The sequence below is a fragment of the Canis lupus genome, chromosome 19, assembly GCF_003254725.2.
Source record: "Canis lupus dingo isolate Sandy chromosome 19, ASM325472v2, whole genome shotgun sequence".
Lineage (NCBI taxonomy): Eukaryota > Metazoa > Chordata > Mammalia > Carnivora > Canidae > Canis > Canis lupus.
Window position 1 is genome coordinate 21,773,576 of NC_064261.1, and position 144,179 is coordinate 21,917,754.

At 42.1% G+C, this 144,179-nt stretch overlaps 1 long non-coding RNA gene across 1 annotated transcript; it reads left to right on the forward strand.

Moving 5' to 3' along the window:
* The first annotated feature begins 252 nt into the window (after positions 1 to 252).
* Positions 253 to 85,770, forward strand: LOC112652443 (uncharacterized). Its single transcript, XR_007403782.1, has 5 exons — positions 253 to 369; positions 4,887 to 5,071; positions 41,704 to 41,913; positions 82,860 to 82,990; positions 84,539 to 85,770. It is a non-coding gene; the product is annotated as an uncharacterized LOC112652443 (long non-coding RNA).
* Positions 85,771 to 144,179: the final 58,409 nt, after the last annotated feature.

A 144,179-nucleotide genomic window follows, 5' to 3' on the forward strand; every position in this document is an offset into this window, starting at 1 on the left:
GATTCTAGGGTTGAGTGTGGAAAATGCAGTTAGGCCTCTCTACCTGAGTAAATGCTTTCACAATCAAGTTTTCTTTTGGCAGAGGAAAAGACACATGGCATATAATTTTTACAGTCTTTGTGAATACTAGGCACATATCTGAAGATCCTAAAGGCCTACCTTTAAAAATGAAATGAGAAAATAGAGGGAAATCCAATGACACATGTGCAGTGAAACCAAAGGTGGCATCTGGTGTGAGCTAACAGACAGAGACTGAAACCCAACATGTCCCACCCCTTAAATTGCTCTGCTGTGGCTCCTCCTGTCTGAGGTGCCCTTCAATGAATGATGATGAGAAATGGCCTCGGTGGGATTACTGAGGATTTCCAGGTGAGAATTTCCAGGTGATAGCCACAGCCAGACCCAGAGGAAAAGCCTGTTTTAATCTGACTTCCCTAAAACTCTTTTTCCTAGATGATCACATCATGATTTCTCTTGGCGAATTTAATCTGACTACTGATCTTTTGAAATAGACCTTCTCCCAGTTTTTTTGACTGTTTTCTTTGCTGTGCAAAACCTTTTTATCTCGATGAAGTCCCAATAGTTAATCTTTACCTTTGTTTCTCTTGCCTTTAGAGACATACCTAGCATGAAGTTGCTATGGTTGAGATAAAAAAGGGTGCTGCCTGTGTTCTCCTCTAGGACGTTGATGGATTCCTGTCTCACAGTTACATCTTTAATCCATTTTAAGTCTACCTTTGCAGAAAATGGTCCAGTTTCATTCTTCTTCATGTGGCTTTCCAATTTCCCCAGCACCATTTGTTGAAGAGACTGTCTTTTTTCCACTGGATATTCTTTCCTGCTTTGTCAAAGATTAGTTGACCATAGAGTTGAGAGTTCATTTCTGGGTTCTCTATTCTGTTCCACTGATTTCTTGTCTGTTTTTTTTGCCAGTACCATACTGTCGTGATGATTACAGCTTTGCAATACAGCTTGAAATCCAGAATTGTGATGCCTCCAGTTTTGGTTTTCTTTTTCAACATTTCTTTGGTTATTTATTATTTTTTTTGTGGTTCCATACAAATTTTAGAATTGCTTGTTCCAGGTCTGTGACAAATACTGATGGTATTTTGACATGGTTTTTGTTGAATATGTAGATTGCTTTGGGTAGCATAGACATTTTAACAATATTTGTTCTTCCAATCCATAAGCATGGAATGTTTTCCCATTTCTTTGTGTCTTCCTCAGTTTTTTTCATAAGTGTTCTATAGTTTTCAGAGTACAGATCTTTTATCTCTTTGGCTAGGTTTATTCCTAGCTATCTTGTGGTTTTTGGTATAATTGTAAATGGGGTTGATTCTTTCATTTCTCTTTCTTCTACCTCAGTGTTTAGAAATGTAACTGACTTCTGTGCATTGATTTTATATCCTGCCACTTAATTCCTATGAGTCTGGCAATTTCTGGATTAGAATCTTTTGGATTTTCTACGTAGAAATAATGTCATCTGCAAAGTGAAAGTTTGACTTATTCTTTGCCAATTTGCATGCTTATTGAATAGGAGAAGATATTTGCAAATGTCTTATCAGATAAAGGGCTAATGTCCAACATCCAGGAAGAACTTGTCAAACTCAACACCCCAAAACCAACAAGAAATGGGCAGAAGATATGAACAGACATTTCTCCAAAGAAAACATACAGATGGCCAAAAGAAACATGAAAAAGTAACATCGGAGTGCAGATGTCCCGGCGTTTCATTGCATCTGTATCTTTGGGGTAAATCCCCAGCAGTGCAATTGCTGGGTCGTAGGGCAGGTCTAGTTTTAACTCTTTGAAGAACCTCCACACAGTTTTCCAGAGTGGCTGTACCAGTTCATGTTCCCACTAACAGTGCAAGAGGGTTCCCTTTTCTCTGCATCCTCTCCAACATTTGTGGTTTCCTGACTTGTTAATTTTCCCCATTCTCACTGGTGCGAGGTGGTATCTCATTGTGGTTTTGATTTGTATTTCCCTGATGGCAAGTGATGCGAGCATTTTCTCATGTGCATGTTGGCCATGTCTATGTCTTCCTCTGTGAGATTTCTGTTCATGTCTTTTGCCCATTTCATGATTGGATTGTCTGTTTCTTTGGTGTTGAGTTTAAGAAGTTCTTCATAGATCTTGGAAACTAGCCCTTTATCTGATACGTCATTTGCAAATATCTTCTCCCATTCTGTAGGTTGTCTTTGAGTTTTGTTGACTGTACCCTTTGCTGTGCAAAAGCTTCTTATCTTGATGAAGTCCCAATAGTTCATTTTTGCTTTTGTTTCTTTTGCCTTCGTGGACGTATCTTGCAAGAAGTTACTGTGGCCGAGTTCATAAGGGGTGTTGCCTGTGTTCTCCTCTAGGGTTTTGATGGAATCTTGTCTCACATTTAGGTCTTTCATCTATTTTGAGTTTATCTTTGTGTCTGGTGAAAGAGAGTGGTCTAGTTTCATTCTGCTGCATGTGGATGTCCAATTTTCCCAGCACCATTTATTGAAGAGACTGTCTTTTTTCCAGTGGATAGTCTTTCCTCCTTTGTCGAATATTAGTTGACCATAAAGTTGAGGGTCCACTTCTGGATTCTCTATTCTGTTCCATTGATCTATGTGTCTGTTTTCGTGCCAGTACCACCCTGTCTTGATGACCATCATATCAGCAAGAGAAAAACCAAGAACCATATGATCCTCTCATTAGATGCAGAGAAACCATTTGACTAAATACAGCATCCATTCCTGATCAAAACTCTTCAGAGTGTAGGGATAGAGGCAACATTCCTTGACATCTTAAAAGCCATCTACAAAAAGCCCACAGCAAATATCATTCTCAATGGGGAAGCACTGGGAGCCTTTCCCCTAGGAACTAGAGGGTATTATACTAAGTGAAATAAATCAGAGAAAGACAAATGCCATATGATTTTACTTATATATGAATTTTAAGAAACAAAACAGAATAACATAGGGGAAGAGAAGGAAAATTAAATATGATAAAAACAGAGAGGGAGACAAACCATAAGAGACTTTTAACTATAGGAAACAAATTTAGGGTTGCTGGAGGGGAGGTGGGTGAGATGATGGGGTAATTGGGTGATGGATACTAAGGAGGGCACTTGATGTAGTGAGCACTGGGTGTTGGTGTTATATGCAACTGATGAATCACTAAATTCTGCCTCTGAAACTAATAAAAAAAAGAAATAGACTTCCTTCAAATTTCCTATAGTTATGAAGTTAGAAATTTCTGGCCTTCACTTCTCTGGAATTAAATGTTTCATAAACACCAGCAGTACCTCCCTGGGAGTGGAGCCTGTCATTGCATTGAACCTTCCTGTGGAGACATGGCTAAGTCTTTCCAAAACCTCTCCTCCCTAATGTTAATTTATTTAAGTTATCTCTGTTTTTATGAAACACGTTTTTAAAGACATCGGAACAAAGAAACTTGACAGCTTTTTTGTCTTCTGACGTCAATTTCCCCTGCATTTGAGTTGCTAGAAATCCAGTCTTTCTATCAAGCTATCTTCCCTCTGTATGAGTATGTCCTGAGAAGAGGCTGTCTTGTGAGTGCAGGATTTGATGGGCACAGCCACATTTATAGCCACCCTTGGGAGAAGGGTCCTGGGATTTTCAGAAACCACTTCTCTTTCACTGTGAAGGAGCCAAGAGACCTACAGAGCTAGCTGTGAATGACTGTATTCTGTGTGGCTTCAGACCAAATGTGCCGGCACATCTCCCAGGGATTTTGTCAAAGAGCATATGTGGGTTCAGCCATTCTGGGTAGGGATCCCAGGTTTGACATTTTTCACCAGCTCCAAGATGGAGCCAGTGCTACTGGTCTGAGGGCCCAGAGCTTGGACAGAACAGGAGAGAGAGGCTTTTTAAAACTTTTATTTATTTTTTTTTGAGAGAGGCTTTAAAAAAATTTTTAATTCTAGTATGGCTAATATATAGTATTATATTAGTTTCAAATGTACAACTGAGTGATTTAAGAATTCTATACATTACTTGGTGCTCATAACAAGTTCATGCCTTAATCTCCATCACCTGTATCACTCATCACCTACCCCTACCCCACCTCCCCTCTGGTAACCATCAGTTTGTTCTCTGTAGTTATGAGTGTGTTTCTTGGTTTTCTTTTCTTTTATTCCTCCCTATGCTCATTTGTTTTGTTTCTTAAATTCCACATGTAAGTGAAGTCATATGGTATTTGCCTTTCTCTGTGTGACTTATTTCACTTATTTACACTCTCGCTCCATCCATGTTGTTGCAAATGGCAAGACTTCCTTTTTTATGGCTGAGTAATATTCCATGGAGGCTCAGAGGAGGGGTCAGCCCTTTCAGGGGGCAGAAAGTCAGAGAAGATGTTGGTCCTGCCAGGGGTCAGGAAGTCAGAGGAGGGGTCACCTCTGTCAGGGGTCAGGTGTCTTTACAGAGGAGTTTGCTCCCTGCATGTGTCAGGAAGGACACATTGGGCAAATGGACCGAGTGGACTATGACATGAAGCATGGTTCCTTGTGTCCCACTCCATGTGTACATGTCTTGTCTCCTGAGAGGATCACAGGCTCCCTGAGGACGGGTCTGTGGTTCATTTGTCTCTGTGAACTAGGGGTTCATGGCTTGCATGTACAAGTGGCTGTGAAAATAAGCAGAACTAAAGGAAAACATCTATGATCTGAGGGTTCCATCTCCCAGCTACTGGAGGCAGATAAAAGAAAAATGATACCATTTTGGGGAAATAGTCCCATTAGCTAGGATTTGATAATGGCCTTTTTACGATGCTACCAAGTTTAAAGGGGACACACCTAGTTAGGGTGGACATCAGGACCTAGTTTACAGAAAGGACTTTTTTACTTGGTTAACACTTATATATTTTTGATTTGTTTATTCTGATTTTAGGAATCCATTTGAAGAAGCAGTAAGAAACTCACAGCAGAAACCCCTGGTGTTGTCAGAACTGTAGAGCTGGAGAGACCATCTGTTAGTTGCACAGGAGGGCTAAGGAGAGATTTGATGAGAGCTCTATAACCAGTCATGGACTTTGCTGGAGTTTGGAATAGCAGGGAAATGCTTATGCTTTGGTGGTAAGTGAGAAAAGGCCGATACAAAAACATGTGGTATCATTGCAGCATAATGAAATTTCACAGAGATAGAAACACACTGGAATATGACTAATTACCTTTGAGAGAGGCTGACTTAATTTATTTCTCTGTAATTAAAAAAAATGGCCTGCTGTAAGCCTCTGAGAGTTGTCTAATAGACCTCAGTACAAATAATCACTTATTTGTGTGAGACAACACAATTTTGGTTGACGAAATGAGCAAAAGCATGGGGTGTGTATTTGTTTCCTAAGGCTACTGTACAAATTACTATTATTTTTAGCAGCATAAAACACCATAGATTTACAATCTTATTATTTTGGAGGCCTGAAGTCTAAAATGGGCTAAAATCAGGTGTTAACAGTATATTCCCTCCGGAGTCTCTGTGGGAGAAGTTGCTTCCCTGCCTTTCTTAGCTTCTGGAAGCTGCCTGCATTCCTTGACTTGTGGCCAGTCTCTCTGAGCTCTGCCTCTATCACATGACCTCTCCTCTGGTTCTGCTCTTCTACCTCCATCTTATAAAAATCCTGTGCTTGCACCTGGCCTGCCTGGATAATCCAGGATAGTTTCCCCCATCCCAAGATTCTAAACATAATCACAACTGCAAAGTGCTTTCTACTGTGTAAGGTAACATGGTCACTGGTTGTCTGGATTAGGACGTTGGCATCTTTGGGGGTGCCATCATTCTGCCTACCATAGGGGACAATTTGCCATGGGATTGAGAGTACCATGGCTGGAACTGGAGAACCTACCCAGCACATCATCACCACCCTGCAGGACTGTGCTCTAAAATTCTCAGCAAATCCAGTGTAAGAGCCTGAGAAGGATAAGTTGATTACCTATCTGATGTTATCACGGTGGATGCTTCTTGGTAAATGCAACACACACAGAGGCCTCTGGTGGGGTTTGGTAGTGGATATCTGGATATCCGGGTTCCTGGAATTTCACCTGACAATTGACATTACAGATAAAAGCTAAGAGGAGCAAGTCCAGAGGGGCAGAAGACCATTTGAACATGACATGAGACAACTTCTTGAAGAGTGGGAAACTGGGGCTAAGGATTGTCTTCCAGAAATATGAAAGGAAGACAGAATTATGCGGGGTGGAGAAAAAAATCTCATTATATCTGTACAGTGCTTCATATTTTGCATGATTTAAAAATATTTTATTTTATTAAATTAACATACAGTATACTATTAGTTTCAGAGGTAGAGTTCAGTGATTCATCAGTTGCATATATCAGATGCATCAGTTGCATATAACACCCAGTGCTCATTATATCAAATGCCCTCTTTAGTGCCCATCACCCAGTTACCCCTTCCCCCCACCCACTTCCCCTCCAGCAACTCTGTTTGCTTCCTATGCTTAAGAGTCTCTTATGATTTGTCTCTCTCCCTGTTTTCTTCTTATTTTATTTTTCCCTCTTTTCCCCAATTTCCCTCTGTTTTGTTTTGTTTTCATGTATGAGTGAAATCATATATTTGTCTTTCTCTGATTGACTTATTTCACTTAGTATAACACCCTCTAAGTTCCATCCACATCATTGCAAATGGCAAGATTTCATTCTTTTTTATGGCTGAGTAGTATTTCATTATATATATATATACCACATCTTCTTGATCAATTCATCTGTTGATGGACATCTAGGCTCTTTCCATAGTTTGGCTATTGTGGTAGCTGTTGCTATAAACATTGGGGTGCATGTACCCCTTTGTATCCTTTGGCTAAATACCTAGTAGTGCAATTTCTTGGCCATAGGATAGCCCTATTTTAAACTTTTCTCATATTATTTTCCAGAGTGGTTGTACCAACTTGCATTGTTTCGTGAGTTGTTGATTTCAGCCATTCTGACTGGTGTGAGGTGGTCTCATTGTGATTCTGATTTGAATTTCCCTAATGCTGAGTGATATTGGATATTTTTTCATGTTTCTTTTGGCCATTTGTATGTCTTCTTTGGGGAAATGTCTGTTCATATATTCTGCCCATTTCTTGACCAGATTTGTTGTTTTTTGGGTGTTGAGTTTGAGAAGTTCTTTCTGGATGTTGGATATTAGCCCTTTATCTGATAAGACATTTGGAAATATCTTCTCCTATTCTGTAGGTTGTCTTTTGGTTTTGTTGACTGTTTCCTTTGCTGTGCAAGAGCTTATCTTGAGGAAGTCAAGGTGAGGAAAAGAATGAGGAAACATTTTGCCTTTGTTTCCCTTGCTTTTGGAGATGTGTCTAGCAAAAACTTGCTGTGGCTGAGGTCAGAGAGGTTGCTGCCTGTGTTCTCCTATAGGATTTTGTTGGATTCCTGTCTCACAGTTAGATGTTTCATTCATTTTGAGTTTATTTTTGTGTATGGTGTGAGAGAATGGTTCAGTTTCATTCTTCTGCATGTGGGTGTCCAATTTTCCCAACACCATTTGTTGAAGAGACTGTCTTCTTTCCACTGGATATTCTTTCCCACTTTGTTGGACATAAGTTGACCATAGAGTTGAGGGTCCAGTTCTGGGTTCTCTATTCTGTTCCATTGATCTATGTGTCTGTTTTTTTGCCAATGCCATAATATCTTGATGATTACAGGTCTGTAATACAGCTTGAAGTCGAGAATTGTGATGCCCCCAGCTTTCGTTTTCTTTTTCATCTTTCTTCATGCTATTTGATGTCTTTTGGTTTCATGCAAATTTTAAGGTTATTTGTTCCAGTTCTGTGAAAAATGTTGATGATATTTTGATAGGGCTTGCATTAAAATGTATAGATTGCTCTGGGTAGCATAGACATTTTAACAATATTCATGCTTATGGATTGAAAGAACAAATATTGTTAAATTTTCCATGTGTTTTCTTGAGTTGTTTTACTTCATTTATTCCTTCATACATTAATTCAGCACATTTTTGGAGTACCTGTTGTGACAAAGGGGTTGGAGATTTTGTTCCAGTCCTGTGCCTTGCTGCACACAGTCCCTGTTCCTGGTTGGTGCAGGATTTATGCTTCAAGTCCAGAGTGAGTCCACCATGACATCTAAGAGGACCCAGGTCCAGAACAGGCCCCCTCTTATTCTGCAGAACTAGATAGAGTGTGTTCTAGAGACCCATGACTTTCCAACTATATCTTTGGGTCTGCAGAGCCTCTTCCAGCTAGATCACAAGGCTTCTTCTACCCCTGCTGTGGGTCTTGGGGGATAGGAGGTCCAGGCCACTGTCTTGTATATCCTGCCTCTCCTTGAAGCTGAAGCCCTCCTGAGCTGGTCCTTCCTCATCTCTCCCTGTCCTCCTTGCCTCCATTCTTCTTTCCCTACCTTTCTAGGACCTCTTTCTCATCTCCTACATGCCCATGCATCCTTCCTTTCTCCCATTTTCTCTCCATAGAAGTAATGCCCTGGGATGGACCCCAAATACCCTAGGAATCCTCTCTGAGGGCAAGACCTGCTCCTATTTCTTTCTGTAGTGTAAATGAAGGGACCCTTATCCAGGAGGCAGAGAAGATAAAGGAATAGCAGAGAGAAAAGAAAATAGTTTTGGGACAGGGCCTAGAGGCTAACTTCAGAGAAACAGAGCAGGTGGTGCTGCAGTTAGAGCCCACATCATCCCATTGATGGGACTGGTGCCCACTGAGAGAGAGGATGGGAGCCTGTGGGCGGCCATTGCCCCCTGCACTGTCTGCCTAATTCCACACAAAATGCTGGGGATGCAGAGTGGGAGAGGCTGTGTTCCCTGGGAACACCAGGTGAATCTAAGTGGGCTGTCAGTGGGATCTGAAGGTGAAGTGAGTGGCTAAGTGGGCTGTCAGTGGGATCTGAAGGTGAAGTGAGTGGCTAAGTGGGCTGTCAGTGGGATCTGAAGGTGAAGTGGGGCTAAGTGGGCTGGGGCTAAGTGGGCTGTCAGTGGGATCTGAAGGTGAAGTGAGGGCTTAAGGCAGGGGGCTGCTGCTTTTCTCTGAGCCACACCTCTGGACAACTTTAGTCTAAAGGAAGGCTCTGTTTCCTGCAGTGAGCTCCCACTGGTGTGTTCTTGGAGTACCCACATCTTGTCATCTCTACTGACAGTGAGAGGGGATAGGCATAGAGGAGGACACAGGGTCTGGTGCCATCAACCCTTCTCCATGCCAAGGATCAAGGATTACTTGCTTCAGGGCCCAGGGCCAATGTCACTTCAGTGTCACAGGCCACTCCCAGGTCAGGCCGAATTGTGCCCCCCGCCCTGCGGGTCATATGCTGAAGCTCTAACCCTCAGTGTGATAGTATTTGGAGGTAGGACCTTTGACAGGCATTAGGGTTAGATGAGGTCATGAGGATGAAGCCTCCATGATGGGATTAGTGTCCTTATAAAAAGACACCAGAGAGCTTGCTGTCTCTCTCTGCCATGTGAGGACACAGTGAGAAGGTGCTGCCTGCCAGCCAGGAAGAGGGCACTAACCAGAACTCAACCACGCTGGCAACCTGATCTCAGACTTCCAGCCTCCAGAGCTTTAAGAAAACAACTTTCTGTTGTTTAAGCCACTCAGTCTATAGCATTTTATTATAGCAGTCCAAACTGAAAAGTATAGATTTTGGTACTGGGAAGTGATGTGCCACTGTAACAAACACCAGAACACATGCAAGTAGTTTTGGGATGGGGTGATGAATAGAGGCTGGAAGAGTTTTGAGGTGCATTCTAGAAATATGGATGTCAAGGGTGATTCGGGTGATGCACAGATGGAAATGAGGAGCATGTTATTGGAAATTGGAGGAAAGGTGACCCTAATTATAAAGCTGCCAATAAATTGGTTGCACTATTTTCTAGCATTTTGTGGAAGGTAGAACTAGTGAGTAATAAAATAGGATATGTAGCTGAGCAGATTTCTAAAGTGTTAAAGGTGTGGCCTGGTGTCTCCCAACTGCTTATAGTAAAATGTAAAAGGAGAAAGAAGAATTAAAGATGGGATTGTGAAGCAAAATGGAACCAGAACTTGAAGATTTGGAAATTTCTCAGTCTATCCATATTGCAAACAACAAGCAGGCTTGTTCTTCAGAGGACACTGAGGTTGTGACTGAACAACCTTCTGATAAATGGGTCATGGGACAGGTGCTACTCATAGGCTTAATCAATCATCATGGCAGAAACAAGGAGATGGCATCATACTAGCTGAGGCATTGCCCATTTGGGCTAGAGGGGACAGAGAAATAGAGACAGAATGAAAGAAGGCCTAGATCATACAGGACCTGACCAGGTTGCTACTTGGCTGCCAATGTGAGCCATCCTTCAAGAAAAGGAAAGGCGCCAAAGGTACTTTGGAGACTATCAGGGCCATTTCTTTAGTTCTAATAGGTCAGGTGGTCTCTGACTGAAGCCTTGGGACTGCTGTGGACTCTTGGGAAGAGGCTGCTTCAGCCATAGGGCACTGCTGCTTCAGTGAGTCTGGAGGCAGGGTGTCAAACCAAAGAGGATTGTTCTCATGCCTTAAGATGCGATGGAATTGGCCTTGCTAGATTTTGGACTTGTTTGGGATCTCCTGTTTCTCCCTTTTAGGAGGGGATCCTCTGCCTGCCCTACCACTGCATTTGGAAGTATGTAATGTGTCTGGTTTCACAGTTCACACAGCTAGAGAGGAGTTTTGCCTCAGGATAGTCTGTATCCAGAGTCTTACCCACACATGATTTAGGTGATAATCACTTCTTTCTTCCATCCCTCCCTTCCTTCTTTCCTCCCTCCTTCCCTCCCTCCTTCCTCCCCCCTCCTTTCCTCCTCTTTCTTTTTCTTTCTTTCTTTCTTTCTTTCTTTCTTTCTTTCTTTCTTTCTTTCTTTCTTTCTTTTCTTCTTTCTTTCTTTTTCTTTCTTTCTTTCTTTCTTTCTTTCTTTCTTTCTTTCTTTCTTTCTTCTTCCTTCCTTCCTTTCTTTCTTTCTTTCTTTCTTTCTTTCTTTCTTTCTTTCTTTCTCTCTCTTTCTCTCTTTCTTTCTTTTCTTTTCTTTCTTTTCTTTTCTTTTCTTTTCTTTTCTTTTCTTCTTTCTTCTTTCTTCCTTCCTTCTTCTCTCTCTCTTCCTTCCTTCTTTGTATTTTTAAGTATAATTAACACAGTGTTATATTAGTTTCGGGTGTATAACAAGATTAAGCAATTCTATGCATTACTCAGTGCTCATGATAAGTGTAGTCACCATCTGTCACCAAATAACATTATTAGCATCTTATTGACTGTATTCCCTATGCTATACTTTTCATCTCTATGACTTATTTATTTTATAACTAGAATTTTGTACCTCTTAAGATGTTTTATCTATGCCACTCATTCCCCCATTTCTCTTCCCCCTGGCAACTATCAGTTTATTCTCCACATTTAAGAGTCTGTTTTTTGCTTCTTTGTTTGGTTTGTTTTTTAGATTCCACATATAAATGAAATCATATGGTGTTTTTCTTTCTCTGGCTGACTTATTTCACTTAGTCTTTATACTCTCTAGCTCCATCCATGGAGCTAAATCCAAGGAGCTCCATCCTTGTCAAAAATGGCAAGATTTCATTCTCTTTATGGCTGAGTAATATTCCATTGTGTATACACACTACATTTTCTTTATCTATTCACACCTTTCCATGGACATTTGGGTTGCATCTATAACTTGGCTATTGTACATGATGCTGCCATAAACATAGGGGTTTGCAGCATTATTTACAATAGGTGATGTTTAGATGAGACTTTGGACTTTAGAGTTCAAAATTGGTGCTGGAATGAGTTCAGAGTTTGGGGGGCCGTTGGGATGGAATAATTGTATTTTGCATGCAAAGGACATGCATTTGGGGATCTGGGCTAGGATATCATGGACTGAATGGAGGCCTTTGCTAAGGAGTGCTTTGGACAGTGAATTTGCAGGGACATTTCAGCTTGCAAGGTGAGGTTGTGCCTGTAGTCTGACTTCTTGTGCTGACTTGTGGGTGACAGGTGAGGAGGGGGGAATGCCTGGCCTCATTTCCTTTTCCAGGCACATTCCTATTGAGTCCTGGGACAGCCCTGGGAGGCACATAGGCACCCCTTGTCTTGCAGGGGAGCCAGGAATGATTGGGTTGGCTGGACCCCAGCCCTGTGACTATGCCCCATCAGCATTCTGTCTCCAGCACAGGCTTCCTGGTTTTGAACCAGGGTCACGGTCTGCATAATGATCACTTAAAAAGACTCAGTATTCCTTCACAGATGACCAGTTTTCTAAATAAGAGCAGGTGGAATAAAATTAGTGCATTTTTATAGTCTGCTGTAGGCAAAGTTTGGGGGGGTAAGGTGACCTGGCTGAGAGCTATCTGAGCTGGGCTTGGCTTTTTTCACTTTGTACAATTCTGATTATGACCTCTGCTTTTTTAGCAGTGTTGTAAAGATTAAGATAACATGTTTAAAGTGCTTCATGAAGTGCTGCTCCCCTTCTTCTTCCTCTCCTCACTCCCTGCTACATCATTTGATCCACCCATAGCCCGTCTACCTTGGACACTGGTGGGGCTTGTACTGATGTTACCTCATCTACCTGGTCTCTGGACCTGGCTGTTTTTCCACATCCCCCAAATACACACTGAGGGTCAACCATGTGCTCCTCAGTGTTCTAGGGACTAGAAATTTAGCAATGATCAAAACAGAAACCTCTGCCCTCCAGGAGCCTACATTCTGGGAGAAACAAACAAGATAAAAAAATGTAGAATAGGTGACATGAGGCACAGTAACTAAGAAGCAAAATAGAAGTTGAAGGGTGGGGTGTCAAATGGGAGATTTGTAACTAGAAATAGGCAACCAGAGAAGTTGCTTGAGCAGAAGCCTGAAGAAGGTGAAAGAGGAAGCGAGTTGGAGAGGAGGGTTCCAGGCCGAGGGCGCAGCACATGCAAAGGCCCTGAAGGGGGTAATAGAGGGCAAGATCAGAATTAATCAGGCCTGGGACACTGCAAGGACTTCAGCCCTTACTTTTAGTGACATAGGAAGTCCAGAGGCAGCACAGTGAAGAAGATATCTATGAGCTGACTTTCATTTAAGCTCACTCTGGGTGTCTAGCCAAGAAAAAAACCTGACAAGCAATGGTGTGGTGGGTGAGCAGGGATGCAGAGAGGGATGGGGTGAGGCCAAGAGCTGGCAAGGTGGGTGGTGATGAGTGCTTGGAATCTGTGTCCCTTTGGAGGCAGAGACCTGGATGCCCTTCTGGACTGCATGTGGGCCTGAGGAGGGGAGAGTCAAAGCTCACTCCGTGCTCACTCATCTGGCTGCCTGGAGCTGTGGTGGTTGATATGGGAAAGGGCAGGCTGCTCTGGAGATGGGAGGTGGCCTTGCCCTTTGGCTCCTGGCAGAGTGGGTAACAGACAGTAGCACACCTGGGTTTTGTTCAGAGTAGAGCCACAGATTGGATTGACCACACCTCTGAGTTCTTAGCGAGGGGGCAGTTTACTTTCCAGGGTGCTGGATGATACCAAGAAAGAACCCAAAGTGACCAGAAAGAAGGAGGAAGAAGGAGGCCCAAGTTCTCTTTCTAGAAATGAGACTAGGAGGAACTGCAAGTGAAATGGGAAGAGGAGAGAGAGGAGGAGAGGAACGAGTTGCCATGGCTGGGGATATGGGGGCAGCAGGGAGGGCCCAGATGTCAATCCTGCAATAGGAGTGTGGGGCACCATCCCTCAGATCAGTGATCCTGGTCATGTTGGTTCAGTAGGGGGATGGGGTAAGAGCCCTTCAAGGGAAGGAGCACAGTCACAGGGAAGGACCAGCTCTATTCTGCCTTGGGCCCCTGTTTTTTATATACGAAATGTGGTTCTGAACAGCAGTGCTTGACAAGCTAGAAACTAAATAAGTCAGCTTGGTGATTTTCTGGATGAACTCTATGTCAGTCAGTGGTTTACTAGGTGGACCCTGTGCTGGTTGGTGGTTCGCTGTGTGGACGCTGTGCTAGTAGGCAGTTCACTGGGTGGAGACAATATCAATGAATGATTTGCTGGGTAAATGCTTAACCATTCTTGGCTCTACATCCCAGGGAACATTTACTCAAACTGGTTTTGAAAATAAGCGGGAATGCTTCAGAGTGGCTTCTAGTCTCAGACATGGCTGTTTCTGTGGACTCAAGCAATGTGACCAGGACACTGTCTTTCCCATGTCTTGGGTCTGATTTCCAAGCATCTCACTGTGAAGTGAGCATTGAGGACTCCATGCCCTATCCTTTGGTCCCTTTATTGATGATTGCCGGGCACATGCAGGTGTGCTACAGTTAAGAGCTTTGTTTTCACTGGAAAATTCTGTCATTGCCCCACCTGAGGAGGCCTTTCAGCAGGAAAAGAAAATGTGTTTTACATTTGGGAAGGTGCCAGAGGAGCCAGCAGGTGGAGTGGGAGGAGCTGACTGGTTGACTCTGGTCTGCTGTGTCCTGAGGAACCCCCTGCTTGGGAGGTGGCCTTGCCCGGAGATCACCTTTTGCAGGGACTCAGGGGGCATTCAGGGCCCCCAGAAGGGGGAGTATGGAGGCATCTGAGACCCCACAAGGGTGGGGGTATGGAGGGTACAGGTGCCCTAGAAGAGTGGGTGCTGAGGGAGTCGCGTAAGAGTGTCAGGGCCTTGTCTATGGGGATGAGACCAGTTATTTTCTTGTCTGTATCTCATGGCTCAAGAGAAAGCTTACTTGTTATTTCTTCTCAGAGAAACCTTTTTCTTCCTTTTGGAGATTTTCCTCATTAGTCATAAATTCAATTTTATACAAATAGGGTTTGAAATGTGGTCTCAAAAGTCTCACTTTTTAGCCATATTGGTCATCACAAGGTGACAGAAAGGTAGGCAAAGGTGTGTAGAAATTCTCACTCTTCTGTTAGAATGTCAATTTCTTCCCTCAACTCCAACATATCAAAACAGGTTTCTGCAGTGTCTGATTGAACAAAATTTAGTATGACATATGGCTCCTCTGGCATAAGGTCTGCAGGGAGGCCAGGTGCAGAGGAGCAAAAGCCTAAGGCATTTCCTGAGTGGTGTAACCTCAGCATCACAATTATTGATATGATTGCTAAAGGTTCTTATGTCATTGGTTAAACCCAGACCCTGCTAAGGGTAGATCCACACAGTTCACAAGAAATAGTTACCTGTGTGGGTCTTAAATTAGGTATTATGAGTTTTTTGAAATTGAAAGCAACTAGTTCATCGTAATAAATATTTTAATTTCAGGTTCGGGGAGAGTTTAAAGAATGTTAAACTTGTTTTATAGAAACCTTAGGGCTCTGATTTTCCTTCCCTCCTAGAGGAGGCATCCTATCCTTGAAGAGGAAGCATGCTATCAAGCCTTGCCCCATGTTTATGGAGAGAAGGCGATGTTAGCTAGAGTCCATGTTATACTGCAGTGACAGAACCTCAAAATATCAAGCTTAAAATTACAATAGTGTTTCTGGCTGCTGCTCCCAGGTGTCCTCACATAGTTCTGGGCTCATGTCTGCAATGTCAGGGGTGGATGAGATCAAGCAAATGCAGATGAGATTGTACCCTTCAAATGCCTCTGCCAAAAGCATCACTTCATCATGTCCACCCACATTCTGTTAGCTGAAGCAGGTCACACTGCTGTGCTGAACTGCCAGGGACTTGGAGATGCAATCCTGCTACGTGTCCAGAAGAGGAATGGGATTTTGGTTACATGGATGGCTGGTTGAAGGGAACTAGGATGTCTCCTCACCCCAAATAATGCAGCTTCCTGTGATCTCTTGGGGCCCTTCTTTTCTCCCAGCACAAGCAGAGGTCTCCTGCTGACTTGAGGGTTGCCTCAACCTGGCCCCCCATCCTCTTGGCCATCCTCTTGGCCCACCCTTGCAGGATCTTGGACTTGGCCACACTTGGTTCAGACAGTCTTTTGTCTCTGGATCCATCTGGATGTGTGACTCTGACCAGCTTCTTCTTTAGAGCTCTTCTTTCTGGGACCCCCTCCTCAACTCCACAGGGACAAGGAGAGGGAGGGGAGGGGACATAACTTGTTATATAGAGCTAACTTTCTTCTTATGTGGTGGACTTTCTCCCAAGGGGAAACAGAAGGCTCAGCCATTACAGAGAGAGAACTTTGATTCTTATATATTGTGGCCCTTATATATTTTGACCTGGTTGTGGAGTGGCAGCTCTTGAGCCCTTTTAGTGAGCACCTCCTATGGACAGACACTTCGCCTGTTTAATCTTTTTCAAGGGCGTTATTGATTTAACAGTGAAGAGACTGAGGCCCAGAGAGAGAAATGGAGTTTTTCTCCATTTGCCAAGCAGACAATGCCAGCAGTAGCAGAAGTGAGACTTAAACCTCGATCATCTGGTGGGCCGGAACCTGGGCTCTTCCTGCTCCATTGCCTGGTTCTACACTGCTGCATCACCCCCCAGAGAGGAAGTTGCTGATGCTCACCAGATTTGCTGAACTGCATAAAATAGAAAAGGGAGCTCTAGAAACCACCATGTTTGTCACAGATGGGTGAATGCAATGGTGCCTCCTTAGTACATCCTAGGGGCACCATCCATTGTTGGGAGGGGACAGCAAGGAGGTAGGAGCAGTCTGAGGCAAGAAGCCAGGCCAACTGTAGGGGAGGTTTTGTTTCCTTTTTTCTATCTCCCATTATCTATCTATCTATCTATCTATCTATCTATCTATCTATCTACCTATCTATCTATCTATCTATCTATCATCTATCATCATCATCTATCAATCATCTATCATGCATATTTGTACCTATCATCTGTCTATCATCATCATCATCATGTGGATGCTGTTAGATTGGGTGGACATACACTGGTGTCCACACTGGTTTTTATTGGGATGTGCTGCCTAGTGGTGGTCATCTGTCCTGCCTAGTGGTGGTCATCTCTCCACACAGGTCATTTGTGTCTCTGCCTTGTCTTGATTGCAAGGGCTCTCTGGGCTCTTTCTCTTTGCCTCAACCTCTCCACTGCCTTTCTTGCTTCATTGGGAACATATAGGACTTTTGACACCACTTTGGGGCTCTGGAAAACTGGACATGTCTCAAGTCCCTCTGCCTTATGGGATCTAATCCCCTTCCGCAGCTATTTTTCTTTTTAAAGAAAAGGCAGATTTACCATGTAATATTTAATATACAAAATAAAACATATACATGCAATGGAGCATGATGACAATATAATACTTTCCTGTGACTGTCCCTCACAGCTCATGTCCTGAAATACCCTAAAGCTACATGCTTCCCTTCTTAACCCTCAGCCTACCCAGAGGGGGCATCATCCTGAAATCTGTGTTTATTATTTCCTTGTTTAAAATTATTGTATTAAATATGTATTATTCCTAAATAATATGTCATTTAATTTTGCTTTTTTAAAAGTATTGAGTACTATAAAGAGGTCTCAGCATTATCAGATGGTGCGAAATTGTTTACCAATGGCTGAAGTAACACAGAAGTTCCTCACTCTGTAACCTAACACACAGTATGAATATAGGTATGTATTTTTAAAAGATTTTATTTATTTATTCATGAGAGACACACACACAAACAGAGACAGAGACACAGGAAGAGGGAGAAGCAGGCTCCCTACTGGGAGCCTGATGTGGGACTTGATCCCAGGACCCTTGGATCATGACCTGAGCTAAGGGGAGAGGCTCAACCACTGATCCACCCAGGTGCCCCCTAATACACATTATTATCAGACTTCTTCACTTTTTTTACCAATCTAATGGGGGTAAAATGATATCTCAATATGATCTTGATTTCTGTGTTCCTAATGATTAAAGAGGTTGAAATTCTTTATATATGTTTATTTGGCTTCTGTGTTTCTTTTGTTATGAAATTCTTATTATGTCTTTTGCTTATTTTTCTATCGGGTAGTTTTTTCTTTTTGATTTATAGGAATTCTTTTTTTTTAAATTTATTTATGATAGTCACAGAGAGAGAGAGAGAGAGAGAGAGAGAGGCAGAGACATAGGCAGAGGGAGAAGCAGGCTCCATGCACCGGGAGCCCGACATGGGATTCGGTCCCGGGTCTCCAGGATCGCGCCCTGGGCCAAAGGCAGGCGCCAAACCGCTGCGCCACCCAGGGATCCCTCTTTTTTTTTTTTTTTTAAGATTTTATTTATTTAATCATGAGAGACACACACAGAGAGAGGCAGAGGCACAGGCAGAGGGAGAAGCAGGCTCCATGCAGGGAGCCTGACATGGGACCTGATCCTGGGTCCAGGATCATGCCTTGGGCTGAAGGTGGCACTAAACCACCCAGCCTGGGGCAGCCTGTTTTCCAGAGTGGCTGTACCAGTTTGTAGTCCCACCAACAGTGCAAGAAGGTTCCGCTTTCTCCACACCCTCACCAACAGTTGTTGTTTCTTGTGTTGTTGATTTTAGCCATCTGACAGGTATGAGGTGATACCTCATTATAGTTTTGATTTGCATTTCCCTGATAATGAGTGATGTTGGGCATCTTTTCATGTATCTGTTGGCCATTCTGGATCTCTCTGGAAAAACAATTTAGGTTTTCTGCCCATTTTTTTCATTGAATTATTTATTTCTTTGGTGTTGAGTTGTATAAGTTCCTTATATATTTTGGATATTAATCCTAATTGAAATGTCATTTGCAAATATCTTCTCCCATTCAGTTGCCTTTTTGTTTTGTTGATGGTTTCCCTCACTGAGCAAAAACTTTTTAGTATTTATTTATTTATTGTTCGTTTTTACACTTTATTTTTTATTTTTAAAAATAAATTTATTTTTTATTGGTGTTCAATTTGCCAACATACAGAATAACACCCAGTGCTCATCCCGTCAAGAGCCCCTCAGTGCCTGTCACCCATTCACCCACACCACCCGCCCAACTCCACTTCCACCACCCCTAGTTCATTTCCCAGAGTTAGGCGTCTTCCATGTTCTGTCTTCCTTTCTGATATTTCCTACCCATTTCTTCTCCCTTCCCTTCTATTCCCTTTCACTATTATTTATATTCCCCAAATGAATGAGACCATATAATGTTTGTTCTTCTCCGATTGACTTACTTCACTCAGCATAATACCCTCCAGTTCCATCCACGTTGAAGCAAACGGTGGGTATTTGTCATTTCTAAAGGCTGAGTAATATTCCATTGTATACATAAACCACATCTTCTTTATCCATTCATCTTTTGATGGACACCGAGGTCCTTCCACGGTTTGGCTACTGTGGACATTGCTGCTATTGTGGACATTGGGGTGCAGGTGTCCCGGCATTTCATTCCATGTGCATCTTTGGGGTAAATCCCCAGCAGTGCAATTGCTGGGTCGTAGGGCAGGTCTATTTTTAACTCTTTGAGGAACCTCCACACAGTTTCCCAGAGTGGCTGCACCAGTTCACATTCCCACCAACAGTGCAAGAGGGTTCCCTTTTCTCCGCATCCTCTCCAACATTTGTGGTTTCCTGCCTTGTTAATGTTCCCCATTCTCACTGGTGTGAGGTGGTATCTCATTGTGGTTTTGATTTGTATTTCCCTGATGGCAAGTGATGTGGAGCATTTTCTCATGTGCGTGTTGGCCATGTCTATGTCTTCCTCTGTGAGATTTCGGTTCATGTCTTTTGCCCATTTCATGATTGGATTGTTTGTTTCTTTGGTGTTGAGTTTAATAAGTTCTTTATAAATCTTGGATGCTAGCCCTTTATCTGATACGTCATTTGCAAATATCTTCTCCCATTCTGTAGGTTGTATATTAGCTTTGTTGACTGTTAATTTTGCTGTTCAAAAGCTTCTTATCTTGATGAAGTCCCAATAGTTCATTTTTGCTTTTGTTTCTCTTGCTTTCATGGATGTCTCTTGCAAGTTACTATGGCCAAGTTCAAAAAGGGTGTTGCCTGTGTTCTCACAGGATTTTGATGGAATCTTGTCTCACATCAAGATCTTTCATTCATTTTGTGTTTATATTTGTGTATGGTGTAAGAGAATGGTCTAGTTTCATTCTTCTGCATGTGGATGTCCAACACCATATATTTAAGAGACTGTCTTTTTTTCCAGTGGGCAGTCTTTCCTGCTTTGTTGAGTATTAGTTGAACCAATGAGTGGGAAATATCAGAAACGGAGACGGAACATGAGAGACTCCTAACTTTGGGAAATGAACTAGGGGTGGGGGAAGAGGAGGTGGGCAGGGGGTGTGGGTGACTGGGTGATGGGCACTGAGGGGGGCACTTGATGCCATGAGCACTGGGTGTTATTCTATATGTTGGCAAATTGAACACCAATAAAAAATAAAATAAAAAAAATAAAGTTGAGGATCCACGTCTGGATTCTCTATTCTGTTCCACTGATCTGTGTGTCAGTTTTTGTGCCAGTACCACACTGTCTTGATGACCACAGCTTTGTAGTACAACCTGAAATCTGGCATTGTGATGCCCCCAGATATGGTTTTCTTTGTTAAAATTCCCCTGGCTATTCGGGGTCTTTCTGATTCCACACAAATCTTAAAATAATTTGTTCTAACTCTCTGAAGAAAGTCCATGGTATTTTACTAGGGATTGCATTAAGCGTGTAAATTGCCCTGGATAACATTGACATTTTCACAATATTAATTCCGCGAATCCATTAGCATGGAATATTTCCATCTCTTTGTGTCTTCCCCAATTTCTTTCAGAAGTGTTCTATAGTTTTTAGGGTATAGATCCTTTACCTCTTTGGTTAGGTTTATTCCTAGGTATCTTATGTTTTTGGGTGCAATTGTAAATGGGATTGACTCCTTAATTTCTCTTTCTTCAGACTCACTGTTAGTGTATAGAAATGCCACTGATTTCTGGGCATTGACTTTGTGCAGTGTTTTGGTTTTTTTATGTACAGTATCATGTCATCTGGTAAGAGGGAGAGTTTGACTTCTTCTTTGCCGATTTGAATGCCTTTAATATCTTTTTGTTGTCTGATTGCTGAGGCTAGGACTTCCAGTACTATGTTGAATAGCAGTGGTGAGAGTGGACATCCCTGTCTTGTTCCTGATCTTAGTGGAAAGGCTCCCAGTGCTTCCCCATTGAGAATGATATTTGCTGTGGGCTTTTCGTATATGGCTTTTAAGACGTCGAGGAATGTTCCCTCTATCCCTACACTCTGAAGAGTTTTGATCAGGAATGGATGCTGTATTTTGTCAAATGCTTTCTCTGAATCTAATCAGAGGATCATATGGTTCTTGGTTTTTCTCTTGCTGATATGATGAATCACATTGATTGTTTTACGAGTGTTGAACCAGCCTTGTGTCCCGGGGATAAATCCTACTTGGTCATGGTGAATAATTTTCTTAAAGTACTGTTGGATCCTATTGGCCAGTATCTTGTTGAGAATTTTTGCATCTATGTTCTTCAGGGATATTGGTCTATAATTCTCCTTTTTGGTGGGGTCTTTGTCTGGTTTTGGAATTAAGGTGATGCTGGCCTCATAGAACGAATTTGGAAGTACTCCATCTCTTTCTATCTTTCCAAACAGCTTTAGGAGAATAAGTATGGTTTCTTCTTTAAACGTTTGATAGAATTCCCCTGGGAAGCCATCTGGCCCTGGACTCTTGTGTCTTGGGAGGTTTTTGATGACTGCTTCAATTTCCTCCCTGGTATTGGCCTGTTCAGGTTTTCTGTTTCTTCCTGTTCTAGTTTTGGTAGTTTGTGGCTTTCCAGGAATGCGTCCATTTCTTCTAGATTGCCTAATTTATTGGCCTATAGCTGTTCATAATATGTTTTTAAAATCGTTTGTATTTCCTTGGTGTTGGTAGTGATCTCTCCCTTCTCATTCATGATTTTATTAATTTGAGTCTCCTCTCTCTTCTTTTTCATAAGGTTGGCTAATGGTTTAACTATCTTATTAATTCTTTCAAAGAACCAACTCCTGGTTCTGTTTATCTGTTCCACAGTTCTTCTGGTCTCGATTTCGTTCAGTTCTGCTCGAATCTTTATTAACTCTCTTCTTCTGCTGGGTGTAAGATCTATTTGCTGTTTTTTCTCTAGCTCCTTTATGTGTAAGGTTAGCTTTTGTATTTGAGTTCTTTCCAGTTTTTGAATGGATGCTTGTATTGCGATGTATTTCCCCCGTAGGACTGCTTTTGTTGCATCCCAAAGATTTTGAACGGTTGTATCTTCATTCTCATTAGTTTCCATGAATCTTTTTAATTCTTCCTTAATTTCCTGGTTGACCCTTTCATCTTTTAGCAGGATGGTCCTTAACCTCCACGTGTTTGAGGTCCTTCCAAACTTCTTGTTGGGATTTAGTTCTAATTTCAAGGCATTATGGTCTGAGAATATGCACCGGACGATCCCAGTCTTTTGGTATCAGTTCAAACCCGATTTGTGACCCAGTATGTGGTCTATTCTGGAGAAAGTTCCATGTGCACTTGAGAAGAATGTGTATCCAGTTGAGTTTGGATGTGAAGTTCTGTAGATATCTGTGAAATCCATCTGGTCCAGTGTATCATTTAAAGCTCTCGTTTCTTTGGAGATGTTGTGCTTAGAAGACCTATCGAGGGTAGAAAGCACTAGATTGAAGTCACCAAGTATAAGTGTATTATTATCTAAGTATTTCTTCACTTTGGTTATTAATTGGTTTAAATATTTGGCAGCTCCCACATTCGGGGCATATATATTGAGGATTGTTAAGTCCTCTTGTTGGATAGATCCTTTAAGTATGAGATAGTGTCCCTCTTCATCCCTCACTACAGTCTTCGGAGTAAATTTTAGTTTATCTGATACAAGGATGGCTACCCCTGGTTTCTCTTGAGGACCATTTGGATGGTAAATGGTTCTCCAACCTTTTATTTTCAGGCTGTAGGTTATCTTCTGTCTAAAATGAGTCTCTTGTAGACAGCAAATAGATGGGTCCTGCTTTTTTATCCAGTCTGAAACCCTACGCCTTTTGATGGGGTCATTAAGCCCGTTCATGTTCATAGTTACTATTGAGAGATATGAGTTTAGTGTCATCATGATACCTATTCAGTCCTTGTTTTTGTGGATTGTTCCCTGGACTTCTTCTTAAAGGGGAATTTTAAGAGTCCCCCTTAAAATTTCTTGCAGAGCTGGTGTGGAGGTCACATATTTTTTCAGTTCCTGCCTGTTTGGAAGCTCTTTATCTCTCCTTCCATTTTGAATGAGAGCCTTGCTGGATAAAGTATTCCTTTTTTTTTTTTTAATAATTTGCATTGTTTTTTTTTTTAATTTTTATTTATTCATGATAGGCACACAGTGAGAGAGAGAGAGAGGCAGAGACACAGGCAGAGGGAGAAGCAGGCTCCATGCACTGGGAGCCTGACGTGGGATTCGAATCCGGATCTCCAGGATTGCGCCCTGGGCCAAAGGCAGGCGCCAAACCGCTGCGCCACCCAGGGACCCCTGGATAAAGTATTCTTGGTTGCATGTTCTTCTCATTTAGGACCCTGAATACATCCTGCCAGCCCTTTCCGGCCTGCCAGGTCTCTGTGGAGAGGTCTGCTGTTACCCTAATAGTCCTCCCCGTAAAAGTCAGGGATTTCTTGTCTCTTGCTGCTTTAAGGATCTTCTCTTTATGTTTGGAATTTGCAAGCTTAACTATTAGATGTGGAAATGTTCAACGGTTTTTATGATTTTAAGGGAGGATCTCTCTATTTCCTGGATCTGAATGCTTGTTTCCCTTCCCAGATTAGGAAAGTTTTCAGCTATGATTTGTTCAAATACATATTCTGGACCTCTGACCCTTTCGGCGCCCTCAGGAACCCCAGTTAAGTGTTGATTTTTCTTCCTCAGGCTGTCACTAGATTTCCCTTAATATGTCCTAATGATCTTTTAATTGTTTGTCTATTTTTTCCTCAGTTTCCCTCTTTGCCATCAACTTGTCTTCTATGTCACTCACTCGTTCTTCCACCTCATTAACCCTCATTGTTAGGACCTCTAGTTTGGATTTCATCTCATTTAATTGATCTTTCATTTCTACCTGATTAGATCTAAATTCTGCAGTTATGGAGTCTCTTGAGTTCTTTATGCTTTTTTTCTAGAGCCACCAGTAGCTGTGTAATAGTGTTTCTGAATTGGCTTTCTGACATTGAATTTTAATCCAGAGTTTGTAACTCTGTGGGAGAGAGTAATGTTTCTGATTCTTTCTTTTTAGGTGAAGTTTTCCTTCTAGTCATTTTGCTCAGTGCAGAGTGGCCAAAAACAACTTGTATTGGGAAAAGGAGAAAAAGAGAGAAGAGAAAGAAGAAAAGAAAAAGCAAAAAAAAAAAAAAAAAAAAAGATGGAAAAAAAGAAAAAAAGGGGGCGGGGAAGCAAACAAAATTCCAAATTAAAACAAAACAAAAACCCACGAGGGAGTATCCTCTGATTCTGTATACTTTAAGTCCCTTGACTTCCCCTGGAACTGGTCCGTCTAGCTGGTCTTCTGGGGGAGGGGCGTGTTGTGCTGATTCTCAGGTGTTAGCACTTGGGGGAGCTGCTCTGCCTCTGCCTGGTGCAGGGCTCAGTGGGGGTTGTTCACCCCGTGAGGCCCCAGGAGGAACAACCCCAGTGGCGGGGCCAGCTCTGCAGCCCTGGAGTCAGCCCTCGCAGTAACCACGGAGCTCTCCGTCTGCAGGGCCTGGAGGCTCCGGGGCGGGGCCGCTGATCTGCTCAGCTGGGGCAGGAGCGTCCTTGCTGTCCTGGGCCCTCCTGGCCTCTGCCTGTCCCGGGGGAGGCCGGATCCTGGGCTGTGTCCCGGCGCCCTGTGCTCCGGGGCCTGCGCTGTTGGATTCGCTCCCGCCCCGCAGCCCCCTCCGCGGAGCCGCCCCCGAGCCCCCCGAGCTGCTCCCGCCCCGCAGCCCCCTCCGCGGAGCCGCCCCCTCCCCCCTCCGAGCTGCTCCGGGTCCCGCCGTGCGCGCTGCAGCCCTTAGGGAGCTCGGCGCACTCTCCCGGGGCGCAGGTGCCTGTTAGTGTCCCCGGGAGCCCGAGGGCATCCCCGCCCTCCTGGGTCCTGCTCCACCTCCCTGGAGCTCCTTTCCGCCCGGGAAGGTTGGTGCAGCTCCTGCGTCTCCGGGACGGGGCTCTCCTGTCCTGGGGACACTCGCCCCGGCCTCAGCCCGGCTCCTCGCGGGGCCCCTCCCCTTGGAGGCCTTTTGTGTCTTTATTTCTTTCTCCCCGTCTTCCTACCTTGATAGAAGCGCGAACTCTTCTCACTGTAGCATTCCAGCTATTCTCTCTTTAAATCTCAGGCCAAATTCGTAGGTTTTCAGGATGATTTGAAGGTTATCTAGGTAATTTGGTGGGGAAAGGTGACTTGGGGACCCTACTCTTCAGCCGTCTTGCCCCTCCCTAGAACATTATTCTTGAATTAGAGGAGTTAATCAAAGATTCTAGATTCTATATGGATTCCAACAAGAGTCTTCCTGTATTGTATCTGAATCACTCAGACATGGCACATTATCCTGGATTTCCACATTATCCATGCATAAATGTAACATTCCTATTTCAAAACCAAACTAAATCAAAACAACAACAACAAAAGCAACAAAAACGAAAATGAAAAAAACCCTGCTTTGACAATTTGTTCGCAAATGGGAAATCTGAATCCATTCCTCAAGAGGCTTTCTGCACTAAAGAAAAACATTCAAATCTCTTAAGAAAACCCAGGAATCTTTTGTTTCCTGAGGTTCACTGGTATTTCAGCTTCTATTTATTTAGTTTTGATTTTGTATTTCTCTCTGAAGAAGATTGCTTTATTACATATCTTTAGAGTCATCTCTTGGGAAAAACCACATTCATTAAAAATAACAGCATCCATTTACTGAGCACTTACAACGTGGCAAGTACGTCTTATTCATTCCCTGAATATTGATTCATGAACTAATATAACAAATGCTGATGTAGACTTTGGCGGGGGCGATAATACTGCCATGTTTCCTATCCTTAAAGTCCAGTGAAGGACAGCAGGGATTAAGTACATCATTAAACAAAGCTGTCACATCATAACCGTAATGCAGGTAGTTGAATATTATCTCCGAATAAAGGGTTTCTGTTCAATGAAGGTTATAGTGGTGAAGGGTAATAAGAATAGGCAAAGCCAATAGGAGTTCCTTCACACTGCAGGGAAAAGAAGTGAACATTCCAATAGGAAAGTGGATATAGGAAATGAGTAGGGAATTGATAGAACTGGAAGCCCAAATGACAACTAATTGATGAGCCAGTGTCACAATGCAAGTTAAAATTAAAACAAGCAACTGCTTTCCATCCAAGAGAAAAGCCAATAATTAGACAAAGGATAACATCATGTATTGATAAGGACGTGGGTAGACGGGAACTCTGGAGTGTACACTGTGTGGCCATCCTGAGAACTTCATGAAATCTAGTGTACATACTCCATGACTAGCAACCCAAGTCCAGCTAAGTGTTTCAGAGAAATCCTTAATGAGTCCTGCTAGAGGACATGCACAAGGAGGAGATCTGTCTCTTGGCTTATGACAGAATGAAGTGGGGGCAAATTGGTGTCTATTATTTGACCTTGGATATAAAATAAAGTGGAAGCAAACAGTGGAATAACACTAAATAACACTGAGCAGCAATAACCTAGATACATATAGAGCAAAATGATACAAATAAAAAGCCATGGTCAAGTGAAAATATAGGAAGAAACAGAATGAAAATTTAAAGCCTAATATAACTCATGTAATTTACAGTATAAATATATATACAAAGCAGCACTATATATTTTACAAAGAGACATGCATTTTAAAGGACATGTATTAAATACATTGAATGTATCTGGGGAATGGAAGTGGGAATAAGAAATGCAAAGGAGCTATCTCTATATCTCTATATCTCTATCTTTCTATCATCTATACTTAAGTGCATATTGACTAGACATACCTATAAATAAATGCTAATATAGACATAGACAGGGTGTGTATTGTGGAATATTAGCTCCCCAACTCTGCCCTGATGTACATCCACCACCAAAAGAGAATCTTTGAAATCTTACAAAATTAGCACCAATAATTAGTTAACTACAATTATCTGAAGTCTGTAAACGAATGTTCCATTATAATGGACTCCTTCAAGGAAGCTATTTCTGTGGTAATATATCTGTTCTCCAGCCAAAAATGTAAGGTGTGCCATTGTATGCTGTGTACTGAGACAAGCGCTTTTCCTTTTCTTATCTTCATAGCATACTTCTTGATTGATGCTGAAATCCTCTGGAACCAGATAAACCAGTTTACAAAGTGGGGAAGGAGTGAGGTAAGGGCAAGAGATGTAAAAGGCAAATGATTTTACAGGGTACTATCATAGGAGAATCTGCCATACTTTTTAAATTAAAAAAATAGAAGAAGCAAAAATTCTAAAAACCATGAAATAGAGGCAGAACAAATCTTTGAGTGTCAGCAAGGTGAGTTCCCTCCCAACTGGACCATCAGGAAAGGCTGTGCATAGAAGTAGCTCCATTTTAGGTTAGTCTTGAGGGAAAGGTAATGTTTAGATTTGCAGTTACGGGAGGCTTAAGTCGGAATAACACACTAGACTTGACCTCTTAGCGTGTAGGGACCCTGCAGCCTTCTTCACTGCCATGTTCCTAGCACTCTCCACAGAGTAGGCACTCAAAATCTTTGTTGGAGAAATGAGTGAGTGAGTGAATGAAGTGAATCACTGGCTTCAGGGAGGTGGAAAAAGTGAGCAAGATATTCCCAGGTGACCTGAAGGAACCCCAGGGACACATTCCATCTGCTCTAAGATGTTTTGAGACCAGCATAGACGGATTTCCTAATAGACATGAGATTCCCCTAGTCCCACATATCACCCCTTCTTGGAATCCTGCCTTTTTGTACGAGGAAGTGCAAAGGGAAGCAACCATTTTTTGGGCTGCTGGAACACATGGAGGTGGGGATGGCCCTGACTCATGCTAGAAACATGGAGCAGAGGTCTCAGGCTAAGTTCCTTTTCCCTGACAGAACTGGAGTGAGGATGCAGCCCAGGTTGCCTTCATTTGGAAGCTCATGCGATGAGTTCCCAATGGAAGGAGTGCTTCCAGGGCCATCAGACCAGGGCCATATGGTGAGGACCATATGCTGCCGCTTGTCATTTGTCCTGCCCAGAAAACTCCTGATCCACCCCAAGTCTTCCCAAGGCTGTTGGCTTCCCTGGAGCATCCTCTGGGGTATGTGTGCAGACAGCAGGCACAGAGGAAGGGGTTTCCTGAAGCTCATATGGAGGACATTATTTATTTCATCTCTTGGCTGCTACTGACAGTTTCTTTGAGCAAGGTTTGAGAGCCAGCCCCACTTTCTCCCCATGTGCGTTGCAGGCCACATCTGCGCTCACCTCTCTGCTCTGCCTGGTGGTCCTCTCTCAGCAAGACTTCAGTGTTTCCTCATGTGCTCCTGTCTCCATGTCCCTATTTTACCCTTCTTTTCTTGTTGCCTCTTTTTTTCCCACCTAAGTTCAGTTTGTATTTCCTTGCAGTGAACTTGAGAAGCCTTCCTGGCACAAACAAAGCAACAATCACATAGGTAATGACCTCCCAAGACTCCACTTCCCACTACGTGGGTTGCTGTGAAAATTAGGAGACCTATCACAATTAGGAGAGCTATCACTGTAGCTGCTGGTGTATTTTCTGCTGTTCAGAAAGCTGTGGCTCACTGTTGTTCAATATAGTACTAGAAGTCCTAGCCTCAGCAGTCAGACAACAAAATGAAACAAAAGCCATTCAAATTGGCAAAGAAGAAGTCAAACTCTCATTCTTTGCAAATGACATGATATGTATATGGAGAACCCAAAAGACTCCATTCTGAAATTGCTAGAACTCATACAGGACTTTAGGAATGTGGCAGGATACAAAATCAATGCACAGAAATTTGTGGCATTTCTATACACTAACAATGAGACTGAAGAAAGAGAAATTAAGGAATCGATCTCATTTACAATTGCACCCAAAACTGTAAGATACCTAGGAGTAAACCTAACCAAAGAGGTAAAGGATCTGTACTCTAAAAACTACAGAACCCTTCTGAAAGTAATTGAGGAAGATACAAAGAGATGGAAAAATATTCCATGCTCATGAATTGGAAGAGTAAATATTATGAAAATGTCCATGCTAACCAGGGCAATTTACACATTCAATGCAGTCCCATCAAAACATCAGGTTTTCTTTACAGAGCTGGAAGAAATAATCTTAAGATTTGTATGGAACCAGAAAAGACCTCAAATGGCCAGAGGAATGTTGAAAAAGAAAACCAATTCTGGGAGCATCACAATGCTGGGTTTCAAGTTGCATTACAAAGCTGTGATCATCAAGACAGTATGGTACTGGCACAAAAACAGACACATAGATCAATGGAACAGGATAGAGAACCCAGAAATGGGCCCTCAACTCTATGGTCCACTAAATTTCTACAAAGCAGAAAAGAATATCCACTGGAAAAGGGACAGTATCTTCAATAAATGGTGCTTGAAAAATTGAACAGCCACATGCAGAAGAATGAAACTGGACCATTCTCTTACGCCATATACAAATATTCTCTCAAAATGATTGAAAGATCTAAATTTGAGACAAGAATCCATCAACATCCTAGAGGAGAACACAGGCAACACCCTTTGAACTTGGCCACAGCAACTTCTTGCAAGATACATCTATGAAGGCAAGGGAAACTAGGGCAAAAATGAACTATTGGGACTTCATCAGGATAAAAAGCTTCTGCACAGCAAGAGACAGTCAACACCCAGTGCTCATCCCATCAAGTGTTCTCCTCAGTGCCCATCACCCAGTCACCCCATCCCCCATCCACCTCCCCTTCTGCAACCCTTTGTATGTTTCCCGGAGTCAGGACTCTCTCATGGTTTGTCTCCCTTTCTAATCTTAAAATTCCCCTTCTAATTTTCCCACTCAGTTTTCCTCCTTTCCCTTATGATCCCTTTCACTATTTCTTATATTACACATATTAATGAGACCCTATGATGATTGTCTTTCTCCCGTTGACTTATTTAACTTAGCATAATACCCTCCATTTGAAAGATCTAAATGTGAGACAAGAATCCATCAAAATCCTAGAGGGGAACACAGGCAACACCCTTTTTGAACTTGACCACAGCAACTTCTTGCAAGATATATCTATGAAGGGAAGGGAAACAAGCAAAAATGAACTATTGAGACTTACGATAAAAAGCTTCTGCACAGCAAACTGAATTTAAATAAAAACAAGAAAAAGAAAGTGGTGGCTATCACAGTTTATAATTCAAGGCACTGCACAAGCCAGGGAAGGGACACCTGGGGACAGGCCTTGTGCATGGAGCCCCTGCCCATCCTACCCCACAGGGTGTTACAACTGGCTGCTTACCTCCAGCACCTGTGGAAGGAGCTCTGCTGTCCATTCATCCTTCTTTTCAACTGTGAGTTATTCAAGGTGCTTAGATGAGGGTGATGCTTATACAATCTGTGGAGTTATTATTATCTGTGAATTAGAGATGAACATGGAAAGGAAAACACACATGTCCTCTTAGGGGTTCATGCACGCTCACATGTACACATACTCACACACTCACTCACACTCAGAGCACACACTTTCTTTCTCATGAAATTAGCCCTGTCACTTCCAGTCCAAGGGAACACCCACCGGGTATGTAAGAATCATGCCCACTCCTGGGCATTATCTCTCCAGCCACACCAAGATTTGAGATATGCTGGAAGAAAGGCCACAGAATTATATAAAATGACTTGTGAGCTACATCTTTCACTTTTAAAACAATATTTTAAAACACGAAAGAGAATGGTGGCAAGAACAAGGTTATAGAATGCAGCAGAGAGCTGGGGTTGGAAGTAGAGCTGGGTTCTGCTAGATCTCCCTGGAGAAGCGCCTCCCTCTGACAATCTCTTTGGTATTTACTGCAAGCCTGTGAGTCACATCAAACTCTTATTTCTAATAAGTGTGAAGTATGCAAGCCCCTGAAAATCAGGTATAACTTAATTTGCTAGGCACATATGCCAGCTTGACAAAGAGGAGTATGCAGAGGTTTTTCTTTCAGTGGATTATTGCTCTGGTGTGAGCCTACCTGTGCATGTGCTAAATTTTGCATGACATTTGTAATCAGTGATAGATGGGTCTGTTTCCTCAGCCCAAGGGAACACAGCCCCAAGGGAGATCCAGCATCTCTGCATGAATCTTGGTTTCCTGAGTCACTGCAGAATCATAGAACTGCTGGGAGGCCCTGAGAATTTCCTCCTGTACCTAGAGCATATCCCATGAGGCCTGTATCCTGAGAGTGTTGCCTGGACATACTGACCTCACTCCAGGCTTGCTCCTCTGGGCCTGGTTGCAATGGCCCTGACTACTGCTGCCTCAGTGGTGTTCCTTCCTAAAAGCTGTCTAGGGGCTGGATGTCCCCCAGATGCCCACTCAGCAGCCCCAGCGACCTCTGGCCTGGAAATCTGCTACTGCTCTGTTCCCCCTGTGTACTGCATCCTCATCACCTTCCAGGGAAGTTCAGACATAATGTGTGTAGAGCCATCTATCATCTGACCCTCTCCTTGTGCCATGAGCTCAGGGGGATATGATTTATTTGTTTACTGTCTCTCCGGACACAGGACCCTGTGCTCCAGGGCTGGAGTCTGACTGTTCTGCAGCTTTGCAGTCAAGTGTCTAGACTCCTGAGCCAAGTTTCAGCCCTAATAGCATCCATGGGGCCAGTTACTGGGTCCCTTTGAGAACCAGTTCCTTCTTCCATAGAACAGCCAGAATGCCTGACTCCCAAAGCCTTTGTCAGAATTCAGGATTGAGGAAAGGGTACCGGGCAAGCTGTGAGGGGAGCTGACTTGTATATATATATATATATATATATATATATATATATATATGAGTTCAATTTGTCGACAGATAGTATAATACCCAGTGCTCATCCTGCCAAGTGCCCCCTTAGTGCCCATCACTCATTACTCCAACCCCCCCGCCCACCTCCCTTTCCAGTACCTCTAGTTTCTTTCCCAGAATTAGGTGTCTCTCAAGTTTTGTCACCCTCACTGATATTTTCACTCATTTTCTCTCTTTATTTCCTTTCATGAATTTTTATATTCCCCAAATGAATGAGGCCATATAATGTTTGTCCTTCTCCGATTATTTCACTCAGCATAATACCCACCAGTTCCATCCATGTCGAAGCAAATGGTGGGTATTTGTCATTTCTTTTTTTTTACTTTAAATATTTTATTTTATTGGAGTTCAATTTGCCAACATATAGCATAACACCCAGTGCTCATCCCATCAAGTGCCTCCATATGTGCCCGTCATCCAGTTACCCCCATCTCCCGCCCACCTCCCTTTCTACCGCCCCTTGTTTGTTTCCCAGAGTTAGGAGTCTCTCATGTTCTGTCTCCCTCTCTGATATTTCCCACTCATTTTCTCTCCTTTCCCCTTTATTCCCAGTCACTATTTTTTTATATTCCCCAAATGAATGAGACCATATAATGTTTGTCCTTCTCTGACTGACTTATTTCACTCAGCATGATACCCTCCAGTTCCATCCACATCGAAGCAAATGGTGGGTATTTGTCGTTTCTCATGGGTGAGTAATATTCCATTGTATACATAGACCACATCTTCTTTATCCATTCATCTTTCGATGGACACCGAGGCTCCTTCCACAGTTTGGCTATTGTGGACATTGCTGCTAGAAACATTGGGGTGCAGGTGTCCCGGCGTTTCACTGCATCTGTATCTTTGGGGTAAATCCCCAGAAGTGCAATTTCTAGGTCATAGGGAACTTCTATTTTTAACTCTTTGAGGAACCTCCACAAAGTTTTCCAGAGTGGCTGCACCATTTCACATTCCCACCAACAGTGTAAGAGGGTTCCCTTTTCTCCGCATCCTCTCCAACATTTGTTGATTCCTGTTTTGTTAATTTTCTCCATTCTCACTGGTGTGAGGTGGGATCTCATTGTGGTTTTGATTTGTATTTCCCTGATGGCCAGTGACGCAGAGCACTTTCTCATGTGCTTGTTGGCCATGGTCTATGTTTTCCTCTCTGAAATTTCTGTTCATGTTCTTTTTTTTTTAAAGATTTATTTATTTATTCGTGATGAGAGAGAGAGAGAGAGAGAGAGAGAGAAAGAGAGAGGCAGAGACACAGGCAGAGGGAGATGCAGCCTCCATGCCGGGAACCCAACGCGGGACTCCATCTCAGGACTCCAGGATCACGCGCTGGGCCAAAGCCAGGCCCTAAACCACTGAGCCACCCAGGGATCCCCTCTGTTCATGTCTTTTGCCCATTTCATGATTGGATTGTTTGTTTCTTTGCTGTTGAGTTTAATAAGTTCTTTATGGATCTTGGAAACTAGTCCTTTTTCTGATAGGACATTTGCAAATATCTTCTCCCATTCTCTAGGTTGTCTTTTAGTTTTGTTGACTGTTTCTTTTGCTGTGCACAAGCTTTTTATCTTGCTTAAGTCCCAATAATTCATTTTTGTCTTTGTTTCACTTGCCTTCATGGATGTATCTTGAAAGAAGTTGCTGTGGCCAAGTTCAAAAAGGGTGTTGCCTGTGTTCTCCTCTAGGATGTTGATGGATCCTGGCTCACATTGAGATCTTTCATCCATTTTGAGTTTATCTTTGTATGTGATGTGAGAGAATGGTCTAGTTTCATTCTTCTGCATGTGGATGTCCAATTTTCCCAGCCACCATTTATTGAAGAGACTGTCTTTTTTCCAGTGGATAGTTTTTCCTGCTTTGTTGAATATTAGTTGACCATAGAGTTGAGGGATCACTTCTGTATTCTCTTTTCTGTTCCATTGATCTCTGTGTCTGTTTTTGTGCCAGTACCACACTGTCTTGAGGACCACAGCTTTGTAGTACAACCTGAAATCTGGCATTGTGAAGCCCCCAGCTATGGCTTTCTTTTTCAATATTCCCCTGGCTATTCGGGGTCTTTTTGGATTCCACACAAATCTTAAGATGATTTGTTTCAAGCCTCTGAAGAAAGTCCATGGTATTTTGATAGGGATTGCATTAAATGTGTAAATTTCCCTGGGTAACATTGACATTTTCACATTATTAATTCTTCCAATCCATGAGCATGGACAATTTTCCATCTCTTGGTGTCTTCCTCAATTTCTTTCAGAAGTGTTCTGTAGTTTTTAGGGTATAGATCCTTTACCTCTTTGATTAGGTTTATTCCTAGGTATCTTATGCTTTTGAGAGCGATTGTAAATGGGATTGACTCTTTAATTTCTCTTTTTTCAGTCTCATTGTTAGTGGATAGAAATGCCACTGACTTCTGGGCATTGATTTTGTATCCTGCCACACTGCCGAATTGCTGTATGGGTTCTAGTAATTGTGGGGTGCAGTGTTTTGTTTTTTTTTATGTACAGTATCATGTCATCTGTGAAGAGGGAAAGTTTGACTCCTTCTTTGTCAATTTGAATGCCTTTAATGTCTTTTTGTTGTCTGATTGCTGAGGCTAGGACTTCCAGTACTATGTTGAAAAGCAGTGTTAAGAGTGGGAATCTCTGTCTCATTCCTGATCTTAGGGTAAGGCTCCAAGTGTTTCCCCATTAAGAATGATATTTGGTGTGGCCTTTTCATAGATGGCTTTTAAGATGCTGAGGAATGTTGCCTCTATCCCTACCCTCTGAAGAGTTTTGATCAGGAATGGATGCTGTATTTTGTCAAATCTTTCTCTGCATCTATTGAGAGGATCATATGGTTCTTGTTTTTTCTCTTGTTGATATGATTTATCATATTGGTTGCTTTACGAGTGTTGAATCAGCCTTGCATCCCAGGGATAAATCCCACTTGGTCATGATGAATAATCTTTTTAATGTACTTTTGGATCCTATTGGCTAGTATCTTGTACAGAAATTTTAGATTCTTGTTCATTGGGGATATTGGTCTATAATTATCCTTTTTGGCGAGGTCTTTGGTTTTGGAATTAAGGTGATGCTGGCCTCATAGGATGAGTTTGGAAGTATTCCATCTCTTTCTATCTTTCCAAACAGCTTTAGGAGAATAGGTATGATTTCTTCTTTAAACGTTTGATAAAATTCCCCTGGGAAGCCATCTGGCCCTGGACTCTTGTGTCTTGGGAGGTTTTTGATGACTGCTTCAATTTCCTCCCTGGTTATTGGCCTGTTCAGATTTTCTATTTCTTCCTGTTCCAGTGTTGGTAGATTGTGGTTTTCCAGAAATGCGTCCATTTCTTCTAGATTGCCTAATTTATTGGCAAATAGGTGCTCATAATAAGTTTTAAAATCGTTTGTATTTCCTTGGTACTGGTGGTGTTCTCTCCTTTTTCATTCATGATTTTATTAATTTGAGTCTTTTATCTCTTCTTTTTAATAAGGCTGGCTAATGGTTTATCTATCTTATTAATTCTTTCAAGAAACCAACTCCTGGTTTTGTTGATCTGTTCCATAGTTCTTCTGGTCTCTATTTCATTGAGTTCTGCTTGAATCTTTACTAACTCTCTTCTTCTGCTGGGTGTAGGATCTGTCTGCTGTTTTTTTTCTCCAGTTCCTTTAGATGAAAGGTTAGCTTTTGTATTTGAGTTCTTTCCAGTTTTTGGATGGATGCTTGTATTGCGATGTGTTTCCCCTTCACGACTGCTTTTGCTGTATCCCAAAGATCTGGAATGGTTTTATCTTCATTCTTATTAATTTCCATGAATCTTTTTAATTCTTCTCTAATTTCCTGGTTGACCCTTTCATCTTTTAGCAGGATGCTCTTTAACCTCCATGTGTTTGAAATCCTTCTAAATTTCTTCTTGTGATTTAGTTCTAGTTTCAAAGCATTAGGGTCTGAAAATATGCAGGGGACAATCCCAGTCTTTTTTATCAGTTAAGTCCTGATTTGTGACCCAGTATGTGATCTATTCTGGAGAAAGTTCCACGTGCATTTGAGAAGAATGTGTTTTCAGTTGCCTTTGGATGTAAAGTTCTGTAAATATCTGTGAAATCCATCTGGTCCAGTTTATCATTTAAAGCTCCTGTTTCTTTGGACATAGCTTAGAAGATATCAATAGCAGAAAGCGCAGTGTTCAAGTCTCCCAGTATAAGTGTATTATTATCTAAGTATGTCTTAACTTTGGTTATTAATTGATTGATATATGTGGCAGCTCCCATATTTGGGGCATTAATATTTATGAAGGTTAGGTCCTCTTGTTGGATAGATCCTTTAAGTATGATATAGGGTCCCTCTTCATCTCTTACTACAGTCTTTGGGATAAACTTATTTATGTGATATAAGGAATGCTACCCCTGCTTTCTTTTGAGGACCATTTGAATGGTAATTGGTTCTCCAACCTTTTATTTTCACGCTGGAGGTGTCCTTACATCTGAAATGAGTCTCTTGTAGGCAGCCAATAGATGGGTCTTGCTTTTTTATCCAGTCTGAAGCCCTGTGCCTTTTGATGGGATCATTAAGCCCATTCACGTTTAGAATTACTATTAAAGATATGAATTTAGTGTCATCATAACACTTATTCAGTCCCTGTTTTTGTTGATTGTTTCTTTGGACTTCCTCTTTCTTTCACAGAGTCCCCCTTTATATTTCTTGGAGAACTGGTTTGGTGGTCACATATTCTTTCAGTTTCTGCCTATCTTGGAAGCTCTTTATCTCTCCTTCTATTCTGAATGAGAGCCTTGCTGGATAAAGTATTCTTGGCTGCATGTTCTTCTCATTGAGGACCCTGAATATTTCCTGCCAGCCCTTTCTGGCCTGCCAGGTCTCTGTGGAGAGGTCTGCTGTTAATCTAATATTTCTCCCCATAAAGTTTAGGGAACTCTTGTCTCTTGCTGCTTTAAGGAAATTCTCTTAATCTTTGGAATTCACAAGTTTCACTATGAAATGTCAAGGTGTTGAACGGTTTTTATTGATTTTAGGGGGGATCTCTCTATGTCCTGGATCTGAATGACTGTTTCCCTCCCCAAATTAGGGAAGTTCTCAGCTATGATTTGTTCAAATACACTTTCTGGTCCTCTGTCCCTTTTGGCACCCTCTGCAACCCCAATTAAACATAGATTTTTTCATTCTGAGTCTGTCATTTATTTTCCTTAACTTTTCCTCCATGATTCTTAAATTGTTTTTCTCTTTTTTCCTCAGCTTCCTTCCTTGCCATCAATTTGTTTCTATGTCACTCATTGTTTCTTCTACCTCATTAGCCCTCATTGTTAGGAAGTCCAGTTTGAATTGCGTCTCATTTAATTGATTTTTAATTTCGGCCTGATTAGATCTAAATTCTGGAGTCATGAAGTCTCTTGAATCCCTTATGCTTTTTTTCCAGAGCCACCAGTAGCTTCATTTTTTTAAATAATAAATTCATTTTTTATTGGTGTTCAATTTGCCAACATACAGAATAACACCCAGTGCTCATCCCGTCAAGTGCCCCCCTCAGTGCCCGTCACCCATTCACCCCCACCTCCCACCCTCCTCCCCTTCCACCACCCTTAGTTCGTTTCCCAGAGTTAGGAGTCTTCATGTTCTGTCTCCCTTTCTGATATTTCCTACCCATTTCTTCTCCCTTCCCTTCTATTCCCTTTCACTATTATTTATATTCCCCAAATGAATGAGACCATATAATGTTTCTCCTTCTCTGATTGACTTATTTCACTCAGCATAATATCCTCCAGTTCTATCCATATTGAAGAAAATGGTGGGTATTTGTCATTTCTAATGGCTGAGTAATAATCCATTGTATACATAAACCACTTCTTTATCCATTCATCTTTCGATGGACACCGAGGCTCCTTCCAGTAGCTTTATAATTTTGCTTCTGAATTGGCTTTCTGACATTGAATTGTAATCCAAATTCTGTAACTCTGTGGGAGAGAGGACTGTTTCTGATTCTTTTTTTTTTTTTTTTTTTTTTGTGGTGAGTTCTTCCTTCTAGTCATGTTGCTCAGTTCAGAGTGGCAAAAAAGAAGTTGTACTTTATAGAAGCTCGAACTCTTCTCACTGTAGGAATCTGGCTGTTCCCTCTTTAAATTTCAGGCCAGATTCATAAGTTTTCAGGATTATTTGAAAGTTATCTAGGTAAGTTGGTGGGGACAAGTGACTTGGGGATCCTACTCCTCCACCGTCTTTCCCCGCCTCCTCCAGGAGCTGACTTACTAATTTCATTTCCATTCTCCCACTCAGTCTCACATGTGCCTCATTTCCAACCTCCCTTTACCCACACCTCCATCCAGTTCCCCATGGCAAGGGACAAGCTTTTAACCCCTTTGTACCCAAGGGTCTGTCCCAGAAACTCAGTGCTTTGCTTCCTATGCTGTTCCGGCACTCCCAGGGACACAGGTCGCACCCAGTTGTCATTCTCAGCTGCATTGATGCCTTCCCTATGGTGAAAGCTGCGTACTGTAGGCTGGGGCTTGTACTTTTCTTTTGTGCAAAGCACCAACAGACAGACAGTACATAAGCAGAAAGCAGTCATATTCAATTTTCAAATTTAATGGGGCTGGGGATAAATTAGGACAACAATGCATGAAAAGGTACCCCCCACAGATGACCAAGGTATGCAACCTGCTGTTGGGCACCACAGGGCAGGGCTTGTTCACCTGCTGGGAAGACTATGGGAACATGTTCAGTAAATGGGTGAGGAAAGGACTGTGTCCTTGGACCCCTGCTCTCGCTCCCAGATCACTCATGCAATCGCTAAAATCCTGTCTAGCCAAATCACTGCTGCTCAGCTTCCAAGGTTCAGCTTCAAGGCCAGCTATACTGGGAAGTGAGACCAATGAGGCTGACCCCACCTCAGTTCCTGTCACCTGGAAGGGCACAGGCCATGCTAGTAGTGACTGGAGGGCCAGCTCCCTAGGGTAGGGGCAAGACCCTTGTTGTCCCCTTGTGCCAAGAAATTAACCTTCTTTGCAGCAAGATGCTGGACTATGGTCATCCCACAGATGGCTAGGCTGCGGGGATGCAAGTCCTGGGGTCTCAGAGAACCTTGCATCCACCAGGTTTTCCCCTTCCCTGAGCACACACACCTGAGGCCCTGGGCTTCGCTGCCCCCTTACCAAGAAAGTGGTGCCACCGAGTGGTTGTGATCAGGCTTTGCAGCTGGATGGGCTGCTTCCAGCCACTAGTGTCTGATGTCACCTGTGTTCTCACTACTTCTCTGGGGAGCTCAGTGGCCATCCGTGACACTGTCCTTTCCCCTGCTGGTGCTAGAAGAATTAAATAGAGTAGTGCTTGGAAGATAGCAGGTGCCAACACATGGGAGCCCTCATGCTTCATGGACAGCAGGAGTCAGATGGTGTTCCTAGCTCTGCAAACACTCCCCTTCCCCACCCCTCAAACTTTACTCCATTTAGCCAAACAGGTGGTCTGATAGGGCTTCAGCTGATGCTGTTTCTGGGGCACCCCTGGGTGTCAGGTGCTTGAAATACTGTCTCATACTGTAATTCTGGGTCACTTTCTTCATCTGGAGGGCTGTGCCCTATACCACTACTCATGGCATGGGGGTCTCTAAGTGCTGTGCAGCTGTCATTTCCTGAACTCCTTGAAACTTGGCATCCTCCTTCTAAGGATCTTATGGTTTAGTTTGAAAAGAAACAAAACAGAATGCCCTAAGTGTGCAAGAAGGGGTTGGCTAAGAAGTGAGGAAGTGGGCCTGGAACAGCACTTGGAAACAACAGTGCTGTTGTTTTCCAAGAAGAGATGGAAGAATCCAACCTGTGTCTGAGCCCTTCAGTGACTTCCCCTTGCCTATGGGACACCCAGCCTTCTTGTGGCCCTCCAGTTCCAGCTCTTTACTTCCAGGGCACATAGAGCCTGTCTACCTGAATGGCTTGCAGGTCCTATACAGCCATTGTGCCACATTCTTTGGTCATGCTATTTTCTCTGCTTGGAATGTCTTACTCTCTAGCAAAATCCTACTGACCCATAAAACCCCCACCTAGGCATCTCTTTCTCCAGAAAGTCATCTGATCTCCCAGGCTCCTCCTCTGCCCATTTAGCATCTCCATGAAAAGGCAACTCCAACTTCATGGTCCAAATCTGAACTCCTGACCCTATCCCCCTTCCTTCTTGTGCCTCTGTAATCTTCCCCATCTCAGCTCACAACAACTCTGATCTTCCAGTTACTCAGCCAAAATCTTTGCAGTTATCCTCAACTCTTCTTTCTCTCACATTCACATTTGGTCCATCAGTAAATCTATAAGCTTTACCTTTAAAACATGACCAGAATGTGGCCACTTTTGTCCATCTTCTCAGGACACAAGTCACCACCATCTGTCAGCTGGATTTAACACTAGCTTCTTGACTGGTCTAGTTGCTCCTGACTGTGCCCCAAAGCACAAGACAGCCTACAGCAATCTCACTCAACCCCAAGCTAAAAGTGGCACCTCATTGCTCTTCTCTGACACCCAAGGCAGGGAGTCTCACCGCATCAGTGCTCAGTAATCCTCCTTTACTGTCCTTAAGAAAGCCCAACTACCTCCACTGACATTTTCCAAAAGCTGTATTTATGGTCTATGGGGTAGAAAAGAGAAATAGCATGAAGATGTGCATGTCATGCTGACAGGAAAGGTCAGGGGCTGGCTGAATGTGATGTGACCTTGCAGATTGATGTGGGGTCCCAGTATTGGCACCAGAAGTGCCTCGAGGGGCTGATGTGGTTATGGTATTTTTGAAATGGTAAGTAAACCTCAAGGAAGCCTTGGTCAAACAGGTTATGTGACATGGTGCTCCTGAAACATCCTTGGCATGTTGAAACCATGCACTCACCTTGGTTTGCATGTAAAGTGGGAAACTGCTCTTGTCTGCAGGGATGTTGTGAGGTCTGGGATATGGCAGATCTTTCTAGGGCTAGAGTTTTCTTTCACAAAGACTTCAACAGCAGTCCTGTTCCAGGAGCAAAGGGCAACAAAGTCCCTGATCTTTGAGACAACCAAAACATGCCCCTGCAGATTTCCAGTCCCCTTCCCTAGGGGCATTGCTATCCTGCTGAGGCAGAGGCACACTTCAGAAAAACCCTAGAGCAAGTAAGAAGCCAGTGGTGAGGCCCTGTCCTGCACAGCCACTGCTGGTGTCCCTCTACCCTTTTCCATCTCCTCTCTGCCAGTCCCTGATTTGCTGAGAGCACTCACTGTAGGCAGGCTTGCATTTGCTGTTCCCTCAACAGGACACCTACTCAGCTTGCTTCCTCAGGTGTCTGTGCAGGTGTTGCTTTATCAACTGAAGACTTCCTCATCCTCACATATAAAGTGTTTAAGTGTGTAATACCCATCCCTCTCTGGCAGTCCTTAGCCTTCCCTGCTTTTGTCTTTCCCATGGTATACTTCACCTTTGTACTTCATACTTTGTACAGGTCATGCCACTTATTATTCTTATTTATTTGCTTATTCTTTGTCTCCTCTTATTAAAACATAAGCTCCATGAAGGTAGAGTGTTCATCTGTTGATAGGATAGTACCAGGTGCTATGCAGATGCTCAGTAAATGGTTCAATAAATTAAGTCCACAGACAAATGGCACGAATGAAACTTTTTGTCTCTGGTCACCTTCCTGTTGAACTGGGTGATGAAGGCAAGGGGGTACCTTCATCACCTCTCCGCACCTGGTGCAGAGCTGGCAACCTTGGTTGGTTGGTAATCAACTAGCTGAACTGAATCTGAAAGACTGAAAGACAGGATGCACAGGGAGCTGGCTGTGCATCCTGCCCTGTGAGGAGGCTGAGATCTGTCTTCTGAGCTCTGGTTCCTTATGAAATAGCTGTCAGGTCTGCCTCGGGCAGATTAATAATTGCTGTTTGTTTCAGGAGTGTGTGTGATCCATTGCATCTCTTTTCTTCTTTTCCCCAGCAGATTTCAAGTGGTTTCACCTTAGCCTCCAGTCTTTGGGGAGGGCCACACACTGCTGTATGTTCATCATCTCTATCTCATGGTCCTTGATGGGTTCACAGTCTGTCACTCTTACATGGAGTGTTTTCAGCATGGCAGCAACAGAAACAGGAGTCCTTCCATGGAAGCTGACAGTGGACTTCAGAGGCCAGAGAAAATCTACATCATCACAAGGTGACAAGCCTCCTCTACATGCATTCCTTCTGGTGATCAGGGAGCCTTTCAATAATGCATTAAACTGGGCCAGAATATGGCTAAAATGTATTCTGAAATGGAAACTGCCAAAGTGCAAATGAAGTATAAAGGAAGGCAACAGAAAACGGTGACTGGGTTGAATGTTAAGGAGAAAGCCCTTTTGTCCTGTCTCTCTCCGTGTCTGGGTAGCAGCATGCCACTTTCTCTCACATAGGGAGTCCATATTTTCCCTGTGGGGCTTCTAGATGAGAAATCCCAGCAACTCAGCCCCCAACAAAGTAGAGGGTGTCTATTCTTGGCTGATGTGAATGGAACATACCTCCAGAGGGCCAAGCGTACACAGTGCTCTCATTCTACTTGCAGCAGAGCTAAGCTGTACCATTTTAGAATCATATAATTACCTACATTCAGTGTCAGCTGCATTGGCCAACCCACCCTGCATGTTCTGGACCTAGTGTCTATTTCGGAATGAGGAATCAGGAATAGGCAAGCTGGTCTCCCCTTCCATTCTGTGCTTCTTTCCCATTTCAGCACCACATTTGCCAGCCAGTGCCTGGGTGGCTCTTCTCTCTAGGCAGGAGTTTTAGAGACGACTGAGGTCCCCATTCAAGGGGTGTCCTGGCCACTTGGCTCAGTGGCCTGTGGTGCTAGCTCAGAGACCAGAGACCAGAGGTTAAACAGAAGTGACTTGGAGTTAGCTCCTTCCCTTATGAGCAATGTTTCTGGCCTTCAGTTTCCTCTTCTCTAAAGTGATAATGAAAATATCTAGGTTCTGTGAGGGCGAATGAGAAATGTTTACATTGTTCTAGAAGATGATGCTACAAAGTGGAATTTAACCTCATGAGCTCTGACTCTCCAGTGATTCAGTGGGTTCAGCCTGGCTCCAGTTCCATCTGGGAGCAGGAGTGAGACCTTGTACATACAGACACATAAACACATATGCTCTCACATATATTCAGATTCATGGACACACAGTGACACACAATGGAGCATGCACTCACATTCACACACATACAAACTCTTGCACATACTCATATACACATGGCATGTCCTTCTATAGGGGTCTCCCCTGGTCTTCTGCCACCAGGCCCCCTTTGTCTTCAAGGCTCACAGATCCCTAGCTGGCCTTTTCTCTGCCCCCCTTCACCTCTTTCCATCTGTGCTCTAATTAAGCTTTGGGAAGTTTCTGAACAATTGGTGTCTCTCAGGGTTTCATGGTTCTGTACAAGGTGCTCCTCTGACATGGAAAACTCTTCATTTTATTTTTTTTTTACCAGAATATCTCTTTCTCATCTCTTCTCCCGCCAGCTTTATTAAAATATAATTGACATAAAACACTCTGTTCTCATGTCCTAAAACTTAGCTCAAAAGCTGGGTTCTCCAGGAAGCACCCTCTGGGACAGCTAGCATAACAGGCCATCCTGTGTCCTGTCTGTTAAGTTCCTTCATCACCTGATTCTCTGATCATGAGCCCATGAATGCTTTCTGGTCTCTTCATCCCCTGAAGGCCTGCACACAGTGGGGCCTCTCTCCCAGGATTGTTAAACAGAAAGGGGACAGGGTACTTGTGGCAGCTCCCAGACATGTCAGTAGGGGGAGCCCTAGGAGCTTGAAAAAAACTGCCTAGGGTCTCCTGCTTTGCAGACCTTCATTCCATCATGGCTTCACTGTGAAGAATTGTTTACTTTAGAATTCTGTATTGAATTTGGGAGGCTATATGTTTATGTGGAGGCATCTTTTCTCTGAAACTCCTAACAAGTACCTGATTGATATTTTAAAAATATTCTAAGCAATATTCATAACTTAATCTTCTGATAATCAAGTAGAAGGAAGAAAAATGTTTGACATGCATTTACTTCTGTTTTCACTCCTGGGTACTCAAGGAAACAATTCTATTTGTCACAGTACAATGATCTGGGGCTCTGGGAGGCATAATGTATGATTTTATAGCTTTGGTGGATAAATAGCTATAATTTTCATTAGTCCTCCTTGACTAAGTTTCCTGCTGAAACAGAAGAGACAAGGCAGTGAGCAAGATGCTTACCTCTGGGGGAAAGATTATAATTGCCAGATGGAGAGCAGGATGGACAAGTGGACAATGGCAAAGTGGATCCAGGAAGTCTGTACAGGACTGAGCTCTGTTGGCTCAGGTGGTTCTCTGTGTGGCAATGGGTGAGGTTTGGGTATTTTTCTAATAGAGCAACTCCATTCTTAAGTACTCACCCATGAGAAATCACTGTAGATGTCCACTCAAAGACTTGTGTCAGACTATTTATAGCAGCTTTATGTATAATGGCTTAAAACTGGAAACAACCTAAATATTTGCCAACAGGTGAATGTGTAAACAAAATCACATTCTCTCAATACTTTGGAATTCTGTTCAGCAATAAAAAAGAATGCACTATTGATCCATGCAATAGTAAGGATAAATTTCAAAGAATTATACTGAGTGAAAGACACCAGACTCAAATGATAATAATTTTATCATTCCCCATATATGAAGTTCAAGAACAGGCAAAGATGATTTTTGATAGTAGAAAACAGAGCAGTGACCACCTTGCAGGGCCAGAGGTAGACTGGGGGAGATCATGAAGGGATTTTCAGGATATAAGTCATGCTCTATATCTTGATTCAGATCACAGCTACATGAATATGTACATTCGTCAAAATTGTACACTTAAAATCTAGGCATTTACTGTATATAAAGTGAAAAAATTATCGTGCCCCAAAATGCATGTTTAAATGAACTCAAGAAGCTGTCTCTTAGAAGGTGAGATTTATAGAGCAAACACCTGACTTCTGGGTATTGATTTTATATCCTGCCATACTGCCAAATTGCTGTATGAGTTCTAGCAATCTCGGGGTGGAGTCTTCTGGGTTTTCAGAAGATTGAAAGAGTCTTGTATCATGTCATCGGCAAAAGGGAGAGTTTGACTACTTCTTTGCCAATTTGAATGCCTTTTATGTCTTTTTGTTGTCTGATTGCTGAGGCTAGAACTTTTTTTTAAATAATAAATTTATTTTTTATTAGTGTTCAATTTGCCAACATACAGAATAACACCCAGTGCTCATCCCGTCAAGTGCCCCTCTCAGTGCCCGTCACCCATTCACACCCACCCCCTGCCCTCCGGATCATCCACCACCCCTAGTTCGTTTCCCAGAGTTAGGAGTCTTTATGTTCTGTCTCCCTTTCTGATATTTCCTACCCAATTCTTCTCCCTTCCCTTCTATTCCCTTTCACTATTATTTATATTCCCCAAATGAATGAGAACATAAAATGTTTGCCCTTCTCCTATTGACTTACTTCACTCGGCATAATACCCTCTAGTTCCATCCACGTCGAAGGAAATGGTGGGTATTTGTCGTTTCCATAGCTGAGTAATATTCCATTGTATACATAGACCACATCTTCTTTATCCATTTATTTTCGTTGCGCACCGAGGCTCCTTCCACACTTTGACTATTGTGGACATTGCTGCTAGAAACATCGGGGTGCAGGTTTCATTGCATTTCGGCGTATCATTGCATCTGTATCTTTGGGGTAAATACCCAACAGTGCAATTGCTGGGTCGTAGGGCAAGTCTATTTGTAACTCTTTGAGGAACCTCCACACAGTTTTCCAGAGTGGCTGCACCAGTTCACATTCCCACCAACAGTGCAAGAGGGTTCCCTTTTCTCTGCATCGTCTCCAACATTTGTGGTTTCCTGCCTTGTTAATTTTCCCCATTCTCACTGGTGTGAGGTGGGATCTCATTGTGGTTTTGATTTGTATTTCCCTGATGGCAAGGGATGCAGAGCATTTTCTCATGTGCGTGTTGGCCATGTCTATGTCTTCCTCTGTGAGATTTCTCTTCATGTCTTTTGCCCATTTCATGATTGGATTGTTTGTTTCTTTGGTGTTGAGTTTAAGTTCTTTATAGATCTTGGAAACTAGCCCTTTATCTGATATGTCATTTGCAAATATCTTCTCCCATTCTGTAGGTTGTCTTTGAGTTTTGTTGACTGTATCCTTTGCTCTGCGAAAGCTTCTTATCTTGATGAAGTCCCACTAGTTCATTTTTGCTTTTGTTTCTTTTGTCTTCGTGGACGTATCTTGCAAGAAGTTACTGTGGCCGAGTTCAAAAAGGGTGTTGCCTGTGTTCTCCTCTAGGATTTTGATGGAATCTTGTCTCACATTTAGATCTTTCATCCATTTTGAGTTTATCTTTGTGTATGGTGCAAGGGAGTGGTCTAGTTTCATTCTTCTGCATGTGGATGTCCAATTTTCCCAGCCACCATTTATTGAAGAGACTGTTTTTCTACCAGTGGATAGTCTTTCCTCCTTTATCGAATATTAGTTGACCATAAAGTTCAGGGTCCACTTCTGAGTTCTCTATTCTGTTCCACTGATCTATGTGTCTGTTTTTGTGCCGGTAACACACTGTCTTGATGACCACAGCTTTGTAGTACAACCTGAAATCTGGCATTGTGATGCCCCCAGCTATGGTTTTCTTTTTTAAAATTCCCCTGGCTATTCGGGGTCTTTTCTGATTCCACACAAATCTTAAAATAATTTGTTCTAACTCTCTAAAGAAAGTCCACGGTATTTTGATAGGGATTGCATGAAACGTGTAAAGTGCCCTGGGTAACATTGACATTTTCACAATATTAATTCTGCCAACCCATGAGCATGGAATATTTTTCCATCTCTTTGTGTCTTCCTCAATTTCTTTCAGAAGTGTTCTATAGTTTTGAGGGTATAGATCCTTTACCTCTTTGGTTAGGTTTATTCCTAGGTATCTTATGCTTTTGGGTGCAATTGTAAATGGGATTGACTCCTTAATTTCTCTTTCTTCAGTCTCATTGTTAGCGCATAGAAATGCCACTGACTTCTGGGCATTGATTTTGTATCCTGCCATGCTACCGAATTGCTGTATGAGTTCTAGCAATCTTGGGGTGGAGGCTTTTGGGTTTTCTATGTAGAGTATCATGTCATCGGCGAAGAGGGAGAGTTTGACTTCTTCTTTGCCAATTTGAATGCCTTTAATGTCTTTTTGTTGTCTGATTGCTGAGGCTAGGACTTCCAATACTATGTTGAATAGCAGTGGTGAGAGTGGACATATACAGGATCCAGAATCCACAGGGCCTGGAGCATAAGGTTTATCTCAAGTCTCAACTGAACTGCCTTCTTCTGTCAGGCAGGGATAACTGGGAGGATGAGCCCCAAGAGGCCAAAAAGGCACCACCGGAAGACAGAGATGAACTTTGGGCCTCCTTGGAGGCAGCTGCCAAGTGGATGCTCCCTGATTTGGAGCAGACCCAAGGGGCTCTCTAAACCAGATGGAGAAAAAAGCAGCGGCCTAGGTCCACCAGTGCCTGAAGAGCCTATGCTCACTTTGTAAATAAACAGCTCAACACACCCCCACCAAAAAAAACAAAACAAAACAAGGCTGAATCAGCCTTGTGTCCTAGGGATACTTCGTCATGGTGAATAATTCTCTTAATGTACTGTTGGATCCTATTGGCTAGTATCTTGTTGAGAATTTTTGCATCCAGGTTCATTAGGGATATTGGTCTGTAATTCTCCTTTTTGGTGGGGTCTTTGTCTGGTTTTGGAATTAAGGTGATGCTGGCCTCATAGAACGAATTTGGAAGTACTCCATCTCTTTCTATCTTTCCAAACAGCTTTAGGAGAATGGGTATGGTTTCTTCTTTAAACGTTTGATAGAATTCCCCTGGGAAACCATCTGGCCCTGGACTCTTGTGTCTTGGGAGGTTTTTGATGACTGCTTCAATTTCCTCCCTGGTTATTGGCCTGTTCAGGTTTTCTATTTCTTCCTGTTCCAGTTTTGGTAGTTTGTGGCTTTCCAGGAATGCGTCCATTTCTTCTAGATTGCCTAATTTATTGGCCTATAGCTGTTCATAATATGTTTTTAAAATCGTTTGTATTTCCTTGGTGTTGGTAGTGATCTCTCCTTTCTCATTCATGATTTTATTAATTTGAGTCTTCTCTCTCTTCTTTTTAATAAGGCTGGCTAATGGTTTATCTATCTTATTAATTCTTTCAAAGAACCAACTCCTGGTTCTGTTGATCTGTTCCACAGTTCTTCTGGTCTCGATTTCGTTCAGTTCTGCTCGAATCTTTATTAACTCTCTTCTTCTTCTGGATGTAGGATCTATTTGCTGTTTTTTCTCTAGCTCCTTTAGGTGTAAGGTTAGCTTTTATATTTGAGTTCTTTCCAGTTTTTGAATGGATGCTTGTATTGCGATGTATTTCCCCCTTAGGACTGCTTTTGCTGCATCCCAAAGATTTTGAATGGTTGTATCTTTATTTTCATTAGTTTCCATAAATCTTTTTAATTCTACTTAATTTCCGGGTTGACCCTTTCATCTTTTAGCACGATGGTCCTTAACCTCCACGTGTTTGAGGTCCTTCCAAACTTCTTGTTGGGATTTAGTTCTAATTTCAAGGCATTATGGTCTGAATATACGCAGGGGACAATCCCAATCTTTTGGTATTGGTTCAGACCCGAAATGTGACCCAGTGGTCTATTCTGGGGAAAGTTCCATGTGTATTCAGTTGAGTTTGGATGTAAAGTTCTGTAGATATCTGTGAAATCCATTTGGTCCAGTGTATCATTTAAAGCTCTCGTTTCTTTGGAGATGTTGTGCTTAGAAGACCTATCGAGTGTAGAAAGTGCTAGATTGATGTCACCAAGTATAAGTGTATTATTATCTAAGGATGTCTTAACTTTGGTTATTAATTGATTGATATATTTGGCAGCTCCCACATTCGGGCATATATATTGAGGATTGTTAAGTTCTCTTGTTGGATAGATCCTTTAAGTATGATATAGGGTCCCTCTTCATCTCTCACTACAGTCTTCGGGGTCAATTTTAGTTTATCTGATATAAGGATGGCTACCCCTGCTTTCTTTTGAGGACCATTTGAATGGTAAATGGTTCTCCAACCTTTTATTTTCAGGCTGTAGGTGTCCTTCTGTCTAAAATGAGTCTCTCGTAGACAGCAAATAGATGGGTCCTGCTTTTTTTATCCAGTCTGAAACCCTGTGCCTTTTGATGGGGTCATTAAGCCCGTTCACATTCAGAGTTACTTTTGACAGATATGAGTTTAGTGTCATCATGATATCTATTCAGTCCTTGTTTTTGTGCATTGTTCCCCTGGACTTCTTCTTAAAGGGGAATTTTAAGAGTTCCCCTTAAAATTTCTTGCAGATCTGGTTTGTAGGTCACATATTCTTTCAGTTCCTGCCTGTCTTGGAAGCTCTGTATCTCTCGTTCCATTTTGAAGGAGAGCCTTGCTGGATAAAGTATTCTTGGTTGCATGTTCTTCTCATTTAGGACCCTGAATACATCCTGCCAGCACTTTCTGGCCTGCCAGGTCTCTGTGGAGAGGTCTGCTGTTACCCTAATAGTCCTCCCCATAAAAGTCATGGATTTCTTGTCTCTTGCTGCTTTAAGGATCTTCTCTTTATCTTGGAATTTGCAAGCTTAACTACTAAATGTTGAGATGTTGAACGGTTTTTATTCATTTTAGGGGGGGATCTCTCTATTTCCTGGATCTGAATGCCTGTTTCCCTTCCCAGATTAGGAAAGTTTTCAGCTATGATTTGTTCAAATACATATTCTGGCCCTCTGTCCCTTTCGGCGCCCTTGGGAACCCCAATTAAATGTAGGTTTTTCTTCCTCAGGCTATCGTTTATTTCCCTTAATATCCTCATGGTCTTTTAATGTTTGTCTCTTTTTTCCTCAGTTTCCCTCTTTGCCATCAGCTTGTCTTCTCTGTCACTCACTCATTCTTCCACCTCGTTAACCCTCGTCATTAGGACTTCTAGTTTGGATTTCATCTCATTCAATTGATTTTTAATTTCTGCCTGATTGCATCTAAATTCTGCAGTCATGAAGTCTCTTGAGTCCTTTATGCTTTTTTCTAGAGCCACCAGTAGCTGTATAATAGTGCTTCTGAATTGGCTTTCTGACATTGAATTGTAATCCAGATTTTGTAACTCTGTGGGAGAGAGGACTGTTTCTGCTTCTTTCTTTTGAGGTGAGGTTTTCCTTCTATTCATTTTGCTTAGTGCAGAGTGGCCAAAAACAAGTTGTACTGGGAAAAGGAGAAAAAGAGAGGAGAGAAAGAAGGAACGAAAAGAGAAAAAGAAAAAAGAAAAAAGGAAGGAAAAAAGAAAAAAAGAGAAAGAAAAAGAAAGAAGGGAATAAAAGGGTTGGGGAAGCAAAGAGAAATGAAAAAGCAAAAAAAAAAAAAAAAGAAAAAAAGAAAAAAGAAAAGAAAAGAAAAAAAGAAAAAAAAAACACACACGTGGGAGTATCTTCTGATTCTTTTTGTTTAAGTCCCTTGACGTCCCCTGGAACTTGTCAGTGTAGCTGGTCTATGGGGGAGGGGCCTGCTGTGCTGATTTTCAGGTGTTAGCACTTGGGGGAGCTGCTCCTGCCTGGTGCAGGGCTCAGTGGGGGTTGTTTACCCCGTGAGGCCCCAGGAGGAACAACCGCAGTGGCGGGGCCAGCTCTGCAGCCCAGGAGTCAGCTCCCGCAGTAGCTCCAGAGCTCTCGGTCTGCAGGGCCTGGAGGCTCCGGGGCGGGGCCGCTGATGTGCTCAGCTCGGGGCAGGAGCGTCCTCGCTGTCCTGGGCCCTCCCGGCCTCTGCCTGTCCCGGGGGAGGCCGGATCCTGGGCTGTGTCCTGGCACCCTGTGCTCTGGGGCCTGCGCTGTTGGATTCGCTCCCGCCCCTCAGCCCCCTCCGCGGAGCCTCTTCCTCCACCCGAGACCCCGAGCCCCTCCCGACCCGCAGCCCCCTCCGCGGAGTCGCCCCCGAGCTGCTCCGGGCCCCGCCGTGCGCGCTGCAGCCCTTAGGGAGCTCGGTGCACTCTCCCGGGGCGCAGGTGCCTGTTAGTGTCCCCGGGAGCCCGAGGGCATCCCCGCCCTCCTGGGTCCTGCTCCACCTCCCTGGAGCCCCTTTCCCCCGGGAAGGTTGGTGCAGCTCCTGCTTCTCCGGAACGGGGCTCTCCTGTCCTGGGGACACTCGCCCCGGCCTCAGCCCGGCTCCTCGCGGGGCCCCTCCCCCTTGGAGGCCTTTTGTGTCTTTATTTCTTTTTCCCCGTCTTCCTACCTTGATAGAAGCGCAAACTCTTCTCACTGTAGCATTCCAGCTGTTCTCTCTTTAAATCTCAGGCCAAATTCGTAGGTTTTCAGGATGATTTGAAGGTTATCTAGGTAATTTGGTGGGGACAGGTGACTTGGGGACCCTACTCTTCCGCCCTCTTGCCCCTCCCTCCTCCAGCGTATTAATCATATATGTTTTGTTAAATTCATACCAAGCATCTTCTCACTTTTGATAGTGGGAGATAAACTATATTATTTTTTTTGTCAAGATACATTTGATCCCATAATTCTACATCCCTGTTTCTCAATACTTTATTTTTAATTTTTTTAAATACTTTATTTTTAAAGTAAGAGAATATCATGTGAGTATGCTCATTTTAATTTTGTAATATGACCACTGGATGTTATACTATATGTTGGCAAACGAACTTCAATAAAACAACTCTCCCCCCCCAAATAGTTTTGTAACATCCTTGGTTTTGTGTAAAAAGTATTTAATGTTTTCTAACTGGTTTTCCACTTGAATCTTGAGTGTGAAGGTGCTTGTGTGTGTGTGGTCTGAAAATAATGCAGTTATGATCCATTGGCTTGATTTGCTCTCAGTGACAAAATATATCACATCCAAGTGTATTAGAACATGTGATGCTTCTGTTCATTGACTGAGGAAAGTAAAGGCAAATCAGTCTGTGTTATACAAGCTAGTTTGCCTGTGTGAGATGAGCGCTGTTCTCTAGGCTGACACTCACAGTTGGAACACCTTTCTCACCTTTATGAGCCACAGGGTGAGGAGGTCTTCTGGGACTTGATGTGTACATATCCAGCCCTCAAACATAGGGTAAGGATTGTTGTAAGTTCTGAGCCCTACGACGGTGCCAGGCTATGTTGCCTTACAGCTGTTTGGTTTGTGGTGCACAGCTTCTCTCTTGAGGGGTGTGGAGGGAGGCTCCACCCCACAAAAAGTGAAATGCCCTCTGCATAGCAGTATGGAGCAGAAGGCTGTGAAGGAGACAGCCCAGGGCATCATCAGAGAGGCCAGGAGAAGGACAGTGAGGGCATACTGTCACCAGGGCCCTGGAGAGAATAGGTAGCACCCTGCCCACTGGTGAGCACTCTGGACTTTAAGCCTAGGCTGTGAATGTTCCCAGGAGCCAGAGCAGGAAAAAGTGTGGGGACCCCAACAGAAAAGTCTATAGATTAGCTGCAGTGCCACCTAGCCACTGTTCCTGCAGAGGAGGAAGTGGAGATGGAATCATCCCACTTTGAATTTGGTTGCACCTAATAAGCAATAACAGGCATTGCAGTCTATGTCAGACAGAATGCTAGAAGCTTAGCACCCATCATTTCATTAGTCTTAGGAGGTAGTTCCTCTTATTACCTGTCTTATATTGGGAAAATGGAAGCTTAGTAGAGTAGCAGAACTTGCCCCAAATCTTCAGGCAGAAGGCGAGGAGTCACTTAATCTGTGTGGAACCTCATTACAGAGGGTGTGTGTGTGGGGGGCGGTGGATGGAGGGCATGGCCTTCTTCCCATCATTTTCCTGTCAGCTACATCAAGGCCTTCACTGAGTAGGCCCCTGATACTTGTCTCCAGATGGAATCAGGCTAGTTGAAAACTGCCTCCAATCCACAATAGTTACTGTCTATCTGTGGTTTCCAGACCCGGAATACAGGACAGTGCCTTTCCAGAATGCTGGTTTGTGTGTTACATGTCCTAGTTCTGTCCAGGCAGGTGTCAGTGAGTGTGTGAACAAGGGAGCAAGGACTGAGAGGATGCAAAGTGTACAAGGGTGGTACATGGGATCAATCTAAGTTTATTGAAAAAAACGAGCTAGAGAAAAGAGTACCAAGTGATACTTCACTTGGTATGGGCAGGCCAGGATGGTGAAGGAATTGGGCTGGCTGATGTATATCTGCTTAGTGCTCTGGCAAGACTTAGCTGTCAGGACACAAACTCCTCATGAAAGAGTGTGAGCAAAGCTGGGCTTAAAGTGTCCCGGTGCCTAGGAGGCACCTGGAGCACATTGGTGCTTTCAGAGATTGATGAACAAATGAGTGGGTGAAAGAAAAAATGATGCACTTGATGAACAAGACCAATTTCACTTTTGAGGCTGGACCACTGCATATTTAAAAAACGAAGACATGATGATGTCTCTGGGATCCGATATTCTTTGCATAGTCTTGGATAAATTACCTAAAATCCTGTACCTACATTTCCTCATCTTTGCTATGAGACTGCTGTGAGGGTTGTACAGGCTGCGGAAAGAGACCCATAGAACCTGGAAAGACTGCCATATGCACAAGGTTGGACTGGGACCCTCCTCTCTTCCTCTGTTATCTCTCATCCATTTTTTCCCTTTTGCAGCTTTCTTTTCTGCTCCATAAATGGGCTTGCTTGCACTCTCTGTCTCTCTCTGTCTTTCTTTTCTTCTATATGCTCCTGACCAATATGTCCACCCAACCCCGTTCATGACTCCTCTAATGAAAAATTCTCTCACCAACTGGTAGTACTTTCTCTGTCTCTCAGTTCAAACATGTGAGGTAGACAAGGTAATTGATTGTGGGCTAGCCAATGGACAACCTGGTTTAGGCCAGGTCTCCACCATTGGTCCAATTACTTGTGTTGGGAGGGGTCACATTATGGGTGGAGCAAGCAAAATAGACAAGTCTGGTGGTTAAGCCTCAGGAGTCTGACCTTGCAGATTGTGTAATTGCTTGCCGTGCAGGAATTGGTGGACACATGCCAGCTCTTTTCTTCCCAGGGGCATTGCTTTCCTCTTCCTCTGACCCTGCATTGTGTCAGTGGGGTCGGAGCTCAAGTGTAAATTCACCAGAATGATTTGGTAAATTCAGGTCCTGGGACTACTAGAACTTTGCTCCTAGGGCTCACTTCCTTTTCTTTTGCTGTCATGGTATCTGCTAGATACTATCTCAACCGGATTAATGCTTTTGGCCATTTGGAAAGAAAACAAAGGAGTTTTTTTTCATACATGCATACTTTCCCTTCTGGGGCATGGATACCAGCTACTCAAAGTTGCAATTTACTTGCTCAAAACAAAAACAAACTAAACAAAGCAAAGCAAACAAGCAAAAACAAACAAACCACAGTGTACCAACTTTCAGTGAGACAGAATAAGATTCTAATTTGACCTCAACAGTTTATCGGAAAATGTAATTACAAGATTAAATTCAGTCCCAACAATAGCCAGAGCTAGAGGAAAACTATCAGTGCCCAACAACGTTGGACACACTAGTGTTACTGGATGAAGGTGCATTCCTCATTTGGGTGTCATAGGAAGTCTCAAATAAGCAAGTAGAATGTTTGGGTGTTTGCAGTTTCTGTGAAGGAATATTCCCTAAATCCATTCCCAGATTCCTGAATCCATTTGTGGTTCAAGTGAGCCCACTTAAGAGTGCTGCCCTTCTCAGGGGTCTGGCTAGAGGTTAGGGTGGTGGATTTTCCTCTCAGGAGACAGGGGTCAGGTGGAAGAGGTGCTTCCCTGTCTGAGAGGTCAGGGGGCTGCTGGTTCCCAAGTCTCCAATAGCCCTGTGAGGTTGATTTTTATTTCCAGGCCAAAGACAAACCCAAGGTCTCAGATCGAGGCTGGGGGGCCTCCAGGGCTCTTTCTGTTGAGGTTGTCTGTGTATGCAGAGAGGCCTCTTCTTCACAGCTCCAAGCCTGAGTCCCACAACTAGAAGGTCATTCATTTGGGTCACAAAGTCCTCAATCTTTCCAATGCAATGCAAATTTCCCCGAAAGAAGGGAACACCAAGGCATCTGGCTCTGTGGGGTGGGACAGGGAATAAAAAGGGATAGAGGGTAGCAGAAAGGTGGGCAGAAGGGCTGGAGGGTAAGATAATGCATGCCAGAGATGAGTTTCATTAATGCCCACCATGGCTGTGAACGATCCTGGGTGACCCTGCATGCAGCTCAATGAGCTCCCTTGGTTGGGGACTTCAGGGACTTGGGGAAAGCCAAGGGGACTGAGGGGACCAATTTAAAGGCATCCCATCTGAATAGAAAGGTCCTGGAGAGATGGCAGCAGAACTGAACTTTTGTCTAACTACAACCTAACGTCCATGGCAACATAGGAACCAGTTGGGAGGGGGGATGCGCATGGGGGTATTTGAAGCTGGTGGCTGAGCCCCCTGGTGTTGACATTTCTGTGAGGTCACAGGGCTTCAGGAACAGTGTGGAAAGCACTCATGTAGGCCATTTCAGACATGGGGAAATCAAGGTCATTCAAGGAGATGTCCCAGGATGCAGAGGGGACTAGATGCACACAGGCAAACCATCACAAAATGGAGTACAGTTCCCTCTATTGTGAGATACATAACATTTTGGAGAGAGGTGGGTCTGACTTCAAATGTTAGCTGCATCACACCCTAACTGTGTGCCCTTGTTGACCTCAGATTTTCCACTGTGTACCGGGAACAGCAGTGCCCACATGCTATTCTCCAAGCATCATGTTGCCCTCAGGCATCTGCTCTCTTCCTGTCCTTCAGCTCAGGGACATCTCTTTCAGGAAACTGTTCTAGCTGAGCTTGGAGCAGCACCGCCACCCCCCTGGACCCTGGGCTTCTGCTACCCTTGCTCCTATGTGTGTCTCTGCCTCTGCTAGGCCTCTACCCTCTCCCAGGGCCAGTAGGGGTGAACAGATGAGCTCAGACTCTAGAGTCAAACAGACCTCCACCTTCACACCCAGTGTCAGAAACCTACCAGCTTTGTGACCCAAGGCTCAGTTCTCTGTTCTTTCACGATGGGTGCTATCCCCAGCAAGATGGAGTAATTGAAAAACCAGATAACTTGGAATTAGACACAGGTCAAATCCCAGCCTTACTGTTAATTATAGGTCTAATTGTGTAATTATGTGCCTAATTATGTGCTATTTATGGATCAGTCACTTCATCTCACTGAGCCTTAGTTTCCACATCTGTAAAATGGGTACTGGTGTCATAGAGTTGTTGGAAGGATTATTGAGGTATTGGCATAAAGCTTTCAGAATGGGGATGCCTGGGTGGCTCAGTGGTTGAGTCTGCCTTTGGCTCAAGTCATGATCCCCTGCAATCTCTCTTGCTGTAGCAAGTAAACACCAAACTCTGAATGTGTTTCTGGTGACCTTTGGCTTATGGGCTTAAAATTAGGATCAAATGAAATATTGCAAATCAAAATGTGATCCAATTTCAAAGCCTTCCACATATGAAGGGGCTAATTCTTCTTCGAGGTAATGGGCTAAGTCTCACAGAGAAAAGCTCTGGCTGCATCCTGGAGGTGGTTGCAAAAGCTGTCTGTGTATCAGGCTAGTCTGATGAATCCTGTGTGTTCCAAGTTAGCTGAGTTCCAAATCAAAAGGACTGTGGTTTGATGTTTCCTCAGGCTAGTTTAGCAAATTTGTAATTACCTCCGCCTGATACAGAAGGTGATTTGCACACAAGCAAATCCAAAGTAGCAATTTTAATCATGTTGTTCAGTTCCCACTTAGCAGCAGTAAACGGTTCAAGTGGAGAACTCACCACACCTTGTGGAGACATTCCCACCAGTCACATATCTGGCCTCTAATTACCCTTTAATTTAATATTTATTTTGCCCAGAAAATATTTTGACTTTTATGCCTGATCATCCCAGAGCAGGGAAGGCATTAGCAAATTAAACAGAGAAGCACACAAATTTTTCAACAGATGGATTACAAGGAATACAGTTATATGCAAAATGCCTTTGCTTTTAGAAAGCATTAATACATAAGTCTGTCAGGAAATGTAAGCAGCTAATTGCACAGAAAAAAATAGGGTACTACAGTAGTATCATTTACATATAGTCACTTCTTGCAAAGCAGGAGTGATTGGGCACATTATTAATGGAACAGAATTCAAACTGCATTCATTAAATTGCTTTTTTGAGGGAAGAAGCCTATTAGAATCCATTGTATAACATACTCCTTTTTACAACTTAATAAGTATTTAACTCTTGTTTGCAGACCAACTAAGGAAGTGATCTTATCATTTTTGGAGTAAAATAAAAAACAAACAATAAACTGTAATAAGCATAGATTATTAGGCCAGGCAGGGCTGGAGACATCCTGAGGCTTGGTGCTTTCTGTCTGGCTGGAGGGCCTGACCTGGGTGGGGGCAGCTAACCAGTGGTCACAGTGAATTACAGGCTTCCCAGCCCTGATAGAACCATGGAGAAGGGAGTTGACTTGATTGGAACCATCAGATCTGATGTGTGTAGACAAATAAGCCAAATTCCACTCATGAACTGTGGAGGCACCAATTGCTTGTTGCACATCTGACCACTCTGTGATGTGGATGTCTCGAAGCCTGCATGAATCTTCTCATTTCTGGACCTGAGATAAAGCAACACCTATTTAAATGTGTGCTCAATGCATGTCTTCTGGCAGAATTGGTCCTTGCCACTGTGCTCAAGGAATGCATTTATAGGGGCAGGTTGTGCGGCGGTAAGGCACTCAAACACTGGTGCCAACTGCCTGGGCTCCTCTTACCCTGCACTTCTTTGTGGCACAACCTTCCCAAGGAAGGTTGCCAGAACTCTCCGCATGTCAGTTTTCTCTCCTGAAAAGGGAGAAACCACAGACCTCTTTCATAGGATTGTTGTGTGAGGATTAGAAGAGCTAGCCTAATAAAATGCTTTGAAGCAGGGTCTGGGAAAGAGTGAAGTGCTGGGTGTGTGTTGGGTGTAACCCTGTGGTCTGGGGTTGCCAGGACCCAACGGCTACTTCATGCGAGGGGTCTGTCAGAGGCATGGGACATCTTGCATTGTTTTGTGAAAAGCAAAACTTGGCCAATGAGGAATACATTTATTTACTATTTTATATCTTTTTTTAAATAATAAATTTGTTTTTAAATCTTTTTTTTTAATTTTTTTTAAAATTTTATTTATTTATGATAGTCACATAGAGAGAGAGAGAGAGAGAGAGGCAGAGACATAGGCAGAGGGAGAAGCAGGCTCCATGCACCGGGAGCCTGACGTGGGATTCGATCCGGGGTCTCCAGGATCGCGCCCTGGGCCAAAGGCAGGCACCAAACCGCTGCGCCACCCAGGGATCCCATAAATTTGTTTTTTATTGGTGTTCAATTTGCCAACATACAGAATAACACCCAGTGCTCATCCCGTCAAGTGCCCCCCTCAGTGTCCATCACCCATTCACCCCCACCCCCTGCCCTCCTCCCCTTCCACCACCCCTAGTTAGTTTCCCAGAGTTAGGAGTCTTCATGTTCTGTCTCCCTTTCTGATATTTCCTACCCATTTCTTCTCCCTTCCCTTCTATTCCCTTTCACTATTATTTATATTCCCCAAATGAATGAGAACATATAATGTTTGTCCTTCCCTGATTGACTCATTTCACTCAGCATAATACCCTCCAGTTCCATCCACGTCGAAGCAAATGGTGGGTATTTGTCGTTTCTAATGGCTGAGTAATATTCCATTGTATACATAAACCACATCTTCTTTATCCATTCATCTTTCGATGGACACTGAGGCTCCAAAGATACAGGTGCAATGAAACACCGGGACACCTGCACCTCAATGTTTCTAGCAGCAATGTCCACAATAGCCAAACTGTGGAAGGAGCCCCGGTGTCCATCGAAAGACGAATGGATAAAGAAGATGTGGTTTATGTATGTATTTTATATCTTCTAAGCACTTTATGCCTTTGCACTCTGACCCACTGTGAATGAAAATAATTATTTTTTGAAGATATATTTCCTAAAAAGAGACTGTCATTCACTTGTTCAGAAGCCCTCCCCAAAACTTGAGTATGATGGAAGAAGCCTCTAGTCTGCTGGCCACGGTTCTGTTCAGTGTTGGAGGACATCTTTCTGCTCATCTCTGCATCTGAAGTTGGGACAACTGAAGAGTGGGAGACAGCACTCCAGGGAGAAAGTGTCACATGAACAATGGCATAGAGGTGGGAACAGCTGGGAAGAGTCAGAAAACAAGCAGGGTCAAGAGTGTTGGTTTTAGGGGCAGTGGATAAGAAGACTGGCAAGAAATAGGCTTGCAGGTGCTCCAACTTGGAAGCACTTCAGGAATCAGTAAACTAAATGTGCTGGACCCATGCTGTGGTCCAGACAGAGAGACCACAGGGTGCCTACAATAGTGGGCAAGGCAGGCAGAAGCTACAAGATCTGGCTGGCCAAGTAGGAGGTTGAGCCACTTCAGTCTGGGAGCAGGTTGGGTCCATCCAGGTGGATGCAAGCCTCCTGGGCAAGGCCTATGGCAGGTCCTGTATCTGCAAGTGCCAGTAATTTCTTCACCGAAAGAGCCCACACCTCGGGCAAGTCCTTCCTCTGTGAACTGGGAATTGTGTGGAGGAGTTCTGTCTCAGCAGTGGCTGAAACTTTATAAAAAATAGTTTATTAGATGAATCACATACCTTGTCAGATTCTAGGCCATGGTGTTATTGTTCTCCAAGAATGGCAACCGCTGTCTGTATTTTTATTGTATCTTAGCCAAAAAGCACACCCTGGAAAGTCTTTGAGAGAACTTGCTGAGCTGGCAAAGCAGCCTCTCTGTGGATGGAAAGATCAGCTATTATTAAAATGAACCTATTAACCAAGATACTTTATAAATTCCAGATGATCTCTTTTCTATTATCCACTAAGAAGATTAACATTTTTAGTGTTTCTTTTATGAAGTTTTGGGAAAAGACAACCCAAGGTTAAATGGAAACATCTTTTCCTGTTGGTAATATCTTGTTCTTAAGAGACTGCAGTCAGAAACAGGGAGCTTACAATGCCCAAAGCAGTTACATTTTCCTAGTTCCACCAAATCTTGAAAATTATTTCCCACAGTTGAGTCATTCTTCATTCACTCAACAAATCCACTCAACAGTGTCTATTAAGGATCAGGCACAAATGTAAGGACCAGGTGAGGGAAATCAGGAAAGCGGGATGGGCATGTTGCAATTTCACATGTGGTAGGTAGGATAGCCTACATGTAGAAGGTGATATTTGAACAAATGGTTGAAGAAAGTGAGATGGGTAAGCATGAAGTTATCCAGCAGTTCTGGATAGGGTTTGATTCATTGATTGATATCTTTATTATGGATCATATTTTCTGCATCTTTATCTGCCTGGTAATTTTTGGTTGGATGACAAACATTGTATGCTTACCTTGTTGGGTTGTAGATAGTTTGAATTCCTATCAGTATTCCTAAGCTTTGTTGTAGGATGTAGTTAAATTATTAAGAAACAGTTTAATCCTTTTGGATTTTAAGTTATTTATTCATTTGGATTTTTTTAAAGATTTATTTATTTATTCATGAGAGACACAGACTGAGAGAGAGAGGCAGAGACACAGGCAGAGGGAGAAGCAGGCTCTCTGCAGGGAGCCCAATGCGGGACTTGATCCAGGATTCTGGGATCATGACCTGAGCTAAAGGCAGGAGCCCAACTGCTGAGCCACCCAGGCTTCCCTCATTTGGATTTTAAGATATTTAGGCAGGAATGAAAAAGCACTTAGTCTAAAGGTTAATTATTCCAACTCCTGAGGTAAGACCCTTCTGTGTGTGTACTCCACCCAAAGGCCTATGAACCATGAGATTTTCTAGTCTGACTGGTGGGGACAGGCAATATTTCCAGGGCTGTATAAGTTCTGGGAACTGCTACCTTTTGTTTTTTTAGGGGGTTCTTCACTGGCCTTGCATAGTTTCCTTGTATGCATGTTCTGATTAGGATTTCTGAATACAGAAGGGCTCTCCACAAGCCTCTGATATTCTCTCTCCTCCCTGGTACTTTGTTCTGTAGATTAGCTAGTCTCTCCAGACACTTAATTCAAGGAGCCTATGGGCTATAGATGAGCCCCTTCTTTTGGCTATGGTCTGGAATTTTTTCTGAGTAGTAAGCTAGGACCATTGTAAGGCTCTTCTTACCTATTGACCAACTCTCAGGATCTTCATCTTTTGTTGCTTGATATACAGTGTCTTGAAACTTTTACATATATATGTGTATATATATATATATAGTATTTTTGATTGCTTAAGGCAGGAGGGTAAATCTCATCCTTGTCACTCCATCTTGGCTGGGGACAGGAACCTCTTGTTATCTCATTTTACAGGTTGAGAGTTGAGATGCAAAGATTTCAAGTAACTTGCCCAAGTGGTAGATGCTGGAGCCAATATTCAAGCCTCCTACTTTTCTCAGTATGCTATGCATGCTGTCTTAGACTAATTACTTAAATTCTTTAAACCTCAATTTTTTTCCTTGGCAAAATGGGGCAATAATGAGATATGTATGGATAGCACCCAGCCTGATGCCTGACTCATAGTATGCCTGCTCTGTTTATATTATTTCGTCCTTGTCATTTAGCTAAATATTGGTGAATTAATAAAAGGAAACTTCCTTTAAAATAGACTTGGGAGGCCAGCAGGGGAATTAATTGCAGACTCACCAGGAAGAGAGGGGTCATGCTTGTGGATACTACCTTCATACACCAGAAGGGGAAAGAAAGGCTTCCCCCTCCCTGACAACAGCCCAGCCAATGGGGTGTGGTTACAATTCAGCCAATGAGAAGCCACTATACTCCCATCTTCCAGTCTATTCCAATGAACTTTGTGTTTACAACAGCCTTCCCAACTTCTCCTTTTCCTCTATAAAAGTGTTCCTCTCCTCTGTCCTGTGAGCTTGCATATGATTTTGCCATAGCTTGTTCCAGATTGCATATCATTGCTATTCCTTTTTTATTTGTTTTTATTGAAGTTTGATTTGCCAACACATAGCACTCAACCCATCAAGTGCCCTCCTCAGTGCCCATCACTCAGTTACCCCATCCCCCTGCCCACCTCTCCTACTGCAACCTTTTGTTCGTTTTCCAGAGTTAGAAGTCTCTCATGGTTTGTCATCATTGATATTCCTAAATAAACTCATTTCTGATGGCAAAATAACTGGCAGTTTGCTTATTTACTTATAAAGATTTATTTATTTATTTTAGAGAGAGAGTGTGTGAGTGAGGAAGGGGGCAAAGGGAGAGGGAGAGATAATCCTCAAACAGACCCTTCACTGAGCTTGGAGGTTAACTTGGGGCTCTGTCCCAGGACACTAAGATTATGACCTGAGCCAAAATCAAGAGCCAACTGCTTAACTGAATGAGCCACCCAGGCACCCCTGGAAGTTTCATTTTTAAGGTTAACATGTTCAATTCACATGTGAGCTTCTCATAGCTAGGATGAAGTGCAATTCTCTTTGTGGCATCTGGGTGAAGTGTGCTCAAGAGACTCTTCTTTCTCTATCCAAGTGCCTAGAACCTTGGCAGTGAAATATCTGAAAGTTTCACTTTCTGCAGCTTCTTTGGGTTTGACTCTCCCCATATACTGATCACTAGGAAAATCAATAGTGCGCCAGATTAAGTTGAGTATTGGTCTGTTGGTCTTCATAAGGCCAATTAGACTCCTGAATTTGTTCAAAGGAAGCACCTCCATTCCACCCAGCTAATGCTTCTATGGACAAGTAATATTAACTGGGATGTGTCAGAATCCCTGGCATTCAGTAGAAGGAGGGCTGAGAAACTCATTCCCAGCTGTTGGCTTTGGGATGCTGCATGATTGAGAGTTGGAGAGCTGTGTGTGGACTCAGTACCAGCAGTAGTTTTCTGTGTAATTCTGGGTGGGCCAACTCCTTTCTCTTCATGCATAAAGTTGGAGACACTAATATCTAATTTTATAAGGTTCTTATGAAGTTTGGAAATAAGGCATGTAAAGCACATAGATGCTCAATAATGATAATTTAACTAGAAAACTTAAACTGTACCTAACCTGCCTGTTTCCAAATGAGGGCTGGGGGTCAGGAACAAAAAAAGATTTCAGAGCTGTTACAACATCAAAAGGAACTATTAGGCACCTAGATTTCACATAAAATTAATTTTAATTGAGTAAGACCTGCTATCAATTTGTACTAAGAAGACTTCACTTTACGTTATGGTGTGCTGCACCGGAGTAGGATGTCTAGAATACAGGAGATATGAGAGAGACTGCGGGGACAAGCACATCAGGCTGGGTTTATTTTGGGAGGGACAGTAAAAAAACCTAAGGAGTTTGCATTTAGACTCAGCACCCTAGAAGGAAAATGTGAAGGTCCTAGGAAAGCATGTTTTCCTGCCATCTCCCATCTGTCTTTGTTGCAACACCTTCTATACGTCAAGTACTCATTTGCCCAAAAACTTTGTGTTCTGTATTACTTAATCCTCACTACAGCCCTGCAATGTCAGAGTCACGTATGAGGGCATGGAAACTTTGGAGGTCATGGCTTAAACAGGCTGTGTAGCTGGTGGCTGCCCACTCTGGGACAGGAATCCATCCTGTCTGACTCCAGACTGCATGTTTCATGGGGAGGAAGGTGGGCTTGGACACTATGTTTTCCCAGGAGGGTGGCTGTCTGCAGGCAGCAGACATCCTCAGAACATGAAATGGAAGCTTGAGATGTGAAGAAGCTGGCCAAGAAGTGTATAAGATATTTCATGGAAGATGATACCAGGCAGGCTAACTGGAGGTTAACACTTGAGGACTCATAACATTGGGGACTGACTAGGAGTATGGGTAATTCCAAATCCACAGGTCAGTCTGAGCCTATGGTGAGGAGGCAGGTGGAGTTCCTAGGCATGGAGCTGGCAATGCTGGTGGGCCTGTGCTCAGCTTGGGGACAGGACTGACTGGGCTCTTGACTGAGTGACACTGAGTTTGTCAGTAATCTGGGGAGAACTGCCATGTTTACATTATAGAGAGTTCCAATCTAGGAGTGTAATTGTTCATTTGTTTATGTCTCTTTAAATTTTCCTTCCATAGTGTTTTGTGATTTTTCTGTGTAGAGGATTTGCCCACCCTTTGTTAGATTTAATCTTAGGTATTTTGGTTTTATTAGTCATTTTTATAAGTGGATATACTTTGTTAAATTTAATTTTCTATTTTTTTGTTGCTGGAATATAGAGGTATACATTATAGTTTTATTTATTCCTTTCCAACTCTTAAACCTTTTATTATTTTTTGTCTGCCTTAGGCATTGTTAGAATCTCCAATAAAATGTTAAGTAGAAGTGGTAACCAGTCCCGATTCTTGGGCCTGATTTAGAGGTTTCAGTATCTCACCATTTAGGTGTGATATTTGCTGCAGGAATTTTTAGTAGATGCTATTTATTAGATTCAGGAAGTCATCTTCTATTCCTAGTTTGTTAAAGTATGTTTTTTCCTGATTATATGTTAAATTTTTATCAAATGCCTTTTATGCATCTAATAAAAAGCTTGTATAACCTATTCCTCTGTTCTAATACTGTGTTGAATTACACTGTTTGAATTTTAATTGTAAACCAATATTGCATTCCTAAAATAAACTCAAATTGTTTTTTTTAATACATCACTGGACTTATTTTGCTTGTATTTGCCTTATGACTTTTGCGTCCAAGTTCCTGAGAGACTCTGGTGTGATTTTCCTTTCCTGTAATGCCCTTGCCAACATGTGGTAGCAAGGTTAAAATGAGTTGGGGAATATTTCATTCTTCTCCACTATCTGGAAGAATTTGTGTAAAAATTGTGATTTCTTCTTAAATACTTACTATAATTTACTGATAAAGCCATTTGGTCCTGGAGATGTCTTTGTGGGAAGAATTTTAATTAATCATTCAAATTTTTAGATATTTTTTAAAAATTTTATTTTGAGAGAAAGAGAGAGAGAGAGAGAGAATGAGCAGGAGGAGGAGCAGAGGGAAAGGACCAGAGGGAGAGGGTAAAGCAGACTCCATGATAAACCCAGAGCTCAATTCAGGCTGGATCCTACAACCCTGAGATCATGATCTGACCTGAAACCAAGACTTGGAGGCTTAACTGATTGAGCCACCCAGGTGCCCCCAGTGATTCAATTTTTTAAAAAAGTTATCTACCTACTTAGATTTCCTTTTAGTATCATTTTTGGCAAGTTACGGTTTTCAAGAAATTTGCCCATTTCATTTATATTTTCACATGTAATGATATAGCTTTTATAAAATTCCTTTCCTACTTAAAACGTTTCTGTATAGGCTAAAATAATGTTCTCTTTTTCTTTTTTTTAAAGATTTTATTTATTTATTCATGAGAATACACAGAGAGGAGAGAGAGAGAGGCAAAGACACAGGCAGTGGGAGAAGCAGGCTCCATGCAGGGAGCCTGACCTGGGACTCGATCCCAGATTTCCAGGATCACGCCCTGAGTTGTAGGCGGCGCTAAACCGCTGAGCTACCGGGGCTGCCCAATATTCTCTTTTTCTTTCTGAAATTAGTTAATTGTGACTTCTCTCTCATTTAAAAAATTATTTAAATTCTAGTTAGTTAACATACAGTGCAATATTGGTTTCAGGAGTAGAATTCAGTGATTCATCACTATACACAACACCCAGTGCTTGTAGCAAAAGTGCCCTCCTTAATACCCATCCCCCTTCTAGCCCATCCCCCATCCACCTCCCTCCATCAACCCTCTGTTATCTATTGTTAAGAGCTTCTTATGGTTTGTTTACTACTCTGTTTTATTTCCTCCTTCCCATATGTTCATCTGTTAGGTTTCTTAAATTCTATATATGAATGAAATAATATGGTATTAGTCTTTTCCAGGCTGACTTATTTTTGCTTAGCATAAAGCACCCTAACTCATCCATATTGTTGCAAATGGCAATATTTCACTCTTTTTGATGACTAATATTCCATTATATATATTATATATGTGTGTGTATATATATGAAGAAGACGTATATATATAAAGATGTATATATATAAAGAATATGTGTATATATAAAGACTATATATATGTATATATATGATTCTATATGGATAAAGATTTGTCATATGTATGTGTTGTATATAGATCACGTATGTGTGTGTGTGTGTGTATATATATATATATATATATATAGTCTTTATAGATTCATCCTATTGATGGATATTTGGGTTCTCTCAATAGTTTGGCTATTGTTCATAATGTTGCTATCAAATTGGGGATTTATGTACCCCTTTGAACCTGTATTTTTGTATCCTTTGGGTAAACACCTAGTAGTGTAATTGCTGGATCATAAGTAGCTCTATTTTTAACATTTTTAACACTCTCCATACTGTTCTTTAGAGTGGCTTCACCAGTTTGCAACAGTGTAAGAATGTTGCCCTTTCTCCACATCCTTGCCAACACCTGTTGTTTCTTGTGTTGTTAATTTGAGACATTCTGACAAGCATGAGGTGAATTTGCTGAATTTTCATTGAGGTTTTGATTTGTATTTCCCTGATGATGGGTGTTATTGAATATCTCTTCTTTTATTTATAAATTTATTTTTTATTGGTGTTCAACTTGCCAACATACAGAATAACACCCAGTGCTCATCCCGTCAAGTGCCCCCCTCAGTGCCCGCCACCCAGTCACCCCCAACCCCCGCCCTCCTCCCCTTCCACCACCCCTAGTTCGTTTCCCAGAGTTAGGAGTCTTCCATGTTCTGTCTCCCTTTCTGATATTTCCTACCCATTTCTTCTCCCTTCCCCTCTATTCCCTTTCACTATTATTTATATTCCCCAAATGAATGAGACCATATCATGTTTGTCCTCCGATTGACTTACTTCACTCAGCATAATACCCTCCAGGTCCATCCACATCGAAGCAAATGGTGGGTATTTGTCGTTTCTAATGGCTGAGTAATATTCCATTGTATACATAGACCACATCTTCTTTATCCATTCATCTTTCGATGGACACCAAGGCTCCTTCCACAGTTTGGCTATTGTGGACATTGCTGCTAGAAACATCGGGCTGCAGGTGTGCCAGCGTTTCACTGCATCTGTATCTTTGGGGAAAATCCCCAGCAGTTCAATTGCTGGGTCATAGGGCAGGTCTAATTTTAACTCTTTGAGGAACCTCCACACATGTTTCCAGAGTGGCTGCACCAGTTCACATTCCCACCAACAGTGCAAGAGGGTTCCCTTTTCTCCGCATCCTCTCCAACATTTGTGGTTTCCTGCCTTGTTAATTTTCCACATTCTCACTGGTGTGAGGTGGTATCCCATTGTGGTTTTGATTTATATTACCCTGATGGCAAGTGATGCGGAGCATTTTCTCATGTGCATGTTGGCCATGTCTATGTCTTCCTCTGTGAGATTTCTCTTCATGTCTTTTGCCCATTTCATAATTGGTTTGTTTGTTTCTTTGGTGTTGAGTTTAATAAGTTCTTCATAGATCTTGGAAACTAGCCCTTTATCTGAAATGTCATTTGCAAATATCTTCTCCCCTTCTGTAGGTTGCCTTTTAGTTTTGTTGACTGTATCCTTTGCTGTGCAGAAGCTTCTTATCTTGATGAAGTCCCAATAGTTCATTTTTGCTTTTGTTTCTTTTGCCTTCGTGGACGTATCTTGCAAGAAGTTACTGTGGCCGAATTCAAAAAGGGTGTTGCCTGTGTTCTCCTCTAGGATTTTGATGGAATCTTGTCTCACATTTAGCTCTTTCATCCATTTTGAGTTTCTTTGTGTCTGGTGCAAGAGAGTGGTCTAGTTTCATTCTTCTGCAGGTGGATGTCCAATTTTCCCAGCACCATTTATTGAAGAGACTGTTTTTCTTCCAGTGGATAGTCTTTCCTCCTTTATCGAATATTAGGTGATCATAAAATTGAGGATCCACTTCTGGATTCTCTATTCTGTTCCATTGATCTGTGTCTGTTTTTGTGCCAGTACCACACTGTCTTGATGACCACAGCTTTGTAGTACAACCTGAAATCTGGCATTGTGAAGCCCCCAGCTATGGTTTTCTTTTTTAAAATTCCCCTGGCTATTCGGGGTCTTTTCTGATTCCACACAAATCTTAAAATAATTTGTTCTAACTCTCTGAAGAAAGTCCATGGTATTTTGATAGGGATTGAATTAAATGTGTAAATTGCCCTGGGTAACATTGAGATTTTCACATTATTAATTCTGTCAGTCCATGAGCATGGAATATTTTTCCATCTCTTTGTGTCTTCCTCAATTTCTTTCAGAAGTGTTCTATAGTTTTTAGGGTAGAGATCCTATACCTCTTTGCTTAGGTTTATCCCTAGGTATCTTAGGCTTTTGGGTGCAATTGTAAATGGAATTGACTCCTTAATTTCTCTTTCTTCAGTCTCATTGTATAGAAATGCCACTGACTTCTGGGCATTGATTTTGTATCCTGCCACGCTACCAAATTGCTGTATGAGTTCTAGCAATCTTGGGGTGGAGGCTTTTGGGTTTTCTACGTAGAGTATCATGTCATTGGTGAAGAGGGAGAGTTTGACTTCTTCTTTGCCGATTTGAATGCCTCTAATGTCTTTTGTTGTCTGATTGCTGAGGCTAGGACTTCCAGTACTATGTTGAATAGCAGTGGTGAGAGTGGACATCCCTGTCTTGTTCCTGATCTTAGGGGAAAGGCTCCCAGTGCTTCCCGATTGAGAATTACATTTGCTGTGGGTTTTTCGTACATGGCTTTTAAGATGTTGAGGAATGTTCCCTACACTCTGAAGAGTTTTGATCAGAAATGGATGCTGTATTTTGTCAAATGGTTTCTCTGCATCTAATGAGAGGATCATATGGTTCTTGGTTTTTCTCTTGCTGATACGATGAATCACATTGATTGTTTTTACAAGTGTTGAACCAGCCATGTGTCCCGGGGATAAATCCTACTTGGTCATGGTGAATAATTTTCTTAATGTGTTGTTGGATCCTATTGGCTAGTATCATGTTGAGAATTTTTGCATCCATGTTCATCAGGGATATTGGTCTGTAATTCTCCTTTTTGGTGGGGTCTTTGTCTGGTTTTGGAATTAAGGTGATGCTGGCCTCATGGAACGAATTTGGAAGTACTCCATCTCTTTCTATCTTTCCAAACAGCTTTAGGAGAATAGGTATGGTTTCTTCTTTAAAGGTTTGATAGAATTCCCCTGGGAAGCCATCTGGCCCTAGACTCTTGTGTCTTGGGAGGTTTTTGATGACTGCTTCAATTTCCTCCCTGGTTATTGGCCTGTTCAGGTTTTCTATTTCTTCCTGTTCCAGTTTTGGTAGTTTGTGGCTTTCCAGGAATGTGTCCATTTCTTCTAGATTGCCTAATTTATTGGCATATAGCTGTTCATAACATGTTTTTAAAATCGTTTGTATTTCCTTGGTGTTGGTAGTGATCTCTCCTTTCTCATTCATGACTTTATTAATTTGAGTGTTCTCTCTCTTCTTTTTAAATAAGGCTGGCTAATGGTTTATCTCTCTTATTAATTTTTTCAATGATCCAACTCCTGGTTTTGTTGATCTGTGCAACAGTTCTTCTGGTCTCAATTTCGTTCTTTTGGTATGGGTTCAGACCCGATTTGTGATCCAGTATATGGTCTATTCTGGAGAAAGTTCCATGTGCACTTGAGAAGAATGTGCATTCAGTTGAGTTTGGATGTAAAGTTCTGTAGATATCTGTGAAATCCATCTGGTCCAGTGTATCATTTAAAGCTCTCGTTTCTTTGGAGATGTGCTTAGAAGACCTATCGAGGGTAGAAAGAGCTAGATTGAAGTCACCAAGTATAAGTGTATTATTATCCAAATATTTCTTCACTTTGGTTATTAATTGATTTAAATATTTGGCAGCTCCCACATTCGGGGCATATATATTGAGGATTGTTAAGTCCTCTTGTTGGATAGATTCTTTAAGTATGATATAGTGTCCCTCTTCATCTCTCACTACAGTCTTCGGGGTAAATTTTAGTTTATCTGATATAAGGATGGCTACCCCTGCTTTCTTTTGAGGACCATTTGAATGGTAAATGGTTCTCCAACCTTTTATTTTCAGGCTGTTGGTGTCTTTCTGTCTAAAATGAGTCTCTTGTAGACAGCAAATAGATGGGTCCTGCTTTTTTATCCAGTCTGAGACCCTGCACCTTTTGATGGGGTCATTAAGCCCATTCACATTCAGAGTTACTATTGAGGGATCTGAGTTTAGTGTCATCATGATATCCATTCAGTCCTTGTTTTTGTGGATTGTTCCACTGAACTTCTTCTTAAAGGGGAATTTTAAGAGTCCCCCTTAAAATTTCTTGCAGAGCTGTTTGGAGGTCACATATTCTTGCAGTTCCTGCCTGTCTTGGAAGCTCTTCATCTCTCCTTCCATTCTGAATGAGAACCTTGCTGGATAAAGTATTCTTGGTTGCATGTTCTTCTCATTTAGGACCCTGAATATATTCTGCCAGCCCTTTCTGGCCTGCCAGGTCTCCGTGGAGAGGTCTGCTGTTACCCTAATAGTCCTCCCCATAAAAGTCAGGGATTTCTTGTCTCTTGTTGTTTTAAGGATCTTCTCTTTATCTTTGGAATTTGCAAGCTTCACTATTAAATGTTGAGGTGTTGAATGGTTTTTATTGATTTTAGGGGGGGATCTCTCTATTTACTGGGTCTGAATGCTTGTTTTCCTTCCCATATTAGGAAAGTTTTCAGCTATGATTTGTTCAAATACATATTCTGGCCCTCTGTCCCTTTCGGCGCCCTCGGGAACCCCAATTAAACGTATGTTTTTCTTCCTCAGGCTGTCGTTTATTTCCCTTAATCTGTCTTCATGGTCTTTTAATTGTCTGTCTCTTTTTTCCTCAGTTTCCCTCTGTGCCATCAACTTGTCTTCTATGTCACTCACTCCTTCTTCCACCTCGTTAACCCTCGTCGTTAGGACTTCTAGTTTGGATTGCATCTCATTCAATTGATTTTTAATTTCTGCTTGATTGGATCTAAATTCTGCAGTCATGAAGTCTCTTGAGGCCTTTATGCTTTTTTCTAGAGCCAGCAGTATCTGTGTAATAGTGCTTCTGAATTGGCTTTCTGACATTGAATTGTAATCCAGATTTTGTAACTCTGTGGGAGAGAGGACTGTTTCTGCTTCTTTCTTTTGAGGTGAGGTTTTCCTTCTAGTCATTTTACTCAGTGCAGAGTGGCCAAAAACAAGTTGTATTCGGAAAAGGAGAGAAAGAGAGGAGAGAAAGAAGGAAAGAAAAGAGAAAAAGAAAAAAGAAAAAAGAAAGAAGAAAAGGAAAAAAGAGAAGAAAAAGAGAAAGAAAAAGAAAGAAAGGTGAAAAAAAAAGGGTGGGGGAAGCAATTCAAAATCAAAAAGAAAGAAAGAAAAAAAATACCACGGGGGAGTATCTTCTGATTCTGTTTATTTTAAGTCCCTTTACGTCCCCTGGAACCTGTCCGTGTAGCTGGTCTTCTGGGGGAGGGGCCTGTTGTGCTGATTCTCAGGTGTTAGCACTTGGGGGAGCTGCTCTGCCCCTGCCTGGTGCAGGGCTCAGTGGGGGTTGTTCACCCCGTGAGGCCCCAGGAGGAACAACCCCAGTGGCGGGGCCAGCTCTGGAGCCCTGGAGTCAGCTCCCGCAGTAGCTCCAGAGCTCTCCGTCTGCAGGGCCTGGAGGCTCCGGGGCGGGGCCGCTGATGTGCTCAGCTGGGGCAGGAGCGTCCTCGCTGTCCTGGGCCCTCCCGGCCTCTGCCTGTCCCGGGGGGAGTCCGGATCCTGGGCTGTGTCCCGGCGCCCTGTGCTCCCGGGCCTGCGCTCTTGGACTCGCTCCCGCCCCGCAGCCCCCTCTGCGGAGCCGCCCCCGAGCCCCCCCGAGCTGCTCCCGCCCCGCAGCCCCCTCCGCGGAGCCGCCCCCGAGACCCCCAGAGCTGCTCCGGGTCCCCCGTGCGCTGCAGCCCTTAGGGAGCTCGGCGCACTCTCCCGGGGCGCAGGTGCCTGTTAGTGTCCCCGGGAGCCCGAGGGCATCCCCGCCCTCCTGGGTCCTGCTCCAACTCCCTGCGAGCCCCTTTCCCCCGGGAAGGTCGGTGCAGCTCCTGCGTCTCCGGGACGGGGCTCTCCTGTCCTGGGGACACTCGCCCCGGCCTCAGCCCAGCTCCTCGCGGGGCCCCTCCCCCTTGGAGGCCTTTTGTGTCTTTATTTCTTTTTCCCCGTCTTCCTACCTGATAGAAGCTTGAACTCTTCTCACTGTAACATTCCAGCTGGTCTCTCTTTAAATCTCAGGCCGAATTCGTAGATTTTCAGGATGATTTGAAGGTTATCTAGGTAATTTGGTGGGGACAGGTGACTTGCGGACCCTACTCTTCAGCCATCTTGTCATTCTAATTTTGAATCTACTTATATCCACAAACTTTGAAATGTCATATTAATTTTTTAACACACTGATTTATCGTTCAAAAGTGTTTTGCTTAATTTCCAAATATTGGGGATTTTATATTTATCTTTGTTATTGATTTCTTTTTTTTTATTGGAGTTCAATTTGCCAACATATAGCATAATACCCAGTGCTCATCCCGCCAAGTGCCCATCACCCAGTCACCCAGTCACCCAGATCCCCCACCAACCTCCCTTTCCACTACCTGATGTTCATTTCCCAGAGTTAAGTGTCTCTCATGTTTTGTCATCCTGACTGATATTTTCACTCATTTTCTCTACTTTCCCCTCTATTCCCTTTCACTATTTTTTATACTCCCCAAATGAATGAGACCATATAATGTTTGTCCTTTTCCGATTGTCTTATATCACTCAGCAAAATACCCTCCTGTTCCACCCACATTGAAGCAAATGGTGGGTTTTTGTCTTTTCTAATGGCTGAGTAATATTCCATTGTATACATAAAACACATCTTCTTTAACCATTCATCTTTTGTTGGACACCGAGGCTCATTTCACACTTTGGCTATTGTGGACACTGCTGCTAGAAACATCGGGGTGCAGGTGTCCCGGCGTTTCATTGCATCTGAATCTTTGGGGTAAATCCCCAGCAGTGCAATTACTGGGTGGTAGGGCAGGTCTATTTATAACTCTTGAGGAACCTCTACACAGTTTTCCAGAGTGGCTGCACCAGTTCACATTCCCACCAACAGTGCAAGATTGTTCCCCTTTCTCTGCATCCTCTCCAACATTTGTGGTTTCCTGTCTTGTTAATGTTTACCTTTGTCACTGGTGTGAGGTGGTATCCCATTGTGGTTTTGATTTGTATTTCCCTGATGGTCAGTGATGCGGAGCATTTTCTCATGTGATTGTTGGCCATGTCTATGTCTTCCTCTGTGAGATTTCTGTTCATGTCTTTTGTCCATGTCTTTTGCTGTTGAGTTTCATAAGTTCTTTATAGATCTTGGATACTACTCCTTTATCTGACATGTCATTTGCAACTATCTTATCCCGTTCTGTAGGTTGTCTTTTAGTTTTGTTTGGCTATTCTCTTGAGTGCAGAAGCTTTTTATCTTGATGAAGTCCCAACAGTTCATTTTTGTTTTTGTTTCACTTGCCTTCATGAATGTATTTTGCAAGAAGTTTCTGTGGCCGGGTTCAAAAAGGGTGTTACCTGTGTTGTCCTCTAGGATGTTGATGGCTTCTTAGCTCACATTTAGATTTTCCATCCATTTTGAGTTTATCTTTGTGTCTGGTGCAAGAGAGTGGTCTAGTTTCATTCTTCTGCATGTGGATGTACAATTTTCCCAGCACCATTTATTAAAGAGACTTTTTTTCCAATGGATAGTCTTTCCTGCTTTGTCGAATATTAGTTGACCATAGAGTTGAGGGCCCATTTCTGGGTTCTCTCTTCTGTTCCCTTGATCTTAGTGTCTGTTTTTGTGCCAGTACCACACTGTCTTCATGACCACAGCTTTGTAGTACAACCTGAAATCTGGCATTGTGAAGCCCCCAGCTATGGTTTTCTTTTTTAAAATTCCCCTGGCTATTCGGGGTCTTTTCTGATTCCACACAAATCTTAAAATAATTTGTTCTACCTCTGTGACAAAAGTCCATGGTATTTTGATAAGGATTGCATTAAACGTGTAAATTGCTCTGGGTAACATTGACATTTTCACAATATTAATTCTGCCAATCCATGAGCATGGAATATTTTTCCATCTCGTGTCTTCTTCAATTTCTTTCAGAAGTGTTCTGTAGTTTTTAGGGTATAGACTCTTTACCCCTTTGGTTAGGTTTATTCCTAGGTATCTTATGCTTTTGGGTGCAATTGTAAATCGATTGACTCTTTAATTTCCCTTTTTGAAGTCTCTTTGTTACTGTAGGGAAATGCCATTAATTTCTGGGCTTTGATTTTGTATCCTGCCACACTGCCGAATTACTGTGTGAGTTATAGCAATCTTGGGGTGAAGCCTTTTGGGTTTTCTACACACAGTATCATGTCATCTGGGAAGAGGGAGACTTTGACTTCTTCTTTGCCAATTTTAATGCCTTTTATTTCTTTTCATTGTCTGATTGCTGATGTTAGGACTTCTAGTACTATGTTGAGTACCAGTGGTTAGAGTGGACATCCCTGTCATGTTCCTGATCTTAGGGGAAAGGCTCCCAATGTTTCCCCATTGAGAATGATATTTGCTGTGGGCTTTTCGTAGATTGCTTTTAAGATGCTGAGGATTGTTACCTCTATCCCTACATTCTCAATAGTTTTTATCAGGAATGGATGCTGTATGTTGTCAAAGGCTTTCTCTTCATCTACTGAGAGGATCATATGGTTCTTCTATTTTCTCTTGTTGATAAGATCTCACATTGATTGCTTTAGGAGTGTTGAACCAGCCTTGTGTCCCGGGGATAATTGGGAAATGTATCCCAATACAAGCATCCCTCAAAAAACTGGAAAAAACTCAAATACAAAAGCTAACCTTGCACCTAAAGGATCTGTTGAATGAACAGCAAATAAAACCTATCACCGCCGAAGAAGAGAATTAATGAACATTTGAGGAGAACTCAATGAAACGGAGACCAGAAGAACTGTGGAACAGATGAACAAAACCAGAAGTTGGTTCCTTAAAAGATTTAATGAGGTAGCCAGCTTTATTAAATACAAAAGAGAGCAGACTGAAATTAGTAAAATCACAAATAAAAAAGGAGAGATCACAACCAATACCAAGGGAATACAAACAATTTAAAAAATATATTATGAGCTTCTAATGCCAATAAATTAGGCAATATAGAAGAAATGGATGCATTTCTGAAAACCACAAACTACCAAAACTGGAAGAGGAAGAAATAGAAAACCTGAACAGGCCGATAACCATGGAGGAAATTGAAGCAGTCATCAAAAACCTCCCAAGGCACAAAAGTCCAAGGCCAGATGGCTTTCCAGGGGAATTCTATCAAACGTTTAAAGAAGAAACAATACCTATTCTACTAAAGCTGTTTCAAAGGATCGAAATAGATGGAGTACTTCCAAACTCGATCCATGAGGCCAGCATCACCTTATTCCCAAAACTAGACAAAGACCCCACCAAAAAGGAGAATTATAGACCAATATCCCTGATGAACACAGATGCAAAAATTCTCAACAAGATAGCCAATAAGATCCAACAGTACATTTTTTATTTTAATTACAGTTAGTTAACATAGTATTATATTAGTTTCAGGTGTACAATAAAGTATTCAGCTCTTTCATACAATCACCCAGTCATCACCTCAACAAATGCATTCCTTAATCCCCAAAACCTATTCCACCCATCCTTCAACTTACCTCCCCTCTGGTAACTGCAGGTTTGTTTTCTGTAATTAATAGTCTGTTTCTTGGTTTGCCTCTCTCTTACTCTCCCCACCTTTGCTTATTTGTTTTGTTTCTTAAAGTCCATATATGAGTGAAATCATATGTCTTTCTCCGATTTATTTTGCTTCGCATAATACTCTAGCTTCATCCACACCATTGCAAATGGCAAGATTTCATTCTTTTAAAGGGTTGTTAATATTCCATTGCATAATATACCACATCCTCTTTATCATTTATCTATCGATGGATACTTCAACTGCTTCTGTATGTTGGTACTGTAAATAGTGCTGTTATAAATATTGGCGTGCCTGTATCCTTTTGAATTAGTGTTTGTGTATTCTTTGGTTAAATACCCAGTAGTGTGGTTACTGGATCATAGGGTAGTTCTATTTTTAACTTTTTGAGGAACCTGCACACAATGTTTTCCATGGTGATTGGACCAGTTTAAATTCCCACTAATATTGTTAACAGGGTTCCGTTTCTCCACATCCTTGCCAACACCTGTTGTTTCCTGTATTGTTGATTTTAGCCATTCTGACAGATGTGAGGTGATATCTCATTGTAGTTTTGATTTGCATTTCCCTAATGATGAGTGATGATGAACATCTTTTTATATGTCTCTTAGGCATCTGTATGTCTTCTGTTCATTTTTAATTGAATTATTCATTTCGGGGTGTTGAGCTTTATAAGTTTATATGTTGGATACTAACCCTTTATCAGATATGTCACTTACAAATAATCTTCTCCCATTCTGTAGGTTGTCTTTTAGTTTTGTTGGTTGTTTCTTTCACTGCAAAAGATTTTTATTTTGATGTGGTCCCAATAGTTTACTTTTACTTTTATTTCCCTTGCCTCAGGAGATGCATCTAGAAAGAAGTTGCCATGGCTGATGTCAAAGCGGTTATTACTAGTTGTATTCTCCTTTAGGATTTTAATGGTTTCCTCTCTCACATTTAAGTTCTTAAATAATTTTGAACTTATTTTTGTTTATGGTGAAAGAAAGAGGTCCAGTTTCATTCTTTTGCATGTTGCTGTCCAGTTTTTCCAACACCATTTGTTGAAGAGACATTTTCCCATTGGATATTGTTTCCCACTTTGTCTAAGATTAATTGACATACAGTTGTGGGCTTATTTCTCCATTTTCCATTCTATTCCACTGTTGTGCCAGTACCATACTGTTTTTATTACTGTAGCTCTGTAATCTGATTTGACATATGACTTCCCATTTCTGTTAGGAGGCCTTTGGCACATGACTTCATATGGTCTTACCTCTGGTTTGTGCTCACCTTTGCATCCAGTGTATCAAGTGACTTGCTCTTGCTTAAAGTCGCTTAAAGTCACAGAATTCTCTGAAGCCCACATGAGATCGGACATGCTGGGGGAAGGCAGTGAGGCTTTTGGAATCATGTCTCTGAAGTCAGGTGGACACAGCTCAGGCCTATTTCTGTTACATTCCTCTCCTAATATCTTAATGGGGCTTTCCTGGGACAATTGCAGTAGTCAAAAGGCATGAGCTGAGCACCAGATATGTCTTCTGAGCACCAAGGCAGCACAAGGGACAGATATTTACATGCATTAACACTGACACTGGGCAAATTACACCAGAGTGTAGGGGAAGAGGGGAGTGATATAGAGTCTGTGACGATCTATCCACAGACCATGATGGTGGTCATTGTTGTTACCATCCTCTGCATAGGTGTGTATCAACCACAGTGTCTCTCCTCCTGCATCCTCATTTCTCCCCGTCTGTCCACTTTGCACTCTTAGAGCCAGCACTCAGAGTGGTGCCCACCTGGGGTTCCATGGGGGTCCTAAGTGGCTTGCTTAGGACTGAGGAAGGGGTTCTGAGCAGTTAGCACAGGTCCAGGTGACAGCTTCCTGAGCAGGCCACAGCAGCTGTACCTTGGACTCAGCTGTAGCTTGAGTTTCTCAAAGTATGAACTGAGGGTAGAATGGGTGGAGGTGCCACCATGGTCCTGCTTTTGAGTCACAGAGTTCTGTGGTGGTGTGAGAGGGATCTGGGACTCATCTTTGTTAAAAGTTGATTGAAGGCAGAGCAAGTATCTAGCAACCTGGGACCTGGGACATAATTGTTAAAATGAACATATATAGAAGGTTTCATTTCCCTTCCCAGTCTGGGTCACTTTGAAATCACCACCACCTACCTGTCTCCATAGCTCTTATAATTCACCTGCAAAAATCCCCATGCCCCTAGCATAGTTTAGCAGTCCTTGTTGTGGGGTGGGGGATGGACAGAATGGGCCTGGGAGCTGCACAGGTGCTCCCCTGTGCTGTAGCCATGGCTGGCTCTGTCCAGGAAAGGAAAGGGGACAGAGTGGGACCTCAGGTGAGGCTTTCCAGAGGGGATATTCATAGGGATTTGGGGTAGGTGGGAGGGGCAGCATACCTTAACAGCACCTCTCCCACTCCCTGCAAGGAGCTGTCCAAGCTTCCTGCCCTTCTCTGAGAGTGACCACTGTGTTACTGTGTTACACAGAGTTATACATGTGTACTGTTAGTGGGGCTGCTGTAACAAACTGCCACAAACAGGTTTGCTTAAAGCAACAGAAATTTTTCTCTCATAGCTCTGGATGTTGGAAATCTGAAATCAGTATCTCTGGGCCAAAATCAAGGCATCAGCAGAAGCATGTTCCCTCTAGTGACTCCAGGGGAGAACCTGTTCCTTGCCTCTTCTGGTGACTACATCAGAAGACTCATGACTGCAACACTCCATTCTCTGCCTGCACTGGGCCTGGCTGAGAAAAATCCAAGATTATATCCTCCCATCTCAAGGCTTTTAATTTAATCATAACTGTGAAATCCTTTTTTTGCCATATAATGAGTATTGCCAGGGTTCTCCAAAGAAGCAGAACATATATATATATATATATATATATATATATATACACATATGCTGATCTCCATATTATATTAATCTATGTACACAATGTAATATATTATGTCTATAGATATACATCCTTATGGTAGATTTTATCTATCATCTGTGTATCTATCAACCAAGCTATCCATCCACATCTATCTATCTATCTATCTATCTATCTATCTATCTATCTATCATCTATCTGCTTTCCCACCTATCCAGAGGGATTTATTTTAAATAAATGGCTCACTCAACTGGAGCTGGAAAGCCTACTATCTACAGGGTGGGCTGGCAGGCTGGAGGCCCAGGGCAGAGTTGGTGTTGCAGCTCAGGTCTTAAGGCTACCTATTGACAGCATTCTCTCTTCTTTGGGGGGGTCTCAGTCTTTGCTCTTAAGGCCTTCAACTGATTGGATGAGGCCCACTCACATTATGGAGGGTAATCTGCTTACTTAAGCCCATTGATTTAAATGTTAATCTTATCTAAAAATACCTTCACAGAAATACCTAGAATAGTGTTTGACCAAATACCTTGAAACTATAGCCCAGCTATGTTGACACATAAAATTAACTGTCATGTAGGGTGACACTCTTGGGGTCTATGGATCAGCACATGAAAGTCTTTTGGGGGCCCACTGACCAGTTGCTCCAGCTCTGAGTCAAGTGTCCCTGCCTGGATTCTGAGCCTGATGGCCTTGTCCAAATGCCAGCTCTGCCACCTCCTAGCAGAGTGGCTTTGGGCAAATCACTGGTCCCTCTGACCCTCAGTCTGCTCACCTAGAAAGTGTGGATAATCACCATTGAAGTCATGTGAGGAATAAATAAAACAGGAAGGGGCTCCTTCCCTCTCCTGAGTGCCCCTCCCAGCAAGTACAGCAGAACATCCAGTACACCCTGACAAACACCTGATGATTGAGTGTCACCTATTTGGCTGGCCTGCTATTTCATCCTAGTGTGGTTGAGCTGACCCGAGGGTTTTTATGATTTCCATTTTACTTAGCCAAGGAAGCAGTGAATTTATTTTAAGGCAATGATCTTGCTCTTTTCCTCTTGTTCCCATAAATTATGACCCAACAAGTCATGCACAAATAGTTTGGTTTGATATCTCCCATTAATCTTTGCTATATTTTGTAAGTTCACTTCAGTGCAGTGAACTGGGTTTTAATTAAATCTTGAAAATTCCAGTATTTCACAACTCACTCTCACACTGGCCTATAAAAAGAGGAGTCCATATAATTTCATGGGGAGCAATTTCCTTTACTACAAATATGCAAAGTAGAACTTGCTTCTTTTGAATTCTTGTTCCAGACTGTTTTATTTTCCTTACAGTGCCTGCTGGAGCTTCCCTCTGCTTTCTTTATTTTTATTTTTATTTTTTTTAATAAATTTATTTTTTATTGGTGTTCAATTTGCCAACATACAGAATAACACCCAGTGCTCATCCCGTCAAGTACCCATCTCAGTGCCCACCACCCAGTCACCCCCACCCCCCGCCCACTTCCCCTTCCACCACCCCTAGTTCGTTTCCCAGAGTTAGGAGTCTTTCATGTTCTGTCTCCCTTTCTGAAAATAGCAGGACACATCTTGAAGACTCCAGAAATCACCTGTGTCCAAAGAGCAGACTGGTATCTGTGCAAGGCTCTATGGGCCCCTTACACTACCACATTCTGTGGCTCTACACCAGCACAGGCACAGAGGAGGTCTGATGGTGCTGTCTAAGCATCCCCATGTGTCCATTCACCCATCTTTCCATCATGCCTTATCCGATGGTAACTGGCACTGGTCATGCCAAGCCCTGTGGTGGGTATTGGAGATACTGAAGTCAATCACATAGGGCATTTTCAGTGCTCTGAGGAAGACCATTGTGGGGGTCCTAGGGAGAAGCCCCTGACCTCCTGAGCCACCTGAGCAACACTTTGCTGTTCATTCTCTGGGGAGACCTTCTCCCTGGAGCCATGCAATTCATGTGAACCTGCAGTCAGGGCTCTGGTAGACATAAACTATTCTGCTACAGACTGCTGCAGAACCATCAGAGCTCCATATAATGGGTCTCTGTGCTGTGAGAGGCTCAGGGGTTCTTCAGGAGGACACTGTCAGTTTCTGCTCTCTTCCCATAGGGATTCTCAGCTGCCCACAGGGGGCACATACTAGTGTGTGGGTGCCTCTCCTCTCCTGGATATATCCTACTTCCTGTCACCCTTTCACTGGCCATCTCAGCCTTCAGTCCTGGCCTGGGTATGCTCCAGCTCTAAGCTCGTAATGCCGACTCCTGCCTGGTCCCTAGTAGAAATGTCTCCTTATCTCTCCCTATCCTTTTCCCTATAGTATGGATTTATGTGTGTGTCAGGAATCCAAATAATTCACATCAAGGTCCAGAAAGTGAGAGAGGTAGTACAGTGTATCAGTTACAAGCAGGAATTCTGGGGCCACACAGCCTGTTTCTGACAATTACTTTCTATGTGATATTGGACAAGGGACTTAACTTTTCTGAGCCTCTTGTTTTTCAACCAGGAAGAGTATGTCTCTGTGGCAGAGGCAGGAGTCAGGACTGGTTGTCAAACACTTGTCTGCTCCCACACACTTCCTAGCCCCTTGCTGTCAGGCTGGGGCAGGTGACTAGCTGTGGGAATAGGAGCTATCACAGTATTAGAGTCAGTACTCATGTTGAAGCTGCTCTCTGTCTTCTGAGACAACATGGAACTCCAGATGGTTCAGATTCAGAGAATTCAGCTACTAAAAGGTGGAGCCTCTTTCATGCTAGCTCTTTGAGGGAATACATGGAATAGCACCCCCCACCTCCATCAAACAGCTCCTGACAGACATATAGCACTGATGGAAAGTGCACTTGTTGTTGTTAAGACAGTGGAATTGGGAGCTGGCTGTTACCTCAGCATAGCCCAGCCTGTCCTGACCATACTGTCACTCTGTATGTAGCAAGCAGGGCATATAGTAAGGGTTCTTTAAGAGAGACCTTACCTGTACAGGTATTGGCAAACTAAGAGGATCCGTAATTAGATTTCTCAAGGTGTCTCTTATCCTCTCTCCAACATATTCCAGAACATTCTACATGTTAAAAGCCATAGATTGGGGTGGGTGGTGGTGGTTAAATATCCCTAGGGTCCACTTGCTGCAACTGCATCTGCTGCAGTCCATTGTCTTACACTGGAGCAAGATTCAAGCAGATGAGCCACTCCCCTAATGAAGTTTAAGTTTCTTATCCAGGGATACAGATTCTGCTTGGGATCTTAGCCCCTGCTTATCTCACTACCCCCACCTTTCTCTAGTCACATAGGTACCAAACTCTGGGAGAATAGGATCTTTTGTTACCCTGAGCTTGCTGGTGCTGGGATGCTCTTTTGACTGTTGACCACCATGCTCTTCACTGGAATGTAAGGCTTGTTTGTTGTTGTTGTTTTAGTTTCAGAGGTAGAATTTAGTGGTTCATCAGTTGTATATAATACCCAGTGCTCATTATATCAAGTGCCTTCCTTAATGCCCATCACCCAATCACCCAAATACACCATCTCCCCACCAACCCCCCTCCACCATCTCTCAGTTTGTTCCCTATAGTTCAGCATCTCTTATGGGTTGCCTCCTCATTTTTTAAATTTTACTTTGTTTTTCCTTCCTTTCCCCTATGTTTATCTGTTTTGTTTCTTAATTCGACATATGAGTGAAATAATATGGTATTAGTTTTTTTTTACCTCTTTTGTTTAGCATAATATGCTCTAGTCATATTCACATCATTGCAGATGGTAAAATTTCATTCTCTTTGATGGCTGAGTAATATTTCACACGTACTACGTCTTCTTGTCAATTCATCCATTGATGAACATCTGAGCTCTTTCCATAGTTTGTCTATTTTTCAGACAAGGATGCTGGGGTGATGAAAGTTGTGTGATGTTCTCAGAGTCTCACAGCTACTAATAAGAAAAGCCAGAATGTAGCCAAAATGTGGTCCCTTCTGCACTCTGCTATGCTGCTATGAGCTCTGTGTGGCCATGCCAGTGGGTAGCTAGCAAACTGGAGAAGGTTCTGTGAGGACTCAGGGACCTCATCCTTGGCCTAGGCCATCACGCTGAACCTTCACAGCATCATACCAGCAGGGTGTTCTCATCCAACTTTGCAGAAGAGCAAACTGTAGCTATGATGCTTTAAATCACTCACTGAATGTCATCTAGCTAATTAGGGAAGTGTGGGGATTTGAGCCCAGGCTACGTGCTCTGAAAGATAAGATGAAAATCACACTGCCCTTAGCTAAAATGACCAAATTTCTGCTAGTACTGTTTCCACAGAGCATAATATGTAAGAATAAGGGATGTAAGCTTTTCTATTGTCTTACAGAGAGTGTTTGCTCTATCACCATACACTTTATTATACAAGGCAGCCTTTTCTCTTCATTTGCAGGCAGAATTACATGTTTTCATTTCTGCTTTATTATCTTCAGTGTCTCCAGGACCCTGTCAATTAACAGTGCTGGAAGCTCCACTTTTAACAAAATTACACATAATCATACTACCTGTGGCCACAAAGGAGAATCTGAGAGGTGTGTGGATGCTGGCTCTGAGTTTCAGATAGGTAATTAAAAATCCAGTATTCTCCATGAAGGGAAAAAGACCCAGAATCATGATGTTCTAAAAGTAAACATGATTAAAAAGTCTTCCTTCATAAAGAATTAATATTTAATTCTCAATCTCCTTCCCAGTGCTTAGTGTGGAAACTATTTCTTTTCTAGTCTTGGGCTGAATGTCAAAATTTACATTTAAATGGGCCTGTTTTGCACAGAGCCTGTAGCTACTAAGACCCTAATGAGAGTATAATTTATATAGTTTTAGATGTTCAGGATTTTTTTAAAGATTTAATTATTTATTCATGAGAGACAGAGAGAGGCAGAGGCACAGGAAAAGGGAGAAGCAGGCTTTAGGCAGGGAGCCCTACATGGGACTCGATCCCGGGTCTCCAGGATCAGGCCCTGGGCTGAAGGCATTAAAGCGCTGAGCCACCAGGGCTGCCCCTAGATGTTCAGGATTGATAACAGTCCAGCCTTGAAATAATTGTGGAGGCCAGTTTTCAGAACTCCTTAATGGAGATATTCTGAGAGGGAAGCCTCTCTTCCTGAGACCAGCCTCAGATTTTGAATGTCGCTTTCTTTGGAATTTAGCCACTACTGGCATCTTTGGTCTTTTGGTTGTTGAAATGCAGGCTGTTGCCCTTTTCTTCCCTCTCATGGATCCAGGCATAGCAATAGTGGGGAGGAAGAAGGGAACTCCCCCAGTGCCAGTGCAGCTGGCATGTGCCTCAGAGCAAGGATCCATATGTGGCTTCACTAGGGCATGGGCAGGCCAGGTGCATGTAAGCTTCTTTAGGGAAACTAGCTTTGCTCACCCCAGAACCTTAGAAAATCCAGAGATTCCTTTTTAAAGGGAATAGCCACTTAAAGCCAAGGGCGACAAGCATTGTTCCAGCTCATGGTTAAGATACTTTGGATTAGGGCAAGAAAAAGGTGATTAAGTTGAGGTCCTCTCCCAGTATGTGGTTCATTGAACACATTTGTGAAAGCCTGCATGGTTGCACAGTGGGTTGACATGAGGAGCCTATGAGATGGCTTTATGTCTAGTCACTATTGACCATGCATTACCCTTGTGGGCCAGCACAGTATACATAGCAGGATGTTATTAGTAGCCTCAGTGCAAACTATGTGACTGTCTCTCTTCTGCAACTAGGAAGTTTATAGTTTTAGTTTTAGTTATATAGTTTTAGATATAGATATAGTTTAGATGTTTTAGTTATATAGTTTTAGATATAGATATAGTTTAGATGTTCTTCTGCAACTAGGAAGGTAAGGCTGTGAGAGGCCACCTAGGCTCCCCCAGGGGCTACCAATCAAATCCTGGTCAGAGCTGGTTTGAACCAACACTGTCTGATACCTGGACCCACACAGAGCAGAGACATTTTTTTGAAATGTCTTTCTGCCTTCCAGTCCTCTTCCACAGCTGGGAGACAGGTATCTGGGAGACCTACTCTGGGTCTGTCAGATAGAAGAAGCAGAGGGTTTTCCCCATTGCCGAACCCTTCACTAACACCTCTTTAATATTACCCTGTCTTCTTTCCTCTCTCCTATTATAGAGCTACAACCAACCAAGCAGACAAGGGGATCCAGCTGGAATTCTATCCTCAGATGAACTTCTTACTTTTGCCAGTGCCATCCTCTCCCTCAGCCCTCTCTGAGTGGTCTCATGAGCTATTCCCCAGGGATGAAGACTACCATATACCTGGCTCCAGCCAGGTCTCTAGCTGGAGCTCTAGATTCATATATCCAGTTGCTATCTCCACACCTCCACTTGGACCCCCAAGACACCTGGAATCAGTATTCTTGAGATCAAGAGGGCCCTTGGCCACACCAGGTTTCATATAATATATGTGGGATGCTTCTTTTCACCTCCTACTCCCACCTATCCACTATCTGTCAGTGCAAGCCTCATACTCACAGCCAGCCATGCAGACCTTGCAGATCAGGTCAATTCCACCTGCCCCATCACTGCCCACATAGCCCTGTGCATGCTTCTGTAGCACTTGGCCTACTCTATGAGTGTGCATGAGTATTTCTCTGGAAGTCTGGCTCCCTCCTCAGCCACAGCCTCTATAAGGCTGGATGTGTGGTAACTATGTTCACCATCCTGTCCTGGGGTAGCTTTCTAGCCTTTCCAGGTTACAAGAGTATTTGCTGAATACATCAGCAGATTTTAATTCTCTTTTTTGCAGTTCTGTCTCACTAGACAATGTTGTGGAGAAGACATTTTACTCTGCTGTTCAAGAATCTTCTAGCTGTCCTAAGAATTAAATTGACATAGGACAGATTAACAGGAGAAAATAAAATTTATATTTCTACATACTGGGAATCCATATAAACATGAGATTTCAAAGATAGTAGAATGAGATATATGTGTCATCCTGAACTAAAGAGAAGAGGGTAGAGTTTGGGACTTTGAAGGGAAGGAAAACAATTCACAGGAAGGTGAAAAAGAGTATGTTTGGTAAACAAAAGCTTGCTGGGACCCTCAGAAACAATGGGACACAGAGAGGAATTTTAATAAACAGACTTGGCTAAACTCCCTGTCTACTTCCCTAGTTATACTATAATGTAATTATCTATAGTAATAGTTCCCTTCCTGTAGCAAGTCCTTTATCTAAATTATTGTAGGTAGTTAGGGGGAGGGTCAAAGGTTTTGCTGAATCTTTGGGCTTTGATTGTTTTGAACTCTAAATAATCTCATACAAAGGCAACCCATCCTGGGAGACCCTACATTCTGAATTCCTGAATATGGGGCTTGTAGTCTATATTCCTAGACCAGTGCCACGAACAAAGCAGACAATTAGTAAGTATTTGACAAATTAATGAATGAATAAATGAATGATTCATCTTGGACAAATCATGTGTATTTGGCTTAGAGTTTCTTCACCTTCAATAAGGGTGTCGCTGTCTCAATTCTTACTTCTTTCTGAGGTTCTCAGAGCAGTGGCCCTCAAACTTTAGTATTCCTTAGAAGGCACTAGAAGGCTCATGAGACATAAATTGATGGGCTCCATCACCAGGTGTCAGATTCAGTAGATCTTGGCTGGATCTTGAGAATTTGCATTTATACTAGATTTCCAGATGCTGCTGCTGCTGGTCTGGGGACCACACTTTGAGAACTACCCCTTAAGAGGATCAGATCAAAAGTCTGCTGAAAGCACTTTTCCCAGCTTACAGCAAAAAAGTATAAATTTTCAGTGATTTTTTTTTTTTTTGCCTCTTTGGAGGCCCCCAAAGGAATTCCAGTTACAGAGCAACCACCCTCAGCAAGGATGAACCTAGACATTTGATAACTATCTGCTTAACAGGAAAACTGAGAAGATGCTGGAACAGATCATCAAATGATCAATTTATAATTGCCCGGGAGAGCAATCAATATGCCAATGCAGATAGTGAATGGCAGGAGAATGACTGACTTTCCTTCCCCTAGCAGCAGGGAGGATGTGCCTGCACAGAATTCAACTGCAAGCCCTTCCCTCTCATTCCACACATACTTTCTGAGCCCCTCCCACATGTCAGGTACTGTGCTAGATGCTGGGATCAGACATGGTGCAACATGGCCCCACTTTGTGGTATCTGGGGAGATGCATGTACTGGGTGCTGGAAGGATCCCCACTTTTATTGAGCACCAAGTGTACCCGTGTCATGCACTTACTCCCACCTGTATTTAAGAGGCCTGGGAAAGTGATGTCATCCCCACTTTACAGGTAAGGAACTGAGTCCCAGTGAGTTGAGGGGATGTCCACCAGGGCATGGCAGCATCAGTACTTTGACCATGTCCTCCTGGTTTTCAAACCAGCTGTGTCTTTCTGAGACCACTCTGTCTGCTCTGCCCACCTGACCTTTCATTCTGCAAATAGATTCATTCAGGCATAAACACCTTTCTATTTCAGAACATGCCTCCATCTCAGTTCTAGCCTGCACAGTGGGTAAAAGAAGGGATTTCTGTGTATAAAGAACTTATAGTTTATTTAAAGACATAAAATCATGAAACAAAAATCAAATAATCATTACCCTTAAATTCACCTGGACTGGATAGGACAGCATTTGAGTTCTCCCCAGCCTGGTGTGAAGTTGAAAAATTGGATTAAAGGAGCACAGTTCAGTTAAATGTCCAAACCTTAGAATATATGAGGAGAATTATGAGAGTTACAGAGCATATGTCAGCACAAAACATTTGGAAGATAAGTTCTGACTTTGAGTTGCCTGATTAATTTACTCACCTGTGAAAAGAGGTGTACAGCTGGCATTGAAATTGAAATGTCAACTAGGGTATTGGCAGAAACAATGGCACCAGATTCATTTCTTATGAGAAAATTAGCAGGGTTCTCACCAGACACCATGAGTACATCAAATACCTGATCCTGTGCAAAGGATTGTCACACTGGGAGGATATAAGAACATCAAACATATATTTAGTGCTTATATGTATCAGGCACTGTACTAAATCTTTATGTACATTAACTCAATCCTTTGAACAATATTGTGAGGTGGAGGGAATTATTACCTCTATCGTACAGGTAAGGAAACTGAAGCAAAAAGACGTTAAAGAACTGCTCTGAGGTCACACAGCTATCAAGCCTGAGGGCTAGAGAATTCACTCAATGCATGGGGAAGAACATTTAGAGTAGTGGTATTCAAGATGTGGTTTCTGAGCTAGCATCATTGTCTGTACCTGAGTGGCCAGCATTCTGTGTTTTGATGGCCCTAGGTATTTCTGATACAGGCTGAAGTATGAGAACCACTGGCTTCAAACATGAAGGGGCTGGTGAGGAGGTTCCTGGGAAGAGACAGAAGGAGGGGCACTTTGTGTCTTCAACACATGCTGCAAGGGAGTGTTCTGTGTTGGCTTGGAAAATGGCCTCTTCCCATCAAGTCTGGCAGTAGCAGACCAAAGCTAGCCCCACAGTGGGCTTACCCACTGATGGAGCAGCTCACAAATGGTCTCTGGGAGGGTCTCCTTATCTGGTCTCTGAAGGGAAGTGGGTTGAATCTGATGAAGGTAGGCTTGGGAAGAGTAAAAGAAGAGCTGCAGTGCACTCTGTGGCATGATACACCATTCAACTCCCCTCCTACAGGTGCCTCCTACCTTCTGCCATTCTCATGAGCTCCCTAAACTCCTGCTCTGATGCCCAGGCCACAAACCTGAACCTTGCTTCTTGACCAGACATGCTGTCTGTCTTCCCTCAGTGTTCTCAGCTCACCTTCCTTTTTGGCTATGGTTGGCATGACCCTGCCATGAGACCTTTGAGAGTTTTCAAATAACATCACTCTTTTTTTTTTAATAATAAATTTATTTTTTATTGGTGTTCAATTTGCCAACATACAGAATAACACCCAGTGCTCATCTTGTCAAGTGCCCCCCTCAGTGCCCGTCTCCCATTCACCCCCAACCCCCGTCCTCCTCCCCTTCTACCACCCCTAGTTCATTTCCCAGAGTTAGGAGTCTTCATGTTCTGTCTCCCTTTCTGATGTTTCCTACCCGTTTCTTCTCCTTTCCCTTCTATTCCCTTTCACTATTAAATAACATCACTCTTACCTGACTCCCTCTGGGGGCTTCCTCTTCCTCTTCTAGGCTCTCCTAAGGATGTACCTCCCTGGACCTTCCCTGATCCCACCCTTAGGCTGACTAAACTGCTCATGGGGAACAGCAAGGGCACTCATGTTACAACCAGATCCTCTGCATATTAAATTGATCAATGCCAAGCTCTTTCACTGCTAAAACATCTAAAAGGAGATTAGGGACTGCAAAGAGATTTACATCTTAATCTGGCTAAACATAATTGGGCCACGTGTTTCTGAGTTATGAATATGTGAGGGTTAGTGTGTGTGTGTGATGGCCTGATGGAAGGACAGTCACAAGACAATGAAAGATTCAGATTGTTGGCTATCAGACAAATTAAGTTATAAAGTACATTTTAAAATTGAAAATATTATGTAAAAGTTATCTCTGTTGTCTCAGGAATATTCCAGTTAGTTAAATCATAATCTGGAGTCATAATCCTTCTTGAAATAACTTCATGAATTTTCTGCTGTGAAGGCATGATTCCTGTTCCTCAGCCATTACCATGTCTTTCAGGCAAGGCTAGTGTATAATATTTAATTATCTGAAATAGCTCATGCACACAGGCAATTTTGCTTCATCAGGTCAACTGACTGCAGGTGCTTTCTCAAAATTGCTACATTTTTGCTGTGACATATCTAAATAATCCTATCAGTAGATTTTCCAGGGGGTATCAAGCTATTTTTAAATTTCTCTAAGACTAATTGTCCTTGATGGAAATTCTCTAGACATTTTAGGAATTCTAGGGGTAAAGAACTCACTTTTCTCAGTTGTCTTGTTGGGAAAATGTTATTATGAACTTTGAGCATTCACTTTTAAAACCATTTACATGGATTACATTAAACATTTAAAAAAATCCATGAACCCCCCCCCCCCCCGGGATTTATGGGTATTGTATTGCTTGAATACTCAACTGTTGGAAGATATTTTCTACCTTCCTTTTTCAGCAAAATTTGTTCTTCATTTTATTAAAGTGATGCATTTCATAATTTGCTGGGTCAGATAAGAAATACAGAAGTCAACTTCTCACCATCCTGATCTCTGACTCCTGTCCCCTAGAGATGATCATGTAAATTTCTTTGGCTCTTGTGGGCTTTGGCTACATATATAGTCTGTACACACTGGTCATTCTAAATATTTAAGAAATTTGTGAAATTCACATAACAGAAAACTATTTAGAAGTGAACAATTCAGTGGTCCTTAGAACATTCACTATGTTGTACTAACTTCACTCTAGTTGCAAAACATTTCTACCATTTCAAAGTAAAAACTCTATTTAAATAAAGTGGGAATGGTTGTTTGGAGATTTCCATCCTTATTGTCCCAGATTAGAGTAGAGAAGGATGGACTTGGGGCTGAAAGGCTTAAGATTTTAAGTAGCAAAGTGACATGGACACCCTAGTTGTCCACAAGGTGGGTGGAATAACAAGAATTGAGATGGGAAACTTTTAGAAAGTTGTTGCAGTAGCTTTGAAGGTAAACTTTGAGAGCTGGTTGCAGACACAGGATCAATAAGTGAGTTCTTTGAAAGGTAAAGTCAACGATATTGGGGGACTGGGTATGATAGGGGTGGGAGAGGGTGAGGGAGAAGTCAAGGATGATTTTCTAGCATTTGATTTGAGAAACTGGGTGACTACCAGTCCAATTCATTGGAAGGAGGCACACAGAAAGATGTGAGCTCAGTTTTGAGGTCAAGCTCCTGTAGGTCATTTGTGTGGCCAGGGCATGGTGTATTTAATTGTGACTCAGATGAAAAAAACTGTTGGAGTCCAGACTTGGGAGGCATGGGCATATAAGAAGTGATTGTAGTTATGGAATGGATGTAGAAGGAGAAGAAAAGAGAGTCCCAGACCAAGGCCTTGAGGACATCAACTTTAATTCCTAGCCTTGGGAAGCATAATATCATACTGTGCAGTTTGTGGTTCACTGCTCCGCAGAGTGGACCTTATTTCTGGGGGGGCTTTCCCTGGAAGAGGCCCTCTCCACTGTAGAGCTATGCAGGCTGTCATCCAACCCACTTCAACAGCCCAGTTCTGGTGTGGCATCATTGGAACCATCCAGGATCCTGTTTCTCTCAGGAAAACTGCCTTGGCTGGGGGTCAGAAAGCTTTGGTCCTCTTTCCTTAAGACAGTTACCTTTGAGCCACAGGAGCACCTCCAGCTAATGTTCTGGGACAGTTATTCCTCCTTATCTCTCCAATGAACTGTGCTGGTCACACAGGAGGAGGAGAGTCATGCCTCGTTGATCTGCTCACTAGAGCAGAAGGAAACACATTCTTACAACGGAAAGTGTGTCATCTGCCTTCCCAGGCTCATCATAGGCTCAGTCACTCTGCTGATCCAAACTGTGTGTTAGCTGCAGTGTGGAGTGAGGTAGCTCTGCAGATGCAGCCTGGGGGCTGGCCAGGGCTGGCTCTGGACATCAGCCACTGGTAGCTCTCCTTTCTGTTCTAACCAGACCTTGTTTTGTCTTTGTGCTTGTAGGCCAGCTTCTCATCACAGCACCTGTTGCAGCTGGTCAGAGACATGGGCTAGCTTCTGTCAAGTATTCAATTTACTTGATTATTCATTTATTCAACGGATATTTCTGAGTGCCTACTGTGGACCAAATACAGGTGATACTGGCTGTGTCCCCAGAATGCAGATTCTGGGAAGTGCAACTGAGCTGCTCATAGCAAATCAAGGAGGGATTCTGTTGGATCTAGAATGGAGGTTGTGGAAGCAGAAAGGTCATCGTGCCCACATTGTACAAAACTTTTGAGCCATGGCAAGGAGTTTGGACTGCATCTTGGGGCCACTGAAGCATGGAAGGTTTGAAGTTGTGACTCAGTCACACTGTCCTTTAAAAAGATAACACAGTGGGGAATAAATTGAAAATGGGGATAGCTGGACTATCATTAATCAGTGTGCCAGGAAAGACAAACTTTGGGACTGTCTTCTGCAGATGTAAAAGATGATCTTATCTACACCTATCCCTTCTGTAAAGACATTTCTGGAGAAAAAAAATCTTCCCCCACCTGTTTGTCTGAAGAAATGCTGCATTATCTACTTGCTAAAGACTACTCTGTGATAGTTAGTTCCTTTTATATCACTTGCTTATACTATTTGGGTGTCCAGGTTAATTAACAAAAAGATGTGGCATCTATATTTTACAAGAGCCGTAACTGCAAATGCCTCCTGTCTGTCTCAAGTCCCTTTGAAATGTACCAGGTAATGGGCAGTGTATTATCTGTAGAGAACATATTGATACTTTCCTAAATTAACATTTTGCATTTCTTCAGCAGATTTGAGCCATGAAAAATATTTCAATAGGTTCTTATTGTTCTGTTAATTAAAGTGTTTCTCTCCTGAATATAGAAATCAATGGTTAGCATGCCCATGAATAATCTTTCAGGACATAATGAAGACCTGATGTAAAATGTGTTGGCAAGAAGGTTCTCAAGGAGAACTTTGGGCACAGAAATAACTGAGAAAGGGAGGGATCCGGGTAGCTGCTGATATCATGTTGGGTGTTTGTCTGGTGGAACAGTTGCATTGTGACAGCATTGTCAGAATCAGCACATTTCCTTGGTTTAATTGCATATAGGATGAATTGTACACAGAGAATAATAGTCTAATGGACCTGACTGACACTACTAGATTGAGTCACTTCTTTTATTCAAGTCAATTTTGGGGAGGAGGAGGTCCTAAGTTGTTCATTTTTCCATAATCAGACCCAGAATATGCTAATTGTTTTTAATGCCATTCACTTTTCAGGTATGTTCATGCTTTTCATGGTCTAATTTGAACCTCATAACATAACACTTGGGTAAGTTTCAAAAGGCAAAGTGAAAGCTTCCACTTGATAGCTGGGTAGTCCAATGGTGCCTTTGCAACATCATATCCAGGGGTGTATGTGCATTGAGTGTGAAGAGGGATGACTGGTTTAAGCACAAGATTCCCTGATTTACCACACTGTGAGAAGGTGGAAGTGGTCGGGGGCCCACCTCTGGAAGACAAAGTGAGATCTGGAGTTCAAATTTATTCCTCACACCTGAATGGTGTCCTCTTGCATAGTAAACACCACAGAGTAGTCAGAGCCAGCACACTGGGAGCACTCTTCCAGGGTCAGGCCTCTTTGAGCAAACCTCAGGTCTCATGTCCATTGTTAGAAATCCTGACATGTATAAATGCATCATTCATAATGTGCCTTGAAGTAATTTCTCTGAATTTTCCACAGAGGTAAAACTAAGATAGCTCCCCACTCGCAGATTAGAACTTGAAGAGCACAAAATGCTCAAGATTCATGAGGGTTACAGCTGGTGTCAAGGGAGCTGTTTCAAGCCCAAGTCCTGTGGCCCACAGTTTGTCCTGTGGCCCACAGGCTGGGCATTTCTTTTAGTCCCATCGATCAATCTGCAGGTGGGGCATGTGTCAACCTTCCCTCATCTAAAAGAGTCTCTGAGTGAGGCTGATGAGGGAGAAGTCTTCTCTGGAGAAGTGGCAAGCATATTCTTTACTGGAACCCAAAGGGGCAGTTCTCCCTGCCAGTCACTAGCTGTGGTGCCCTTCATGTGGTCATGCCCAGCCAGGACACCTCCCTGACCACGGAAGCCCACAGTTCCTGTCTCCTAGGCCTGTGTGCTTGTTATCACCCTGCTGTCATGCCCATGTCACCCACCCAGACTGCCCCTGGGGCTCTGGACAGCACATCCAGCTGCCTCTGTGATGTCCTGAAAGCACTGCCAGCTGCTTTGCCCTGGCCTGGGTGCTGGTCTCCCCCATGCAGCTGGGCCTATCCTGCAATTACCCATCTCAGCAGGAGCAGTCTTAGGGTCCTCTGGGACATTGCCTTTTCCTTCACTCCCATGGACCCTTTCTCCTAATTATGTTTTGAATGCAGGCACCTCTCCGTGGCCAACACCATAATCCAATTGTCCATAATATCTCATTTGGGCTAATGCAAACAGCTTTCTGCCTCATTTATCATTAAGAGATCTTTATGAACCAAAAGTCACTGCCTGACTAGAAATTCTTCAATGGCTATTTATTCTTTTTAAGTTAAAACAAACATCCTTGTTCTGGTCTATAATAACCTGTACCATCCGGTCTCCTCCCCAGATATGTCTGGGTATCAATCCTCAGGCCCTGTGCCCCAGCAACACTGGCCTTCCCTGGGTTTCTGGCTGAGTGTGTTCCCTCCACCAAATGTCTTTGCTGCTTCTGTCTGAAGTTCTCCAAGGAAGTCTTGAGAGCACCCAGTTGGGAAATGGGTCTGGAGTCTGACTGTGTAGGATGCCTGAGCACTCGTGCCCTATGTGTGCATGGGTATGCTCCCCTTAGCACCTGCCCAAGGCCTGTAGTAACACATCCTGCCCTTCCCTATCCCCATGAGCCCATGGCTTCCCTCTATTGCAGCCTCCACTGGGCTGTGTGAGGCCACAGCCCCAACCATCAGCAGGGTGATAGGGAAAGAATGCCAGATGAGCGGTAGGTTGTCCTGACTGTAACTCAGGTGAGATGCTTCCTCCTTTGACTTTAGCTGTCAGGTGGCAAGACAAGAGCCACCTGTAGCCCTCTCCCTTCCTGCCTTATGATTGATTGCCTCTTAGATCACATGAGTTCTCACCTGTCTGCTTTTATCTCAGCTAGCCCATATGTTATTTCAGGATAATATGCAGTCCAGCCTCTCTGCTCTCACTGTACCTGCCTGGCCAGGTGAGTACAGCTCTTGGCTGCATGGAGATGAGAAAGGGTGGCTGAGGGAAATGCATGGATAACAATCTGCAGCAAGGAGGAGACACACTTTGTTCTGCAGGATCCTCCTCTGGCAGAGTACTGGTTCCCTGCAGGAGCTCAGAGAATACATGGAGCTCAAGACCTTAGTCCTACAGTTCACTGTGAGCTTATAATGCAGATTTGGGGCCAGCTGCTGGCAAGTGCTTAGTCCCCTGCAAAACAGAGGAAGGGGAGGGGCCCAAGAGTTTAGAGGGCAGTGGCAGTGTGGCACGGGTGGGCTGGCTTTAAGGAAGACTGCAATGTCTAACAAGAGTTTAAAAGTGTTTGGCCAAGGGATATGCAATTTAAATCTCCTCCTGTCTATCTGTCCTTTGTCTATGAGCAGAGTTTGGATACATGCCAACTTCTGGATGCAGAGTCTGGATATGCTTTCCAGGACCTTGAAATGGTGCTGGGTTCTGAGATAAAATGGACTGTGAGTGGGAAGGCAGGAGTCAGAGAACTGGACACAGTTGGATGGGTAGGTAAGGATGGATTGATGACAATTAAGAAGATAGGTTTAAAACAAACAAAAACTTTTGACCTCCCTATTCCTATTAAAGAAAGAGATTCTGAATCATCATACTATCCTGTGTGAGGCCACACACTACTCTTTTTTTTGTGTGTGTGGGTGTTCAGGGTGAAAGCATCCTTTCAGAAATGGGCCTCTGGGCATGCTCAATCCCATGGCCCTGGCATGGAACAGAATCCTCAGGGCTGGTCTTGAAGACTGAGCTTCACTTACATTGCACAGGCTTCCCCCAGCCTTCTGGAGACAGGGAATTAATGAGGTCACAATAAAAGGACATAAGAAAGCCATGCTTTCCAGGTCCCAGGCAAGCTAATACCTGTCCTGAGTCATCATTGGAGTTGGAGGAAGTGCCTGGAAGTGCAGATTTTCTCCACATGGTACAGATCCCAAATTTCTGTAGGTTTCAGAGAAGAGCAGCAGGAGCTGAGGGGAGCAGAGCCCACAGGCAGGGTTTTAAAGGAGCCTACTGCTAGTCTTCTCTGCACTAATGCTTGCTCCTTGATTTTAAAGGGGCAGAATGTGTTCTAGGAAGTGAGGAAAAGGGGAAAGTTAGAAAGGGAAATCACAATTTTTTTGAGTACCTATTATTGTCATTATGTTTTATATGACATTCATTATTAGGATTATTAATGCTAGCTGCTGTAACAAGCAACCCAAAACCTAATAGAGGTTTATTTCTTGCTCACATTAAAGCCTAAGCAGGGATTCAGAAGATGGACTTTCACTTGATGATCGATGAGTCCAGGCTCCTACTTATTAGGATTGCTGTCTTCCAGAGCCTCCTCAGCATCCTTCACTGGGTGCTCTGTATCCTGTGCACCAACAGTCAGTGAGAAAAGTAACGAGAGTGGCTCACATGGATGGACCCGGCCTGCAGGTGCTGTACTCACTTGTGTTCAGCTGCCTCTGACCCAACCAAACTCCAGGGAAGCTGGGAAGTGTGTCCCCAGGAGAAGGAAAGATGGGGAAGCACTGGCTACCTTTCTACAACATGTGATTTACTGCAATCCTTGTGATGGTTGTTGAGGTGCGGGTGTTGTTCACAGGGGAGGCCTGAGGCACTGTACTAGGTAGGTTGCAGTGTGAGGCCTTGATCCAGTGCCATGTCCTTGACTTCAAAGTCTCTTTCTCTAGAACCAGTATGAGAGTAGGAGCACTGGCTGAGGTCCTGTACTCTGGGCTCAGCCCCAGCTCCATCACAGACTGTGGGATCTATTTCCCTAGGGGTGAGCTGAGGAGCAGATCGCTGGACTAGATCATTTTCTGAGGCCAGATCATTTTCTGGAAACACCCAGCTGTGATGTTCACGAATCTAAATTCTGTTCCCTCTTGGATAGTCAGGGGATGTCCCTGACCTTCCAGTTAAAGACCAGACATGTAGTCAGAGCTACATCTCTTTAACCTAGAACTTTGGTCCTGAGTCAGATAGAAAGGCACATACAAACTGCATGTTGGGGTATTAAATTGCTTAGAGTCTATACCTATGTGTAAGTGGAGGGTTTTGGCAGGCAGGTATCCTTGGGCTGTCAGGTGTTCTGGAGCTTCAGAGGGCAGTCTTCCAGGCTTGTCACCTGAGGTTGAGTGGCTCTGGGTTTGGTGAATCCAGTCTCACAATGATGGTTCATATCTCTGTCCATATTCCCCCTCTGTTGTTCTCAGCCTGTCAGTGATATCATTCTCAGGGTCCCAATATGGTTGCCACAGTGCCAAGTGTCACATGCTAACATGCCAGACTTCAGTGATGAAAGAGGGAGTGTTTCTTCCCTTAGGTCTTTTTTTTTTTTTCCAATCAATGTGGAAAACTTTTCCAAAAAACTTAGAAAATTTCTCTGGTGTCTCAGTGGCTAAAATTACGTCACAGGTCCACGCCTAGACCAATGACTGGCATGAGAAATGCTTGGCAGGCATTTCCCACTCTCAGTTCTGGGAATGGGTCTTTTTCTCTGGAGCACATGAATGCATGGAGGAGGATGGAAAACTGAACAGATTGGAGTCTGCTGGCAAGGAGTAAAGGGGAAGCATGGTTGCATTTAAGCCCTCTAGTAGCTGTAATGTCCACTATGGTTTGTGAGGCCCCTTTTAGGTCTAAGAGCAGTTTAATATTCCATTTGATGTAACTTCACAAATTTTAAAGTAATTTTCTCTTTTAATACTCTGCAAATTTATAAGAAATAAGTCACTTAGAAGAATATCATGATAAACCACAACTTCTGCAGCCCCACCCTATCTCTTGCCACTCCCTGCTGGGATGATCTTCATGCCCTTGGGTCCTTACACAAACAGCTATGTGTCTTCCCTTACCCATTCTTTTCTGCCTGGCATGCTTCTTCACCTAAAGAAGCACCTCTAAGAAGTCCTCCCTGACTGTCCCAGGCAGTCTCCAGCAGTCTTTGCAGTGTGTGTTTGCTGTGCCATGTTCTTGCATTCAGTTACACACTGCTCTATGACATGGTGCTACTTATGTCCTTCTCTCCTTCCAGAGAGGGATGTCCTAAGGATGTGTAGTTGATCTGATTCCCTTTATTATTTACGTTGGAGCCCTGGCTCCAAATGGATAGATGGATGAGTGAGGGAATGGCAAGGCTAGTAGGATTAAAGGTATTTTTGAGGTTGGAGTGTGAGTAAGAATTGAGGAGATTGCCCATGCTCATTAGACTATATTGGCCATCAGATCTGGCCAGCCAGAAAGTGGGCATTCTGGGGAGACCTCCTCCTTGGCCCTGGCCAAAAATATTTCTGCTCATAATGGAGTCTCAGACTAAGTACCTGCATAGATATCATCCCCAACAGTACTAGGGTATCTCCAAGAAGATGGGGGCAGAGATGGTCAAGCCCACCACATTTTCTGCCTGGACTGCAGCAATAGTTTCTTGGCTAGTCTTTTTATATTCTCTTGTGCATGATGACTCAATTATTGTTTAGCAGACAGGGTTCTCTTTCTGAAGCACAAAGGAGACCCTGCCATACGCCACCTCTAGGATCTTCTCATTACGTTAAGGAGAGAGCACAGCCTTCAGCCTTCTCACTGTGACCTGCCTACACTCTGACCTCATTCCCATCCACATGGACCTTCTTGTTCTCTTTCAAACATGCTGAGCTCATTTCTTCTGTGTCTAAGAGCCTTAGTCCCTGCTGTTCTTCCCCCTTGGGATGCTTTTTCTTTATATCCACATACAATCACCTATCTTGTTACTCATGTCTCCTCTCAAATGCCACCAGCTCAGCAAGGCTCTCCTTGGCCATCCTAAATAAGGAGCTGCTCTCAACTATGTATGTCACTACATATCTTTCACCCTTTCCATTGTGCTTCTCCATATCTGAAATTATTCTGTTCATTTATTTAAATATCTATTTGGTATCTTTACCAGGTAGACTGTAAGCTCTTTGATGGCAGCCATTCTGCCTTACTTGCAGTATTTGTAGTACCCAGGATGAGGCTCAATGCTCATAAATAAACTTCCTGCTAGAATGATTTGTGCTGGAATGAAGGAACACTGTCCCTTGTATATTTCCATTTCCTGTTTTAAAAAGCAGCATCTTTTCTTTTTAATAATAAATTTATTTTTTATTGGTGTTCAGTTTACCAACATACAGAATAACACCCAGTGCTCATCCCGTCAAGTGCCCCCCTCAGTGCCCGTCACCCATCACCCCCACCCCCCGTCCTCCTCCCCTTCCACCACCCCTAGTTCGTTTCCCAGAGTCAGAAGTCTTTATGTTCTGTCTCCCTTTCTGATATTTCCCACACATTTCTTCTCCCTTCCCTTATATTCCCTTTCACTATTATTTATATTCCCCAAATGAATGAGAACATACACTGTTTGTCCTTCTCCGACTGACTTACTTCACTCAGCATAATACCCTCCAGGTCCATCCACGTGGAAGCAAATGGTGGGTATTTGTCGTTTCTAATGGCTGAGGAATATTCCATTGTATACATAGACCACATCTTCTTTATCCATTCATCTTTCGATGGACACCGAGGCTCCTTCCACAGTTTGGCTATTGTGGACATTGCTGCTAGAAACATCGGGGTGCAGGTGTCCTGGCGTTTCATTGCATCTGAATCTTTGGGGTAAATCCCCAGCAGTGCAATTGCTGGGTCGTAGGGCAGGTCTAGTTTTAACTCTTTGAGGAACCTCCACACATGTTTCCAGAGTGGCTGCACCAGTTCACATTCCCACCAACAGTGCAAGAGGGTTCCCTTTTCTCCGCATCTTCTCCAACATTTGTGGTTTCCTGCCTTGTTAATTTTCCCCATTCTCACTGGTGTGAGGTGGTATCTCATCGTGGTTTTGATTTGTATTTCCCTGATGGCAAGTGATGCAGAGCATTTTCTCATGTGCGTGTTGGCCATGTCTATGTCTTCCTCTGTGAGATTTCTGTTCATGTCAGCATCTTATGTATAGGGAATTCCATAAATGTAACTCTATTTTCAAATGTGTGGTTCCACTTTTTCCCCTTGGGAAAAGGCTTTGTACACTTTTGTTACTCCCTTCCTTGATATGGTACTGCCAATACAACCAGAGTGGGTGTCCAGAGGCCTTACATTCTACAAAAGCAACATCAAACTGTTCAGAATGCATGCCCTCTACTGAAGGCTGCATCAAGAAATGCCAATTAAGGGGTTTCTGCCCTAAGAAAAAAATAAGCAAACACAATGTCTTAGAAACAAATTTACACCTGGCCACAGGACCCATAAAACAAAGCAAAAGTCTTAATCAAGCAGAAAGGAAATAGATCAAATTCTACGACAAATGGAGTGTTCTTTGTGATGGCCTCATTCTTTCTTCCTTTATACTCCCTCCACTCTGGAGAGCTCTCTAATTAAAAAAGTCAATATATGTGATACTTTAAATAATTGGTTGATGTTTAAAGCCCTGTCAGAAAGCTCTGTGGTAAAGTGTCAAGTAATATTTAGTTTCCCCATCAAAAAAAATCACCTAAATAGACTTGATAACCATTTAACATACACTCAGCCCCTTAATAAACAGTTGTGATTCTTTTTAATTAGTAAGTAATTAGAAGACTGTGAAACAGTGAGCTGTTACCTACTTTCACAGTTCAGTTAATCCCTCCCACACCATAGGGGTCAGGCTGGCCTGTCTGTAGGGAAGGGGTCCTACATCAGAGGTGCAAAGTGACTACAGTGGCTTCTTAGGCAGGGCGGGGTCCTGGGGAACAGCAGGATTCTTTCCTGACATAGATAGCAAATATATGGGATGCAGGCATACCTCTTAGTGCCTGTGCAGAGATGTTTTGCAATTTGGAGAAACCAGTTTTGAAATAGTGGTAGAGCACTGGGAGGAACACCCAGCTGGAGCTGGGAGAAGGTGACACCTGCAAATATCGATTCTGGAGATGTACTAAGAGGTACAGGAGCAGTCTACCTCTGCAGATCTCAGGAGACACATGCTAGAGGAAAGAGCTGGTCTAGGACCTCATTTTAACATAAGTGTTCACTTAGAAATTTCTCTGTGTGCCATGAATCTTAGCACAGTGATATGATCCCCAAAGGAGTAAAAATTGGTTCTTGGGGGACAAAAAAGCTTAAATATTACAATTGTTCATGGTTCTCCAAAGCTCAACTCTATGAGAAACTCCTACTCCTTAGTATTTAATTTCTCTCTTCTTATATTAAATTAATGCATATTTGACATAAAGTAGTCCCTAGACATTATTTCTTTTCTCTGTTAACTGCTTCACCTATCCTTACTCCCTTTCTATCAGTTCTCATTTATTTGTCTCATAAAATCAAACTTAATTTTTCTCCTTGGGGGTGGTATGGTGATGATGATGATGAGACTGGAGATGAAAAGTTGAATAACACTGGTCTAGGAGTGATTTAATCAGGTCTCCTGCTGTAACATAATCTAAAACAAAAACAAAAACAAACAAACAAACAAACAAAAAAACATCTTGGCACAAAGTCCATGGGGAAAGATGAATAAATGTCTTGAAGAATATTTAGTGGAAAGACACAAATGTTTCATTTGGGAGATTATACCCTTAACATGGGATGTCAGTGGGTGGTTTGGGCCTGCCAAGTGATTCTGACATATGTTAAGCCAGGTATCTGTGATGAGGCTTCCTGGGGAGGTGAGCATTGAGCTAACCCTGCAGACCAGTGCAAGGGAGGGTGAGAAGACAGATACTTTTCTGGGGCTGTGCCACTCTGTGACCCAGAGAGCTTGGTGCCTCCTGAACTGCCTAGGAAGGATCTAGACTGGAAGAATGGAGCTCAAGAGGCATCTGAGATGAGGATGTGGACAGGTGAGTTCCCAAGATGTGGGCTCCCAGGAAGGGTCTGAGATGGTGCTGGGCACTGATAAGCCCTCGGGCAGTAGGCTCAGCCTTGGGTTATAGGCTTGGAAGGTAGCTCTCCTCCAGGATTGATATGGTGAGGCTCTGCTACCAGCCTAAAGCCCTTTTTCCTGGGGGCTGGAGCATGCATGGGTTCCTGCTTCCCTTTCTCCTCTACATGAACCACTGTTCTTCCAGGAGAGCAAAGGGGTGACCTTCTTCCAGGGTCAAGGCATCCGTGGTTTCCAAGATGTTGTCTAGGCAGGGCTGATGAAAGGAGCCACAGGCCATTTGCTTCAAACTCAGCCATGTTGAGTAGTTATTAGAATCACAGATCTTTCCAGTGAATTCATCTTTCAGGGACTCTTCAGATTGACAGACACCAGTCACCCACTTGCAATCCTGTTCAACTTCTGTTTGCCCTTAACTTTGACAAGAATGCCATACCCCCTGCCTCCAGGTCATGGATAACATGGACCTCCTCATACTGTGTTGCTCCTGTGTGGCAGGTTGAATACTTTGGCTATTGCATGTGGCGCAAGGGGAAATTTACTTGTTCTTTTGCGCCTTCTTGAGTCTGAGCTCCTCAAAGCATTACTTTAACTTCAGTACTTAGCACTAATTGCTCCAGAACTATTAATTGAACTGATTTGATGATTCTTTAAAATTTTAGTTTATTTTGTCTAATGTTCCTGCTTAAAGGCTCTGGAGGAAAAGAGACATTCCTGCCCCATAATTCAGGATGTTTGGTGATATCACATTTTTGATGTTTCAGAGTGACATGGTTGTATAACTAACTGACATCTAGAGCATACATCTAGAGATGTATGAGTATGATGGGGCAAGAACTGTGGGTAGGAAGCCCACCTTGGAGTTAGAAGAATTGGCTCTGGGTTCAGATCTGTCATTCTCTGCTCATTCATAAAATAGTAATAATAATAATTATAATCCCAATAGTCTGGATTTGTATACCCTAAGGAATTTTTTTGTGAGTTGCAAGAAAACTAATATAAGTAAAGACAAATGAGATTCTCATCTTGGGTTTAGGAATATCTAAGCTACTGGCTTTTTCCTCTAGGACCAACCCCTTAGGAACCTCCCTCAATGGTGGAAGAGGTGGGTCTTTGTAAAGTACAAAAATATCAAGTGAAAACTGAGAACTACTGAGGATGGTTACTTGGGGGCTCTGTAGGGTCAGGTCTGTGCCCTTCACTTGTCTGTTACTCTCTATTTCTCATCCCAGGGCTGTGAAGGTTATAAAGCAATTAAGGAAAACTTACATTGTTCATGTCTTTAAGCAAACCTAATATGTGAATATTAGAACTTTTCTAAAAGAAACAGGAAGGGTTATTCATAAATATCCAATTCTTTAATGAATTTAAAATAGGATTTAATTTTCAACAATTTATTTGCTTTTTCTCGGACTATATCATATTAATTTACATTTTGTATACATCAAGGTACATTGTTAATCATCTCGGTCAGAGTGGAGCCCTAAACAGAACATATAAATATTTAAGGGCTCTTTGTCTTCTGTCACTGTGAGGGGTGAGAGACCAAAGTTCAGTGTTAACTATATTTATAGGACTTTCAGAATAGTACAATCATTTCCCATTAGTCTTCACAGGTTTTTACATATGGACCCACTTACAGAAGAGGTATGGAGGCAAAAGTTTTATTTCCCCAGAAAAATGGAGGCACCATTGAGGGCGAGATTAGATTTCAACAGCATCAACAACATGCAACACAATCTCAATCACAGCTCTGACCACCACCACTACCACCACCATTAATAGAGCAGTTTGTATAATATATTATATACTTGTCAGAATAACCATGGAAAGAAATTATTATTGTTTAGTAAATGCAATTCAGAGAACTGAAGATAATTTGAAGTATACCTTTGAACATTCCCACTCAGGCATTCGCCCAAGAACAAATAATTATTGGTAGCCTCTATTTCCTAGATACTCTAAAATACACTATATTTTTTGAAAAAAGAATCTCTTGGTTTTAAAAAACAAAAATATTAAGAATAATGCCAATCACTTATTAACATTCCTTTATAAAGTGCCCATTTTTTTGCTTATAAAACACTTATTTTATTGAAGCATTCTTTACCTAGTGAAATGCTCAGATCTTAAGTGTAGAGTTTGATAAATGCACATGCCCATATAACTTACAGCCTTATCATGACACAGATCATGTATATCACCCCAGAAAGTGCTAAAGTCCATATGCAGTCAGTCCCTCCAAACCAAGGTAGCAACAGTTTTGATTTCTAACACTATGGATTAGATTTATCTTCTTTAGTGTTTCATGTAAATGGAATCTGACAGTATATATTCCTATGTGTCTGATTTCTTTTGCTCTGAATAGTATTTTTGAGATTCATTCATGCTGTTATATGAATCAGTATTTCATTCCTTTATATTATCAAAGCTTTTTTTTCTGTATCATTTGATATGATCATATGAATTTTCTTCTTCAGCCTGTTGATGTGGTGAATTACACTAATTGATTTCCAAATGTTGAATAAACTTTGCATATATGGAATAAATCCCTCTGGGTAGCATTATATAATTTTATATACATTGTGGGATTCAATTTGCTAACGTTTTGTTGAAGATTTTTGTAGCAACATTGCATCAATTTGTAGTTTTTCTTTCTCATAATATCTTTAACTTGGTTTGGAATTAGGATAATGCTGGTCTCATGGAATGAGCTAAAAAGTGTGTTCTGTCTTTTCATTTTCTTGATAATGTTCTTTGATCCACAAGTTTTTGATTTAGACAAATCCAGTTTATCTATTTTTCTTTTGTTGCTCCTGTTTTTGAGGTTATACTGAAGAGTACATTGCCAATCCAAGGTATAGAGATTTGACTCTATGTTTTTATCCCAGAGTTTTATATCTTAGCTACTATATTTAGATCTTTGATCAATTTTGAATGATTTTTGTATGTGGCATGAGACAAAGGTCCAATTTCATTTTTTTTTTTTGCTTATGGATGTCTAGTTGTCCAAGCACCATTTGTTTGCCTATTCTTTTCCCATAGGATGATTGTCTTGGGACCATTGATAAAACTAATTGGCCACAAATATATAGGCTTATTTCTAGATTTTCAAGTCTAATCCATTATTCTATATGTCTATTCTTACGGCAGAAGCACTCTGTTTTGATTACTGTAGCTATGTTGTAAGTTTTGAAATTAAGATATGGGAGTCCTCTGACTTTGCTCTTCTTTTTCAATTTTATTTGACTATTTGGTTCTCTTGCAATGCCATGTGACTCTTAGGATTGGTATATTCTTCCAAAAAATCTATTGAATCTTTAGATAGCTTTCAGGTATTCATTTTTCCCCCAATTAATATCTTTTTTTCTTTCAAGATTTTATTTATTATTTTTTAATAATAAATTTATTTTTATTGGTGTTCAATTAACCAACATACAGAATAACACCCAGTGACCATCCCGTCAAGTGCCCCCCTCAGTGCCCATCACCCACTCACCCCCACCTCCCGCCCTCCTCCCCTTCCACCACCCCTAGTTCGTTTCCCAGAGTTAGGAGTCTTTATGTTCTGTCTCCCTTTCTGATATTTCCTACCTATTTCTTCTCCCTTCCCTTCTATTCCCTTTCACTATTAATTATATTCCCCAAATGAATGAGAACATATAATGTTTGTCCTTCTCCGACTGACTTACTTCACTCAGCATAATACCCTCCAGGTCCATCCACGTCGAAGCAAATGGTGGGTATTTGTCATTTCCAATGGCTGAGTAATATTCCATTGTATACATAAACCACATCTTGTTTATCCATTCATCTTTTGATGGACACTGAGGCTCCAAAACAGTTTGGCTATTGTGGACATTGCTGCTAGAAACATCGGGGTGCAGGTTTCATTGCATTTCGGCGTCTCATTGCATCTGTATCTTTGGGGTAAATCCCCAGCAGTGCAATTGCTGGGTCATAAGGCAGGTCTATTTTTAACTCTTGGAGGAACCTCCACACAGTTTTCCAGAGTGGCTGCACCAGTTCACATTCCCACCACCACATGCTCTCCAACATTTGTGGTTTCCTGCCTTATTAATATTCCCCATTCTCACTGGTGTGAGGTGGGATCTCATTGTGGTTTTGATTTGTATTTACCTGATGGCAAGTTATGCAGAGCATTTTCTCATGTGCATGTTGGCCATGTCTATGTCTTCCTCTGTGAGATTTCTAGAACTCATACAGCAATTTGGCAGCGTGGCAGGATACAAAATCAATGCCCAGAAGTCAGTGGCATTTCTATACACTAACAATGAGACTGAAGAAAGAGAAATTAAGGAGTCAATCCCATTTACAATTGCACCCAAAAGCATAAGATAACTAGAAATAAACCCAATGAAAGAGATAAAGGATCTATACCCTAAAAACTATAGAACGCTTCTGAAAGAAATTGAGGAAGACACAAAGATATAGAAAAATATTCCATGCTCATGGATTGGAAGAATTAATATCGTGAAAATGTCAATGTTACCCAGGGCAATTTACACGTTTAATGCAATCCCTATCAAAATGCCACAGACTTTCTTCAGAGAGTTAGAACAAATTATTTTAAGATTTGTGTGGAATCAGAAAAGACCCCGAATAGCCAGGGGAATTTTAAAAAAGAAAACCATATCTGGGGGCATCACAATGCCAGATTTCAGGTTGTACTACAAAGCTGTGGTCATCAAGACAGTGTGGTACTGGCACAAAAACAGACACATAGATCAGTGGAACAGAATAGAGAATCCAGAAGTGGACCCTCAACTTTATGGTCAACTAATATTCGATAAACAAGGAAAGACTATCCACTGGAAGAAAGATAGTGTCTTCAATAACTGGTGCTGGGAAAATTGGACATCCACATGCAGAAGAATGAAACTAGACCACTCCCTTGCACCATACACAAAGATAAACTCAAAATGGATGAAAGATCTAAATGTGAGACAAGATTCCATCAAAATCCTAGAGGAGAACACAGGCAAAACCCTTTTTGAACTCGGCCACAGTAACTTCTTGCAAGATACATCCACGAAAGCAAAAGAAACAAAAGCAAAAATGAACTATTGGGACTTCATCAAGATAAGAAGCTTTTGCACAGCAAAGGATACAGTCAACAAAACTAAAGACAACCTACAGAATGGGAGAAGATATTTGCACATGACGTATCAGATAAAGGGCTAGTTTCCAAGATCTATAAAGTATGTATACTCAACACCAAAGAAACAAACAATCCAATCATGAAATGGGCAAGAGACATGATCAAGATTTTATTTAAAAAAAAAAGATTTTATTTAAATTGTAGTTTGTTAACATACAGTGTAGTATTAGTTTCAGGAGTATAATTTACTGATTCTTTAGTGATTCATCATTTTCATATAACACACCGGGCTCATTACAAGTGCCCTCCTTAATTCCCATCACTCATTTACCCCTCCCCTGCTCTGCTCCCCTCTAGCAAACAGTTAGCTTCGTATTTATAGAATCTCTTATGGAGGGTATTATGCTGAGTGAAGTAAGTCAGTCGGAGAAGGACAAACATTATATGTTCTCATTCATTTGGGGAATATAAATAATAGTGAAAGGGAATATAAGGGAAGGGAGAAGAAACGTGTGGGAAATATCAGAAAGGGAGACAGAACGTAAAGACTGCTAACTCTGGGAAACGAACTAGGGGTGGTAGAAGGGGAGGAGGGCGCGGGGTGGGAGTGAATGGGTGATGGGCACTGGGGGTTATTCTGTATGTTAGTAAATTGAACACCAATAAAAAATAAATAAAAAAAAATCTCTTATGGTTTGTTTCCCTCTCTGTTTTTTGTCTCATTTATTTTTTAAGATTTTATTTATTTGACAGAGAGGGAGTGGGAGCAGGGGGAGGGGCAAAAAGGAAGAGGAGAGAGACAAGAAGACTCCATGCTAAGTGCAGAGCCCTATGCAGTGCCAGTACCATGACCCGAGGATCATGACCTGAACCCAAACCAAGAGTCAGATTCTCAACTGATTTAGCCACAGAGGTGTCTCTTTAATTTATTTTGTTTGTCCTTTCTTACCTCTATATTCATCTATTCTGCTTCTTAAATTCACATTTGAGTTAAATCATATCGTATTTGTCTTTCTCTAACTTATTTTGCTTAGCATAATATACTCTAGTTCCATCCACATTGTTGCAAATGGCAAGATTTCATTCTTTTTTTTTTTTATTTACATTCCCCAAATGAATGAGAACATGCACTGTTTGTCCTTCTCCGACTGACTTACTTCACTCAGCATAATACCCTCCAGTTCCATCCACGTAGAAGCAAATGGTGGGTATTTGTCGTTTCTAATGGCTGAGGAATATTCCATTGTATACATAAACCACATCTTCTTTATCCACTCATCTTTCGATGGACACCGAGGCTCCTTCCACAGTTTGGCTATTGTGGACATTGCTGCTATAAACATCGGGGTGCAGGTGTCCTGGCGTTTCATTGCATCTGTATCTTTGGGGTAAATCTCCAGCAGTGCAATTGCTGGGTCGTAGGGCAGGTCTATTTTTAACTCTTTGAGGAACCTCCACACAGTTTTCCAGAGTGGCTGCACCAGTTCACATTCCCACCAACAGTGTAAGAGGGTTCCCTTTCCCCCGCATCCTCTCCAACATTTGTGGTTTCCTGCCTTGTTGATTTTCCCCCATTCTGACTGGTGTGAGGTGGTATCTCATTGTGGTTTTGATTTGTATTTCCCTGATGGCAAGTGATGCAGAGCATTTTCTCATGTGCATGTTGGCCATGTCTATGTCTTCCTCTGTGAGATTTCTCTTCATGTCTTTTGCCCATTTCATGATTGGATTGTTTGTTTCTTTGCTGTTGAGTTTAATAAGTTCTTTATAGATCTTGGAAACTAGCCCTTTCTCTGATACATCATTTGCAAATATCTTCTCCCATTCTGTAGGTTGTCTTTGAGTTTTGTTGACTGTACCCTTTGCTGTGCAAAAGCTTCTTATCTTGATGAAGTCCCAATAGTTCATTTTTGCTTTTGTTTCTTTTGACTTCGTGGATGTATCTTGCAAGAAGTGACTGTGGCCGAGTTCAAAAAGGGTTTTGCCTGTGTTCTCCTCTAGGATTTTGATGGAATCTTGCCTCACATTTAGATCTTTCATCCACTTTGAGTTTATCTTTGTGTATGGTGCAAGAGAGTGGTCTAGTTTCATTCTTCTGCATGTGGATGTCCAATTTTCCCAGCACCATTTATTGAAGAGACTGTCTTTCTTCCAATGGATAGTCTTTCCTCCTTTATCGAATATTAGTTGACCATAAAGTTGAGGGTCCACTTCTGGGTTCTCTATTCTGTTCCATTGATCTATGTGTCTGTTTTTGTGCCAGTACCACACTGTCTTGATGACCACAGCTTTGTAGTACAACCTGAAATCTGGCATTGTGATGCCCCCAGATATGCTTTTCTTTTCTAAAATTCCCCTGGCTATTCGGGGTCTTTTCTGATTCACACAATTCTTAAAATAATTTGTTCTAACTTTCTGAAGAAAGTCCATGGTATTTTGATAGGGATTGCATTAAACGTGTATATTGCCCTGGGTAACATTGACATTTTCACAATATTAATTCTGCCAATCCATGAGCATGGAATATTTTTCCATCTCTTTGTGTCTTCCTCAATTTCTTTCAGAAGTGTTCTATAGTTTTGAGGGTATAGATCCTTTACCTCTTTGGTGAGGTTTATTCCTAGGAATCTTATGCTTTTGGGTGCAATTGTAAATGGGATTGACTCCTTAATTTCTCTTTCTTCAGTCTCATTGTTAGTGTATAGAAATGCCACTGACTTCTGGACATTGATTTTGTATCCTGCCACGCTACCAAATTGTTGTATGAGTTCTAGCAATCTTGGGGTGGAGGCTTTTGGGTTTTCTATGTAGAGTATCATGTCATCGGTGAAGAGGGAGAGTTTGACTTCTTCTTTGCCAATTTGAATGCCTTTAATGTCTTTTTGTTGTCTGATTGCTGAGGCTAGGACTTCCAATACTATGTTGAATAGCAGTGGTGAGAGTGGACATCCCTGTCTTGTTCCTGATCTTAGGGGAAAGGCTCCCAGTGCTTCCCCACTGAGAATGATATTTGCTGTGGGCTTTTCGTAGATGGCTTTTAAGATGTTAAGGAAAGTTCCCTCTATCCCTACACTCTGAAGAGTTTTGATCAGGAGTGGATGCTGTATTTTGTCAAATGCTTTCTCTGCATCTAATGAGAGGATCATATGGTTCTTGGTTTTTCTCTTGCTGATATGATGAATCACATTGATTTTTTTACGAGTGTTGAACCAGCCTTGTGTCCCGGGGAGAAATCCTACTTGGTCTTGGTGAATAATTTTCTTAATGTGCTGTTGGATCCTATTGGTTAGTATCTTGTTGAGAATTTTTGCATCCATGTTCATCAGGGATATTGGTCTGTAATTCTCCTTTTTGGTGGGGTCTTTGTCTGGTTTTGGAATTAAGGTGATGCTGGCCTCATGGAACGAATTTGGAAGTACTCCATCTCTTTCTATCTTTCCAAACAGCTTTAGTAGAATAGGTATGATTTCTTCTTTAAACATTTGATAGAATTCCCCTGGGAAGCCATCTGGCCCTGGACTCGTGTCTTGGGAGGTTTTTGATGACTGCTTCAATTTCCTCCCTGGTTATTGGCCTATTCAGATTTTCTATTTCTTCCTGTTCCAGTTTTGGTAGTTTGTGGCTTTCCAGGAATGCATCCATTTCTTCTAGATTGCTAATTTATTGGCATATAGCTTTTCATAATATGTTTTTAAAATCGTTTGTATTTCCTTGCCACCACTTGTTTTAAAAATAAAGTTTTATTGAAACACAGTCATAGACATTTATTTATGTATCATTTATGGCTGCCTTTGGGCTACACATAAGCAAAATCAACAGTATGGCACATTTGTGTGAAATATTCTCAAGAGCTTCCTGGTATCATTTGAAACTGATTCCTGAATTCAGAGGGCAGGGAGAAACCAAAGAAAGAGGTAGACCACTCCAGGTTGATAGGTAGCAATTTTAATAAGCAAAGGGAACTTGCATACAAGATTTTTCTTGGGTGGCAGCAAAATTAATCCCTGCCCCCACTTACCAAATTTTAAAAGTTAACAAAGAGACCTTAACTAGATTCAGAGAAGTATACCATACCACATAGGTGTTCTCTACACCACATCATTACCTTAAGGCTGTGTCCTTGCAGCAGACTCTGGGAGAAGGAAAGGCAAGTACAATCCAAGGACAGAGGAGGGTGAGAAGCCTCTGAGAGCCCTGGTCCAGTCAGATCAATCAGCAATCATGCCTTTCCCATGACAATCCCCAACCGGCACTACCTGTGACAGAGATAACATAGCCCAAAAGTCCTAAAGTGTTTACTCACTACCCCTTTACAGAAGTTTGCCAACCCCTGATGTAGACTGTTTCACCATACAGATTCTCCTTCAACCACCCTTGGCATCTCCCAGTGAACATAGGATCTGTGGCCCAGAAGCAGGCCTTTTGAATTCTGACCCTTCTCTGCCACTCTCTGCACAAACTTTCCCTTCCTGTCCTGCACATGGGATTGGCTAGGCCTACTCTTTGTAGGAACACTTCCTTTAACTTTATATGTTTGCTGTGTGGCCTGTGAACACACATTTGACCAGGCTATGAATGTGCATGGTTCTTTCTAAGCAGTGCTGAAGTTTTCCCTGAATAAGTCAGCATTATTATTCAATTCCTCATCTAATCCACACATTAATAAGAAAATAGAAGGACTCTCTTGGAAGTTATTGTCTGAGGGAGAAAACAATTATTTAGAACTCATATTCAGTTAAGTAATCACACTTAATCCCTAGAGAGGTTTTCTCACAGGGCTCATGCTAATGCAATAACATAAATGTACATGTCCACAGCACCTGCTTTGACAAATGGAGAGGAAGTGCCCATTATACAGACCATGTCCAAGCCTGAGCTTGAAAAATAATTATATCTTGCCTTCTTGCTCTTCCCTATCACAAGAAATGACATGCGTTCCCCCCTCCCCCCCCATCATGGCAGCTGCCCCATAGTCAGGAAGTAGGAGACATTGGGAGCAAAGCTGAACAGAGCCAAACAGCAACAACCACCCTCAGCACCAACATATAACGTAAGCAAATAAGTATTCTTGCAAGGCACTAAGACTGTGGGCTTCCTTGTTAGGCAGCAAAGGTGACTAATAGAGACAGAATTATCAGGATTTTCCAGGGTCCTTCTTACCTAAAACAATCTTAATCCTTTGATGACCTCAATGTTTATGGTAACATCTCCAAAATTTATTCTTGAGCTCCAGAACTATTGTCTGCATACCAGTTGTCTTCCTAGCAGGTCCTAGAGGCAACTGAAGTACAATGATCCAAAAACAAACTCATTCTCTTTCCTAAGATACTGCTTTCTTTTCCTAGGGTTCCTGTGGCAGCTTGCATCTGTCTATTTAACTGAGCTGTAACTACACTTCCCAGATCATTGACCCTGTGTAGTTCCAGGATAGCATAGTCACAGAACACATTTGGTGGAAGATTTATAAGGTGTAGCTAAAGTAGCAGCCATGAGCTTTATGCTCCAAAGGTTGGTACGGGGCCGGCTTCTCTTGCAAGTTGCAGGTACAAGTCAGATGATGGGGCCTTGGTGACTTACTCAAGATCATGCTGATCGTTGGGTCAAAACAGGGAGGCAATTATATTTGTACAGGCAGAACTTTGTACAGGCTCACAAGGTGCACTGGGTCAGACCTGGACACGCCTGCTCCAAGGGGCAAAGGATGGTGAGGTCTATGGTCATGGTCATCCCAGAGCAACAGGTAAACACAGAGAACTTATTGTAGTCAACATAAAGGAAAAGTACGCTTGGAGCACAGAAGAGGTCAATTGATGAGCCATGCTGGGGACAGTGTGCTGTGCTGGGTAGTGACAGGCTGAGACTCAGGTGGGATTTCCTCAAGTATACTAGGTAATCTTGTCCCAGTACATGACCCCCCAGTTCTTTGGATTTCCCCATGTGTAATGAGGCAAGTGAGACAAATGATAACTCGCTCAAGTCCTTTTAAGTTCTGGCATAAACACTATAATTTTATATTTTGCTGTTCCTTCCACCAGCTGTTTTTGCATTTTCTAATATGGTCTCATTCATTTGGGGAATATAAATAATAGTGAAAGGGAATAGAGGGGAAGGGAGAAGAAATGGATAGGAAATATCAGAAAGGGAGACAGAACATGGAAGACTCCTAACTCTGGGAAATGAACTAGGGGTGGTGGAAGGGGAGGAGGGAGGGGCGTGGGGGTGACTGGGTGGCGGGCACTGAGGGGGGCACTTGACGGGATGAGCACTGGGTGTTATTCTGTATGTTGGTAAGTTGAACACCAATAAAATTATTTTATTAAAAAAAAGAAAGTGATAAATTCACTTAAATGTGTATGTTTCAGTGTCCATTAAAAATTCCCTTCACATTGTAGGCATCTATCACCAAGAGTAGCAAAATTGGTAATTCAGAACAGGTTGCTTCAAGGAGAAGCTCCAGTTCTGTGAAGACAAAGCTGTGGTTTTAGGGGGCCATGTCATACTCATCTGAGGGTGCAAAGAGGGCAGAATCTGAATAAAGAATAAGCAAGAAATAAGGAAGCCCTGGAAACTGAACCAAAACCTGAATGCACCCAAGGGAGCTTAGCATAAAAAAGCAAAGGCTTACGCTTTGTTTGAGTCCCTAAAATAAAGCTTCATTCCATCGAAGTCCACACCACTACACCTTACCACCAGCTAGTCCTTGGGCCACTCTCCCTTATTCCATGAGGATTTGCAGCTCTTTGCGTACTCTCTACCAATTGTCTCTAGACAATTTCATAGCCTCCCTGGTCTCTCAGCCTCATGACCTTCCTACCACCAATGACTCTGTCCTCCACCTCATCTCAGCTACTTCCTGCAACCATCTAACCTCAGACTGTATCATTATCAATGACTCCATCACTTAATTTTGAGCACTGCACTCTGCATGTTACTTCCCCATTCACACTCTCCAGCAGCTATACCACAGGGACTCTGGCATCCAGAAACTTGCAACCCATTGGACTTACTACCTAGTATTCCTCTGCCACCCTGAAGGTCTTACTTCTTCCCCTAATGTGCTTATATTTTGTGAATCAACATTATAATCACTGTCTTGCATACACCCTTAGATCTCTTGCTATCCTCTATCTTGTCCATCTGATGTCTTAGTTTGGATTACAAGGAAACAGGCTCTGAGACAGGGGGTTTATACAAGAATTACAGTGGAAAAGACTGTCCAGAACAATTTCTGTGGGCAAGTGAGGAGAGTATAGTTGGATAGAAGCTTGTCCGTCAACCACCAGGATTGGGGAAGGGATTCCAAAAGATGTCCCAGAAAGTCAGTTGGGTCCCAAGCATGTTATTCCCATATCATTTCCACCTGATTGTTGTAAGAGTTTGGTCTACTTCCATTTTTTTTTTTTTCATTTTGAACTTCCATGGGGCAAGTCAGATGCCTGTCCCCATCCTTCTTCCCTCTCAAGCATTTGGCGCAATTGGTCAATCCTTTCCCTTAGCCTTCTGAACTACTTCATAAACAATTTCATTTGGGGATCCTTCACTACACCTTCCTCAACTTTCTGAATCTTGGGATGCCTAAAGCTCAGTCCTGGATGTCTCTTAATAATCTCATCAGTGTTCTTAATTCTGCATTGCTATCTGTGCACTGAGGGCTTTCCATTTGCATCTTTCCCTGGCCCTTTCCTTTGACCTCAGATTTGAATATCCAGTTCCCTATTCTACATCTCCACTTGGATGTTTTTAAAGATGTTGCACAGTTAAAATAGCCAAAACTCAAGCCCCAATTCTTTTAGCCCACAGTCTGCTCCTTCCACAATCTTCACCATTGTAGTTAATGGTGATTCCTTCCTTCTGTTCAGAAGCTTACAGCCATCTGTGAAGCCCATACTTCTCTCATGCCTCACATGAGTTTGATCAGCAAATTCTGTGTGCTATAACTTCAAACAATATCCCAACTCCAGCCACTTCTCACTCTCTTCATGACTACTACCCTTCTTCATCTAGAGAGAAATGATGTCTCTACTTCTCCCTTTTCCACTTGCAGGCACTTCTCTGCAAAGCAGACAAGCTCTGGCACACCCTTCCTGTGGACATCCAGAGAAACAATTGAAATCCTTCCCACCATGGCCTGCAGGCCTTACTCTGCTCTAATTGTCACCACTTTCTCTAGCCACACTGGCCTCCCCACTGATTGGGACAAATCACCACTAGTTCCACATCTTCACATTTGTAACTCTGCCTAAAATTTTTCCCCAGAGAGCTAGGTGGCTCAGCATAATACTTCTACTCAGTCCTTTATCCAAATATCTTAATAGTATGAACTTCTCTTACCACTCTATATGATGAAAAGCCCTATCTGATCCCTCATCCTTTCTCTGCAAGAAGATGGAATACTAAAATGATTGGCCCAATTTTGAGGAAAGCAACCAGTGGAAAGATTCACCACAGGCTGGAAGTTTATGTGCATTGGTAAGCAGAACAGGAAAGTAGACTTCATTTTTTCTTCTATTGCATTGTTTATACTAAAGGAGTAAAGTTTTAGCAAACAATGCCCAAATGATAAAGAAATTATTGATTACTGTTTGCTAGTGACTTTTGCTCATATATGGGGATGGAGTGACTAGCTTATCTCAGGTTACCTGGGACTTTCTCAGTTTTAATACTGAAAGACTTGCATTCTGTAAGAGCCCTTAGCTCCATGCAAATAGAGATGATTGGCTCCCTAATGGGGAGCATTATGGAATAAAGGGCTGTGATTTGAGGCTGAATTAAGGTATTCTGGGTCCCTTGGTCTCCCATCATCTTAACACCATCAGTACTTAATGATCAAACCCCTCATGTTTTTCATTGTTCTCCATTGTCTATACCAGCTCTCTGAGTATTTTCTAACTGTAGGTATTAACAATTGTTCATTACTGGCTGCAGTACAAAAAAGTTAAAAAAAAAATAGGTATAGCTTATACACAATTCCCTAGTTTTTCTCTTTCTGAAGACAAATATCAGATTGTAAGTGAGAATCAGTCTTATGGGATTTCTTAAAGATTTTTACTTTATAAAAGAATTCTGAAAATGCATGTCCTCTTATTGCTGCATAGCATTATTGACCTGGAATTCTCCCTTGGCTGTAAAACAGAGTACATGTGCCCTGGCATGTTACTGTCCTGAACATGCCAGGCATTTCTTGCCTCTGTGATTCCCATTTTCTCTTCCCTCTGCTACATGCACTTCCCCTTTCTCAGCCCAGTGTTTACCTTTTTCTCTTGGGGGCACACTTGGGGTGCCATCTTCTTGCTCAGATATCTGTGACTCCATCCTCTGCTTCTCCACTTTCAAAGGGGGCTACACCCTCACTGCAGCCCACTCCAAGTCATCCTCTTGGTCTCTGTCCTCTTGTCTGCTCTGCCAGAACTAAGTTCTTCAAGATCAGATAGTCTCTCTTACTCTTTATCTAACCAATATTTATTGAATTCTTATTATGCTCAATTTACAATATAGCAGATTTATGTATTAAACACGGAGTTAGAATAAATAAGCTCTATGATCTTTTAAACTGGAAACATAGATGCACATGGAATCAGTAGATTTGTGATCAAATCCCAACTCCATCCATCATGTGGGAGAGATTTGCAGTTAGTCATTTAACTTCTGGGCCTCAGTTTAGTTATGTGAAATGGGACTATGCTCCTTGTTCACTTGATAGTAAGGATCAAAGTAAGAATTAATATGAATTACAAAGGGCAATGTAAATGTTATGGAGAATGTTAGTGATTCTACCATTCTCCTCCCCCTCTCCCCAACCCAAAGTACCCTGCCTGGTTTAAGGTGTTCCATTAGTAAACAAAAGAGAGGCAAACTTTAGTTGGCCAATGCCTCTAATTTCTGGCCATTTTGTTCCAATTATATGTTTTCTCTACATTGCCCACTATTTAATACCAAATGACCAGTATATCACTCTTACAATCAGATAGGATGATTAATTTTCTTTTTTTCTTTTTTTGATGATGAATTTTCTAGCAACTTTTTAGATTAACAAGAGTTGCTTCAACTCATGTTCACTGTGTGTAGATAGCAAGTAATAAAAATAAATGCAAAGATACAAAGATAAAGAGGAATATTTTTTTTTCCTGAAGTTGAAACTATATAAATTTCAAAGGCTTATTTGCAGCTTGCTTAAAGGTAGATTTTTTTTTTTTCCCTTCAGATGTGTTTGGTAATTATCTACACTTTGCATAGTTTCTGGAATTGCTAAAATAAATAGTCACTCATTATGGATTCTTTGGGACTCATTTTAAGGGCAGTCCTGCTGAACTCACCTACTATTAATTTACATGTAAAATACTATTCTACAGGCATGCTATTATAAGGGATAATAAGGGGGGATAATTTCATGGATAATTGCTTTAATGTTGCTAATTCTGACACATCTACACAAAACAAAGAGTAAGAGCAATGATTCTAAATAAGCTTGACATATTTTGAACCAGTGGAAATGACTTCTGATTTCAAACATATTAGTTATAGATGTGTTGTGTTGTTCTTGGAAGCAGGAAGTCATGGAAAAACAAAGCCTGGAATAAGGCCGCTCTGGTTGAGTCATTGATTTTCTAGGTGTCATTCAGTTCTTACTTTGAGCCTCAGGATAGTCATCTGTAAAATAGGGAATGTAAAACCAGGGCTTAAATGTCTTTAGTCTGACTGTGTTCCAGTCAACATCCTAATCATTCTACGTATTCGATCTCATATAAAGGAAATGAAACTTGTTAATAAGGCTGCATCTCTTACTCTGGCTTAGCTTCAGCTGATTATTTCCAGGCTCCTGCCCTTCATCCTGTAAGAGCATCATATTTCAGGGAAGTTCTAGCTCCATAGCATTGGGCCAGAATGGTATAGACCAATGCCTGTTACTCACAGGTACACCTCTGTACCCCCAGCCCATCATCTGTTTTTCACACACAGGGGTGAGACACTGTGCTGGGCATCCTTCTACTTTTACCACCCACACAGTAGTGAAGAAAGGAGGAAACCTTTCATCTCACTGTATCCAGGACCATAGTCTCTCCTCCTGAACCTGACCATAAGATCATGGAAGATATATATTTTATAATATAAGTTCTGCATTTGTTTCCTACTGGAATTCCAGGGTTCTGTAGAATGTTCATCACATTCCACTGTCAAAAACCTCTTACCCCATGCATACTCATTTCATGCTCCCTGCTTTAGTGGCCATGTTGATAAAAACCTTGTTCAAATAAGGCCATATTGCATGAAACTGCAAATGTATATAAAGAGACACTGAGTAAAGCACTCAGGACTGAGACTGCATATGGTTTTTGAGTCTTTTGTTGAAGCCCTTGCCCCAGTAAGATTGCTTGGTGTGAGCTAAGCCTAGGTATTCAGTACATCAGTGGTGTTCTGGGTTGCTAGAGATATTTCCTTCCCTTGCTTCATTTCTCAGAAACCTTGCCAGCTATCTAAAACACCACTCAACCAGCACCAGCTGGCATTCATTAAAGTACTTGGTGAATGTCTGGTCCTCAATCAGATACAAAGCAATTGAAAAATATCTGTCTCCTGTTACCAGGTTGGAAATCCCATATCACTAACCATAGACTTTTAGTCCTAAGGAAAAATCAATCAAGACAAAGCAAAAGACACTCTGACCCATGGAATATTGAAAGGTATTTTTTGTTTCATTTTCAATCAATGCTCTGATATTTGCTTAGCTGGGAAGGAAAATGGAATGTAGTTTTAGATACCCTAGCCAAGTGGCAGAGGGGGCATGCTGACTAGATCATAAATAAGAAAGAAAGTTGTTACTTTCATGCTCATATTCCCTAATTCCTCCACACTGGCCAGGCCCTTCTCAATACTTGACCTCTCAATTCAGATGACATTCAGCTGTATGACCAGAAGACACATGTTAACTCAATGCTTTGGCACTGGAAGATTCCACTGCCATTTCCTCTGCCATTTTCCTGAAGAGGATTTCCACTGATTTCCACTGCCATTTTCCTGAAGAGGAAATGGAAGATTCCATTTCCTCTTCAGCTTCCTCTTTTGGGTGTCTGGCATCATGGAAACCTTGGCCTATGATGACATCCATTAGGTAGATGCTGAAATTCCACTGACCCTGTGTATCCACCAAGGGAAGGAGAAGTCACACTATCAAAAGAAAGATTGCTAATTGTGTAGTTCTATTTAATACATAAAGAGATGCACAGTCATTGGGCAGAGTATTTCTTAGTCCCGGAGTATCTATGACTCCAGACTTTCACTACTGAGGGGAAAACACAGCATATTCCCTAGACTCCAGAATCTATGGAGCCCATGTGGTTAATGGCTACATTCTTCATCCCCAGGACAAGATGGAATACAGTCCTGTGGTTCTCCAAGGCAAAGCAATGGCTTGTGAGAGAGGAGGGTATAAAAGATTCTCTTTGGGGCCACTTAACAGACATGCTCTTCTCAAATCAAGGAGCACTTGCTAAAATTGCTTAGGGATAGTTGGAATAGAAAAATAACAGCATAGTTTTGGCAAAACAATTAATATACATAATATGCCAAGTGAGCCAGTGCTGACAAGAATTGGGGGTTGACATTATTTTTAATGGAAAGTCCTTTCTCTCTGCTGGAGCCATGTTTAGTTCAGCCTAATTCTTGTCCTGGGAAAGACTCTACAGTGTCTCTGGAATCAAAAAATGCAGAATTCTACACCCTGCTCTAAGGAAACAAAGCTTGTTCTTACTGCTCTGTGGGGCAAATTTGAGACAATGAAACTCACGGCTGTATGGAGGGCAGCTATGCCTGGGCTCTGAAAGTCAGAGTGAAATCATGCACAGGGTTGACCACAAGAAATCTACATGCAGGATTTCACAGCATCTGGATTTACTGCTTTTGAACCAATTCGGCCTTACCTCCTCCCAAAAGGGTTTTCTTTCTTTTTTTTCGTAATAAAAACTTTATTTTAGACTTTAAGTTCATGGTAAAATTGAGAGAAAAGTACAGGGAGTTCCTTTATGTCCACTGGTCCACACACATACATAGAATTACAAATTATCAACATCTCTTCCAGACTGGTACATTTGCTACAATTGAAAAACCTACATTGACATCATAATCCCCCATAGTTCATTGTTTGCCTAAAAGTTCACTTGGACAAATGTATAGTGACATGTATCCATCATTAGAGTATCATACAGAGTATTTTCACTGCTAAATAAACACCCTCTGTTCTCCTTGCTCAACACCTGGCAACCACCGATCTTTTTACTGTCTCTATTTTCTTTCTTTTCTAGAATATCATACAGTTGGCAAAATACAATCAGGTATGGTTTTCAATGTGTCAATTTTTGGCCCATATAAATATTTATGATATACATTTTAATTTCTTAGGTGTTAATTCTATAAATGACCTGCATAGTGTAAAAGGACCCTCTGTACCAGTCCTTAGGCTTGCTGACAATATAGCCTCTTGCTCAGATATCATTTCAATTTTTCTACATCTAAATGCAGATGCTCACAGGAACAAGATAAGTAACTTAAGTCAGTCATATGGGCTATATATAAGAAATAAGAGAAAACAGGTAAGGCAGGCCCTCACTTCCACAAGAAAATGTCCTTTCTTCTATTTTTTCTGGCCCTAGGTATTTCTGGCCTCAGCTTTCACTGAAAAACTTTTATTTTCATGCTATTTTTTATTGTGGTAAAATACACATAACATAAAATTTTATATTTTAACCATTTTAAGTGTACAGTTAAACAAAATTAAATATATTCACCCTAAAAAAAGTATATTCACTTTGTTCTCAAGTATCACCACCCTCCATCTCCAGAACTCTTTTATCTTCCTGACTCTTTGTCCCCATGAAGCACTAAGCTACTTTCTTCCCCAGCCCCTGACAGCCACCATTCTATTTTGTGTGTCAATGAATCTGACTACTCTTGGTTCACTCCAGCACTTCTGAAATAGTCTCAGAGACAGATAATTATTTTTCTATCTTAGAAGAAGAACCAGGAGGAGGAGGGACAATGGAGAAGAAGGGCACTGGGGAGAAAAACTCAGCATGCAAGCTAATGACAAAAGAAGTGGTAGGAAACATGGAGTGGCTAGACATCCCACTTTACCTGGGGTCAGGGTATTTCTCAGGACATGGAATATTTTGTAGGAAAGCTGGCATGGCTGGTAACCCCAAATTCCACACAATAGGGAGAGAGAAAATTATCCAATGGACTGCCTCACTTTTATCCAGGTGATTGTTTCCACATGGAAATATATAGACCATCATTGCCACACTTCTAATCTTTCAAGATAAGCCAGACCTTTAGGTTTTTAAAAGATTTTATGGGAAATGTTCTTTTTTTTTTTTCACATACATTTTTCCCCCTACATACATTTAGTTAAAAAAAGAGACTATACCACTGCAGGGCCCAGCCAGCCCAGCCCTGGCCACCTTTCTGTGCTTCCTCAGTCTTCTGAAGCTTCTGTGTGAGGCATGTGGGAACACACACAGGAACATGAATCTCACTTTGATTCTGAGGTGATGAGATGCCCTATCTCACTGTGAGCCAGGTTTGTATTTGTGGTATGCACACATCAATTCCACAACAAAATGAGATGATGTGCAGATAGCCTTCTGGTAGTGGCATGGCACTAGAATCCACTCAGTTGACAATTATCTTAACAGCTAAGACACTGGGAACTCTTTCTGTATAACAAAGTGCACACAATGAGTTCAAAGATGCCACAATTACATTCCTCATCATTCTCACCAGAAACTAGTGGTGGGTTCAGAGAATGACCTCTGGTCAGCTCCAGATATTTCTCTTCTTTCTGCAGTCCCCGGCTTTCCATCAGCCCCTACTGATTTGTAAATTCTTGTCCTTTATGAGAATGACATGGGTTTTGTTATTAAGCTTTTATTATTACAATTTGGAGAAAATTCCCAGGTTGTGTGAATGATTTCTCAACATTCTGCTTAGGACTGAACCTCTCAGCCTGTCTTTCTCATGGTATTTAGGGAGGCTTTGTTTCTCTCACCTGTTTTCTGCTGAGCATCCTTCACTCACTCTTAGGGTTAAGCTCCTCTTACCTGCAGCTTTCATTGTGTTTGAATCTGATGCGCAGGTTTCAGCCCAGCTAGAGGTACAAAGGTTACTCCTTTGTACTATAAGACCTTTCAGATGTGTCTAAGCTAAGAACATTTTCCCTTCTGGGCATGGATGTGGGAACAGGTTCTCTATAACCTGTGTACATCTGGCTAGCTGCTGTCATCAGGCTTTCTGTTTTGACTGCCCTGCTCACTGTCCTGGGTGCCCACCTTGCACATGGCTGACTCATCATGACACTTGATCTGCTGGCTTGCCTTAGCTCCCTATCCAGAGTAGGTCACTCTGAGTCCAAATTAAGCACTGTTCTGCACAACTGAAAATACCTATCCACCTCTCTTTCTCCTCTTTCCCACTGCATGTATTTTGACTGAAGTACACACAACTTCCCTGGTGTCTGGTGATTTGTTATACAAATGCAGAGAGTATAATTTATAACCTTACACATTGTAATTAATTTTAAAAATGATGTGTATGTACAAAGTTATTACATTAAACAAATATATATATTTTTTAAAATTTTTATTTATTTATGATAGTCACACAGAGAGAGAGAGAGGCAGAGACACAGGCAGAGGGAGAAGAAGGCTCCATGCACCGGGAGCCCAATGTGGGATTCGATCCTGGGTCTCCAGGATCGCGCCCTGGGCCAAAGGCAGGCGCCTAACCGCCGCGCCACCCAGGGATCCCTAAACAAATATTTTTAAAGATTTTATTTATTCATTCATGAGAGACAGAGAGAGAGAGACAGAGACATAGGCAGAAGGAGAAGCAGACTCCCTGCAGGGAGCCCGATGTAGGACTCAATCCCAGGACCCAGGGATCCTGACCTAAGCCAAAGACAGACACTCAACCACTGAGCCACCCAGGTGCCCCATATTAAACAAATCTTATTTTAATCTCAAAGTTATCATGTAATGTTACTTAATTTCTGAGTCTACAATGTCCCTATGTTTAAGTCAGTGCAATGTGTAAATATGTTGAGATGTTCCTGTTTGTAAAGCTCTGTTCTACCTCAGAACTAAATCAAAACCAGGCAAGCTTATGTAATTTGAAAATAAACCCAATTTCAGTCCACTTTATGGAAATTTGACCAGGAATATTATATTAGATTATTCACCTATGAGTTTTGTTGTTTGAATGTGTTCTACTTTTTGTCTTAGCTATATTCTGTGATAACTTCAAAAAAGGGCTACTCCAGCTGTTCAGAACATTGGAAGCTGCTGTCCCTGCCTGGGGATATTACCAGCAATAAAACACTCCTTCATTTTAAATTTTTCTTTAATCAGCATGTGATTCTTTGGAATTCTGCAGTGGTATTGCCTGACTCCATCACACAGGTTTGAGTGAATCATGTGATCCCTGCAGTATCCAGCAGGATAGCTGAGGAGAAACATTAATATGGGAGTATGATTGGCTTCTCTTGTCCAGAATCTTCTCATGATGAAGGCCAGCCATGGATAGAGTGTTGGCATTAGAATAGTGTGCTATAACTCAGGTTTACAGGGGCAGAAAAGGCAGTGGAACATGGAAAGAAGACCACTTTGGACCTTTGTCTTGTTTGGGGCCTTGGTGAGACAAGATAAGAAGAAGAATATGAGATCTTCAATGACCTGAACACCTCATTTGACTCTTCTGGAGCAACTACCACTTCCTAAAATTCTGTCTCTGCTTCTCTTTGGCACTTCTGCCTTTCTGGCTTTTCCTCATCTGCAAAAAATTTCTTTATCCCCCCTCACAATTTGCCTAAAATTAATCCTCAGCTTCCAACAGCAGAAGACATATTTTAACTCTAATTTGTGAGACTTCTTTTTGACATATGTTACAATTGGTACAACATTTTTTTTAATAAAACCCTGTTTTTTCTTCAACTGCCTAGCTCTATGCTCTGATGAAATTATCTGCCTGTCCTTCCAGCCATTTGCACAAGTAACTTTCCTTTCGCCATCCAGTGGGTGGAAGCCTCTCCAAGTCTAGCCCCTGATCCTCTTTTCTATTATTCTTGGTCTTACATTCATATCTATGATTTGTTGCCACTTCTGTGCTAAAAGCTACCAATATATACTCTAAAACCTCAAAAACATCTGCCTCCTCTTCCTCATATGTATTCTTGCTGTTTTTTGTGAGGCTTACTTGTGTGTGCGTTTTTTTTTTTTTTAAATCTCCATTAGGGTTTGCCTTGCTCTCTTTGTCACTAAGGCTTGTAAACCTCAAGATTTCTCACTTCCAGCTTCTCATATCCAGTCAACCACAGAATACTTTCATCTCCATATCTGCACTATTCCATGTCATTGACTCATTCTTTCCCTTTCAATTATCATTGTCCCAGTGTAAGTTCTTGTGAAAATAACCTAGATGGAGGCAAGAGTCTCTTTTCTGACAAGTGTCAGGTGATATTTCATTACTTTATATTTAACAATTTTAAAGAACTGCTGTTTTTTTTTTTCCAAAGTGACTATACCATTTTGCATTCCAACTATCAATGCATGAAAGTTCCATTTTTTCACATCCTTGACAATACTTGTTATTATATATCATTCTGATTTTTGTCATTATAGTGGCTGTGAAGTGATATCCCATTGTGGTTTTGTTTTATATTTCCCTGATGACTAATAATGCTAAGCAATTTTTTATTGTGCTTATGGCCATTAGTGGATTTTCTATGGAGAAATACGTATGCAAATTCTTTGACTCTTTTTATTGATTTTAAGTTAAAAAATTAGTATAGTTGATGCATAATGATTCATTAATTTCAGGTGTACAACATATTGATTTAATAAGTTTATATGTTACACCATGACTACCACAAGTATAGCTACCATTTGTCACCATACAATGGTGTTACAATGCCATTGACTTTATTCCCTATGCTATGTTATTCATTATATAACTGGAAGCCTGTTACTCCCCTCCCCCACACCCATTTTGCTCATCTTCCCCATGCCCTGCCCTCTGGAAATCATTGGTTTGTTCTTTGTATCCACAAGTCTGATCCCGGTTTTTGTTTATTTATTCATTTTTTTTTTTTTTTAGATTCCACATATACGTGAAACCATATGGTATTTGTCTTTCTCTGTCAGACTTATTTCACTCAGCATAATACTCTCCAGATCCATCCATATTTCTGCAAATGGCAAGATCTCATTCTATTTTATCCCTTTCCCCATTTAAAAACAATATATATATATATATACATATATATATATTTATTTATTAATTGACAGAGTGGGAGACACCACAAGCAAGGGGAGTAGCTGAGGGAGAGGGAGAAGCAGGCTTTTCATTGAGCAGGGAGCCTGACAGGGGCAATATACCAGGACTCTGAGATCAACACCTGAACTGGAGGCAGATGCTTAACTGACTGAGCCACCCAGACGCCCCTCCTTTGCATTTATTTATTTATTTATTTATTTATTTATTTATTTATTTATTTATTTTTGTATAATTTTTATTGCAGTTCGATATGCCAACATATAGCATAACGCACAGTGATCATCCCATCAAGTGGCCGCTCAGTGCCCATCACCCAGCCACCCCATCGCCCCACTGACCTCCCTTTCCACAACCCCCTGTTCATTGCCCAGAGTTAGGTGTCTCTCATGTTCTGTCACCCCCACTGATATTTCCCACTCACTTTCTCTCCTTTCCCCTTTATTCCCTTTCACTATTTTTTATATTCCCCAAATGAATGACATATAATGTTTGTCCACTTCTGGTTGACTTACTTCACTTAGCAAAATACTCTCCAATTCCATCCACATTGAAGCAAATGGTGGGTATTTGTCGTTTCTAATGGCTGAATATTCCATTGTATACATAGACCACATCTTTATCCATTCATCTTCCAATGGACACTGAGGCTCCTTCCAATAGTTTAGCTATTGTGGACATTGCTGCTATAAACATTGGGGTGCAAGTGTCCTGCTGTTTAACTGCATCTGCATCTGCATCTTTGGGGTAAGCCCCCAGCAGTGCATTGCTGGGTCATAGGGCAGTTCTATTTTTAACTATTTGAGGAACATGCACAGTTTTCCAGAGTGGCTGCACCAGTTCACATTCCCACCAACAGTGTAAGAGGGTTCCCTTTTCTCCACATCCTCTCCAACATTTGTGGTTTCCTGCCTTGTTAATTTTCCCCATTCTCACTGGTGTGAGGTGATATCACATTGTGGTTTTGATTTGTATTTCCCTGATAGCAAGTGATGCAGAGTATTTTCTCATGTGCATGTTGGCCATGTCTATGTCTTCCTCTGTGAGATTTCTGTTCATGTCTTTTGCCCATTTCATGATTGGATTGTTTGTTTCTTTGGTGTTGAGTTTAATAAGTTCTTTATAGATCTTGGAAACTAGCCCTTTATCTGATACGTCATTGGCAAATATCTTCTCCCATTCTGTAGGTTGTCTTTTAGTTTTATTGACTGTTTCTTTTGCTGTGCAGAAGCTTTTTTATCTTGAATAAGTCCCAATAACACATTTGCTTTTGTTTCCCTTGGCTTCATAGATGTATCTTGCAAGAAGTTGCTGTGGCCAAGTTCAAAAAGGGTGTTGCCTGTGTTCTCCTCTAGGATTTTGATGGAATCTTGTCTCACATTTAGATCTTTCAACCATTTTGAGTTTATCTTTGTGTATGGTGTAAGAGTGGTCTAGTTTCATTCCTCTGCATGGGGCTGTCCAATTTTCCCAGCACCAATTATTGAAAAGACTGTCCTTTTTCCAGTGGATAGTCTTTCCTGTTTTGTCGAATATTAGTTGACCATAGGGTTGAGGACCCATTTCTGGATTCTCTATTCTGTTCCATTAATCTATGTGTCTGTTTTTGTGTCAGTGCCATACTTTGTTGATGACCACAGCACTGTAGTCCAACCTGAAATCTGGTATTGTGATGCCGCCGGCTCTGGTTTTCTTTTTCAATAATCTTCTGGCTATTCAGGGTCTTTACTGATTCCACACAAGTCTTAAGATGATTTGTTCCAATTCTCTGAAGAATTTTCATGGTATTTTGATAGGGATTGCATTAAATATGTAAATTGCCCTGGGTAGCATAGATAGACATTTTCACAGTATTAATTCTTCCAATCCATGAGCATGGGATATTTTTCCATCTCTTTGTGTCTTCCTCAATTTCTTTCAGACGTGTTCTGTAGTTTTTAGGGTATAGATCCTTTACCTCTTTGGTTAGGTTTATCCCTAGATATCTTATGCTTTTGGGTGCCTTTGTAAATGGGATTGACCCCTTAATTTCTCTTCTCCAGTTTCATTGTTAGTGTATAGAAATGCAACTGACTTCTGGGCATTGATTTTTTTTTATACTGCCACACTGCTGAATTGCTGTATGAGTTCCAGCAATCTTGGGGTGGAGTCTTTTGGGTTAACTATGTATAGTATATGTCATCTGCAAAGCGGGGGAGTTTGAATTCTTCTTCGACAATTTTAATGCCTTTTATTTCTTTGTTGCCTGATTGCTGAGGATAGGACTTCTAATACTATGTTGAATAGCAGTGGTGAGAGTGGACATTGTTGTCGTGTTCCTGATCTTAGGGGAACGTTTCCCACTGTTTCCCCATTGAGAATGATATTTGCTGTGGTCTTTTTGTAATGGCCTTTAATATGCTGAGGAATGTTCCCTCTATCCCTACACTCTGAAGAGTTTTGATTGGGAATGGATGCTGTATTTTGTCAAATGCTTTCTCTGCATCTGTTGAGAGGATCATATGGTTCTTGTTTTTTCTCTTGTTGATATGATCTATCATGTTGATTGCCTTATTAGTGGTGAATCTACCTTGCATCCCGGGGATAAATCCCACTTGTTCATGGTGAATAATCTTAATGTACTGATGGATCCTATTGGCTAGTGTCTTGAGAATTTTTGCATCTGTGTTCATCGGGGATATTGGTCTATAATTCTCCTTTTTGGTGGGGTCTTTGGTTTTGGAATTAAGGTGATGCTGGCCTCATAGAACGAATTTGGAAGTACTCCATCCCTTCCTATCTTTTGGAACAGCTTTAGTAGAATAGATATTGTTTCTTCTTTAAACGTTTGATAGAATTCCCCTGGTAAGCTATCTGGCCCTGGACTTTTGTGTCTGGGGAGGTTTTTGATGACTATTTCAATTTCCTCCCTGGTTATCGGCCTTTTCAGGCTTTCTATTGCTTCCTGTTCCAGTTTTTGTAGTTTGTGGTTTTCCAGAAATGCATCCATTTCTTCTAGATTGCCTTATTTATTGGTGTATAGCTGCTCATAATATGTTTCTAAAATCGTTTGTGTTTCCTTGGTATTGGTTGTGATCTTTCCTTTTTCATTCATGATTTTATTAATTTCAGTCTTTTTTCTTTTTAATAAGGCTGACTCATGGTTTATCTAATTAATTCTTTCAAAGAACCAACTCTTGGTTTTGTTGATCTGTTCTACAGTTCTTCTGGTCTCTGTTTCATTGAGTTCTGTTTGAAACTTTATTAACTCTCTTTTTCTGCTTGGTGTAGGTTTTATTTGCTGTTCTTTCTCTAGTTCCTTTAGGTGCAAGGTTAGCTTGTGTATTTGAGTTATTTCCTATTTTTTGAGGGATGCTTGTATTGTGATGTATTTCCCTCTCAGGAGTGCTTTTGCTGTATCCCAAAGATTTTGAATGGTTGTATATTCATTTTCTTTAGTTTCCATGAATCATTTTAATTCTTCTCTAATTTCCTGGTTGATCCTTTCATCTTTTAGCAGGATGGTGTTTAACGTCCACATGTTTGAATTTCTTCCAAATTTCTTCTTGTGATTTAGTTCAAATTTCAAAGCATTATGGTCTGAAAATATGCAGGGAATGATCCCAATCTTTTGGTATCGGTTAGATATGATTTGTGACCCAGTATGTGGTTTATTCTAGAGAAAGTTCCATGTGCACTTGAGAAGAATGTGTATTCAGTTGTGTTTGGATGTAAAGTTCTGTAAATATCTGTGAAGTCCATCTGGTCCAGTGTATCATTTAAATCTCTTATTTCTTTGGAGATGTTGTGCTTAGAAGATCTGTAATTTACAGAAAGCATCATGTTGAAGTCTCCTACTCTTAGTGTATTATTATCTAAGTATGTCTTTGGTTATTAATTAATTGGCATACTTGGCAGCTCTCACTTTAGGGGCATTAATGTTCATGACTCTTAGGTCCTCTTGTTGTATATATCCTTTAGGTGTGATATAGTGTCCCTCTTCATCTCTTTTTACAGTGTTTGGGATCAACCTTAATTTATCTGATAGGATTGCTACCCCATTTTCTTTTGAGGACCATTTGAATGGTAAATGGTTCTCTAACCTTTCATTTTCAGGCTGGAGGTGTTCTTAGGTCTCAAATGAGTCTCTTTTAGACAGCAAATAGATGGGTCTTGCCTTTTTATCCAGTATGAAACCCTGCATCTTTTGATTGGGATCATTAAGCCCATTCACATTTGGCATAGCTATTGAAAGATATGCATTTAGTGTCATCATAATACGTATTCAGTCCCTGTTTTTGTGGATTATTTCTTTGGGCATCCTCTTTCTTTTACACAGTCCCTGTTACTATTTCTTGCAGAGCTGGTTTGGTGGTCATGTATTCTTTCAGTTTCTGCCTATTTTGGAAGCTCTTTATCTCCCCTTCTATTCTGAATGAGAGCCTTGTTGGATAAAGTATTCTTAGCTGCATGTTCTTTTCATTTAGGACCCTGAATCTTTCCTGCCAACCCTTTCTTGCCTGCCAGGTCTCTGTGGAGTGGTCTGCTATTAATCTCATATTTCTCCCCATATAAGTTAGGGATCTCTTGTCCCTTGCTGCTTTAAGGATTTTTTCTTTATTTTTGGAATTTGCAAGTTTCAATATGAAATATCGAGGTATTGAATGGTGTTTATTGATTTGGGTGGGTGGGGGACCTTTCTATCTCCTGGATCTGAATGCCTGTTTCCCTCCCCAAATTTGGGAAGTTCTCAGCAATGATTTGTTCACATATGCTTTCTGGTTCTCTGTCCCTTTTGGCGCCCTCTGGAACCCCAATTAAACATAGATTTTTCCTTCTGAGGTTGTCATTTATTTTCTTTAACCTTTCCTCACGGTCTTTTATTTGTTTTTGTCTTTCTTCCTCAGCTTCCTTCCTTGCCATCAACTTTTCTATGTCACTCACTCTTTCTTCTACCTCATTAATCCTTGTCATTAGGACCTCCAGTTTGGATTACATCTCATTTAATTGATCTTTAAGTCCAGCCTGATTAGATCTAAATTCTGCCATCATGAAGTCTCTTGATTCCTTTTTGCTTTTTTCCAGAGCCACAAGTAGCTTTATAATAGTGCTTCTGATTTGGCTTTCTGACATAGAATTGTAATCCAAAATCTGTAACTCTGTGGCAGAGAGTACTATTTCTGATTCTTTCTTTTGTTCTTTCTAGTCATTTTGCTCAGTGCAAAGTGGCTAAAAACGAGTTGTACTAGAAAAAGGAAGGAAAAAAAAAGAAAAAACAAAACAAAACAAACAAGGAGGGGTATCCTCTGGTTCTATATACTGTAAATCCCTTGACTTCCCCTGGAGCTCTAGCACTGCTCAGCCAAGAACTTGTTTTTCCCTTGTCCTTCTGGGTGGTCTTATGGGGAAGGGTCTTGCTGTGCTAATTCTCAGTGTGTGCACCTGTGAGAGCTGCCCTGTTCTCCACCTGTTACACGGCTCAGTTGGAGCTGTTTATCCTGTGAGGCCCCTGTTCCCTTGTCGCCCAGCTCCATCCCAGGCACAGGGTGACACCAGGAGGAACAACACTAGTGGTGGCCAGCTCTCCAGCCCTGAGGTCAGCTCTCGCAGTAACTACCGAAGTCTCCCAGTCAGCACTGGCCTGGATGCTCTAGGGGTGGGGGGCGCTGATCTGCATAGCTTTGGGTCCCCTGTGGCAGGAGAGTCCTGCTGTCCTGTGCCCTCCCCGCCTCCGCCTGTCTCAGGGGGAGTAAAGGATCTTGGGTTGTGTCTGCTTGGCACCCTGGGACCTGGGGCCTGTGTTGCTGGAATCACATTCCTGGGGCTGTGGCTCCGAAGGCAGCAGGGCGCAGCCCCCTCTCCAGGAGCCACCCTGTCTGAGCTTCTCTAGAGGCCCAGCCAGGTGCCAGCTCCAGCACTTTACCGAGATAGGCCCATGGTCTGTGGTGCACTCTCCCCTGGGGTGCACTTCCTTTGTTAGTGACCCCGGAAACCTGTAGGCTCTACTGCCCCTCCTGTAGTTCTGCCCGGTTTCCCTGCTAAGCGCCTTTCCCTTTGGGAAGAATCCAGTGCGTATTTTTAAAGTTCCTGCTTCTCCAGGACTGGGCTTTCCTGTTCTTGAGGCTTTTGTCACCTGGCCCGGCTCCGGCTCCTCATGGGGGCTCCTCCCCAACTTGATTATTTTTTTTTTCTGCCTTCCTACCTTGTTGGAAGTGCAAACGCTTCTCTCTGTATCGTTCTAGCTGTTCTTTCCTTACTTCAGAGGTTGAATTCACAGGTTTTCAGGATGATTTTAAAGTTATCTAGGTAAGTTGGTGGGGACAAGTGACTTGGGGACCTTACTCCTCTGCCATCTTGCCCTGCCCCCTCCTTTGCCTATTTTTAAATTGAGTTGTCATTTTGTTAGTAAGTTGTAAGAGTTCTTTATATATTCTTTTTTTAAAAGATTATTTTATTTTATTTATTCATGAGAGGCACAGAGAGAGAGAGAGAGAGAGATGCAGAGACACAAGCAGAGGGAGAAGCAGGCTCCATGCAGGAAGCCCCACATGGGACTCAATCCCAGGTCTCTAGGATCATGCCCCGGGCTGAAGGCGGCACTAAACTGCTGGGCTACTGAGGCTGCCCATATATATTCTTAATGCAAATCCTTTTCCAGATGTTTGAAATATATTTTCCCTTTGTGTGTGTGTGTGTGTGTGTGTGTGTGTGTGTGTTTGAAGAACAGAAAACAGAAGTTTTTTTAATTTTGAAGAAGGCCAACTTGTCTATTTTTTTCTTTTTCATTTGTGCTTTGGGGTGTCTTATCTAACAAGCTGGTGTCCTAATGGAGGTAAGTGGGAACAGGTGGGCTGGTGTCTGCTTTCCCCTCTGTAATGCAATTTCCACAGGGCAGCATGTTTGCTCCTGTCCTCCAAATCTAGGAGAAATGTCTAACACAGAGATGCTCAATAACTATTTATTGAATAAAGAAATGAATGAATAAATAAAACGTGGGTTTAATGAGGAGTGAAATAGTATAATTGAAGGAATCCCAAATAGAGAGGAATCTCATTTTTTTAGTTGGAGAGAGTTGAGCATGTTTACAGATAGGGATTAGAGGCAATTGAAAAGCAGTGAATATACAGAAGAAATTAGAGTAATAAATGGAATGAATAGAAAGGGACCCCAGATTGAAAATGACCTGGAAGTGGAGGGTCACCTTCTCCACAGAAACACAGATGTATGTCAGGTGAGAGTGGGGGCTTACACACGGGGGATCTGGCTTTGTTTTGTACTGTTTGTGCTGAGGGAGATGATGCACTATCCCTGCCTGAGGCTGTGGAGCTTCCAGAGGAGGCAGAGCAGAACCATCACTAAGGATAAATTAGCAATTCCTGGTATTTGCAGGAGACCCAGGGGAGGTGAGTAGTCATCATTTCCTTGCTACCAGTCCCCATGCTTTGGAGATTATTTTCCCTTTAGTGCTCTGCACTGCAGGTTGTAGGAGAAACAGAGAATCTGCACTCTGTGCTCAAAGGAATGCCTCTCTGCACTCAGCTTTCTGTAGTGTGCAATTGGCATTGGGCTCCGAGACACGTGGCCATCCAGCACATTTGTCTGGATCTTGGAAGTGTCCCCACTCCAACCCTGCCTCAGCATCTTTCTATGGTATTACCCCAAAATGCACCTGATGGAGTGAATTTGATCTCCTTTTCCCTTTATCATTTAGACTAAAATGTTGCCATTCTTGATGGTATGTTACAAAAATAAGCATTATTCCTAATGTGTATTTTTTTCATAGCAAGTAGTAACACCACAAATAAACCATTGCCTACTTTGAAAGCAAACTATTTAACAACTGAATTTGAGTGTGGCTGAAGAAATTGATTAAATTATGGAGAAACATATTGTCCCAACACAATGTTGCTACCCAGAGTGGAGAGGAGCTATTTATAGCTGTTAGGCTGGCTGCAGATTATGTTTTGAGAATGGCTTCACAGATGGCAGCAGAATATGTGTCTGACTCCAGGCAAGGGGAGTCACATACAAAAAAGTCTCACTTATATTTCAAGCAAAGTGGCATTTTTAAGTAAAATGTTCCTGCAAGAAGCATGGGTTTGTATCCACTGAAGAGAAGATAAAAGTGAAAGAAATTATAGTTGAAATCTCTTAATTTCTGTTATTTTAACTTGCATGGACTAATTGTGGCTACCATGTTACACCAGATACTTGGAGTCAGTTGGGTTTATTTCTTCCCCAAACTGAAATGTACCTTAGGAACTGTAGAGTTCACACATCACATGGACACTGGGTTTCCCTATGCGTTATAGAAGATTTCTGATGTTTTTAGTAGGTTTTGATAGCCAGTTTTACAGTCGGGTTCTTGTATCTCCAACAGGGAAATCAATGCTCCCTGCCTCTGGTAATCAGGAAAAAAGAGGAAAGTCAGTCATATTTACATATTTAACTATGAAAATGAGAAATGGAGAAAACTGGTATTGAAAATGAATAAAATTGTATAAAAAGGTTTTTTTTAAATGAGGTTTGATTTAGGTTTGAGAGTTGAATAATCCAAATATTGCTTTAATTAAGCAACTGGGATGCAGATGCACCTGATCTCGGTTAAGCTATTTACACTTGTAAATGTTAGAGTGTGACAGTATTAGTAAAATTATATTCATTAATGTAAATTGCATACAGTGATAACTCTGTCTTTATTGTGTTTATGTAAACAGTGTTTGCCTGCATTCACATGGCATACAGTAATTATAGATACAGTCAGACTTTGAGGCTGAATATACTCTATCTGCAAATCATGTAGTAGTGATTCTCCCAAGATTGTCTTATAAAATTGCTAGATAAAACAAACAGCAAGTTAGCATCCTTCAGGCTGAGGTCCTTCTAAGCCTTCTGAGCAACTTCTGGTTTCCTGCTGAGGAGCTTTCATACTAAGCAGCTTCTGGTCATATCTCTCTTTTTCCAAGTTTACTAAAAATATGTAAAAGTGATGGGTGCCAAACTAATTTTGATGGAGGCACCTGCTACTTGGTGGCGTGTCTTTGCACAAATCCTCTCACAACGTTGCTTGATTTCCTCAATTTCCCTGTAAACCTCCCTAATTATCCATTTTTTCTTTACCCCTGTTATCACACTACATGCTTCATCACATATTGTTTGGATCCTTTAAACAGAAAAGGGGTAAGTGTTCTTGCCTCCAGCGCAGATGCAGCTCAAATGATTGTGGTAGACCAAGGTTATGGTCTTCTTAACAGCCACCCCACTCATTTTCCTTTTTGAATCAAACTCCACTTTTTAAGGTATTCATCTTTTTCCATGAATCCATGGTCTATCTAGCCTCAAGGAGTGTGTCTGGATTAGTACAACTCAACCATATCAATACAATATTCCTTGCCAATGAGTCATTTAGGCATAAGAGTGGGATGCAAATCTGGCCGGGAGACACAAGGGGGAGTCTACAGGTGTGTGTGTGCTGAGAAAGATTTTGTCCCCACCATGAGAAATGATAGCATTGCATGTTAGGGGACAGTGTGCAAAGGCTAAAAATGTTTCAGCCACCTTGCAACCATGAGGAATTCTCACATGAGAACAACTCAACATGTAGAGTGAAAGGACAAAAAGAATCTGGGTTGTTGATGATATTTTTGAGTTGGTGAGTTAACCAACCACTATTTCAAGACTTTCTGTTATATGTAAGATACTTTCTTTATACTTAAACCAAATGAATCAGGACTTTAACTGCTTACAGTTGAAACATCTAAAATGACCATCTTTGCCAAAAGCAAACTGATTATTGTTACTTATTGTATTTAACACTCCCACTGACTCTCCAGTGTCTCTGAAGAAATCTGAATTCCTAGATATGGCAGGTGAGGCCCTCTGAGACCCAGCTCACTTCTCCATCATTAGGATTTTTCCCTTAGATTCACTCTTCATTACCCCATACCCACACAAGCAACAACCATACAAAGTTTCCTCACAGATTCCTGAATTCACCATGCAGTAACCTATTATAAAGCCTTTCACAGGCTCTGCTGCCTTCCTAGAACAACTTGCCCACTTTTGACTTATCTGGATTATTCCCAATCAATCTTTCTTTTGGACTAAGTCAGATGTTATCCCCTGAGGTGTGATTCTTCAGTCCCCTCCTCTACTTGGCTGGATGGTACCTACTTTGTGTTCTCTCAGACTTTTGTGCATGCTCTGCCCTAGAGTCATGTTCTGTGCCATTTACTATTACTGACATCAGAAGCCATCTCAGAAGTCATGGCCATGAAAACCAGGGACCTTTCTGGTTTGTAGAGTCTTCCCAGACCTACTGAGTTCATGATGCTTAATGGCATATGTAATGTGACAGCTTAGGAAAGCTATATTTTATTACTGTGAATCCCATCAATGTATTTTCATACTATAGCACTTTTTAAAGTCCACATTTAACTGAGTATCTGTGTGTCCAGTTCATCACTATGTCATCCCATGCCACTTAATTGTTGGGGAAATATCAGCAAATGAGGTGTGTTTGCTCTAATGTTTCTCATTGGGTGGTCTTGTGGCCCCTATTGGGTTAGGATGGGAAGCACCAGGCAGTCAGCCTGGTTTCTCAGGTCCATTCTTCCTTCTGGATCTGACTATTCTGCTTGATGAGACTGGCCAGCATCATCAATTGCCAGCATCAGGGGACAAGACAAACAGCAAGATCAAATCAGTCCTTCATAGCATTAAACAAGAAGGCAAAGAAGCCTATCCCACTGTCTAATTATATGCCAATCACCCAAGTAAATGAGCAAGGCTCAATGATAATAAGAAATCCAATGTTACTTAAAGTGAAATAAGTATCACAAAAGAAAAATAAAAAGGTAGAGGTAGTGAGGCCAAATTAGTGACACAAGTTAGAGATCTTTGTTCCAAGAGTTGGGAACCTAGTATAGCCCCTCCTAGGTCATTTGACTAACCTATTCTCATTCTTTGATATTAGACTATAAAATTTTGAGGGCATAGTTTATTTCAGTGTTTTGTATATCTCCAGAATAAAGCAATTGTTAAAAATATCTCTACCTAGCAAATTATCTAGGTTATAGTTAGCATTCATTAAATATTTGTTGGATAATTGAATTAATTTAGTATTAATCATTTCTTCCTTTTTTGCATTTCTTCCTTACCTCTGTATCTTCTGTATTCTCAACACCCTCATGCTATTTTCCTGCTTGTCCACTCTTTGAGTTTCTTTAAGTTTAGTCATTTTTGGAGCTTATATTTTCTTACCCAAAATCTCCATTACTCTCAAGAGAATAGGATATGAAGCAAGAATGGGCCCTCTACTTCCTACCTAGCAGGCAAGTGATATAGAGTGCCATTTATGTGTCAGGCACTTGCATGGCTTCTGCTATTATGCAACAAAGAGCTCCACAGGGGAGAAAAGTAGATATGCCTTGTGAAAGGGATTCTAGAATGACAGACAATGGTGCAATCATTCAGCCAGCTGGATAGGGGGATTTAGGGCAGATTTAAAAAAGGAAAGTACATAGGAATTGATCTTTGAAGAAAAAGTGGGAATTTCCAAGGTAGAAAATCAGGAAAGAGCATAAGTGAACAAAGAAGCAGTTGAAGTGAGGATATGAGTGTAGAATGGATAGATATGGTTTTTCTATTTTGCTGGCCACAGCCCCAGTTGTCTCAGATAGTCATATTCCTTGCCAAATGCCATCATCTTCCTCCCCTGCTCCACGAGTTATGTCAAGCTGGTACTGAAGTGAGTACATAATCCAAGGGCAAAATACTCTAATTTGTGCAGAGAGGAAAAAGAAAATATTCCTCTTGAATAAGAAGCACAGAATGTTTATGTTGGTGAGCTAAGAACATGGCCAAGCTGGACATATTAAGGAGCACTAACAAACAAGTGATAAGTTGGGGAGATGGGTTGGAAGTGAGAAAAATGAAGCACACATACACAGAGAAGCAGATTGAGAACAGCAACCTCAGCTCTGGAGAAAGGATTACCTGCACTTATCTCCTTTTACCTAGGAGTAAACAGGCTCATCGGGGTTAAGTGATTGCCTCAGGGTTGGAGGGTGGGCATGTGGGAGGGCAAGGATTGAACTCAGATATGCCTGACTCTAAAACGTGTGCTAGTGATATCACACCAACCTAAAAAAAGAAAAAAAAAAAACAGTAGATATAAACAACAAAAAAGATATCATTCACTGCTCCCTAAAGGAGAATAGTGTCATATAGGGAAATATAGGATTCTTCCTGGGTGTAAAAATGACTTTAATATTTAAAACAACAATAACATTTATTGAGCATTACTATGTGCCAAGCATGTTCTAAGTACTTCTTGTGAATTATCTCATTTTAGGGAACTTTACTGCACACTCCATTCTAGCACTTATCTTTCCATAAGTTACTTCCAGGAAATTTGGGCTGATTGCTATTGCACAGTAGTCCATTTTCAAAGCATCTTCTGATTTGGTGTGGCTGTTATTTATGTGCTTCTAGTTCTAGGCTTTCTGTACATTTTCTTCATTTCTTCATTTCAGCTTCTTCTTCTTTTTTTTTTTTTTTTTTACAAAATGGAACACTTCTTTTTTTTATTTTTTTTTCTATTTTTTTTCTTTTTTTTTAATTTATTTTTTATTGGTGTTCAATTTACTAACATACAGAATAACCCCCAGTGCCCGTCACCCATTCACTCCCACCCCCCGCCCTCATCCCCTTCTACCACCCTAGTTCGTTTCCCAGAGTTAGGAGTCTTTACGTTCTGTCTCCCTTTCTGATATTTCCTACACAATTCTTCTCCCTTCCCTTCTATTCCCTTTCACTATTATTTATATTCCCCAAATGAATGAGAACATATAATGTTTGTCCTTCTCCGATTGACTTACTTCACTCAGCATAATACCCTCCAGTTCCATCCACGTTGAAGCAAATGGTGGGTATTTGTCATTTCAAATGGCTGAGTAATATTCCATTGTATATATAAACTACATCTTTATCCATTCATCTTTCGTTGGACACCGAGGCTCCTTCCACAGTTTGGGTATCGTGGCCATTGCTGCTAGAAACATCGGGGTGCAGGTGTCCCGGCGTTTCATTGCATTTGTATCTTTGGGGTAAATCCCCAACACTGCAATTGCTGGGTCGTAGGGCAGGTCTATTTTTAACTCTTTGAGGAACCTCCACACAGTTTTCCAGAGTGGCTGCACCAGTTCACATTCCCACCAACAGTGCAAGAGGGTTCCCTTTTCTCCGCATCCTCTCCAACATTTGTGGTTTCCTGCCTTGTTGATTTTCCCCCATTCTGACTGGTGTGAGGTGGTATCTCATTGTGGTTTTGATTTGTATTTCCCTGATGGCAAGTGATGCAGAGCATTTTCTCATGGGCTTGTTGGCCATGTCTATGTCTTCCTCTGTGAGATTTCTGTTCATGTCTTTTGCCCATTTCATGATTGGATTGTTTCTTTGGTGTTGAGTTTAAGAAGTTCTTTATAGATCTTGGAAACTAGCCCTTTCTCTGATACGTCATTTGTAAATATCATCTCCCATTCTGTAGGTTGTCTTTTAGTTTTGTTGACTGTATCCTTTGCTGTGCAGAAGCTTCTTATCTTGATGAAGTCCCAATAGTTCATTTTTGCTTTTGTTTCTTTTGCCTTTGTGGATGTATCTTACAAGAAGTTACTGTGGCCGAGTTCAAAAAGGGTTTTGCCTGTGTTCTTCTCTAGGATTTTGAGGGAATCTTGTCTCACATTTAGATCTTTCATCCATTTTGAGTTTATCTTTGTGTATGGTGAAAGAGAGTGGTCTAGTTTCATTCTTCTGCATGTGGATGTCCAATTTTCCCAGCACCATTTATTGAAGAGACTGTCTTTCTTCCAACGGATAGTCTTTCCTCCTTTATCGAATATTAGTTGGGCATAAAGTTGAGGGTCCACTTCTGGATTCTCTATTCTGTTCCATTGATCTCTGTGTCTGTTTTTGTGCCAGTACCACACTGTCTTGATGACCACAGCTTTGTAGTACAACCTGAAATCTGGCATTGTGATGCCCCCAGATATGGTTTTCTTTTTTAAAATTCCCCTGGCTATTCGGGGTCTTTTCTGATTCCACACAAATCTTAAAATAATTTGTTCTAACTCTCTGAAGAAAGTCCATGGTATTTTGATTGGGATTGCATTAAATGTGTATATTGCCCTGGGTAACATTGACATTTTCACAATATTAATTCTTCCAATCCATGAGCATGGAATATTTTTCCATGTCTTTCTGTCTTCCTCAATTTCTTTCAGAAGTGTTCTATAGTTTTGAGGGTATAGATCCTTTACATCTTTGGTTAGGTTTATTCCTAGGTATCTTATGCTTTTGGGTGCAATTGTAAATGGGATTGACTCCTTAATTTCTCTTTCTTCAGTCTCATTGTTAGTGTATAGAAATGCCACTGATTTCTGGGCATTGATTTTGTATCCTGCCATGCTACTGAATTGCTGTATGAGTTCTATCAATCTTGGGGTGGAGACTTTTGGGTTTTCTATGTAGAGTATCATGTCATCGGCGAAGAGGGAGAGTTTGACTTCTTCTTTGCCAATTTGAATGCCTTTAATGTCTTTTTGTTGTCTGATTGCTGAGGCTAGGACTTCCAGTACTATGTTGAATAGCAGTGGTGAGAGTGGACATCCCTGTCTTGTTTCTGATCTTAGAGGAAAGGCTCCCAGTGCTTCCCCATTGAGAATGATATTTGCTCAGAAAGGGAGACAGAACGTAAAGACGGCTAACTCTGGGAAACGAACTAGGGGTGGTGGAAGGGGAGGAGGGCGGGGGGTGGGAGTGAATGGGTGACGGGCACTGGGGGTTATTCTGTATGTTAGTAAATTGAACACCAATAAAAAATAAATAAAAAAAAAGAGAATGATATTTGCTGTGGGCTTTTCATAGATGGCTTTTAAGATGTTGAGAAATGTTCCCTCTATCCCTACACTCTGAAGAGTTTTTTTTTAAATATATTTTTTTAATTTTTATTATTTATGATAGTCACAGAGAGAGAAAGAGAGGCAGAGACACAGGCAGAGAGAAGCAGGCTCCATGCACCTGGAGCCCGACGTGGGAATCGATCCTGGGTCTCTAGGATTGTGCCCTAGGCCAAAGGCAGGCGCCAAACCGCTGCGCCACCCAGGGATCCCTCTGAAGAGTTTTGATCAGGAATGGATGCTGTATTTTGTCAAATGCTTTCTCTGCATCCAATGAGAGGATCATATGGTTCTTGGTTTTTCTCTTGCTGATATGATGAATCACATTGATTGTTTTACGGGTGTTGAACCAGCCTTGTGTCCCGGGGATAAATCCTACTGAATAATTTTCTTAATGTGCTGTTGGATCCTATTGGCTAGTATCTTGTTGAGAATTTTTGCATCCATGTTCATCAGGGATATTGGTATGTAATTCTCCTTTTTGGTGGGGTCTTTGTCTGGTTTTGGAGTTAAGGTGATGCTGGCCTCATAGAACGAATTTGGAAGTACTCCATCTCTTTCTATCTTTCCAAACAGCTTTAGTAGGATAGGTATGATTTCTTCTTTAAACGTTTGATAGAATTCCCCTGGGAAGCCATCTGGCCCTGGACTCTTGTGTCTTGGGAGGTTTTTGATGACTGCTTCCATTTCCTCCCTGGTTATTGGCCTGTTCAGGTTTTCTATTTCTTCCTGTTCCAGTTTTGGTAGTTTGTGGCTTTCCAGGAATGTGTCCATTTCTTCTAGATTGCCTAATTTATTGGCGTATAGCTGTTCATAATATGTTTTTAAAATCGTTTGTATTTCCTTGGTGTTGGTAGTGATCTCTCCTTTCTCATTCATGATTTTATTAATTTGAGTCTCCTCTCTCTTCCTTTTAATATGGCTGGCTAATGGTTTATCTATCTTATTAATTCTTTCAAAGAACCAACTCCTGGTTCTGTTGATCTGTTCCACAGTTCTTCTGGTCTCGATTTCGTTGAGTTCTGCTCTAATCTTTATTAACTCCCTTCTTCTCCTGGGTGTAGGATCTATTTGCTGTTTTTTCTCTAGCTCCTTTATGTGTAAGGTTAGCTTTTGTATTTGAGTTCTTTCCAGTTTTTGAATGGATGCTTGTATTGCGATGTATTTCCCCCTTAGGACTGCTTTTGCTGCACCCCAAAGATTTTGAACGGTTGTATGTTCATTCTCATTAGTTTCCATGAATATTTTTAATTCTTCCTTAATTTCCTGGTTGACCCTTTCATCTTTTAGCAGGATGGTCCATCACCTCCATGTATTTGAGGTCCTTCCAAACTTCTTGTTGTGATTTAGTTCTAATTTCAAGGCATTATGGTCTGAGAATATGCAGGGGACTATCCCAATCTTTTGGTATCAGTTCAGACCCGATTTGTGACCCAATATGTGGTCTATTCTGGAGAAAGTTCCATGTGCGCTTGAGAAGAATGTGTATTCAGTTGAGTTTGGATGTAAAGTTCTGTAGATATCTGTGAAATCCATTTGGTCCAGTGTATCATTTAAAGCTCTCGTTTCTTTGGAGATGTTGTGCTTAGAAGACCTATCGAGTATAGAAAGCGCTCGATTGAAGTCACCAAGTATAAGTGTATTATTATCTAAATATTTCTTCACTTTGGTTAATAATTGATTTATATATTTGGCAGCTCCCACATTCCGGGCATATATATTGAGGATTGTTAAGTCCTCTTGTTGAATAGATCCTTTAAGTATGATATAGTGTCCCGCTTCATCTCTCACTACAGTCTTCGGGGTAAATTTTAGTTTATCTGATATAAGGATGGCTACCCCTGCTTTCCTTTGAGGACCATTCGAATGGTAAATGGTTCTCCAACCTTTTATTTTCAGGCTGTACGTGTCCTTCTGTCTAAAACGAGTCTCTTGTAGACAGCAAATAGATGGGTCCTGCTTTTTTATCCAGTCTGAAACCCTGCGCCTTTTGATGGGGTCATTAAGCCCGTTCACGTTCATAGTTACTATTGAGAGCTATGAGTTTAGTGTCATCATGATATCTATTCAGTCCTTGTTTTTGTGGATTGTTCCACTGAACTTCTTCTTAAAGGAGAATTTTAAGAGTCCCCCTTAAAATTTCTTGCAGAGCTGGTTTGGAGGTCACATATTCTTTTAGTTGCTGCCTGTCTTGGAAGCTCTTTATCTCTCCTTCCATTTTGAATGAGAGCCTTGCTGGATAAAGTATTCTTGGCTGCATGTTCTTCTCATTTAGGACCCTGAATATATCCTGCCAGCCTTTTCTGGCCTGCCAGGTCTCTGTGGAGAGGTCTGCTGTTACCCTAATAGTCCTCCCCATAAAAGTCAGGGATTTCTTGTCTCTTGCTGCTTTAAGGATCTTCTCTTTATCTTTGGAATTTGCAAACTTCACTATTAAATGTCGAGGTGTTGAACGGTTTTTATTGATTTTAGGGGGGGATCTCTCGATTTCCTGGATCTGAATGCTTGTTTCCCTTCCCAGATTAGGAAATTTTTCAGCTGTGATTTGTTCAAATACATATTCTGGCCCTCTGATCTGCTCAGCTCGGGGCAGGAGCGTCCTTGCTGTCCTGGGCCCTCCCGGCCTCTGCCTGTCCCGAGGGAGGCCGGATCCTGGGCTGTGTCCCGGCGCCCTGTGCTCCTGGGACTGTGCTGTTGGATTCGCTCCCACCCCGCAGCCCCCTCCGCGGAGCCCCCCCCGAGCCCCCCGAGCTGCTCCCGCCCCGCAGCCCGCTCTGCGGAGCCTCTTCCTCCGCCCGAGCCCCCGAGCTGCTCCCGCCCCGCAGCCCCCTCCGCGGAGCCGCCCCTGAGCCCCCCGAGCTGCTCCGGGTCCCCGGTGCGCGCTGTAGCCCTTAGGGAGCTCGGCGCACTCTCCCGGGGCGCAGGTGCCTCTTAGTGTCCCCGGGAGCCCGAGGGCATCCCCGCCCTCCTGGGTCCTGCTCCACCTCCCTGGAGCCCCTTTCCCCCGGGAAGGTTGGTGCAGCTCCTGCTTCTCCGGGACGGGGCTCTCCTGTCCCGGGGACACTCGCCCCGGCCTCAGCCCGGCTCCTCGCGGGCCCCTCCCCCTTGGAGGCCTTTTGCTTCTTTATTTCTTTTTCCCCGTCTTCCTACCTGATAGAAGCGCGAACTCTTCTCACTGTAGCATTCCAGCTGGTCTCTCCTTAAATCTCAGGCCGAATTCGTAGGTTTTCAGGATGATTTGAAGGTTATCTAGGTAATTTGGTGGGGACAGGTGACTTGGGGACCCTGCTCTTCCGCCCTTTTGCCCCTCCTCCTGTTCATGACAAATTATTTAATCTATAATGTACAAAGGATCTGAATAGAGATTTCTCCAAGGAAAATACACAAATGGGCAATACGTATATGAAAAGATGTGCAACTTTATTAGTCATCACAAAAATGCAAAGTCTTGAAAAATACAAACACACACATTCATTTTTGTCTCAGCATTTCTTCAGAAGTACCTGAACTTCTTAGAACAAGTAAAGGAAGTGAATCAAAGCTGACTCTAATCTGCAGGAAAAAGAGTATTAAAAAACTAAGAAGACTATGGGATGTGGAGGTTGTACAGATAGGAATCCTCTAAGAGTGCAACCACTAGGGGATTCAGTGCTTGTATTCTGAGGTCCAGTAGGTCTTCTGTAGGCCATACTAGCAGCAGTTATTTTACATCTGGGATCTTCTGGCATTTGAAAAATCACCAGTCATTTACTCTACCCCCACTGTCAATCAAGCATGCTCCTGCCCTTTAATTTGAAAACCTGTGCTGTTTCCTACCAGTCCTCTTTGGTTGTGACTCATATTGTAGTCCTGGGCCACCTGTATCTATATTAGAGCCTGATGTAGACTCATTGCCAGCTCAGAAGACATATTTCCTGGAGAAATATGCATGCAAAGAAATAAGCCCAACACAGAGAGAAGTTTGTTGCTGCAGATACAGCAAGGGGACATAATAAAGACAGTACGTAGACCCCCTCCCAGAAAGACTACAGAGAAGAGGTAACCTTAAGGTAAGAGTTTTAATTTAAAGAGTGCATATAAATTGGCTGAGTCACAAGGTGTGTATGTGTGTGTGTGTGTGTGTGTGTGTGTGTGTGTGTGTATCTCTGTGTGTGTCTGAGTGTTTGGGGAGCTGTAAACTTATCAGGTGCCAAGTGCTCAGGCTCTTTGGATTACCTTCTGCAGAATTTAACTGTCTCCTATATATAATAGAGCTAAACAATCATAAGTCATACTTTTACATGACTTAATTATTTTTCCATCATGAGTCAATAGACTGTCAATAAGTGAGCTCTTCCTTCCTCTGCAGGCATAACTAAAATGGTATTCATTAGATTCTAAGTAGAATTATTGATGAAGGATACAAAGGAATCTAGGAGGAAGAGAGCAACAAAACATGGTGGTGGAGGCAGAGAATTTTACAGCTTTCAAAGCATTTTGAAATCTATTAATTTTTTCAATTCTTAAAACTTCTTAGAAGATACGTGGTATTATCCTCATTGTACAGTTGAGCAAAGTAGATCTTAGATAATGTGACTAGTTCTAGGTCATCTAAATTTGGTGGGATGCAGATAGACAAATGGGGTCAACCTAGACATCTGTTCTAGTACTTTCCT